This window comes from Zootoca vivipara, chromosome 4, assembly GCF_965207765.1.
Source record: "Zootoca vivipara chromosome 4, rZooViv2.hap1.1, whole genome shotgun sequence".
Classification (NCBI taxonomy): domain Eukaryota; kingdom Metazoa; phylum Chordata; class Lepidosauria; order Squamata; family Lacertidae; genus Zootoca; species Zootoca vivipara.
This window is the reverse complement of record NC_142587.1, coordinates 100,696,567-100,818,462: the sequence shown is the minus strand read 5'-3', so window position 1 is coordinate 100,818,462 and position 121,896 is coordinate 100,696,567. Positions and strand designations below refer to the sequence as shown.

The following is a 121,896-nucleotide window of genomic DNA, read 5'->3' as shown; positions in this document are numbered from 1 at the left end:
AATTTATGTGCCCTTCATCTGAAGATATCACAACATAAACATACAGGTTGAAAGCGTGGCTTTCTCAAAAACAAGTAAAGGCAGATAAATCTCTCCTCTCCTTTTTTTGGATAGAGTTACAAACTTGGTTGATCTGGGGACTGCTGTGGAAATAGTACATCTCGGTTTTAGTAAAGCTTTTGACAAAGACCTCTGTGATATTATTGCGAGGAAGCCGGTAAAATGTGGGCTGAATGAGGTAACTGTTAGGTGGATTTGACTGACTGAACCCAAAGAGGATTCCTTCATGGTTCCTCCTCATCCTGGGGAAAAGTGACTAGAGTGGTTCTGCAGGGTTCTGTCCTGAGCCCTTTGTTGTGAATTTTAAGTTATGGTGGGGTGGGGTGATGGGCTGAAATTCAGCCAAGCTTTGTCCTTTGGTGGATAAAGATGGAAGGATTGGTTTTCAGAGTTTGGAATAGAGAGTGTTAAGAAGTGGGAGGTGAAAGCAGTGATGTTATGAAGTAGAGCTGGTGATATCAAGCATTTGAGTGATTATCTGGGGGTTTTCATCATTTTGTCTGTTATTCAAATCAGACTTCAAATATGCTAAAGTCCAGCCAAAGTTTAAAGCACATACAAATTCATAATTAGGTGGAATCTGCCTTGACCTTTTTTTTCTTGTAAATAAAGGGTAGAAAATTTGGTCTGCTAATGGTAAGGCTGAAATGACAGAGAATATTAAAAATCTTATGAACTGTGACTCTTCCTAAGCATCAAGAAACAGGAAAGCCTATGTATCAGAAATGTCTTAGGTAGGACATCAAACTGGGAAAGTGGATTTTAAACTGACTGAACAGGTTTTATGCCCTTGGGAATTTGGTCTCTTAAATCTACCCCTTCGCCTTCCTTGAGTCCCTGGTAAGAAAAGCCAATCATGGCTTTGTTCAAATGGTAATTGAGTCAGGAGATGCATCACTTTAAATGGTATAATAGATTGTGCAGAGGCTACCTGAGTTTAAAACAGGCATCCCCAAACTGCGGCCCTCCAGATATTTTGGCCTACAACTCCCATGATCCCTAGTTAACAGGACCAGTGGTCAGGGATGATGGGAATTGTAGTCCAAAACATCTGGAGGGCCGAAGTTTGGGGATGCCTGGTTTAAAAGAAAAAGGAAAGGAAAGGAAAAGTCAGCCAGCATCAGAAGGAAGGAACAAAGGGGGGGGGGTAGAGAGAGGACAGAGTGTCAGGTCATCCCAGAAAAAGGCACACGAGGAATACAAACGGATAGATAACCAAAGCTATTTTAATACGAACCTCCCCTATTTTCTTTGTAACTCTTCAGGCAGAGAAATATACAATAGGACAGGCATCCCCAAACTGCGGCCCTCCAGATGTTTTGGCCTACAACTCCCATGATCCCTAGATAACATGACCAGTGGTTGGGGAAGATGGGAATTGTAGTCCAAAACATCTGGAGGGCCGAAGTTTGGGGATGCCTGCAATAGGGAGAATGTGTGGGGAGGGGGTGGAGCCATGTGGCGGAGTATTATTATTTTTATTTACAAGCGAGGAGGCGGGAGGGTGGTGTCTCCTTTGGTTGGGCAATAAAAGCGCCCAGCCTTTATGACTGCCATCAGCAATCCTTTCCTTGCATCTGCACCCCTTGAGGAGGAACATCATAAACCAGGGGTCCCCAAACTATGGCCCGCGGGCCGGATGCGGCCCAATTGGCCTGCCAATCTGGCCCGCGAAAGGTCTGGGGATCAGCATGGCCATTCTGCACTTTAATTTTTTTTTAAGCCGAGAGCCATTTCCCCCCCCTGCATTGAAATTTCCCCCTCTCCTTCACCGTGGCAGGCCAGTAGCAGCCAATCAAAAAGTCGAAGTGCTTCAGGCCCCAGCCAATGGGCGGGCAGCAGCTGCTCGTGTACAGGAGGAAGGGGGCTGTGCTAAGCTGGCTGATCGCCATTTTCAGCAGCCTCTTCTTGCCAGAGCAGAGCCAGCCCGAGAAACCTCTTTGCCGCTGCTCCACCCTCCCCCGCCAGCAGCCCCTGCTGCAAAACACAGGTACAGTGGTACCTCGACTTACAAACGACTTACGCTGCCCCGCGCTCGCCACCACTGCTGTGTGCGCAATCTGGCTCTCCCCACCACCTCCGCCGCTGCAAGGCCGGCCTTCTGCCAGCCTCGGGGATCGGGCCCGCGATCGGCCGCCGCCGCTGTGCGTACGATCTGGCTCTCCCCACCACAGATTGGGCCCGCGATCGGATGCTGCCGCCACACGTGTGATCGGCTTCTCGCCGCCGCAGATCGGGCTCTTCCCGCTGCGGATCGGCTGCCGCTGCGTGCACAATCGCACTCTCCCCGCCATGAACCGAGCCCGCGATCGGCTGCCGCGCATGCGATCACACTCTCCCTGGTGCGGATCGGGCCTGCGATCGCTGCTGCTGCTGTGCGTGCGATCCAGCTCTCCCCGCCGTCTCCGCCACTCTCGGGATCGTGCCCCCCCGCTGCTGCTGTGAGGCCGGATCGGGCTCTCCCCACTGCCTCCGCTGCTGCGGGATCGGGCCCTCCCGTCGCCCGCGCTACCTGCCATAGGGCTGGATCACGCTCTCCCCGCCGCAAACCGGGCCCGCGATCAGTTGCCGCCACGCGTGTGCGATCGCTCTCTCCCCACCATGATCCGGCCCCGCAATTGGCTGCTGCTGCGCGCACGATCGCACTCTCCCCACCGTGGATCGGGCCCACAATCGCCGCCGCTGTGTGCGCGATCCAGCTCTCCCCGCTGTCTCCGCCGCTCACAGGATCGTGCCTCCCTGCTGCTGCTGCGAGCCTGGATCGGGCTCTCCCCGCTGTCTCCGCTGCTGCGGGATCGGGCCCTCCCGCCGCCCGCGCTACCTGCCATAGGGCTGGATTGGGCCCTCGCCACCGCTGCCGCTGGCCACCCGCCGCCCACGCTACCTGCCGATCTGCAATGTGCATAGGATTTTGGCTCCCCCCCCAAAAAAATAGTCCGGCCCAGCACAGGGTCTGAGGGCGGTGGGCCGGCCCCCGGCTGAAAAAGTTTGGGGACCCCTGTCATAAACCATATGCCGGCACCCTCCGCGTCTCCCCTCAGCCCTCAGGGCAAGGTTCCTGCCAAAACAGCAATAAAGAAGCGGAAGTAGCAGTAGCAAGAAGAGCAGGCAGAGGAGCCTCTTGCCGCTGGCATCTTCTTCCATGGACAGATTGGTAAAACTGGGAACTGCCCCTGGGAACCGGGGACGTCTGATAACCCTACATTATACAGCTTTAGGAGCCAGGCAAATTGGCACCTTCTTAACCAGGCCTTTGGCTGATTGACATCTAATGCCCTTTTAAAATGTGGTGTTTTGTGCTTTTATGTTGTGTTTTTATGTTGTAACCACCCTGAGACATGTAGGAGTAGGGAATAGGCACCAACTAGGGGTCTTTGCCCCCCCCCCATAAAATATTTGAGGAGGCCACCCTCTCCCCAGGATTGTTTGGTGTTTTTTTAAGCGCAACCTTTTAGTCTTCCGCAACTTGCCATACAATTTCTCTTTCAATTTGCCCTCTTAAAAATAAAAAATAAATAAATGCACAAAGGTCATTGGGGGGGGGAATACAAGAAAATGCAAAAGTCCCATCTTTGCACACAAAAGTTGCTTTAAAGCAGGGTTTCCCCAACTTGGGTCCCCAGCAGCTCCTGGACTACAGTTCCCATCATCCCTCCCCATTGGTCCTGAGCACCCTAGAGCCAGCTGCTTCGGCACAGATTTTGAAGTCAGCCAGCACCAGCAGTCAAGGAGTCCTGAACTCTGCCTGTGAGACCAGCTCTGTCAGCTCAGGCAGGGAGACCATGGAGGGCAAAGGAAGCGGGAAACACCCCTGCTAGCAAACACCCCTCAACAAGACCCCAACTCCAGAGTCTATTCAGCCCCCTCCGCTTCTTGTAGCTGGAGTCAGTCTGGGCGCTGCCCTCCCAGGCCAGGTGGGAAAGGCCTGCCAGGCAGGGAACAGGTCCTGCAGGACTCCCAGCAAGAAACCCTGGCAGGTGAGTCTTTGGCAAAGAAGGGACAAGGGAGTTCCCTGTCTCCAAGGTGTGGGGCTTACCTTCTCTTCGATCGGGCCACAGGTAGGCCACCTCTGGCCGAGCTATTACATTCTGCAGAGGAAAGAAAAATCTGGGTCAGATGACACTACGAAAACCCACCTTGGATGGCTGCACCCACCTTGGACCCAATCCCTTGTCCCAGAAGACCACCCTGAGCCCTTCCACCTCCTGGACAGAGGTGGAAGGGCAGCAGCAGGAAAGGGGGCAGGAAAAGCCTCTGGCCTCATCCTGGCACCCAGGAACACACAGGGATGTGCTATTGGGATGTGCTATTGGGAGGATGGAAGCAACCAAATAAATGAATACAGGAAGGCAAGATACTTACTTTGACCTGGGAGAAATGCTGTTGGCGCTAGTTTCCACTCTTCCCCATTGTCACAGAGGGCGTATCCTCTGAGGTCCTGCAGGAGGTGGAGGCTGGACGCAGCGCCTCCTGGCATCAGCTTGCTGCCCTCGTCCGCCTCCGCTTCTCTCCAGCCCCGCCGGCTTTGGCCGTCTCCTGCTTGGAGCACTTCAGGGTTCGGAGCCCCTGAGCTGAGCTGCCTGGCAGTTCTGAATCAGAACGTGGCTCCCAAGGGCACCTGCCTCTTTCAAAAGGAGAACACTCACATGATCAATTTAAATAATGATGATGATGATGATGATGATGATAATAATAATAATAATAATAATAATAATAATAATAATAATAATAATATATTTATACCCCACACATCTGGCTGGGTTTCACCAGCCACTCTGGGTGGCTTCCAACAAAACATTAAAATACAATAGTCCATCAAATATTAAAAGCTTCCATAAACATAATAACAACAAACATCCATTTTCAGTCCACTGAATTAGCAATTAAGCATTTCTGAAAAGGCAAATGGCATACTTTTATATATTAGCATAAAAAGCATGCATAAGAAAGTGTTACTCATTTATGATGAGAATAGGAATTATTGATTTTGAACTTTGCATGGTTCCTCCTTGGTAGCCAGTGCATAGCTGTCAACCCTTCCTTTTTTGCGGGAAATTCCCTTATTCCAGCACCGTTTCCTGCTGATATCCTGGATTGTTAGATATACGGTAGACTGTCCCCGGGACAGGTGAGGCTGCTGCTGATCTCTTATTTTCAAATCTGAAAGTTGACAGCTATGAGCCAGTGTGATTATTTCAGCAGTGCTAGAACTCAGGACCCGCTGCCTTGAGGGGCATCTAAGAGCAGTTTGGCAGGGGAAAGGTCTCCCTTGGGAGGTGGGGGACTCTCCTTCCTTGGAGGTTTCTAAGCAGAGATCGGACGGCCATCTGCCATGGATGCTTGAGCTGAGATTCCTTCCTTGCTGGGGGTTGGACTAGATGACCCTAGGAACCCTTTTATCCCTCTACTCCTGAATTCGAGGAGGAGGTTCCTTGCCTCCTGGAAAGCCCTTTTCCCTGCCAGCTGTTCCTCTGGTTTCTGCCCAAGGGAGGGAGATGCTCAGAGTCCAGCCAAGAACCTTGCCCCCAAAAGGATATCTGGGCATTGCCATAGCCAGGGGGGGCAGTTGCCCCCTAAATAAAATAATAAAAAGCGGAGATTCTGCCAAGCGAGAGAGGGCTGAGCTAGATGCACGCGGCTTTGCAAGGGTTAAAGGGAACTGAGCTGCATTGCTAGAGAGGACAGGAAGCATGGGGGGGGGGACCAGGTCCTCCAGAGCCAAGGCGCCTCCCTCCCTCCCCAGTCCTTTCCTGCAAGGAATGGGGGTGTACTCAGCTTTGCAAGGGTTAAAGGGAACTGAGTTGCCTTCCTAGAGAGGACAGGAAGCAAGGGGGTGCAGGCCCTCGGGAGCCAAGGCCCCTCCCTCCCCAGTCCTCCTTTCCTGCTTTGGTGTCTCTCCTGCAAGGGCTGCATCGCTGTCCCCTCCCTCCTGGAATGATCTGGTGAGTCTCCCCCACCTCTCTCTCCCAAGAGGGTGCAGTGGGGAGACGGGGGGGGGTCCCAAGGCTGCGGGGAGGAGACGGTCCTGCCAGGGAGGGGCAAGGGCCTCCTGAGCAAAGACCCCCCCCCTCCTGCAAGTGGGATCGTGGTTGCTTTCCAGCCCTGCAAAAGCTGCATTGCACTCCTGCACGGGGATCTGGTGCAGTGGGGAGAAGGTGGGGGGTTGCAGGGGAGGATGGCTCATGCGGGGAGGTGAGGACACCCCCCCTCCGGAGCAGGGGTCCTGCGAAGGAGGGGGGCGAGGTCTGCAAGGCTCTCCTTCCTGGAGATCAGAGGATCCCAAACTCCCACGAAATCTCCCTTCTTCAAACAAAGGAGCCCTAGGACTTTAACTCTGTGTGAGGTCGCTCAGCGTCATTGCACAACAGAGGAAACATGTGCAAAGGATGGACATGTGCAAAAGCTGGACGAGGAGGTGAACTAGAACCCCCCCCCCAGAAGAAACCCACGAGGAGGAAGAACATTAAGGTGGGGGAGAAAGGCCAGGAATAAAGAGAGGGATCCCAGCCCATAGTCTGGCTGCTGCATTGCAGACCAGTTTCCCAGTCGTCTCCAAGGGCAGCTCCACACGGAGGCCACTGCAGCAATCACCTCGCACCCAGAGCATGGCATCCCAGGACCACATCATCTCTGTCCAGAAGGGATTGTTGCTGGAAAACCAGCCGAGCCGGAAATGGGCGCTGCTACTCACTGAGCCTCCAGGGCATAGCTGCCAAGTTCTCCCTTTTTTTTAAGGGGAATTCCCTTATTCTGAATAGGCTTCCTCGCGAGAAAAGGGAAAACTTGGCAGCTATGCTCCAGGGACCTTGGCATCAATGGCTTTTTTTGTGTTAAGCTATCTAACAGAATTATAATAATAAAGTTCCCGCCTAAATTTCAAGGGAGATGTCTTGGGCTCCACCCACTTGGCCCTCAGGGGGTTGGGCACCCCCCACCTGAGGGTGGGGAGCAACTCCTGAGGACCCCCCAGGTGAGGACCCCCACTACAGCCAAGCATCCATTTTCACAAGATTCAAAGGATTCCCTTGTCAGTCAGTTCTGACTTCATGCATTGACTGGAAGGCAGAAGAAACCAGGTTGATTAATCTCACAGAAATCCCTTCAGTTGCCTCCACATTTTGCATTGCTAGAAGGCTAGAGACTTATTTCTTCTCCTCTTCCTCCTCCTCTTTCTTTTCAAAAAGAGAGCTCATGGTCTGGGATCCGGTGCAGTCCAGCCCTGGTTCCAAGCAAGACTCACCCATGCTTGGCTCAGGGAACAACCCCCCCCCCCGGTCCTACACATTCTGTAACAGAACAATGTCTTTCCTTTGTAGATTTCCTAGACTTTTTCATTACAACAGAGAGAACTTGGCAGAAGAGCAAAGGGTTCCTTCTGATCTCTTAGAGGCTTCCTGAGAGCAGAGATGGATGAGCGAGATTCAGCTGGCCCAGAAGCAGGAAGAGGCCATGCCAACCAAACTGGGAGCAGTGGGGGATTCTGGGAAAAACCAGTGCAGAAGATCCTGGGTGAGGAGGACACCCTCCGCTCAGAGGTGCAGAGCCGGCAGTTTGGGTGGTTCTGCTACCTGCAAACCAAGGGACCCCGAGAGGTTTGCAGCCGACTCTACCACTTTTGCCACCAGTGGCTGAAGCCAGAAAGGCACACGAAAGCTGAGATGCTGGACCTGGTGATCTTGGAGCAGTTCCTGGCTGTCCTTCCCCCAGAGATGGAGAGCTGGGTGAGGGAATGCGGAGCGGAGACCAGTTCCCAGGCGGTGGCCCTGGCCGAAGGTTTCCTCCTGAGTCAGGCAGAGGAGAGAAAGCAGGTGAGAGAGACTTTCCTCTGGATACTCCCAAGGGGCTCCAAACATGGACAGAGAACATTGCATAATGGTTTGCTTTCTGGGAAAGAATCCATGGAATGAGATCTCACACCCTTCAAGTCTTTGTCATTCTCTTTCTAATATTTCTCCCCATTTTCTGTTTTGAATCCTTGTTTCTTTTTCAGGGAAAGGATCATTTTGCAGAAATGGACCTGGATTCCTGTGAGGCAGAGAGGCCTCCATTGGACACCAGAGAGAGGCCACTGGGTAAGGAGGAAGGTGGTTTTTCTCCATTTGGTCACATTCTGTTGGTTTTCCTTTTTTTTTTTTTTAAAATATTTTTATTAATTTTCCAATTAAAACCAATTATATCACATTCAATATTTCAAATTATACACATATATATATCAATCAGACCGAATGTTATGCCAAATCATCTAAAGAATTTTTTATTTGGGTTCCCATGCTTCAAGAAATTGGGAATTCCTCGCAACTGTCCACTGCCGTCTTTTTTCTAAAGTTCAAATCGTCCTTCAAGTTCATAATAATCCAGATCTTCCCCTTACAGTCACATAGATGTTTTCCACTTTCACGATTGTTTCCCAGCTGCTGATATAAATATCAAACAAAGTCTCACAGATGTTCTTTCTCCTGTGTGAGTTAATCAGTCCAGCCTCCCCATAAATCTTCTTAATGGAGCTCCTGTTGCGTTGAAGCAATTCGAAGTAGCGCCATCTTAAAAAGCTCAAATCACTTTCGCTTTTCTCTCATAGCCATGAAGATTTACGATCATTATAGAATTTACAGCTTTTCCAGGCAGGAGACCCAAACATCAAACCATAGACTCTTGGTAAATTAATGGATCTCCTTGCCCTATAGCTGAACTTAGCTTCAGGTCGCTGCTCCAATTTAAAGTGCGTCACAGCTCATAAATCCTCCGAACGCATTCAGAACTCCTTCCGTCCGACTAGGGGGGGGGCTTTTCTCATCGGCAACTTCACATCTTTAAAAAAATATGCTCAGTAACAACAGTTATAAGGTTCAACTCACACAGTCTTTTGCTTCTCTTTCACTCCAAACAAGCCAGGACATCGCGTCCGGGAAGGTACGAGGCAACAATATGAAGAAAAAAAATAAAATAAAAACTCACTCCCCTTATCGCTCCGTCCCCATCAATCCTTCTTCCAGATGCAGTACAATCTTTGACTCCTCTCACTCGGCAGCATAAATTTCTCAGCAGTAAACAGCGCTTCTTTCCCTCCTTCTGAAGTATGTCCATAGATTTAAGCCTAATTATCTTCTTTAACCATGGAAATCCCCGCCATGCAGATTAGCGTCCGGGAGTCCTGGCCCTTGTAAGTGCTCAGCCCAAGCTCCCCCCACTCCAAAAACAGTCGGAGTGGGTCTGGGGGCATCGCGGGCCAGCGGCCCCTCTCCGTAACCCCCGGAGAGGGTAGGGGGTTGCCATTTACTCCCCTAGCAACCGCCAAATTCCTTACAAAGGTCAGAGAGATGGAAAACAGGTCCGCCATTCCTGCAGGCGGAAACCGGAACCTCACATTCTGTTGGTTTTCCAACTCATCCTTCTGGACGTCTAGAGGGGTTGGGAGCTGGGGGCACTGTCATACAGTGGTTCCGCTCCTTCCTCCTGGGCCGTGTTCAGATAGTGGTGGTAGGGGATGAGTGTTCAGACCCCTGGGCTCTCACTTCTGGGGTGCCTCAGGGTTCCATCCTCTCCCCCATGCTTTTTAACATCTACATGCAGCCGCTGGGAGAGATCATCAGGGGGTTTGGGCTGGGTGTTCATCAGTATTCGGATGATACCTACCGTAGCTCTACCTCTCTTTCAAATCAGAACCAGTGAAGGCGGTGAAGGTCCTGTGTGAGTGTCTGAAGGCGGTTGGAGGTTGGATGGTGGCTAACAGATTGAGGTTGAATCCTGACAAGACAGAAGTACTGTTTGTGGGGGACAGGAGGGGGGCAGGTGTGGAGGACTCCCTGGTCCTGAATGGGGTAACTGTGCCCTTGAAGGACCAGGTGCGCAGCCTGGGAGTCATTTTGGACTCACAGCTGTCCGTGGAGGCGCAGGTCAATTCTGTGTCCAAGACAGCTGTTTATCAGCTCCATCTGTGGTATGCAGGCTGAGTCCCTACCTGCCCACTGACTGTCTCTCCAGAGTGGTGCATGCTCTAGTTATCTCTCGCTTGGATTACTGCAATGCACTCTATGTGGGGCTACCTTTGAAGATGACCCGGAAACTACAACTACTCCAGAATGCGGCAGCTAGACTGGTGACTGGGAGCGGCGGCCAAGACCACATAACACCGGTCTCGAAAGACCAGCATTAGCTCCCAGTACGTTTCCGAGCACAATTAAAAGTGTTGGTGCTGACCTTTAAAGCCCTAAACGGCCTCGGGTCAGTATACCTGAAGGAGCGTCTCCACCCCCATCGTTCTGCCTGGACACTGAGGTCCAGCGCCGAGGGCCTTCTGGCGGTTCCCTCACTGCGAGAAGCAAACTACAGGGAACCAGGCAGAGGGCCTTCTTGGTAGTGGCACCCGCCCTGTGGAACGCCCTCCCATCAGAGGTCAGAGAGATAAACAACTACAGTACCTGACATTTAGAAAATACCTAAAGGCAGCCTTGTTTAGGGAAGTTTTTAATCTGCGATATTTAATGTATTTTAATGTTTGTTGGAAGCTGCCCAGAGTGACTGGGGAAGCCCAATCAGATGGGCGGGGTATAAATAATAAATTATCAGTAGTATTATTATTTACTAACCATTTGGTGAGGAAGGCCCTATTTGAAGTCTGGGAAAGGAACAAAGCAATAGTAACAACTAAAACTCCCTGGTGGCTATCGCCCATAGAATCATCGGCTATTCATAGAAATAACATGAAAGATAATTGGCTAACATAGGGAGCTCATGGAGGAGATAAATTATTGCCCAAAAGTAAAAAAAAAAATTGAAGAATACTACCAGCTAACAGCAACGTTCGAGAAGGATGAAAAATCAAAGGGTTTTGATTTTTTTTTTATTAAAAAAAATTGGTATGGGAAAAGGAAATACCAGGGGTTAGCAAACTTTTTCAGCAGGGGGCCGGTCCACTGTCCCTCATACCTTGTGTGGGGCCAGGCTATATTTTGGAAAGAAAAAAAAAATGAACGAATTCCTATGCCCCACAAATAACCCAGAGATGCATTTAAAATAAAAGGACACATTCTACTCATGTAAAAACACCAGGCAGGCCCCACAAATAACCCAGGGATGCACTTAAAATAAAAGGACACATTCTACTCATGTAAAAACACCAGGCAGGCCCCACAAATAACCCAGAGATGCATTTTAAATAAAAGGACACATTCTACTCATGTAAGAACATGCTGATTCCCGGACCGTCCGTGGCCCGGATTTAGAAGGCGATTGGGCCGCATCTGGCCCCTAGGCCTTCGTTTGGGGACCCCTGTATTATACAATAATCAAAAGACTATCTCAAAAATCTACAAATTATTACAGAATTAACAATCAGAAAAAGAAAAGGGAAATGCCATTAAAAAGTGGGAACGAGATCTAGGCCATACAATAGAATACAATGGTACCACGCAAGACGAATGCCTCATGTAATGAAAAACTCGCAAGACGAAAACGTTTTACGATTCCTTTGGAGACTCGCAAGACGACGCTTTCTATGGCCACGCTTCGCAGGATGAAGTGGCTTTTTTTGGCGGTCGCGCAACTGCGCTTCGCAAGATGAAATTTTCGCTAGAAGACACGGCTCGTGAATTAATTTCGCCTTGTGAGGTACCACTGTACAAAGAGTGGGAAAAATTATGGACAGAAACCATAAACTTCACAGCATGTTACTTAATAAGAGAGAATTATATGAAAACGTATCATAGGTGAAAGGCTGGCTAAAATGAACAAAACACACCAAAATAAGTGCAGGAGGTATATGAAACCTTCTACCATATGTGGTGGACATGCCCGGAGATTGGGAACTTTTGAGGCATGATCCATGAAGAGAGAAAGAAAATAGTAAGAAATACTTATAGTAAAAGTCCAGAGGGATTCCTATTACGAATATTAAATGATGACATTCCAAAAGATAATTAAATATAATTAAATATTCCTATATGTGACATAAGTGGCAAGAATCCTGGTAGCTAAGTAGAATCATAGAATCATAGAGTTGGAAGAGACCACAAGGGCCATCCAGTCCAACCCCCTGCCAAGCAGGAAACACCATCAAAGCATTCTTGACATATGGCTGTCAAGCCTCTGCTTAAAGACCTCCAAAGAAGGAGACTCCACCACACTCCTTGGCAGCAAATTCCACTGCCGAACAGTTCTTACTGTCAGGAAGTTCTTCCTAATGTTTAGGTGGAATCTTCTTTCTTGTAGTTTGAATCCATTGCTCCGTGTCTGCTTCTCTGGAGCAACAGAAAACAATCTTTCTCCCTCCTCCATATGACATCCTTTCATATATTTGAACATGGCTATCATATCACCCCTTGACCTTCTCTTCTCCAGGCTAAACATACCCAGCTCCCTAAGCTGTTCCTCATAAGGCATTGTTTCCAGGCCTTTGACCATTTTGGTTGCCCTCTTCTGGACACGTTCCAGCTTGTCAGTATCCTTCTTGAACTGTGGTGCCCAGAACTGGACACAGTACTCCAGGTGAAGTCTGACCAGAGCAGAATACAGTGGTACTATTACTTCCCTTGATCTAGATGCTATACTCCTGTTGATGCGGCCCAGAATTGCATTGGCTTTTTTAGCTGCTGCATCACACTGTTGACTCATGTCAAGTTTGTGGTCTACCAAGACTCCTAGATCCTTTTCACATGTACTGCTCTCAAGCCAGGTGTCTCCCATCCTGTATTTGTGCCTTTCTTTCTTTTTTGCCCAAGTGTAGTACTTTACATTTCTCCCTGTTAAAATTCATCTTGTTTGCTTTGACCGAGTTGTCTAATCTGTTAAGGTCATTTTGAAATGTGATCCTGTCCTCTGGGGTATTAGCCACCCCTCCCAATTTGGTGTCGTCTGCAAACTTGCTCAGGATGCCCTCAAGCCCATCATCCAAGTCATTGATAAAGATGTTGAATAAGACTGGGCCCAAGACAGAACCCTGTGGCACCCCACTAGTCATGAGATCAGATTAGTCTGACATGACCTATTTTCCAGAAACCCATGCTGACTTTTAGTGATCACACCGTTTCTTTCTAGGTGCTCACAGACCGTTTGCTTAATGATCTGCTCTAGAATCTTTCCTGGTATTGATGTCAGGCTGACTGGGCGGTAATTGTTTGGGTCCTCTCTTTTCCCCTTTTTGAAAATAGGGACATTTGCCCTTCTCCAGTCTGCTGGAACTTCGCTTGTTCTCCAGGAATTTTCAAAGATTATTGCCAGTGGTTCTGAAATCACCTCTGCCAGTTCTTTTAATACTCTTGGATGTAGCTCATCTGGCCCTGGAGACTTGAATACATCTAAACTAGCCAAGTATTCTTGTAGTACCTCCTTACTTATTATGGGCTGTCTAAGTGACCCCACTGTTTCATTGTTCTTCCTTTTGCTACGGAAATATCCATAAAAGCCCTTTTTGTTGCTTTTAACCTCTCTAGCAAGCCTGAGTTCATTCTGTGCTTTAGCTTTTCTGACTTTGTCTCTACATGTGCTGGGCATATGTTTGAATTCCTCTCTGGTGGTTTCCCCCCTTTTCCATTTTTTGTACATATCCCTTTTAAATCTTAACTCAGTTAAGAGTTCTTTGGATAGCCACCCTGGCTTCCTTAGGCACCTTCCATGTTTCCGTCTTGTTGGTATTGCCTGAAGTTGTGCTTTTGTTGTTGTTTAGTCGTGTCCGACTCTTCGTGACCCCATGGACCATAGCACGCCAGGCACTCCTGTCTTCCACTGCCTCCTGCAGTTTGGTCAAACTAATGTTCGTAGCTTTGAGAACACTGTCCAACCATCTCATCCTGTGTCGTCCCCTTCTTCTAGTGCCCTCAATCTTTCCCAGCATCAGGATCTTTTCCAGGGAGTCTTCTCTTCTCCCTGTGTGGTGTAGTGGTTAAGAGCAGTAGACTCGTAATCTGGGGAACCGGGTTCATGTCTCCACTCCTCCACATGCAGCCATAGGGTTAGATTACAAAAAGGAACTATAATCAATGGAAAGATTAAGGCCTGAGGGAGCTAGAAAACCCTTCATCTCTGGGATATTATGTTTGTAAATTTGTTGTTGTTGTTGTTTTGTCGTGTCCGACTCGTCGTGACCCCGTGGACCAGAGCACGCCAGGCACTTCGACTGCCTCCCGCAGTTTGGTCAGACTCATGTTGGTGGCTTCGAGAACACTGTCCAACCATCTCATCCTCTGTCGTCCCCTTCTCCTTGTGCCCTCCATCTTTCCCAACATCAGGGTCTTTTCCAGGGAGTCTTCTCTTCTCATGAGGTGGCCAAAGTATTGGAGCCTCAGCTTCAGGATCTGTCCTTCCAGAGAGCACTTAGGGCTGATTTCCTTCAGAATGTGCTTTTAATATCTCCCTTTTAACAGACTCCCAACCATCATGAACTCCCTTCCCTTTTAGTATTACTGTCTATGTGATTTCACCCAGTGTTTCCCTATGTTTTCTGACTTTCTTAAAGTCTAGAATTTGAGTCTTAGTATGCTTGGTTGCTCCTTTCCGCTGTATAATAAACTCCAGGAGAGCATGGTCACTCCCACCTAATTATCCTGCCACTTCTACCCTACTAACCAGGTCATCACTATTGGTTAGGATCAGATCTAAAATGGCTGATCCTCTTGTTGCTTCTCCCACTTTCTGGACAATGAAGTTGTCTGCAAGGCCAGTGAGGAATCTGTTCGACCTTATGCTCTTGGCTGAGTTTGACATCCAACAAATATCGGGATAGTTGAAATCCCCCATTACTACTATCTCCCTTCCTTTTGAATGCTTGGTCATCTGTTCCAGGAAGGCTTCATCTGTGTCCTCAGTTTGGCTTGGGGATCTATAGTAAACTCCCACAATGAGATCACTGTTATTTTTCTCTCCATTAATTTTGACCCAGATACTCTCAATTTGGCTTTGAAGTTTTAAATCCTGGATCTCTTCACAGGTATACACATCCCTGACATATAACACCACTCCTCCTCCTTTCCTGATTGGTCTATTTCTCTGAAATGTGTGTGTATACTAGTATTGAGATAACAAGGAAATACAGAAAAATAGAACGAGACTGAAATGAAGTGTTGTGAGATTGGTGGAAGTCTTTGTTTTAGCAAACTTTTGTTATGTAACGATGAATATGGTGTTGGGAATATGTCTGTCTTTCTTCTTTCTTCTTTGTCCTTTACCTTCGTTTCTTTTCTTTTCTATTTATTTTCTTTCATTCTTAGTTTCATATTTTAATCTGTAAGATTTGAAATTGTTTCTTTCTTGTTTTGGCATATTGGTATATTTTGTTGCTTATATTAATAAATATTCAAAAAAGAGAGAGATTACCCTTTTCACCTGTGAGAGAAGCAGGCACTCCTGGCGTCCAGTTTACCTTTTCTCTCTTGCAGGTGACAGAATGATGCCTGCAAGACCTCCTGATCCGTCTTTTCATGGGGGCAGAAGGGAAGCAGCAGCTCTGGAACCAGATCAGGTCAGGGGAATCTGCCTTGTGGGGACAGAGGCCGAGGGCTGGAGCAATGTCACGGACTGCTTGGGCACAGAGGAATGGTGGGAGGATGCACCTGGGGAACCAGGAAAGGAAGATGGCTCAGAGCCCAAGAAGTGGAGGTGGAAGAAGGATGGGCGGTCAGAGGGAGAAGAGGGAGAAGCCTGGGAAGAGGAGGTGTCAAAAGCTGAAGGGCTAACAGGGCTTAGTGAGCTGGGAGACTCTGTGGCAGAATGCAGTGCAGAATCAGAGGCAGAAGAAGACGGAGGCGAGTGGGAGGAGGGAGGTGGAGAGGCTGAGGTGAGTCAAGAGAAGGAGGAGCCACCGGTAGCTCCCTCTCCTTTTGCCAGAAGCCACCCTCCCTGCTTGTCTCTCAGAGCCAGGAGACCCCCTGCATTGCAGAAATCTCTGCTAGATCATACAAGACAGATGACCATCCAAAACAGGCTAATTTTATTTCTCGATTGATCAGTGAATGCTAAAATTGGTTTCTAAGCAGTGGACAAATGAGAACAAATAGTGGCCTGGATTCACCTAACCAGCCCCATCCGCTGCAAAATGGGACCTGCCCCCCATTCCTCTTCCTCTCTCCATACCCCCATGAACCCCTTGAATTTGACTCTAGGGCATCGGGAGGGAACTTCCCAGAACAGCTCATGAGGAGAGGAGAAAGTGGATCCTTCCACCAGGCAAAATGGAATGCTTGCGTGGGCAGAATGACTTGAAAATCATAAGGTGGAGTTCCACCTATTTGCACAAAGATGAATACTCAATTCAAAGGCAGAATAAAATAAGCACCCATAAATAAAATGTGCAGCAAAGCAATCCTGTTGAAACAACACCACAGTTTACAGGAAGGAAACAACAGAGCATTGTGTAGCAGATCATATTGATGCTGTCTCAGAGGAGGACATTTCGCTTTTTCTTTTAGGGTCCTGTGTGCTTTGAAGATGTTACTGTTCATTTCACGGACGAGGAGTGGGCGTTGCTGGATCCTGACCAGAGAGCTCTGCATAAGGACGTCATGGAGGAGAATCGTGGGATCGTGGCCTCTCTTGGTAAGGCTCCCTGTGGGATCGTCATATCGGCCTGGAATGTTAAAAAATACCTCCATGTGACCAACCTCCTGTATTTTCACAGAGCTCAACAGTGGCTCCTATAACACCTGGGAACCTAACACCCCCACAATAAACAGTAAATTACAGCTTTTTCTTTAAAACATCTTCCTCAAATTATTCCTTTTCCTACCACAATTGGACTTTTCTGAACTGCCCAGGCCATCTTAAGTGTCAGCTTCAGAATTGTTAGGAAAGATAAGTAGCTGACATTGGAGATGGAGGGGATGCCATGACTGGGCGAAACAAAATTCATGCCAGAGAAGTGCTAGGCTTATTGAATCTCAGGTAGTAGTAGCAGTGATGATGAGGATAATAATAATAATAATAATAATAATAATAATAATAATAATAATAATAATAATAAATAACAATAACAACAACAACAACAATAATAATAATACAGAGTTACCTCATCTTACCAACTTAATCTTTTCCGGAACAGGATTGTTGTTAAATCAAGGTACTACTGTAGTAATAATAATAATAATTTTTATTTATACCCTGCCCATCTGGCTGGGTGGCCCCAGCCACTCTGGGCAGCTTCCAACACGCATATAAACATGAAACATAAATAATAATAATCTGATCCCATATAAAGAAAAACATTAACTTTAAAATGAACAACTTATACTAGCGGCCAAAATTGTGTAAACCTTTTGTGAAAAGTGTATTTCCGAGGTTTGATGGCTCATAACACCATTTATTGCTGGGTTGCTTCTGACTAACAAGTTTCTTTAGTCGGTTCCATAGATTTCTGCTTGGGCTAAAGTTTGGGCTATTCCCAGGCCATTCCAGCAGTGGAATACAATTATCTTGGAAGCACCTTTTGCACACAGCAGCAACATGACATGGAGCTGAATCCTCTTGAAATAGAAAATAAAAAAACATAAATAAATGCTTCAGTGTCTGGGAAAAGATCACCTGCGGAACGCTTCAGTTTGGGATCAAGTACTTCATTTATGCCCCTTGATGGATCACTGCCTTGTCGTGGTGAAGGGGCTTGAATAACTCAGAGAAGCTATGAGCTATGCCATGCAGGGCCACCCAAGATGGACAGGTCATAGTGGAGAGTTTTGACTAAACGTGATCCACCTGGAGAAGGAACTGGCAAGCCACTCCAGTATCCCTGCCAAGAAAACTCCATGGACAAAGACAACAGGCATATAAAAGTTATGACGCTGGAAGATGAGCCCCTCAGGTCGGAAGGCGTCCAACATGCTACTGAGGAAGAGCGGAGGACAAGTACAAGTAGATTCAGAGCTGATGAAGCGGCTGGGCCAAAGCCGAAAGGACGCTCAGTTGCGGATATGCCTGGAAGCGAAAGGAAAGTCCGATGTTATAAAGAAAAATATTGCATAGGAACCTGGAATGTAAGAACCATGAATGGAGGTAAGCTGGATGTGGTCAAAAATGAGATGACAAGAATAAATATCGACATCCTGGGCATCAGTGAACTAAAATGGAAGGGAATGGGTGAATTCAGTTCGGGTGACTATCATATCTACTACAGTGGGCAAGAATCCTGTAGAAGAAATGGAGTGGCCCTCATAGTCAACAAAAGAGTGGCAAAAGCTGTAATGGGATGCAATCTCAAAAATGACAGAATGATCTCGATACGAATCCAAGGCAGACCTTTTAACATCACAGTAATCCAAGTTTATGCACCAACTACCGGTGCTGAAGAAAGTGAAATTGACCAATTCTATGAAGACCTACAACACCTTCTAGAAATGACACCAAAGAAGGATGTTCTTCTCATTACAGGGGATTGGAATGCTAAAGTAGGGAATCAAGAGATAAAAGGAACAACTGGCAAGTTTGGCCTTGGAGTTCAAAAGGAAGCAGGGCAAAGGCTAATAGAGTTCTGTCAAGAGAACAAGCTGGTCATCACAAACACTCTCTTCCAACAACACAAGAAACGACTCTACACATGGATATCACCAAATGGGCAGCATCGAAATCAGATTGATTATATTCTCTGCAGCCAAAGATGGAGAAGCTCTATACAGTCAGCAAAAACAAGACCTGGAGCTGACTGTAACTCAGATCATCAGTTTAAGCAAAATTCCAGCTTAAACTGAAGAAAGTAGGAAAAACCACTGGGCCAGTAAGATACAATCTGAATCAAATCCCTTATGAATACACAGTGGAAGTGAGGAACAGGTTTAAGGATTTAGATTTGGTGGACAGAGTGCCTGAAGAACTATGGATGGAGGCTCGTAACATTATACAGGAGGCAGCAACGAAAACCATCCCAAGGAAAAGGAAATGCAAGAAAGCAAAGTGGCTGTCCAATGAGGCCTTACAAATAGCGGGGGAGAGAAGGCAGGCAAAATGCGAGGGGGAAAGTGAAAGATACAGGAAATTGAATGCAGACTTCCAAAAAATAGCAAGGAGAGACAAGAGGGCCTTCTTTTAAATGAGTAATGCAAAGAAATAGAGGAAAACAACAGAATGGGGAAAACCAGAGATCTGTTCAAGAAAATTGGAGATATGAAAGGAACATTTCGTACAAAGATTACCATAATAAAGGACAAAAGTGGAAAGGACCTAACAGAAGCTGAAGACATCAAGAAGAGGTGGCAAGAATACACAGAGGAATTATACCAGAAAGATATGGAGGTCTCGTACACCCCAGGTAGTGTGGTTGCTGACCTAGAGCCAGACATCTTGGAGAGTGAAGTCAAATGGGCCTTAGAAAGCACTGCTAATAACAAGGCCAGTGGAAGTGATGATAATCCAGCTGAACTATTTAAAATTTTAAAAGATGATGCTGTTAAGGTGCTACACCCAATATGCACGGAAGTTTGGAAAACTCAGCAATGGCCAGAGGATTGGAGAAGATCAGTCTACATCCCAATTCCAAAGAAGGGCAGTGCCAAAGAATGCTCCAACTACCGCACAATTGCGCTCATTTCACACGCTAGCAAGGTTATGCTTAAAATTCTACAAGGCAGGCTTAGGCAGTATGTGCACCGAGAAATCCCAGAAGTGCAAGCTGGATTTCGAAGGGGCAGAGGAACCAGAGACCAAATAGCAAACTTGCGCTGGATTATGGAGAAAGCTAGAGAGTTCCAGAAAAACGTCTACTTTTGCTTCATTGACTATGCAAAAGCCTTTGACTGTGTCGACCACAGCAAACTATGGCAAGTTCTTAAAGAAATGGGAGTGCCTGATCACCTCATCTGTCTCCTGAGAAATCTCTATGTGGGACAAGAAGCTACAGTTCGAACTGGATATGGAACAACTGATTGGTTCAAAGCTGTGGCAGTTGCGGGAATGCCCACGAGCGACGGTTTTGTAAGTTCCGCAACGCCCAGTGCCGAAAGTGTAAGAGGATGGGCCACATTGCCTGAGTCTGTAGGGCTGGGGATCGATTGAGAGGTCGGAACAGTGGGGCTCAGAACCTGAGATGGTGGGTCAGTGTTCTTCGACCTGTATTCAGCCCCCAAGCGAGAGTGTACGACCACCACTAAGGATCACGAAAGTGGTGCGTATAGAGGGGGTGCCCTGTGAATTGGAAGTGGACTCTGGGTCAGGGTTCACGATCGTTTCAGAGCCCACTTTCCACAGTTTCTGCCCTCAAGCGGGCCGTGATTGTCTCCGTCCCCTTGACTTCCTGTTAAGAGACTTTAATCAGAATCCGGTGCCCGTCCTAGGGGTTGGACATTTCTGTGTCCAGCATAGAAAATTTAGAGGCAAACTGCGGATTGTGGTCGCTGGGGGCCGGAGGACAGATTTATTGGGGCGTGATTGGTTTGAGGCTTTTGGTATCCGCCTGGAGGGGGCTCACAGAATAGAGGCAGCACCATCTTCATTCAATGCATTGTGCCAGGAATTTGCAGCTGTTTTTGACAGACAGTTGGGATGTTACACAGGGCCACCAGTGTCCTTCGATCTGGACCCGACTGTCTGCCCTATTTGACTGAAGCCACGCCGTGTGCCCTTTGCATTGAAGCCAAGGATCGATGAGGAGTTGGATAAGCTCGTGAAACGGGGTGCTGGAGCTCGTCTCACATGCCCGCTGGGAGACCCCAATCGTGTGCCCCCTGAAGGCAAATGGCGCAGTACAGATCTGCACGGATTATAAGTGTACACTGAATAAGGCACTGCAGCAAAATGCCTACCCGGTGCCAGTGGTAAGTCATGTGCTTGCGTCTCTGGCAGGGGGGCAGATTTTTGCAAAATTGGACTTGGCCCAGGCTTACCAACAGCTCCCGGTGGATGAAGCTACAGCAGATGCGCAGACAATTGTTACCCACTGGGGAGCATTTCGGGTTAAGCGCCTGCAGTTTGGGGTCACAGTGTGGCCCCGGGAATTTTCCAGGGACTGATGGAGTGGCTACTTAAGGGAATCCCAGGGGTAATTCCCTATTTTGATGATATACTAGTAGCTGGGGGGTCCTCAGAGGAGCTGATTGCCCGCCTCCGCAAAGTTCTGGCCCGCCTTGCAAAAGCCGGCCTTAAGGTTAAGCGGGAGAAGTGTTGTTTGGGCGTGTCACAGGTAGAGTTTCTGGGATTCCTGGTGGACGCCAAGGGCATCCACCCTACTCCTGCGAAGGCGACCGCCATCAGGTGTCACGGTCTGGTTGGCGGGAGGTAGCAGTCCTGACTCAGGACGTCAGGACCAGAGGCAAGATGGTGGTGTAGAAGCAGGAACAGGTGCAGGGCTGAGGGTCCAGCAGCAGGCAGTCACAGGGTCAAGGAGCAAGGCAGAGGCGAAGACAAAGGTCTGGGAGTCAAGGAGCAAAGCGTTGGCAGGGCGAGGGTCCAAGGGGCGAGGATCAAGGCGTCGGCAAGGCGAGGGTCCAAGGAGCAAGGCGTCGGCAAGGCGAGGGTCCAAGGAGCAAGGAGCAAAAGGCAGATGCAACAAGGCAAGGATCTCGTTGCTGTGGCAAAGAGCTGAAGGAAAATGCTGAGCTTTTATCCCTCCCAGCTCCTGCCACCTGAGTGGCCACTCCTTGCTTCTCCAGCATAAGCTGAGGCAGGCCCCAGTCCTGCAAAGCACTACAGGCCCCAGAGTCTGACTCCTGCCCATACTCCTGACATCAGGAGTGCACTGGCTCCACAATCAAAGAAAGAGCTGCAGTCGTTTTGGGGAATTCTCAATTTTTACCATGCCTTTCTCCCACATAAGGCTTCTATCACAGAACCACTGCACCGTTTGCTGGATGACCGGAAAACCTGGAAGTGGGTTTCGCCTCAGTAAAGGATTTACTCACGTCCGATAGTGTTCTTACGCATTTTTGTGAGGATCTGCCCTTGCTGCTGACCTGCAACGCATCCACTTACGGAATTGGAGCCGTGCTGAGCCACCGGTTACTGGATGGGCGGGAGGCTCCCATTGCTTATTTTTCTCGAACGTTGTCAGCGGCTGAAAGGAACTATGCTCAAATTGACCGGGAGGCTCTGGCGTTGGTCGCAGGAGTAAAAAAGTTTCATGACTATGTTTATGGGCAGCCGTTTGAGCTTGTGACTGACCACAAGCCATTGCTGGGGTTGTTTGCGCCAGATCGGCAGACACCCCAGATTTTGTCGGCCCGCATGTTGCGATGGGCTGTATTCTTGTCAGCTTACACATATGAACTTGTGCACCGAGCGGGTAAGGCCCTGGGCCATGCAGATGCCCTCAGTCGGTTGCCATTGCTGGAGCCGGCTGAAGACCCCTCGCCCGCTTATGGTGTTATGTTATTGGAAGATCTGCCACAGCCCCCTGTGAGTGTGGTGGATGTGGCTGTGTTTTCAGCTAAAGATCACACTTTGGGGCGTGTTTTGGACTGGGTGTGGAGGGGGTGGCCAGAGGGCAAAGTCACAGAGGAATTCCGGCCGTACGAGTCCCGACGAGATGAACTGTCAGCTCATAAAGGGTGTATACTGTAGGGAAGCCGGGTTGTGGTCCCCCCCCCCCCGAAGCTGCAACAGTGAGTGTTGGAAGCACTGCATGAGGGTCATCAGGGAATAGTGAGAATGAAGGTATTGGCTCACAGCTACGTGTGGTGGCCGAAAATGGATGAGGCCATTGAAGAATGGGTGCGGAAATGTCAGCCGTGCCAAGAATCAAGGCCGGCAATGCCTCAGGCCCCGATGCAACCATGGGAAGTTACCAAGGAGCCATGGTCACGTTTACACATAGACTTTGCGGGGCCCTTTCAGGGCCAAACATTCCTGATTGTGGTAGATTCACACTCTAAATGGTTGGAGGTCATACCAGTGACCTGCATGACCTCAGGGGTTGTTATACGGAACCTGCGAGCTTTGTTTGTGACCCACGTACTGCCCAACACTCTTGTGTCAGATAATGGAGCACAGTTTACATCAACCGAGTTCAAGGATTTTATGGACATTAATGGAATCCGCCGTGTTACCTCGGCCCCATTCCACCCGTCTACAAATGATCAAGCGGAAAGGATGGTGCGCACCACTAAGGACGCGCTGTGGCGGATAGTTTATGGTGATTGGCACCAGCGACTCTCATCCTTTTTACTATCACAGCATGTAACACCACATTCAACCACTGGGAGGAGCCCAGCAGAGTTATTAATGAGGAGGCGCCTGACGACCCGTTTAGATAGACTGCACCCAGATCGTGCGGCGGATAAGCGGCAGTCACAGGAGGCTACCAAGGCGCCTCGGATTTTCCAACAGGGGGATCCTGTCTACACTAAGAACTATAGATCCGGCCCTGTGTGGATTCCGGTTACAGTTTCTAGGCCAACCGATCCTGTATCGTATGAGGTTGAGATAGAAGGCGCAGGTAGTCTTCGCCGCCATGTCGACCAACTTCGACAGCGGTGGCCCATCCGGGAGGATGAATCAGCCACAAGGGAAGTGGAGCAATTGCCGGAGCAGGTCAGCAGAGAACCCATAGTCACCTGTCCCCCTGAGGCAGTTGAAGTCCAAGTGGAAGACAGCAAGGCCGGGCCAGTAGGAGTGGAGAGTGGAACTGAGGCTCGACATTGAAGAGACTCAGGTAGAGGACAGTCCCCGAGAGCCCGGGCTCAGACGGTCCCAGAGGGTGCGAACCCGTCTGCGATATTTGGGAGACTTTGACTGTGGGGTGGTACGGGGGGGATGGGAATCAGATGTTTCATTGTGTGTGTCACGCTCGATGTTGTTGTTGTTTTTATTCTCAACCGGGGTGTTCTTGGCTAAGAGGGGAGGGGTGTTGTGTGTTGAATAGCAGGCACAACACAGGAGCAGAATAGCCAGGAAGGAGTTAAGGCTAGGAGTGACTGTTTTAGTTAGTTTAATTAGTTTCAACTAGAGTTTGTAGGCTGGCCCAGTTGGCTACATATATATAGCAGTAGGTCTTTGTCTTTTACTTGTCTGCTGTGAATAAAGAGATTGTTACAACCCCATTTCCTGGACTTATATGCAACAACAACAACAACAACAACAACAACAATAATTTATTTTTACCCTGCCCATCTGACTGGGTTTTCCAAGCCACTCTGTGTGGCTTCCAGCAAAACATTAAAATAAAATAATCTATTAAACATTAAACACTCCCCTAAACAGGGCTGCCTTCAGATGTCTCCTAAAAGTCTGGTAGTTATTATTAGATTCATCAGAATCTAATAATAAATATGTTGGTTAATGGCAAAAAACACAGGTAATGAACACACCCCCAACTCCCTTCAGTTCTTCTCCATTTATTCCTGAGGCTCTAATCCCTTTTTGTCACCATTGCAGATTGTAATGAATTGGAAATTGAGAACAAAGATGACCACGACAAAATCCCCAGAGAAGAGAACCCATGTAAAAAATTGGAGTGTGGAGAAAGCTGCAGTCAGAGCTCCCATTCCACTTCCCATCAAAGAATTCATACAGGGGAGAAACCCTATCAGTGCGCGGAATGTGGAAAGAGCTTCAGTCATAGCCACAGTCTCACTTTCCATCAAAGAATTCATACCGGGGAGAAACCCTACAAGTGTGTGGAATGTGGAAAGAGCTTCTGTCAGAGCACCGATCTCACTTCCCATCAAAGAATTCATACAGGGGAGAAACCCTACCAGTGTGCGGAATGTGGAAAGAGCTTCAGTCAGAGCCAACATCTCACTTCCCATCAAAGAATTCATACAGGGGAGAAACCCTATCATTGTGTGGAATGTGGAACACGTTTCAGATATAGGTCCTCTTTCGCTTCCCACCAAAGAATTCATACAGGGGAGAAACCCTATCAGTGTGCGGAATGTGGAAAGAGCTTCATTCAGAGCCACAGTCTCACTTCCCATCAAAGAATTCATACAGGGGAGAAACCCTACCAGTGTGCGGAATGTGGAAAGAGCTTCAGGAAGAGTTCCGATCTTACTTCCCATCAAAGAATTCATACAGGGGAGAAACCCTACCAGTGTGTGGAATGTGGAAAGAGCTTCAGTCAGGGCACACATCTCATTTCCCATCGAAGAATTCATACAGGGGAGAAACCCTATCAGTGTGCGGAATGTGGAAAGAGCTTCAGTCAGAGCTCACATCTCATTTCCCATCAAAGAATTCATACAGGGGAGATGCAGAGAATTCATACAGGGGAGAAACCCTATCAGTGCTTGGAATGTGGAAAGAGCTTCAGTCGGAGCTCCCATCTCACTTCCCATCAAAGAATTCATACAGGGGAGAAACCCTATCAGTGTGCGGAATGTGGAAAGAGCTTCAGTCATAACCACAATCTCACTTCCCATCAAAGAATTCATACAGGGGAGAAACCATATCAGTGTGTGGAATGTGGAAAGAGCTTCTGTCGGAGCACCGATCTCACTTCCCATCAAAGAATTCATACAGGGGAGAAACCCTATCAGTGTGCGGAATGTGGAAAGAGCTTCGGTTCGAGCACTGAACTCACTTCCCATCTAAGAATTCATACAGGGGAGAAACCCTATCAGTGTGTGGAATGTGGAAAGAGCTTCAGTACGAGCTCCACTCTCACTTCCCATCAAAGAATTCATACAGGAGAGAAACCCTATCAGTGCGTGCAATGTGGAATGAGCTTCAGTCAGAGCACCCATCTAACTTCTCATCAAAGAATTCATACAGGAGAGAAACCATATCAGTGCTTGGAATGTGGAAAGAGCTTCAGTAAGAGCTCCAATCTCACTTCCCATCAAATAATTCATACAGCAGAGAAACCATATCAGTGCGTGGAATGTGGAAAGAGCTTCAGTTGGCGCACCGTTCTCACTTCCCATCAAAAAATTCATACAGGGGAGAGACCATACCAGTGCGTGGAATGTGGAAAGAGCTTCAGTAAGAGCTCCAATCTCATTTCCCATCAAAGAATTCATACAGGGGAGAAATCCTAGAAGTGCTTGGAATGTGGAAAGAGCTTCAGTTGGAGCACCGATCTCACATCCCATCAAAGAATTCATACACTGGAGAAACCATATCAGTGCGTATAATGTGGAAAGAGCTTCACTTTCCATAAAGTAATCAATACAACGGTTGGAAAAACCATTATACATCTTTAGGAGCCAGGCAAATCTGCACCTTTTTAACCAGGCGTTTGGCTGATTGAGATCTAATGTCAATTTAAAATGTGGTGTTATGTGTTTGTAACCATCCTGAGACCTGTGGGTATAGGGAATAGGCACCAACTCTTAAAAGCCTAGGGGCCTTTGCCCCCCCCCATATGAAATATTTGAAGAGGCCACCCCCACTTCCCCCCCCAGATGCAACCTTTTATTTTTCTGCAACTTGCCATGCAATTTCTCTTTCAATTTGCTCTCTTAAAAATTAGAATAAATGAACACACAAAAGTCATGAGCAAAACAAAATACAAGAAAATACAAACATGGACAGGTCCCATCTTTGCGGGCAAACACAACATTTGCAGCAGGGTTTCCCAAACCTAGGTCCCCAGCAGCTCCCGGACTACAGTTCCCATCATCCATCCGCATTGGTCCTGCTAGCTATGGATGATGGGAGTTGTAGTTGAAAACCAGCTGGGGACCCAAGTTTGCTTTAAAGGGAAAGTAGGCTGGCCCTGGACAAAGGGCCCTGGACAAAATCTCCATGGACAAAGACAGCAGGCATATAAAAGTTATGACACTGGAAGATGAGCCCCTCAGGTTGGAAGGCGTCCAACATGCTACTGAGGAAGAGCGGAGGACAAGTACAAAGATGGAGAAGCTCTATACCAGGCATCCCTAAATTGCGGCCCTCCAGATGTTTTGGCTTACAACTCCCATGATCTCTAGCTAACAGGACCAGTGGTCAGGGATGATGGGAATTGTAGGCTAAAACATCTCGAGGGCCGAAGTTTGGGGATGCCTGCTCTATACAGTCAGCAAAAACAAGACCTGGCGCAGATTGTGGCTCAGATCATCAGCTTCTTATAGCAAAATTCCAGCTTAAACTGAAGAAAGTAGGAAAAACCACTGGGCCAGTAAGACACAATCTAAATCAAATTCCTTATGAATATACAGTGGAAGTGAGGATCAGGAAATACAAGAAAGCAAAGTGGCTGTCCAATGAGGCCTTACAAATAGCGGGGAAGAGAAGGCAACAAAAATGCGAGGCAGATAGTGAAAGAGACAGGAAATTGAATGCAGATTTCCAAAAAAAATAGCAAGGAGAGACAAGAGAGCCTTATTAAACGAGCAAAGCAAAGAAATAGAGGAAAACAACAGAATGGGGAAAACCAGAGATCTGTTCAAGAAAATTGGAGATATGAAAGGAACATTTCGTACAAAGATTACCATAATAAAGGACAAAAGTGGAAAGGACCTAACAGAAGCAGAAGACATCAAGGAGAGGTGGCAAGAATACACAGAGAAATTATACCGGAAAGATATGGAGGTCTCGTACACCTCAGGTAGTGTGGTTGCTGACCTAGAGCCAGACATCCTGGAGAGTGAAGTCAAATGGGCCTTAGAAAGCACTGCTAATAACAAGGCCAGTGGAAGTGATGATATTCCAGCTGAACTATTTAAAATTTTAAAATATGCTGTTAAGGTGCTACACCCAATATGCCAGCAAGTTTGGAAAACTCAGCAATGGCCAGAGGATTGGAGAAGATCAGTCTACATCCCAATCCCAAAGAAGAGCAGTGCCAAAGAATGCTCCAACTACCGCACAATTGCGCTCATTTCACACGCTAGCAAGGTTATGCCTAAAATTCTACAAGGCAGGCTCTAGAAGTATGTGGGCCGAGAACTCCCAGAAGTGCAAGCTGGATTTCGAAGGGGCAGAGGAACCAGGGACCAAATTGCAAACGTGCTGGATTATGGAGAAAGCTAGAGAGTTCCAGAAAAACATCTACTTCTGCTTCATTGACTATGCAAAAGCCTTTGACTGTGTCGACCACAGCAAACTGTGGCAAGTTCTTAAAGAAATGGGAGTGCCTGATCATCTCATCTGTCTCCTGAGAAATCTCTATGTGGGACAAGAAGCTACAGTTAGAGCTGGACATGGAACAACTAATTGGTTCAAAATTGGGAAAGGGGTACGACAAGGTTGTATATTGTCTCCCTGCTTATTTAACTTGTATGCAGAATTCATCATGCGAAAGGCTGGACTGGATGAATCCAAAGCTGGAATTAAGATTGCCGGAAGAACAACAACCTCAGATATGCAGATGACACAACCTTGATGGTAGAAAGTGAGGAGGAATTAAAAAACCTTTTAATGAGGGTGAAAGAGAAGAGCGCAAAATATGGTCTGAAGCTCAAAAAAACTAAGATCACGGCCACTGGTCCCATCACCTCCTGGCAAATAGAAGGGGAAGAAATGGAGACAGTGAGAGATTTTACTTTCTTGGGTTCCATGATCACTGCAGATGGTGACAGCAGTCACGAAATTAAAAGGCGCCTGCTTCTTGGGAGAAAAGCAATGACAAACTTAGACAGCATCTTAAAATGCAGAGACATCACCTTGCCAACAAAGGTCCGTGTAGTTAAAGCTATGGTTTTCCCAGTAGTGATGTATGAGAGCTGGACCATAAAGAAGGCTGATCGCCGAAGAATTGATGCTTTTGAATTATGGTGCTGGAGGAGACTCTTGAGAGTCCCATGGACTGCAAGAAGATCAAACCTATCCATTCTGAAGGAAATCAGCCCTGAGTGCTCACTGGAAGGACAGATGGTGAAGCTGAGGCTCCAATACTTTGGCCACCTCATGAGAAGACTCCCTGGAAAAGACCCTGATGTTGGGAAAGATGGAGGGCAGAAGGAGAAGGGGACGACAGAGGAGATGGTTGGACAGTGTTCTTGAAGCTACGAATATGAGTTTGACCAAACTGCGGGAGGCAGTGGAAGACAGGAGTGCCTGGCGTGCTCTGGTCCATGGGGTCACGAAGAGCCGGACACGACTAAACGACTAAACAAAGGGCTGGCCCTGTGACAACCTCTGCTGGCCAAAACCTCTGTGACAGAATCTGAACCATCCCCAGTACTGCTAATTGGAATTTATAGATCGCAAAAGTGAAGTTTGATTGGCACTTCAACCTCTTGGGAGCTTCTAGGTACTTTCTGCACCACCTAGAGTACCCATGGAATTGTGGCTTCTACTGACAACACACATAGGAGAACAAATGAAAGACAAACACAATGGGCAGGACAAAACCTGGAAAGGGCCATACCAAATGGACATCCAGTGTGAAGAGGTAACTTTCCCCACTGCTGAACAATGCCACAGGTAGAGGAGATGAAATGCTAGAAGTGTTCTCAGGGGCAAGGGGAGCTGCTGGGAAATGGGCTTTCTAAAAAAATGGTGTGCATGTATCATGTGATTGATTGTCCAAGGCGGGCCTTACCTGCCGCCCCCAAGCAATATTTTATTCACGTCGGCACCACTGGGTCGGGTGGTTTACAAATTAAATAAATACGTAAATCGCCTTCCTTTCCACATGTCAATATCCTTATTATCATTTTTAAAATTTATGTGCCCTTCATCTGAAGATATCACAGCCTAAACATACAGGTTGAAAGCGTGGCTTTCTCAAAAACAAGTAAAAGCAGAGAAATCTCTCCTCTCCTTCTTTTGGATGGAGTTACAACCTGTGTTGATCTGGGGACTGCTGTAGAAATAGTGCATCTCGGTTTCAATAAGGCTTTTGACAAAGTTCTCTGTGATATTTACAGGTGAAACTCGGAAAATTAGAATATCGTTGAAAAGTGCATTTATTTCAGTAATGCAACTTAAAAGGTGAAACTAATATAATAATAGTAATAATAATAATAATAATAAATAAATAAATAAATAAATAAATAAAATATTTATTTATACTCTGCCCTCCCCAGTCGAAACCGGGCTCAGGGCGGCTAACACCAATAAAATCATAACAAGGAATAAAAGGAAAGAACAATTAATTAAAATACAGATTAAAACACAATGTTAATATTTAAAAATTTAAAATGCAGCCTGATTTTAAGTAGTCCATAAATGAAACCCTGAGGGAGGGAGGGAGACACAGGGGTTAGACTGAATCCAACCCAAAGGCCAGGCGGAACAGCTCTGTTTTGCAAGCCCTACGGAAGGATGACAAATCCCGCAGGGCCCTGGTCTCCTGTGAAAGAGCGTTCCACCAAGTCGGGGCCAGTACTGAGAAGTCCCTGGTCCTAGTCGAGACCAATATAACCACCTTATGGCTCGGAATCTCCAGAATGTTGTTATTTGTTATTATTGTTGTTATTAAGGTCCTCTGCGGGGCATACCAGGAGAGGCGATCCCGTAGGTACGAGGGTCCTAAACCGCAGAAGGCTTTAAAGGTCAAAACCAGCACCTTAAACCTGATCCTGTACTCCACCGGGAGCCAGTGCAGCTGGTAAAGCACTGGGTGAATGTGATCCTGCGGCAAGTACCCCGTAAGGAGTCTTGGCGCAGCATTCTGCACCTGCTGGAGTTTCTGGGTCAGCTTCAAGGGCAGCCCCATATAGAGCGAGTTACAATAATCAAGCCTATATGAGATAGATGCAGGACATGCAAAGCAAGATATGTCAAGCCTTTTGTTGTAATTGTAATTATTTGTCGTTAGCAAGTCAATTATAAATGGAATGTAATTAATGAAATGTAATAGTGATGTTTATTTTTGTTTTATTTTTGTATTATTGTAACTATTTGTTTTATTACTGTGGAATTTCCAAAAGAAAGCATTTGTAAAAATTAAAAGAAAAAGAAAAAATAGTAAGTTGCATTACTGAAATAAATGCGCTTTTCGACAATATTCTGATTTTCCGAATTTCACCTGTACGTGAGGAAGCTGGTAAAACGTGGGCTGAATGAGGTAACTGTTAGGTGGATGTGACTGACCGAACCCAAAGAGGACTCCTTCGTGGTTCCTCATCATCCTGGGGGAAAGTGACAAGAGGGGTGCTGCAGGGTTCTGTCCTGGGCCCATTGTTGTTCAACGTCTTTATAAATGACTTGGATAAAGGAACTGAGGGGATGTTCATCACATTTGCAGATGACCCCAAAGGGATCATAATGGCGTCCTCTTTCTTCTTCAGCAACAGACAGGGAGACAAAGAACAGTGCAAAATCACAGCAGAGCGGAAGAGATAAGACTGACTTCCCTTCTTACACTTTCCAAGCCTAGGAAAGTAAACAGGTTCATGTTCAAACTGAACTTGGTTAAACACCCTGAAGCCTTTTTGTTCGGTATCTCAAACCAAGAGCTGCCCCCCCCCCCCCAGTTTTAGCGATGTCAAGCCTGAGGGGGTTAAAAGTTAATCATTTTGATGTTGCCTCAACATATTTAAATGCTCCCATTGATGCAGAGGTGTATTTGCAGCAAATACCAGGTTATGAGCTGGAAAGAGACAGCATGGTCTTAAAGCTGCAGAGGGCACTATATGGTTTACACCAAAGTGCACGTCTATGGCATGAATGCGTAGACACAACTTTGAAAAGGATGGGATTCAAACAAAGCCTGGCTGATTCCTGTTTATATTCAGCAACAGTACAAGGAAGTGTTTGTTACTTACTTTTGTATGTTGATGGTATCTGTCTAATAACAACTGCACAAAAGCAAGTGTCTTGGTTCATGAACAACCTAGGTAACAAATACAAACTGAAGCATTTGGGAGAGATCCAGAATTACTTAGGAGTAGAGGTTCAGAGGAATGAAGAGGGTGTCTACTCCCTAAGTCAGAAGGAAAAGATAGAAAAATTACTGAAGACATATGGAATGGAAAGGGAAAATGAGGTTGACACTCCCATAACTACACTGTATAAAAATGAACCAGAGGGGCAAAAATGTGAGAATGCAACAGCGTTTCATTCTTTGTTGGGCTCTCTGTTATATTTAAGTTGCTGGACGAGACCTGACATAACATTGGCAGTGCACATGTTAAGCCAAAGAAGTGCAGACCCGACTCAGAGAGATTGGGTAGCACTTAAAAGAATCCTGAGGTATCAGAAAGGCACAAAAGATTACAAGCTGGTGCTAGATACAGGATGTGATCAGCAAGTATATGCATATGCTGATGCCAGCTGGGGAGACAGAGAAAATGGAAAATCTACCGCTGGCTATGCTATATATATTTGGAATGCCCTGGTTCAATGGAAAACCCAGAAACAAATGTTTGTTGCCACAAGTGCTTGTGAAGCAGAGTACTCAGCCATAAGGGAATGTGTGTCACAAATAGAGTGGTTTGCTTGCCTAACAAAAGAACTAGGAATACCTTCAGAAATGCCAATCACTGTGCTCAGTGACAACATGGCAGCACAGCAGCTTGCCAACCAACAGAACTTTAAGAGTAAAAGTAAACATATTGTGATAAGATATGGCAATGTTAAAAATGCTTTGGAAAGAAATGTGTTAAAAGTACAGCATTGCAACACAAAATGCAATGTGGCAGACTTATATACAAAAAGTTTAGATGCTCCTAAATTTCGAGATTTAAGAGAACTGTTAGGTCTCTAATATTCCAACAAAGGGGGAATGGATTGAAAAACTTTGTGAATATCTGGAATTGGCAAAGTTAACAGATTTGATACGAAATAAGTCAAGAGATAAAATTAGGAACCAGTGGGAATGCCTAAATGAATATTTAAGAAAATCAGGACTGGGGAACAGAACATGGCTATGTCTGGACTAACGGTGCAGGATATGTAAATAAGAGGGAAATGTATTGTTAGGAATTTTTATTTTTACATATGTTAACGTAATCGGAAAAAGAGGACAGAATAATGAATTGTTCTATTTTTGTGTGTAAAGCGGTGGAAGTGCTGTAGGAAATGATGACTTTATGTTATGGTAGACAGTTGAGTCAGTCATTCTTTTTCTTTTATTTAATCTTTCTTAAACTTTATTTATTTCTTTTTCTTTCTTTTTCTTTTTTCCCTTCTCTTTCCATATTTTCTTTTTCTGTTTTATCTTTTCTCTATCTTTTCTTTTTTTTTCTTTTGTTGATTGTTTTGTTGATTGTTTTTGGACTTATAATTTAGGTACAGAATAGAAACGAAACAGTGTAGGATATAAAGAAAGGTAAAGGAAGCATGAAATGATTTGAATTTGAATATTATGTATTTTAAATGTGAGTGTGTATGTATGTATTCTTTGTGAAATATTTTTTTTTTAAAAAAAGAGAGAATTGTTAGGTCTCAAGCCTTTGACTTAAGGAGGAGTGTTGGGATCCACAGAATGCTGTGTGAGATAGTAAGTCTGCAGGCCTGAGTGTACTAGTAAAGTGAAACTGACTGATGCAATACTTTCTATAGAAGTGCTGGGTCAGAATGACTCTGCAATAATGTGCTGTCAGTGGTTTAAAAGGGAAACCTTTCCAGAGGTTTAGAGAGTGTATGAACAGCTCGTGTATGAACTGCCTGTAGATATTTGTATATAGCTCACAATAAATATACTGCACTCAAGAACCTGGAACTCTTAACATTTCTGCTAAAGCGCCATGAAGGAATTTGCGACACACAGAAGGATCAGGAATGTGTCTTCAAGCATTGGTGGGGTGGGCTGAAATTCAGCCAAGCTTTGCTCTTTGGGAGAAAAACATGGAAGGATTGGTTTTCAGAGTTTGGAATAGAGAGTGTTAAGAAGTGGGAGGTGAAAGCGGTGATGTTTTGAAGCAGAGTTGGTGATATCAAGCATTTGAGTGATTATGTGGGGTTTTCATCATTTTGTCTGTTATTCAAATCAGACTTCAAATATGCTAAAGTCCAGCCAAATTTTAAAGCGCATACAAATTCATAATTAGGTGGAATGTGCCTTGACCTTTTTTTCCTGGAAATAAAGGGCATAAAATTTGGTCTCTTAATGGTAAGGCTGAAATGACTGAGAATATTAAAAATCTTACGAACCGTGGCTGTCTGGCCATTTTTACTCATACATAAGAGGACAGTAGATTGTTCCGCTAATGACCAGAGGGGGGCACACAAAATAATAATCACCAAACATTTGTGAAACATTTTTGAATAGGGATTGTGGATAAAGGAGGCATGTAGCTCCCAAATTTCTTTTCCAGGGGTGTGGATATTTCTGTTTAATGCAGTAAACATGATCCATTAGCGCTGAGACTTTATTAAGAATTTACAGTAATTTGATCCAACTTTTATTACTGGCTTTTGGTGGGAAAGTTGAGTTTTTTGATTGTCTGAATGTTGAATTTCTGTTCTATTAAAGTTTAAGATTTATAAGCCTGCTTCCTAAGCAGCAAGAAACAGGAAAGCCTATGTACCGTGTTTCTCCAAAAATAAGACACCGTCTTATATTTATTTTTCCTCAAAAAAAACCACGATGGCTTATTTTCAGGAGATGTCTTATTTCCCCCCCTCCTCCTCCTGCAGCGGCCAGCATTGCTGCTGCGCCTATCACTATGTCTTATTTTCGGGGTATGGCTTTTATTCCTTGAATGCTTAAAAATCCTGCTATGGTTTATTTTATGACTACGTCTTAAAATAGGAGAAACAGGGTACTGTATCACAGGAAAAGTGGATTTTAAACTGAGTTTTATGCCCTTGGGAATTTGGGAAGGCAAATGGAACAGTGAGGGGGCGGGCATAGCTGCCAAGTTTTCCCTTTTCTCACGAGGAAGCCTATTCAGCATAAGGGAAAATCCCTTTAAAAAAGGGATAACTTGGCAGCTATTGGGGGGGGGGGGACAAGACCCAAGCTTGACTCAAAGGGTTTGCAAAGAAGAACCAGCTTGGAATAATGCCCTCCCAGTGAGGGGGGGAGAGCAGGATCCATTCTGGGGTCAGAAGCCGCCCACTCACAAAAATAGGACTAGACTTCCTTGTCCCACCTTTCAAGTAAATGTCTACGGAACGAAACCGAATCGACCCAAGTCTGCCTTCCTCCGCCAACCTCAACTTCGCTCCTCAAGCCAAAAGACAACACTTCTCCATCCCTGGGTGAAACCCCCTGGGTCTTTCATTGGTAGAGCCGCCACTACGCCAGTGGCGTTTACCTCAGCGTGGCACGGGGACTTTCAGCCTCGGACACTTGGCGGGACCTGAGATAGCCGTGCAGGCCAGATTCATGGCACTGGTGGGCTGGATTCGGCCCGCAGGAGATAGTTTGAGGACCCCTGGTCTTCACTGACTGGCAGCAGCTCCCCAGAGTTTCAGGCAGGGATTTCGTCCAGCCCTTGCAGGAGATGTCAGGGGTTGACCCTGGGACATTCTGCATGCCAAGCAGGTGCTCTAGGGCTCCCCATATTTCACCAGCCTTTCAATGTTATGCTATTGGCAACCAGGGAGATTCCACCTGCCTCTTTCAAAAGGAGAACACTTACCCCGGTCAATTTAATTAATTAATAATAATAATAATAACAATAATAATTTATTTATACCTCACCCATCTGGCTGGGTTTCACAGCCACTTTGGGCAGCTTCCAACAAAATATTAAAATACAATAGTCCATCAAATATTAAAAGCTTCCCTAAACATAATAAAAGCAACCATCCATTTTCAGTCCATTGAATTAGCAATTAAGCATTTCTGGAAGGGGAATTGATATACTTTTGTATATTAAAATAAAAGGCATGCATAAGAAAGTATTACTCATTCAGGATGAAAATAGGATTTAATTATTTATTTATTCCTCCTTGGTAGCCAGTGTGATTATTTCAGCAGTGCTAGAACTCAGGACCCGCTGCCTTGAGGGACATCTAAGAGCAGTTTGGCAGGGGAAAGGTCTCCCTTGGGAGGTGGAGGACTCTCCTTCCTTGGAGGTTTCTAAGAAGAGATCAGACGGCCATCTGCCATGGATGCTTGAGCTGAGATTCCTGCATTGCTGGGGGTTGGACTAGATGACCCTAGGGTCCCCTCCTATCTCTCCACTCCTGAATTCGAGGAGGTTCCTTGCCTCCTGCAAAGCCCTTTTCCCTGCAAGCTGTTCCTCTGGTTTCTGGCCAAGGGAGGGAGATGCTTAGAGTCCAACCAAGAGCCTCACCCCCAAAAAGCATCTCTGGCCATTGCCATAGCCAGAGAATTCAGGCCCCCCCCCCAATCCATAAAAAATAATAAAAACAGAGGTTCTGCCAAGCGAGAGAGGGCTAAGCTCGGAGAGCTCGGCTTTGCAAGGGTTAAAGGGAACCGAGCTGCCTTCCTAGAGAGGACAGGAAGCAAGGGGGATTCCCAGGTCCTCCGGAGCCAAGGCCCCTCCCTCCCCAGTACTTTCCTGCTTTGGTGTCTTTCCTGCAAGGGCTGCATCACTGTCCCCTCCCTTCTGGGATGATCTGGTGAGTCTCCTCTCTCCCCCCCCCAGAGGGTGCAGTGGGGAGAGGGGGGGTCCCAGGGCTGCAGCAGGGGAGGGTGCCGGGGGGGACGACGACAAAGCCAAGTCACGGAGGAGAGGGTCCTGCCAGGGAGGAGCAAGGGCCTCCTGAACAAAGACCCCCCTTCCTGCAAGGCTCCCCTTCCTGGAGATCAGAGGATCCCAAACTCCCACCAAATCTCTCTTCTTCCCTAGGACTTTAACTCTGTGTGACGTCGCTCAGCGTCATTGCACAACAGAGGAAACACGTGCAAATGGTTTTCCAAAGCTGGACGAGGAGGTGGACTAGCCCCCCCCTCTATTAAAATACCCACTTGGAGGAGGGAGGGAGGAAAGGTGGGAGAGAAAGGCCAGGAATAAGGAGAGGGATCCCAGCCCATAGTCTGGCTGCTGCATTGCAGACCAGTTTCCCATTCATCTCCAAGGGCAGCTCCACACGGAGGCCACTGCAGCAATCCCCTCGCACCCAGAGCATGGCATCCCAGGACCACATCCTCTCTGTCCCAAAGGGATTGTTGCTGGAAAACCAGCTGAGCCGGAAATGGGCGCTGCTACTCACTGAGCCTCCAGGGACCTTGGCATCAATGGCTGTGTTGTTAATAATAATAATATTAATAATAATAAATTGCCCGCCTAAATTTCAAGGGAGATGTCTTTGGCCCCATCCACTTGGCCCTCAGGGGGTTGGCCAGATGCATACCTGGCCCTCAGAGCAAAGAAACAGGGACCCCACCCCAGGAGTCTGTCTTGAGAGCGGCAGAGAGTCCAAGTGCAAGAAAAGGAGACAGAAGCAGGGGGGTGGGGTGGGGTTTGGGGCAACTCCTGAGGACCCCCAGGTGAGGACCCCCACTAGAGCCAATCATCCATTTCTCACAAGATACAAATGATTCCCTTATCATTCGGTTCTGACTTCATGCATTGACTGGAAGGCAGCAGAATCCAGGCTGATTAATCTCCCAGAAATCCCTTCAGTTGCCTCCACATTTTGCATTGCTAGGAGGCTAGAGACTTATGTCTTCCCCTCTTCCTCATCCTCTTTCTTTTCAGAAAGATAGCTCATGGTCTGGGATGTGGGGCAGTCCAGCCCTGGTTCCCAGTAAGACTCATCCATGCTTGCTCAGGGAACCATTATTTTCCCCTGTCCTACAAATTCTGTAACAGAACAATGTATTTGCTTTGTAGGATTTCCTAGAGCTTCTCGTTAAGACGGACAGAACTTGGCAGAAGACCAAAGGGTTCCTTCCGATCTCTTAGAGGCTTCCTGAGAGCACAGATGGAAGAGCGAGATTCAGCTGGCCCTGCAACCATAAGAGGCCATGCCAACCAAACTGGGAGCAGTGGGGGATTCTGGGAAAGCCCAGTGCAGAAGATCCTGGGTGAGGAGGACGCCCTCCGCTCAGAGGTGCAAAGCCAGCAGTTGAGGCTGTTCTGCTGCCAGGAGGCCAAAGGACCCCGAGAGGTTTGCAGCCGACTCTACCACTTTTGCCACCAGTGGCTGAAGCCAGAAAGGCACACGAAAGCTGAGATGCTGGACCTGGTGATCTTGGAGCAGTTCCTGGCTGTCCTTCCCCCGGAGATGGAGAGCTGGGTGAGGGAATGTGGAGCGGAGACCTGTTCCCAGGCGGTGGCCCTGGCCGAAGGTTTCCTCCTGAGTCAGACAGAGGAGAAAAAGCAGGAAGAGAAAAAGCAGGTGAGAGAGACTTTCCTCTGGATGCTCCCAAGGGGCTCCAAACAGGACAGAGAACATCCCATAATGGTCTGCTGATGGCCCATTTGCTTTCTGGGAAAGAATCCATGGAATGAGATCTCACACCCTTCAAATCTTTGTCATTCTCTTTCTAATATTTCTCCCCATTCTCTGTTTTGAATCCTTGTTTCTTTTTCAGGGAAAGGATCATTTTGCAGAAATGGACCTGGATTCCTGTGAGGCAGAGAGGCCTCCGTTGGACACCAGAGAGAGGCCACTGGGTAAGGAGGAAGGTGGTTTTTCTCCATTTGGTCTCATTCTGTTCTTTTTCCAACTCATCTGAGGGTTCTTTTCCTCTTGTTTTTGGGGGGAGACAGTTGGGAACAAGGGTCCAGAGGAGGGGAGATGTATTTGAATGGGCACAAATGTCCAAATGCTCTCAGCGGGTAAGGATTTCTCAAAGGCCCATCTGTAGTTAGAGATGTCCTGTTTCACCTGTGAGAGAAGCAGGCACTGCTGGCATCCTGTTTACCTTTTCTCTCTTGCAGGTGACAGAATGATGCTGGCAAGACCTCCTGATCCATCTTTTCTTGGGGGCAGAAGGGAAGCAGCGGCTGTGGAACCAGATCAGGTCAGGGGAAGCTGCCTTGTGGGGTCAAAGGCCAAGGGCTGGAGCAATGTCATGGACTGCTTGGGCACAGAGGAATGGTGGGAGGAGGCAGCCAGGGAACCAGGAATATTTATTTATTTATATATTTATACCCTTCCCATCTGGCTGAGTTTCTCCAGCCACTCTGGGTGGCTTTCAGCAAAATGTTAAAATTCAATAATCTATTAAACATTAAAAGCTTCCCTAAACAGGGCTGCCTTCAGATGTCTTCTAAAAGTCTGGTAGTTGTTGTTCTCTTTGATGGGAGGGCATTCCACCGGATGGGTGCCACTACCAAGAAGGCCCTCTGCCTGGTTCCCTGCAACTTGGCTTCTCGTAGCGAGGGAACCGCCAGAAGGCCCTTGGAGCTGGACCTCAGTGTCCGGGCAGAACGATGGGGGAGGAGACGCTCCTTCAGGTATACTGGACCGAGGCCATTTAGGGCTTTATTTTTTAAATTTTTTTAAAAAGCAAGTTTATTAATCAATTTAAAATATGGCATAGAGCAAAAGCACATATGGCAACAGTATAACACAAATACATCAAGTCTTATAAATCATAACCATTGCCTATAGCTATGCGAGTCTATGGAAATAAATGCGAATAAAAAGAACCCCTTCCCCCCTCCCACCCCCTCCTGTCTTTCTTTAGGGCTTTAAAGGTCAGCACCAACACTTTGAATTGTGCTCGGAAACGTACTGGGAGCCAATGTAGGTCTTTCAGGACTGGTGTTATGTGGTCTTGGCGGCCGCTCCCAGTCACCAGTCTAGCTGCCGCATTCTGGATTAGTTGTAGTTTCCGGGTCACCTTCAAAGGTAGCCACATGTAGAGCGCATTGCAGTAGTCCAAGCGAGAGATAACTAGAGCATGCACCACTCTGGCGAGACAGTCTGCGGGCAGGTAGGGTCTCAGCCTCCATACCAGATGGAGCTGATAAACAGCTGCCCTGGACACAGAATTGACCTGCGCCTCCATGGACAGCTGTGAGTCCAAAATGATTCCCAGGCTGCGCACCTGGTCCTTCAGGGGCACAGTTACCCCATTCAGGACCAGGGAGTCCTCCACACCTGCCCGCCTCCTGTCCCCCACAAACAGTACTTCTGTCTTGTCGGGATTCAACCTCAATCTGTTAGCCGCCATCCATCCTCCAACCGCCTCCAAGCACTCACATAGGACCTTCACCGCCTTCACTGGTTCTGATTTGAAAGAGAGGTAGAGCTGGGTATCATCCACATACTGATGAACACCCAGCCCAAACCCCCTGATGATCTCTCCCAGCGGCTGCATGTAGATGTTGAAAAGCATGGGGGAGAGGATGGAACCCTGAGGCACCCCACAAGTGAGAGCCCAGGGGTCTGAACACTCATCCCCCCCAGCACCACCACTTTCTGAACACGGCCCAGGAGGAAGGAGCGGAACCACTGTATGACAGTGCCCCTAGCTCCCAAACCCTCTAGACGGTCCAGAAGGATGTTATGGTCGATGGTGTCAAAAGCTGCTGAGAGATCCAGCAGAACTAGGAAACAGCTCTCACCTTCATCCCTAGCCTGCCGGAGATCATCAACCAGTGCGACCAAGGCAGTTTCAGTCCCATGATGAGGCCTGAATCAAGGGATCCAAATGGTCCGCTTCTTCCAGGCGTGCCTGGAGTTGTTCAGCAACCACTCGCTCAATCACCTTGCCCAAGAATGGAAGATTTGAGACTGGGCGATAGTTGGCCATATTGGCCGCATCTAAAGATGTTTTTTTAAGAAGCGGTTTAATGACCGCCTCTTTCAGCGGTTGTGGGAAGGCTCCCTCACAGAGAGAGGCATTCACCACCCTGTGGAGCCCATCGCCCAGCCCTTCCTGGCTAGCTTTTATAAGCTAGGATGGGCAAGGGTCAAGGAGACAGGTGGTTGGTTTCACTCATCCAAGCAGCCTGTCCACATCCTCGGAGGTAAAAGATTGGAATTGATCCCACACAACTGGACTAGACAGGACTCTAGCACTCTCCCGCCCTGGCCCTGCTCCCACGGTGGAGTCTACCTCTTCCCGAATCTGAGCGATTTTATCTGCAAAAAACTTTGCAAAATAATTGCAGAAGATCATGTGGCCCAAACTGGGCCCCGATGGCGCAGGTGGTTCCACTATATTGCAAACCACCTGAAAAAGTCTCCTGCTGCTGTTTTCTGCAGATGCAATAGAAGCGGTGAAGAAAGTCTTCTTCGCCGTCGCTACCACCACTTGGTAGGCTTGACATTGAGCTAACCTGTGTCCGGGCAGCTTCAGAACGAGTTATCCGCCACCGGCACTCTAGCTGTCTCAGCGATTGTTTCATTTCCCTCAGATCCGGGGAAAACCATGGGGCTGCCCGGGCTCCATGCAATCGGAGAGGGTGCTTTGGAGCCAAACAGTCAATAGCCCTGGTTAACTCCATATTCCAGCGGGCCACCAGGGAATCGGCTTGAACACCAGGTCCAAGGCATGTCCGCGGCTATGAGTCGGGCCAGACTTATTCAGGGACAACCCCATTGAGGCCACGCTTTCCACGAAATCTGAGTGGCCCCTTGTAAGGTTGTGTTGGCATGGATATTAAAATCCCCTAAGACAACCATACTAGGTGTCTCCAGGAGAACACCCACCACGATCTGAAACAGCTCGGGCAGGGAATCCTTGCTGCAGTGGGGAGGTCAGTACACCAGAGGAATCCTGTACTGCCCCTATTGCCCAATGTCCAGAACATGCACTCAGAAAACTGGGTCTTCCCAATAGGACGCCTGGTACAGACTAATGACTTCCTAAAAATCACTGCAACCCCCCCCTCCCCGCCCACAAGGCCTGGGTTGCTGTGCGTAAGAGAAACCTGGTGGACAAGTAGGATTGCCAGACTCAATAGGGGACAGGATTCCTCTATTGCTTGGAAATTAAACAAAGGGTCTGCTGGTTTCTCTTTAAGGTTTCCAGACTCAAAAGAGAGCAGGGCAATTAAAGGCACAGATGTCCTGTCCTCTATTGAGTCTGGCAACCTTATTAAAAGGTGAAAAGAAAAGAGGCAGGGACAGGACCTGCAGGCACTCAGGGGAGTCCTGGGAAGCACCAGCCCAGGACTCCCCTGGCCAGGAAGGGAAGATGGCTCAGAGCCCAAGAAGTGGAGGTAGAAGAAGGATGGGCGGTCAGAGGGGGAAGAGGGAGACGCCTGAGAAGAGCTGGGAGACTCTGTGGCAGAATGCAGTCTAGAATCGGAGGCAGAAGAGGAAGGAGGCAAGTGGGAGGAGGGAGGTCGAGAGGCAGAGGTGAGTCAGGATAAGGTGGAGCCACCAGCCCCATCCGCTGCAAAATGGGGCCTGCCCCCCATTCCTCCCCCTCTCCATGCCCCCATGAACTCTGGAATTTGACTCTAGGGCATTGGGAGGGAACTTCCCAGAACAGCTCACGAGGAGGGGAGAAAGTGGATCCTTCCATCAGGCAAGCTGGAATGCTTGCGTAGGCAGAATGACTTGAAAATCACAAGGTGGAGTACCACCTATTTGCACAAAGATGAACACCCATAATTAAAACTCAGAATAAAATAAGCATCCATAAATAAAATGGGCAGCAATGCAATCCTATTGAAACAATACCTCAATTAACAGGAAGGAAACAACAGAGCATTGTGTAGCAAATCATATTGATGCTGTCTCAGAGGAGGACATTTCCCTTCTTCTTTTAGGGTCCAGTGTGCCTTGAAGATGTCGCTATTCATTTCAAGGACGAGGAGTGGGCGTTGCTGGATCCTGACCAGAGAGCTCTGCATAAGGACGTCATGGAGGAGAATAGTGGGATTGTGGCCTCTCTTGGTAAGGCTCCCTGTGGGATCGTCATATCTGCCTGGGAATTCAAAAAATACCTCCTATATTTTCACAGAGCTCAACAGCACCCCCCATAACACCTGGGAACCTAACACCCCCACAATAAACAGTAAATTACAGCTTTTTCTTTAAACCATCTTCCTCAATTTATTTTTCTACCACGATTGGGCTGGTCTAAACTGCCCAGGCCATCTTAAATGTCACTCTCAGGATTGTTAGGAAAGATAAGTAGCTTCAGGTTTTCTGTTTTTGTTTTTGCTCCTGTCCGTCTTGGGTTGACCAAAGAGATGACTGACATTGGAGATGGAGGGGATGCCATGACTGGGCCAAACAAAATCCATCCCAGAGAAGAGCTAGGCTTATTGAATCTCAGGTCGTGATAGCAGTGATGATGATGATGATGATGATAATAATACAGCGATACCTCGGTTTACAAACTTAATCTTTTCCAGAACAGGACTGTTCTTAAATCGAGGTACCACTGTAGTAATAATAATATTTTTTATTTATAGTGTGCCCACCTGGCTGGCTTGACCCAGCCACTCTGGGCGGATTCCAACACATATATAAACATGAAACATAAATAATAATGATCTGATCCCATATAAAAAGAACATTAACTTAAAAATGAACAACTTATCCTAGCAGCCAAAATTGTGGAAACCTTTTGTGAAAAGTTTATTTCTGAGGTTTGATGGCTCATAACACCGGTTTTGTGTGGAGTTGTACCATAAAATGATGTATCAATGGAAAGATAATTTAATGAAGAATGGTTACAGGTAGGTAGCCGTGTTGGTCTGGATCGAAGTAAAATAAAAAAATTCCTTCAGTAGCACCTTAAAGACCAACTAAGTTTTTATTTTGGTATGAGCTTTCGTGTGCATGCACACTTCTTCAGATACAGTGAAATGGAAGTTTCCAGGCACTTATGTAGAGAAGGGGTGGGGAGGGGTGGGGATGGGGAGGGGGGATCACTCAGAAGGGTGGTGGAAATGGGTGATTGACTGACTGATAGCTGTTGATGACCGCAAACGACTGCAAATGGTTTTGCATGAAAAAGCAAGGGTTGAGATGGCTGAAGATCGCTTATCATGTATAATGAGATAAGAACCCGATATCTCTGTTCAAACCAGGTCCCTCCATGGTTTTGAGCTTGGTGATAAGTTGCAATTCAGCAACTTCTCTTTCCAGTCTATTTCTGAAATTCTTTTGTAGTAAGACAGCTACTTTGAGATCTTGTATAGAATGTCCTGGGAGATTGAAGTGTTCTCCTACTGGTTTTTCTGTCTTCTGGTTCCTGATGTCAGATTTATGTCCATTTATCCTTTGGCGTAGGGTTTGGCCTGTTTGTCCAATATAGAGAGCTGAAGGGCACTGTTGGCATTTGATGGCATACACAATGTTAGAGGATGAGCAATTAAATAGTCCTGAGATGGTATGTTGGATGTTGTTGGGGCCAGTAATGGTGTTGTCTGGGTGTATGTGGCAGCAAAGTTGGCGTCTGGGTTTATTGCAGGCTCTGGTACCAGTGTCCATGTTAAGTCTGGTGGTTGTATTATTGTGGGTGAGGAGTTGTTTAAGATTGGGTGGCTGTCTGTAGGCAATGAAAGGTCTTCCTCCCAGAGCTTGAGAAAGGGAGCGGTCATTGTCCAGGAGAGGCTGTAGATCTCTGATGATGCGTTGTACTGTTTTAGCTTGGGAGCTGTATGTGATGACTAGTGGTGTTCTGTTATTTTCTTTTTTGGGTCTGTCTTGCAGCAGGTTCTCTCTAGGTATCTGTCTGGCTCTGTTGATCTTGGATGTGACCCCTACACATCCAAGAACAGATCCTCACAAACACACCAGCGGAACCTCGGCCAGGAACTTTCTATCTTCTACCCAAAATACACAAACCAGGAAACCCAGGACGCCCCATCATCTCAGGTATTGGCACCATTACAGTGGGTGTTTCCGGCTATATGGACTCTGTTCTGAAACCATATGCTATCAGTGCTCCCAGCTACGTACGTGACACCACAGATTTTCTGAGGAAAATACAATATTTGAACAATCTTCCTAACAATACTATACTAGCCACTATGGATGTGGAATCTCTATACACCAACATCCCACACAATGATGGTTTACAAGCCATAAGGAACACCATTTCAGATAAAACCACAGCGGACTTTGCTACCAAACTCTGCCACTTTGTCCTTACCCACAACCACTTCAAATTTGGTGATGACCTGTTCCTCCAGATCAGCGGCACAGCCATGGGCACCCGCATGGCCCCACAGTATGCCAACATCTTCATGGCAGATTTAGAACAACGTTTCCTTAACTCCTACCCACTCAAACCTCTCCTGTACCTGCGATACATTGACGATATTTTTATTATCTGGACACATGGACAACAGACCCTGGAAACCTTCCACCAGACATTCAATGACTTTCACCCCACCATCAACCTAACAATGAACCAATCTATGCAAGAAATACATTTTTTGGACACTACTATAAAAATACAGGATGGACGTATAGACACCACCTTATACAGAAAACCAACTGACCGACAAACATATCTACATGCTTCTAGCTACCATCCCAAACATACCAAACAATCCATCGTATACAGCCAGGCCTTACGTTACAACCGCATCTGTTCCAACTCTACAGACAGAGAATCTCACCTAAGAGATCTACAGCAAACCTTTTTAGAACTAAAATATCCACCTGATGAAGTTAAACTACAGATCAACAGAGCCAGACAGATACCTAGAGAGAACCTGCTGCAAGACAGACCCAAAAAAGAAAATAACAGAACACCACTAGTCATCACATACAGCTCCCAAGCTAAAACAGTACAACGCATCATCAGAGATCTACAGCCTCTCCTGGACAATGACCGCTCCCTTTCTCAAGCTCTGGGAGGAAGACCTTTCATTGCCTACAGACAGCCACCCAATCTTAAACAACTCCTCACCCACAATAATACAACCACCAGACTTAACATGGACACTGGTACCAGAGCCTGCAATAAACCCAGATGCCAACTTTGCTGCCACATACACCCAGACAACACCATTACTGGCCCCAACAACATCCAACATACCATCTCAGGACTATTTAATTGCTCATCCTCTAACATTGTGTATGCCATCAAATGCCAACAGTGCCCTTCAGCTCTCTATATTGGACAAACAGGCCAAACCCTACGCCAAAGGATAAATGGACATAAATCTGACATCAGGAACCAGAAGACAGAAAAACCAGTAGGAGAACACTTCAATCTCCCAGGACATTCTATACAAGATCTCAAAGTAGCTGTCTTACTACAAAAGAATTTCAGAAATAGACTGGAAAGAGAAGTTGCTGAATTGCAACTTATCACCAAGCTCAAAACCATGGAGGGACCTGGTTTGAACAGAGATATCGGGTTCTTATCTCATTATACATGATAAGCGATCTTCAGCCATCTCAACCCTTGCTTTTTCATGCAAAACCATTTGCAGTCGTTTGCGGTCATCAACAGCTATCAGTCAGTCAATCACCCATTTCCACCACCCTTCTGAGTGATCCCCCCTCCCCATCCCCACCCCTCCCCACCCCTTCTCTACATAAGTGCCTGGAAACTTCCATTTCACTGTATCTGAAGAAGTGTGCATGCACACGAAAGCTCATACCAAAATAAAAACTTAGTTGGTCTTTAAGGTGCTACTGAAGGAATTTTTTTATTTTAATGAAGAATGTAATTGTAAGGGCGTGTGGTGGTTACTCACGAGTAACGACGCCAGGCTTCGAACTGTCTTTTGCAGTTTTATTGGTGCCAAACTATTTACAGTGCAGAGCTACAAAAACATGTCCATCTACTCCAGGCATCCCCAAACTTTGGCCCACCAGATGTTTTGGACTACAATTCCCATCTTCCCCGACCACTGGTCCTGTTAGCTAGGGATCATGGGAGTTGTAGGCCAAAGCATCTGGAGGGCCGCAGTTTGGGGATCCCTGATCTACTCACTCGCAGAATCTGGGAGTGCCCGCTTCCAGCTCCTCCCCCAGCATAAGAACTTGGAGACCCCAAAGCGCCGGCCTCCCCTCCTTGCGCTTGACCTCTCTGCGCACCTGGGTGGGCAGAGGTAGCGCCTCCCTTTCTGAGCCCTCCTGCCCAAGGTGGTGCAGGGGCTCCAAGCTAGCCTCCGTGACCCCTCTCCCTTCCGAGCTGACCATTTCCCCTTCCTCCTCATTGCATGTATCGCTGCTTCTTTGGCTGGAAGAGGTGCTGCTGGAGAGGAGCGGCTTCGGATCCCTGTAACCCGATCTGTCCCCTACCTCCTCCCACGGACCCTATGGGAGCCCCCTGACAGTAATGTAATAGCTTTTATGACAGAGTATTTATTTATTTAACATTTTTATTAGATTTTCCAATTTCAACATCTAATCCATTTTCAAATTATACAAATTATACAAATATCAATTAAACAATTAATCCAAATCTTCTACCGAATTGCACAAATTTAAATTTGACTTCCCATACTTCAGACTCATAAAGCCCAGTTCTCTTATATTTAGTGCTTTCTAATCAATCAAGTCCTGATCTTATCTAATACTCGATTGAAATCCTTCCGTCTTCTTTCAAGTCCCTGAGTTTTTTCAAGCAAGCGAGTTTGACCAAACCATATATGTTTCTGTGTGAAATTATGCCTATGATTTCTATATATATTAACACTGTCTCTTCACACGCTGGTATCTTGAAAAGTCCGTCCAAAAATCCAAAGATCTTTCTTACAGCCAGCCGCAGCCATCTTAGAGCAGTCCCCATAAATGTGATGTTGCCTCCAGACCGCCCCAGATCGCTACTCCATATAGCCTTTCCAGGGGGAGAGCTGTCAGATCAAACCTATAAACACACATCTAATGTCTTATTTATGGCTCTCTCCCCCCTTTGACAAATATGTAGGCGGCTTTGTCTCCATTATGGTGGACTATAATTTATAGCTGCATCATAACTCAAAAGTTCATTGACAAGTTTCCAGCCGCTAATGAGCTAGCTTCTCTTTAATGTCCACATCTTGAGGAATCTTTAGCCGCATTCCAAGCAAACCCACGAGTACATACTTTGATTATTTATGTTTTCAATTCGCATAATTTATATATTTAATAAAACTATATTCAATAATTTTCCCACTTTCCACTCTCGCTTGCTTTGTTAATATTGTTCATGGTTCTTCAGGCGGGAGTTTTGTTGAGTAGATTATGAAGCACAATAAAAATATTATAAAATTCTCGCTCCGCCCTCAGTTCTGCTACATACCCTTTTCAGCTCTTCATTCCTCTGTTATCTTTTGTTTTCTCAGTGGCTGAGTTTCGCAGTATAAATCTTCTTTCCTTGTCTGAAGCATGTCCATGACTTATACCCAATCTTTCTCTTGTCATGGAGCCTGTTTTCGCTCATAGAGGTTGGCGTCCGGGGGATCGAAACTCCCACGGGGGCTTTCCACCCAGAGCCCCCAGGTTCTTCCTCCTTCTGAAGTCGAAGCTGGTAGTGGGCAACTCCAGGTGAGACTGCATGTCCCCATACCCTGGGGAGACTTCGGGAGGCTGCATACTCCCCTCTACAGCCTCGTAAATAAGCCCGTGGGGGTCGGAGAGAAGGAATTTTCAACCATCTTCTACAGCGATCCAAGTGGAAGTATGACTGAGTATTTATTGGAACAGCAGTCATAAAGAAAAAACATGAAACCTTTGGTAACCATTGGTGACCTTTAGCTTTAATTACGGCCTTACAACGCCTTCCTGTGAAGTGAACCAAGTTTTTAGTTCTGCAGCTGTAAGAATGTGAAACCAAGACTGAATAGTTGCCTCTGTTAATTGGGCTTTATTGCTGGGTTGCTTCTGACTAACAAGTTTCTTTAGTCGGCTCCATAGATTTTCAATTGGGTTAAAGTTTGGGCTGTTCCCAGGCCATTCCAGCAGTGGAATAGGATTATATTGAAAGCACCTTTTGCACACAGCAGCAACATAACATGGGGCTGAATCCTGATAAAATGGAAAATAAATTAATAAATTAATATTTTTATAAATATATATAAATACTTCAGTATCTGTGAAAAGATCACCTGTGAAACACTTCAGTTTGGGCTCAAGTGTTTCATTTATGCATTTTGGGGCATTTACATTCCCATTAATGACACAAATTTCTGCCCACACCTTTTGCTGCCTGTGAGGGACAAGGGATACAGGGAAGTCCCTCCCATCTTAAGTTCCAGCCCATCCCCAAGCGCTGGAGAGAGTAAGGAGAGCTCTGCCTCCAGCGGAGAGTCAGGAAGTGGTGTCCGAGGCTCAGGCAAGGTTGTGGAGCCCATGCCTCAGGTGGGACAGGAAGTTGGACGCACGGGGGGGAGGCCAATCCCCCCAACTCCCGAATTGCGACGCAAACGTAGGGGGAAGAGGTTGGGTCTGCCAAAGCTTTGGTGCTGGAAGAAAACGCGCCAATCGCCATTCGGAGGTTCTGACACCTCACCTTAAGGATGCATTTTTACTGCTCTGAACACTGTAAATAATCAGCACTTAATAAAAGCCTTAAAAGACCATGCTGGAGTCGTTACTCTAGAGTAGCCATATCAGGCCCTCTGACAGCAACCTCCGAATCTTTTTTTGGCTACTTTGGAGTGCAGCGATGAGCGCTCAAGAGGCTGAGCAGTGGAGGCTGGAGGCCGAAGCAGCGAAGCAGGAGCTACGGAACCTCACAGCGCAGGCACAGCAGCAATTGCATGCCGCTCAGGAGGAAGCGCGAGGGGCGCAGGAGGAGCTGAACAAGCTGGTGGACCAGGTGAGGACAAAAGAGGAGACTGAGAAACAGCTAAGGGTGATGGTATTGGACCTGCAGAAAAAGTTGGAAGAGGAGAAAGCCGCTAGAGGTGGGGGGGCGCCCCAGCCGCAGCTAGTCCAAGTGAGAAGGGGACAGAGCCTAGTCACCAAGTTTAGCGGCGACCCTAGGGAGTACCTAGGATTCGAGACAGAAATAAATTATGCGCTGGAATTGCATGCAGCAGAATTCCCAGATGACGCGCACAGAGTCTCCTTTATCATAGAGCATTTGACGGGGGCCGCCCGGGAATGGGTAAGACCACTCATCGCGCAAAAAAATCCTTGCATGAAGAACGCAAAATTATTTCTAGAAGCTTTAAAAATAATGTACGCTAGTGACAGTGAAATGGAGGCCACTAAACAGGAGCTTCATAACTTAACACAAGGAAAATCGACAGTGAGGGACTACTGGGCGAGATTCACCATGCTGGTGCACAAACTGGGGTGGGATCTGCAAAGTGAGCCAGTGAAATCAGCCTTCTACCTGGGTTTGCATGCAGATGTTAAGGATGAGCTGGCAAGAGGTCCTAGACCGCGGACTATGGATGAGTTAAGCAAAGCGGCGCTAGCGGTGGGGGTGAGACAGGAATCCAGATGGTATGACAAACAAGCGACGCGCGCAGCAAAACCTTGGTTCCCACGCTCCCAGGACAGACCACATCACCAAACCCCACCCCAGGGACCACCCCCAGACCTGCCCAGACCAAGCCCAGAGCCAGAACCGATGGAGATCGGTGGAGCGCGCGCGCGCGGGCTTTTCAAACCCCGGCGGCGCCAAGACGCAAGGAGGGAAGGGGCGGGAATTGCTTTCTCTGCAACTCCCCCCGGCATCGCGTCAGAGACTGCCCTCATCGCAGAGAGTGGCAAGGAAAGGCGGGAACGGTTGTACCTTCCCCCACTGAAGCAGCACCACAGCAGGGAAACGAGACAGCCTGGCTGCAGGAGACAAGGGGCAGCAGCCAGGCACAGTCAGCAGACAACAGCCCCAGCCCGCCCACCCGCACAGAGAGGAGCAGAGCCAGCCCACCCCTCCCAGAGCAGGAGTGGTTCTAGAAGTCACGCTAACGCTCCCAAATGGCTATCCCCTGACTGTCCTCGCCTTAATTGACAGTGGTGCCTCAGCCAACTTCTTCTCGAGAAACTTTGCAGAAGAGCACCAGATCCAGCTTCTGCAGCTGGATTTCCCCCTGCACGTAGCCACCATTGACGGCAGAGAGTTGCTGGGAGGGGCCATCACTCATCAACCCCCCCCCCCCATGAGAATGACGGTGGGAAGGCACTCAGAGACACTGGCTTTCAACGTCACAACCATCTCAGACCCCCCCATCGTTTTGGGAATGAGCTGGCTGGCGCGCCACGACCCCTCCATAAGTTGGCACCAGAGATGCATCACGTTTGGGTCGGACTTTTGTCTGGAACATTGCATGCAGCACCAACCAGGGGAGGGGCCTCCAATAGCCACGGTGGCCACCATGCATGTCAAAGGGGGTGAGGCGATACCCAAGCCGTACTGGGACCTGCAGGAGGTCTTCAGCGAAGCGTTGTCCGACCACCTACCCCCACACAGGTCTTTCGACTGCCAGATCAACCTGGTACCAGGGGCAACGATACCCCCAGCCAAGCTGTACGCCATGTCAGATCAGGAACTCGAGGATTTGCGTGCGTTCATAGACAAGAACCTCAAACGGGGGTTCATCAGAGAAAGCAAGGCAGCAGGAGGCAGCCCGGTCTTCTGGGTGGACAAGAAAGACACGCAACAGCGCCGTCTTGTGGTGGATTTCAGACGGCTCAACTCAGTGACAGAGCCAGTGGCTTTCCCCATGCCCAGAGTGGACGATCTCCTGACAGCGGCACGCAGGGGCAAGATTTTCACCAAGCTAGACCTGAGGGGGGCGTACAACTTGATCAGGATCCGGGAAGGCGATGAGTGGAAAACCACGATGTTCACGCCTCTGGGCTCTTTTGAATATCTGGTGATGCCCTTCGGGTTGCAAGGGGGCTCAGCATGCTTCCAGGCCTTCATGCACCACGTCCTGGGGTCCCTTCTCTTCAAGAACTGCCTGGTCTTCCTGGATGACATCCTTATCTATTCCGCTGACCCAGTGCAACATGTGAAGGATGTCAGGGAGGTGTTGCAACGCCTGAAGGAGAACCACCTGTATGTGAAGCTGGAGAAGTGCAAGTTCCACACCAGGGAAGTGGACTTCCTGGGCTACAAGCTGTCAGACAAGGGGCTGGCGATGGACAAGGACAAGGTGCAGGCCATCCTGGACTGGCACAGCCCCAGGACGCGCAAAGATGCCCAACGCCTCCTAGGATTCGCCAACTTCTACAGGAAATTCATCAAGAACTTCTCGCGGGTTACGGCTCCCATCACGGACTGCCTGAGAGGCAAGCAGAAGTTCAGGTGGACGCCAGAGGTGCAAGCAGCGTTCGAAAGCCTCAAAAGGGTGTTCGCGTCCGACCAGAACCTGTTCCACGTAGTGCAGGATGCGCCCCTACGCATTGAGACCGATGCTTCGGACCGGGCTTTGGGAGCGATCCTGTTGCAACTGGACGCCAACAGAGAGTGGAGACCTTGTGCCTTCTTCTCCAGGAAGCTGACACAGCCTGAACGCAACTACACGGTGTTTGATAGGGAACTTCTTGCGATCCACGCTGCTTTCCAGCACTGGCGACACTTCCTGGTGGGCGCCAAGCACCCCATCCAGGTGTGCACAGACCACAAGAACCTGGAGTTCTGGAGAACGGCCAGGGTGCTCAACCAGCGACAGATACGGTGGGCAGAGTTCTTCTCGAACTTCAACTTCTCCATCCACTACATCCCGGGGGAGCAGAATGTCAGGGCGGATGCCCTCTCCCGCAAACCAGAGTACATGGAGCAGGAGTTGCCACCAGCGCCCAGGCACATTTCCCCCCCATCAGCATGGTCCTGCGGAGCAGCAGTGGTGAGCGAGGCAGAACTCACCGCACTGACGGCAGCAGATGAGTTTGCCTCCCGCATCTTCAGAGAGCTGCGAGGGGGGAGGGAGCAGGCTAAAGACTTTGAGGAAAGGAGGGGTTTGCTTTTTTACAGGGGAGCCCTGTACCTGCCCACCAAACAGCTGAGAGGTAAGGTCCTCAAGCAGATGCACGACAACCCAACGGCGGGTCATTTCGGAAGGGACAAAACCACTCACCTAGTTATGAGACACTTCTGGTGGCCAGGGGTGCGGGAGGATGTGAGGGATTATGTAAGGGGCTGTGACACCTGCCAGCGAGCAAAGGTGGTCAGAGCGCCACCAGCAGGTTTGCTGGAGCCCTTAGCCACACCGCACAGGCCGTGGGAAGTAGTGTCCATGGACTTCATCACAGACCTGCCGTCGTCCAGGGGCAAGACCGCAGTGTTGGTGGTGGTGGACCTCATGTCCAAAATGTGCCACTTTATACCGTGTGCCAGGGCGGTCTCGGCAGAAGAGACGGCCAAACTGTTTGTTGACCACGTATTCAGACTGCATGGATTGCCTTTAAGAGTTATTTCGGATCGTGGCCGCCAATTTGTTTCCAGGTTCTGGCGGCGGCTAATGAACCTCCTGCAGGTGGAGGTCAGTTTGTCTACGGCTCGGCACCCGCAGACCAATGGACAGGCGGAGCGGGTCAACGCCATTCTGCAGCAGTACCTGAGATGTTACGTCAGCCAGAGGCAAACGGACTGGGTGGATCGCCTGCCACTGGCAGAATTTGCCTACAACAATGCGGTGCACGTCTCCACAGGGGTGTCGCCCTTTAAGGCCAACTACGGGCGCGACCTCAGATCTTTCCCGGAGAGGGAGGGGGAGGAGGAGGAAGAGGGCCCACAGGCAGAGGATTGGGCAGAGGACCTGGAGACGGTGCACCAGCAGCTCAGAGAACACTTGGAGAGGGCGAAGGAAGCGTACAAGAAGGGGGCAGATCGCCACAGGCGACCGGGAGAGGTCATCAGGGTGGGGGACAAGGTTTGGTTATCCTCGGAAGGTCTTCCCACCAGGGGGCGATGCAAGAAGTTAGCACCCAGGAGGCTGGGCCCCTTCACGGTCACGCAACAGGTCAACCCGGTAGCCTTCAGGCTAGCACTGCCTGAGGACATGAGAGTGCACCCAGTGTTTCATAGATCACTGCTGTCGCCGTACAGAGAAAGTACTAGGTTCAGGGACAGCGATCAGCCTCCAGAGGGAGGGGGGGAGACGGGAAACGCCCGTCAGCTCAATGAGGCAACTGAGATTTTAGACTCAAGGAGAGCGGTGAGAGGGCTGGAGTACCTGATAGCATGGGAGGACACTCCGCCGTCCCACAATGAGTGGATACCAGCCACGGAAGTACCTGAGGAATTTTTAGTAGAAGAGTTCCACGCCCTGTTCCCCCACAGGCCCAAGCCCTGGCACATGGAAAGGGAGGAAGAGGGGGAGGGGCGGGAGGAAGGGATCGCAGGCAGCAGCTCTCCATGGAGATGGGAAGCGGAATTTGAGGATACGGAAGAAGAGGTGTGGGTTTCACCGAGGTCGACGACGTCAGAGGCAGGAGAGGACTGGCAGAACATTTTTACTCCCACCAGCTCTGACGCCACTGACTTCTTGGGATTCCCGTCTTCTCAGCGGGAGGGGGAAAGATCACCGGATTGGGGGGAAATTTTTACACCCACAGGCTCGGATGCCACAGACTTCTTGGGGTTTCACTCGTCCCCAGCAAGCAGAGAGCCCCTAGGGAGGGGGGGGAGGAGCCTGGGAGGGGGGTGGATGTGAGGGACAAGGGATACAGGGAAGTCCCTCCCATCTTAAGTTCCAGCCCATCCCCAAGCGCTGGAGAGAGTAAGGAGAGCTCTGCCTCCAGCGGAGAGTCAGGAAGTGGTGTCCGAGGCTCAGGCAAGGTTGTGGAGCCCATGCCTCAGGTGGGACAGGAAGTTGGACGCACGGGGGGGGAGGCCAATCCCCCCAACTCCCGAATTGCGACGCAAACGTAGGGGGAAGAGGTTGGGTCTGCCAAAGCTTTGGTGCTGGAAGAAAACGGGCCAATCGCCATTCGGAGGTTCTGACACCTCACCTTAAGGATGCATTTTTACTGCTCTGAACACTGTAAATAATCAGCACTTAATAAAAGCCTTAAAAGACCATGCTGGAGTCGTTACTCTAGAGTAGCCATATCAGGCCCTCTGACACTGCCATTCAACCCCAGATCTTCACACTACCTGGGTGTTTCACGGTCGGTGTAATGCAAGTAGGAGGTAAATCTTATCCGATTCTTCTCCTCGTGTATTTCATGCCATCACTACCAAGCAAGGAGATTTGGGTCTCATCACTCCAAATAACACTGTCCCATTGTTCCTCTGTCCAGTTATCATGGATTTAATCCTTTCAACCTTTGCTTGAGAGATAACAATGGCTTTTTCCTTAGAACTATAACATTTAGACCAGTCCTTGCACTCAACTTCATATTACACTGCGCCATGTCATCTTGTCTACACCCAGATGATTTTCTTCTGTCATGTAGGGAGAGTCTCTCCATTCTTCGATAGTCACTTGCCTTTGTGCACCTTTCCCTGCCTTTACCAGTCTGATTTTGTAGGGACTGAGTCTCCTTATACATCTTCAAAAATACAGAAAGGCCACCTTTGGTTAATTTCCCCCCAATATCTCTTCTAACTTCTTCATAACTGTAGCTTTGTTCACTTAATAGTACTATTTTACATCGCTTTCTGGGTGACCAGTCAACTCTTTGTGCCATTTCTATAATTTTATTATGTTTTACAACCTCACTAAATGAAAGAACAAAAAATACCAACCAATTTGATAGCAATCACATAACACACTGACAAAAGTCAACCTAAGCAAGTTTCGCTTCCTTTCTCTGGTTATTTGGCTATAATGTTTGATAGAATATGGGTAATTGAACAAACTTTCTGGGTTGCATTATGTATTAAATTATCTTTCCATTGATATATAATTTTATAATATAATATTATATATTATAATATAATATAATATAATATAATATAATATAATATAACTCCAAAAGAAGTTGTGTTATGAGCCATCACACCTCTGAAATATACTTTTTCCCAAAAGGCTTCCACAATTTTGACCACTATTGTATATCAAACAAAGCAACATTCAACAACTAATCAGAATCTAATAATAAATATGTTGGTTAATGACAAATAACACAGGTAATGAACACACAACCAACTCCCTTCAGTTCTTCTCCATTTATTCCTGAGGCTCTAATCCCTTTTTGTCACCATTGCAGATTGTAATGAATTGGAAATCGAGAACAAAGATGACCACGACAGAATCCCCAGAGAGGAGAACCCATGTAAAAATTTGGAGTGTGGAGAAAGCTGCAGTCAGAGCTCCCATTCCACTTCCCATCAAAGAATTCATACAGGGGAGAAACCATATCAGTGCGAAGAATGTGGAAAGAGCTTCAGTCATGGCTCCTCTCTCACTTGCCATCAAATAAGTCATACAGGGGAGAAACCCTATCGGTGCATGGAATGTGGAAAGAGCGTCAGTTACAGCGACAATGTCACTTCCCATCAAAGAATTCATACAGGGGAGAAAGCTTATCAGTGTGTGGAATGTGGAAAGAGCTTCAGTCAGAGCTCCAAACTCATTTCCCATCAAAGAATTCATACAGGGGAGAAACCCTATCAGTGCTTGGAATGTGGAAAGAGCTTCAGTAGGAAGGACAGTCTCACTTCCCATCAAAGAATTCATAGAGGGGACAAACAGTATCAGTGTGTGGAATGTGGAAAGAGTTTCACTGATAGCTCCTCTCTCACTTTCCATCAAAGAATTCATACAGGAGAGAAACCATATCAGTGTGTGGAATGTGGAAAGAGCTTCCGAAGGAGCTGCGATCTCACTCCCCATCAAAGAATTCATACAGGGGAGAAACCCTATCAGTGCTTCGAATGTGGAAAGAGCTTCAGTCAGAGGTCCCATCTCACTTCTCATCAAAGAATTCATACAGGGGAGAAACCATATCAGTGTTTGGAATGTGGAAAGAGCTTCAGTCAGAGCTTCTATCTCACTTCCCATCAAAGAATTCATACAGGGCAGAAACCCTATCAGTGTGTGGAATGTGGAAAGAGCTTCAGTCAGAGCTCCTCTCTCAGTAAGCATAAGAGAATTCATACAGGAAAGAAACCATATCAGTGCTTCGAATGTGGAAGGAGCTTCAGTCAGAGCCACAATCTCACTTTCCATCAAAGAATTCATACAGGGGAGAAACCATATCAGTGCGTGGAATGTGGAAAGAGCTTCAGTCAGAGCTTCTATCTCACTTCCCATCAAAGAATTCATACAGGGGAGAAACCCTATCAGTGTGGGGAATGTGGAAAGAGCTTCAGTCACAGCCACAGTCTCACTTCCCATCAAATAATTCATACAGGGGAGAAACCCTATCAGTGTGTGGAATGTGGAAAGAGCTTCAGTACGAGCTCCCATCTCACTTCTCATCAAAGAATTCATACAGGGGAGAAACCCTATCAGTGTGTGGAATGTGGAAAGAGCTTCAGTCACAGCCACAGTCTTACTTCCCATCAAAGAATTCATACAGGGGAGAAACCATATCAGTGCTTGGAATGTGGAAAGAGCTTCAGTAAGAGCTCCTCTCTCACTTCCCATCAAAGGATTCATTGAGGGGAGAAACCCTATCAGTGCGTGGAATATGGAAAGAGCTTCAGGCAGAGCTGTGATCTGACTTCCCATCAAAGAATTCATACAGGGGAGAAACCATATCAGCACTTGGAATGTGGAAAGAGCTTCAGGCAGAGCTGTGATCTGACTTCCCATCAAAGAATTCATACAGGGGAGAAACCATATCAGTGTGTGGAATGTGGAGACTTCCAGTCTGCCGCGCTGGAATGGAGGCGCAGAAACCTCACGCTGTGAGGTTTCTGGCATCGCGGAGGGGGGGGGAAATCCGCAGGGGCACGCGGATCCCCGTAAATACCCCTGGTTGAGCATCCAGGGGGCAAATTTTGCCTGGCGGAGCTCCAGAAGCGACTCCTCTGCTGCCCGGGAAGCCCGCAAGAGCTCCTGAGAGTCAGCCGAGTGGCAGTCGCGGGAGCCATTTTAGGCATACCATCGTTACCTCCAAGAAGCGAAGCTCCGAGCCTTCAGCCTGCAAGCGGTGGATTCTTCCTGAAAAAGTTATGATCTGGACGAAGTAAGTTGAAATTAATCAATTCGGAACAAGAATTTGGCAGTGGGAGGCGGAGATTAAAAAGGGAAGTCATCTCCCCCCAATTGAGTAATTAAAGATCGCAGTAAGCTTAGAAAACCCAGAAATACTGCAAAAAGAACTTTTTCCTGAGGCAGAGTAAAGGAAAAAGTAAGCGGTGTATTTATCTCTGCAAAAGACTGAGATTTAGCATGAGAAAAGCCCCCTGCGAGCCTGGAGTCGGGTCAAAGGAAGGATCAGTCAGTCTGCTGAATGACGTCACAATACAATGGAATGCGTCTGGCTGAATGTGAGAGACTGAGATCAGTGAAAGAAGATTTGTTTTGCTTCGAGGCTGCTCAGTATTGACTCTGAGGAAAAGAAGGAGTAAAGAGAGTGATTTTGACCAAGTGGGACTAGATTCCTGACTTTTTTTTTTGACTTTTCATTTATATTGGACAAAAACATAAACTTCACTGCCTGTCTGCATAAAGATGGAGGAGGTCTTAGACAAAGGACTAGGAGAGAAGGTTCCAGAGAGTGGACAGGAAGTCACACAGTGGGACTTAATATTGGCAACAATTTTGGAACTTACTAAGCAAGTGAGTATCTCCAAGCTTGATGTAAATTTCCTGAGAGAGGAGACTGTGGAGACATTTGTTTCTGACTTTAAAACACAGGAACCAATTGAAATAGAAAATCAGGAGAAGGGAGAAGAAAAAAGATTGGAAGACCAGGACTGTGCTGGAGTGACGCATGTAAAAAACCTAGAAGAGGAGAAAGACAATATTGAAGGACAATATGCTGAACTAATGGATTTAATTTCTGAGAAGAACACTGTTCCACTGGTGGAAGGGGTAGAACAGGGAGGAAAATTAGGAGAAAATACTGTTTCACTGGTGAGAGAAGTGAAACAGGAGAGGGTGAAAGCAAAAAAGCACCCCAAAAAAGAGGCTGGGAAAATCAGCGCCCCGGTGGGAGAGGGGAGGATGCAAACAGTTGGGGGGCAGAAAGAGGATGAAAAGGTGCAAAGATATAAAGTGATGGGATTACAGAAGAGGGGGGCAAGAGTTCGGCAAAAGTTGGAATGGGACAGACTAGGGGTGGGTTGAGGGGTTCTGGATTATTTGGTATTGTTTGATATAATATGGTCTGATCTCGGAATGTATTAAGGATTGTATGAAGAACCTGGCTGATACATCTGGAGACTTCGACTTCAGGGAAGGGGGGGTGGGAACTTTGTTGTGTGGGTGGAAGTAAATGGGTAAAAGATTTGGATGCAAATTTTATATATTTTTGGGTAAGGGAAAGAGATTAGGGGTTAGATAATAGTAATTTTGGAGAGAGGATGTTAGTAAAAAAGAGGTCAAAGTATAAGGAGAATGGATAATAGCAATGAAAAAGTTGAAACTTAGAAAAAAGAATGGGAAGTTAGAATGGGAAAATGCAAGAACTATTTTTAACAATAAGAACTCAAGAAGGGGAAATGAGGAAGCCTGAATCTTTTTTCTTTTTGTCTTTTTTTTCTTTTGATTGTTGTATTTTTCTTTTTTGTGCTTTTTTCTTTTTTTTTCTGTATTCCTTGTTAAAATCTAATAAAAATTATATTTAAAAAAAAAACAGTGTGTGGAATGTGGAAAGAGCTTCAGTATGAGTTCCCATCTCACTTCCCATCAAAGAATTCATACAGGGGAGACGGTACACTCTAGTACAAGCCCCGGAGAGAGTGGAGTGGTAGTCGCTGGAGCCATTTTTGAGCGCCTTCGTTACCCTCGCGAACCGAAGCTCCGAGCCGGCAGTGAAGAGAGGTGGATTCTTCCAGATTAAAAATTTGAGGACTTTGGGCACTGTGATTAAAAGGACTGATAAATTTGCTTTGATTTGATAGAATTGGCCACGGGAGATCTAAAGAGGAAGTCTGCCTCCTCCATTGAGAGAACTGTGACGCAGTAACCTGACCCCTAGTCTCACTTCATATAAAAGAATCCATACAAAGGTCAGAAAAACCATTATACAGCTTTAGGAGCCAGGCAAATCAGCACCTTTTTAACCAGGCCCTTGGCTGATTGACATCTAATGCCCTTTTAAAATCTGGTGTTTTGTGTTTTTATGTTGTGTTTCTATGTTGTAACCATGCTTAGACCTGTAGATGTAGGGAATTGGCGCCAACTCTCCCCCCCCCTTCCTCTTTGCAGAGAAACATTTTTTAAGAATCTTTATTTAAAAACTTTAGTGTTACAAAACAAGAGAAGAAACCAAGTTAAAAACAAACAATATATATTCAATATATTCAAACCTAAAGAAAAAAACTTTTTCCCTTCCCCCCTCCCATCCCTCACGCTTCCCTCTCTCCGTGTCCGATCTTCTTTTACCTACTGTACTATTTATTATTGTTGCGTTGTTCACTTTATCTATTTATTTATCCTATCATTCCTACTCAAATTTGTGTTATCTTGCGGCTATGAAGTTATACCAGCACCCATATTCACCATGAATTCCTTAATACAATCCTACTCTTTCTTAATTGCTTGATTGGAACATCCTCTGTTTGATGCTGTTAATTGTCCCATCTCCGCAAATTTAAACATCTTTATTCTCCATTCTATTAAACCTGGTATTTTGTCAGATTTCCATTTTTTTGCCAGTATAATTCTGGCTGCCGAGGTTGCATAAAAAAACACATTCCTGTAACAGCCGATGTAGCAGCGAAGGTAGTAGCACCGAGGCTTATTACAAGCGGTGGGCTCTCGTGAAGGAAGACAGACAACTGATAGAATTCAACCAGTCGTGGGATGAGAGCCCTGAGCTCTCTCGTGACCACGTATTTATTAGTTATAGAAAATGCATATGCACAAGCCATAAACCAATCATTACAGCACACCTATCTAGCATTATCCAATAATTTCAGCAGAACACACTTATGCCCATTTATGCTCAGACCTATTTTTCTCTATAGCATGCTTGTCCCTCATGGGTAACTTGTGCCCCTGAGAAATGAATAACTTATGATGTATGTGAAGATGTTCCTCATGGCTGGCTTGGCCTCTGAGGAATGAATAAGTTGTGATGTATGGGAGATGTTCCTCATGGCTGGCTTGGCCTCTGAGGATTATCTATCTCGTGTGGTATGTGGAGAAGTGCAGACTCTACGCCCCTGGTTCGTTACGCTTAGTGACGTTGCCAGGGTGCCCGCATACCACTTGAGAGAGGAGTGCGGAAGCACCACTTGATGCCTTTTGGACGTGGCAGCATTATTCCTACACATTCCTTAAAAGGATATTTAGAATTTCAATCTTGATGAAACCAGAGGCTTTTTTTTATTTTTTATTAAGTTTAGTTCCGAATGACATTCCTAAGAACAATAGACGCCAACTCTTAAAGGTGGTGTGTTTGCCCCCCCCACCCCCCCACAATAAAATATTTGAGGAGGCCACCCCACAGGGGTATAAAATTTCTCTTTCAATTTGCCCTCTTAAAAAAAGTCTCATCTGAGCCAAAGCTCTTTCTCCACACTTGGAAAAGGCTGCTGCTCCACTCTGGGCAACTCTAAGTGTCATCAGGACACTTCCATTGAGTATCTGGAGGAGGGTGGCAGCATTGGGGGCCTCCGTAAGAAGACCCTCCAGCGGGCGGTGGAACTGACCCTTCAGATCCTTTGGGAAAGGAGCGAAAAGAGGTTAAGTCCGGGATGGAATTACGTAAGAGCCAGGCAAAGACAAGCTCAAGACAAAGGACCTCCCTCCCTGTGCTGATGATCCTCAGGCACACAAAGAAGTCCCTCAAACATGCAGAGCAGAGGAGAGACGTCAGCTCCTTCCGGGGGACAGCCAGAGGGTGGCTCCGACCCCAAAGGCCAGGCTTGGCTTTCTGCGGGATCGTCAACCCCATGCCCTAAGCCGGCACAAGCCCTTCCCCAAAGCCCCCCACCTCGCCATGGGGGTCCCTCACACCACTGGTCACTCACCAGAAGGGCCTCTGCTGTCCGGTGCTTGGACACCTGAAGGGTGTGGAGGCCTCTCAGGGCAGCTGCCTGGCAGCTCTGTGTCACCTGGAGCAAGGAATCTAGCTCCCGCTCCAGCAGCTGAAATGGCAAAAGAAACTTGTTAGTCAGAAGTGCAGAGTGGGGGCAAAGAGCCCGGGCAGTGGGGGGCAGCTCTGAGGGATCCTCTCCCTGCTCTTGTTTTCTCCAATACTCACTGTTGCTGCATGGAAGAGAACCTGTGGCACATCTGCAAGAACTGGAAAACATGGGGACAGGTGAGTTCCTCTCAGAGCACCTGGCCAGGTTCTTTCAAAAGTTTTCATGGCTGAGAAACCCAACAGTGTGTGGAATGTGGAAAGAGCATCAGCCACAGCCACAGTCTCACTTCCCATCAAGGAATTCATACAGGGGAGAAACCCTATCAGTGTGTGGACTGTGGAAAGACCTTCAGCTATATCTCTCATCTCTATTCCCATCAAAGAATTCATACAGGGGAGAAACCCTATCAGTGCAAGGAATGTGGAAAGAGCTTCAGTCACAGTAACAGTCTCATTTCCCATAAAAGAATTCATACAGGGGAGAAACCCTATCCGTGCGTGCAATATGGAAAGAGCTTCACTAATAACTCCTCTCTCACTTTCCATCAAATAATTCATACAGGGGAGACACCATATTAGTGCATGGAATGTGAAAAGAGTTTCCGAAAGACCTGTGATCTAACTTCGCATCAAAGAATCCATACAAAGGTCAGAAAAACCATTATACAGCTTTAGGAGCCGGCAAATGAGCACCTTTTTAACCAGGCCTTTGGCTGATTGACATCTAATGCCCTTTTAAAATGTGGTGTTTTTTGTTTTTATGTTGTGTTTCTATGTTGTAACCATTCTTAGACCTGTAGGTGTAGGGAATTGGCGCCAACTCTTTTTCCCCTTCCTCTTTGCAGAGAAACATTTTAAAACGCTTTATTTAAACATTTAAGTGTTACAAAGCAAAACAAGAGAAACAACCAAGTTCAAAACAAACAATATATATTCAATATATTCAATCAAACCTAAAGAAAAAAACCTTTCCCCCTCCCCCCTCCCATCCCTCACGCTTCCCTCTATCCATGTCCTATCTTCTTTTACCTACTGTACTATTTATTATTGTTGCGTTGTTCACTATATCTCTTTATTTATCCTATCATTCCTACTCAAATTTGTGTTACCTTGCGGCTATGAAATTATACCAGCACCCATATTCACCATGAATTCCTTAATACAATCCCACTCTTTCTTAATTGCTTGATTGGAACATCCTCTGTTTGATGCTGTTAATTGTTCCATCTCCGCAAATTTAAACATCTTTATTCTCCATTCTATTAAACCTAGTATTTTGTCAGATTTCCATTTTTTCGCCAGTATAATTCTGGCTGCCGAGGTTGCATAAAAAAACCACATTCCTGTAACAGCCGATGTAGCAGCGAAGGGAGTAGCACCGAGGCTTATTACAAGCGGTGGGCTCTCGTGAAGGAAGACAGACAACTGATAGAATTCAACCAGTCGTGGGACGAGAGCGCTGAGCTCTCTCGTGACCACGTATTTATTAGTTATAGAAAATGCATATGCACAAGCCATAAACCAATCATTACAGCACACCTATCTAGCATTATCCAATAATTTCAGCAGAACACACTTATGCCCATTTATGCTCAGACCTATTTTTCTCTATAGCATGCTTGTCCCTCATGGGTAACTTGTGCCCCTGAGAAATGAATAACTTATGATGTATGTGAAGATGTTCCTCATGGCTGGCTTGGCCTCTGAGGAATGAATAAGTTGTGATGTATGGGAGATGTTCCTCATGGCTGGCTTGGCCTCTGAGGATTATCTATCTCGTGTGGTATGTGGAGAAGTGCAGACTCTACGCCCCTGGTTCGTTACGCTTAGTGACGTTGCCAGGGTGCCCGCATACCACTTGAGAGAGGAGTGCGGAAGCACCACTTGATGCCTTTTGGACGTGGCAGCATTATTCCTACACATTCCTTAAAAGGCTATTTAGAATTTCAATCTTGATGAAACCAGAGGCTTTTATTTATTTTTTATTAAGTTTAGTTCCGAATGACATTCCTAAGAACAATAGGCGCCAACTCTTAAAGGTGGTGTGTTTGCCCCACCCACCCACCCCCACAATAAAATATTTGAGGAGGCCACCCCACAGGGGTATAAAATTTCTCTTTCAATTTGCCCTCTTAAAAAAAGTCTCATCTGAGCCAAAGCTCTTTCTCCACACTTGGAAAAGGCTGCTGCTCCACTCTGGGCAACTCTAAGTGTCATCAGGACACTTCCATTGAGTATCTGGAGGAGGGTGGCAGCATTGGGGGCCTCCGTAAGAAGACCCTCCAGCGGGCGGTGGAACTGACCCTTCAGATCCTTTGGGAAAGGAGCGAAAAGAGGTTAAGTCCGGGATGGAATTACGTAAGAGCCAGGCAAAGACAAGCTCAAGACAAAGGACCTCCCTCCCTGTGCTGATGATCCTCAGGCACACAAAGAAGTCCCTCAAACATGCAGAGCAGAGGAGAGACGTCAGCTCCTTCCGGGGGACAGCCAGAGGGTGGCTCCGACCCCAAAGGCCAGGTTTGGCTTTCTGCGGGATCGGCAACCCCATGCCCTAAGCCAGCACAAGCCCTTCCCCAAAGCCCCCCACCTCGCCATGGGGGTCCCTCACACCACTGGTCACTCACCAGAAGGGCCTCTGCTGTCCGGTGCTTGGACACCTGAAGGGTGTGGAGGCCTCTCAGGGCAGCTGCCTGGCAGCTCTGTGTCACCTGGAGCAAGGAATCTAGCTCCCGCGCCAGCAGCTGAAATGGCAAAAGAAACTTGTCAGTCAGAAGTGCAGAGTGGGGGGCAAAGAGCCCAGGCAGCTCTGAGGGATCCTCTCCCTGCTCTTGTTTTCTCCAATACTCACTCTTGCTGGATGGAAGAGAACCTGTGGCACATCTGCAAGAAGAGGAAAACATGGGGACAGGTGAGTTCCTCTCAGAACACCTGGCCCGGTTCTTTCAAGAGTCTTCTCCTGGATTCCTCTGCTTCTACACATGATGAAAAGTCCTACTACAGGGGTGGGACACCCCAAGACCTGGAGCAGATGGAGCCTGGGTCAGGTCCAGCCGTCTGGCTCTTTGCATCTTTTGACCAGCTGTTCCCCCTCCAAATCCTGCACCCTGAGGTGCCCCCTAATCCTCCATTGTCCAAACTTGCTCACCTATCACCACGGGCTCCTCCTGGACTTGCAGCGGGGCCACCCTGTTCCTCTGCTGGCAGCTGAACAGGGCCCTGAACCAGCTGAACCTAGAAGAGAGGAGCAGAGGGGAGAGAGCGACTCAGGAGCCCCAATGGGTGGGGTGTGTTTGTGTGGGGGGGGGGCTGAGAGAGGGAGGTGGTGGAGTCTTCCTTAGAGCCAGAGAAGGAAGGAGGAGCTCGCATTGGGCAGCTGGAGAGATGGAAAATGGAGCCAGCCAGAGGTGTAGTGGTTGGAGGGCTGGACTAGGAGGACCTAGGAGAGCAGGGTTCGAATCCCCAGTCAGTCATGAAGCTCCCTGGTGGACCTGGGGCCAGACTAGCCTACTTTGCAGGGCTCCTGTGAAGATAACAATTGGTGGCAGGGAGAACCATGAAGGCCACTTTGAGCTCCTGGGAGGAAAGTGGGCTAGGAATGTCCTAATAAAAGTGGGTGGTGAGAGGGGAGAGAAAAGGAGAAGGCAGGGGAAGTGTGCGGAGGAGCTGAGCTCTCTGGGGAAGAATGGCCCGGATGATTTACAGAGACCCCAGGACTCAATAACCCCCCCTGCCCAAGAAACCAAGGGAAAGGGAAGGAATCCTACTTACAGCCTGCCCATTCCGTCCAGGAAAAATCCCCAGCCTCCTCTCTAAACTAGCTAATGATCTAAAATGCCGACCCAAGCCTAACTCTGACCCCAGCCCTAAGCCTAAGCCTAACTACCCCTCTATGTACAAAATAAATAGATACAAAATATATACCATACAAAATATGCACAAATGTGCACAAAATAAAAATATTAAATAAAGAACAATAAGATAAAAGTGTTAAAATAAAAAACTAAAATAATAAATCAAATAAAAATAAATCAAATAAAAGTATTAAATGAAATAGGAAGCAAAATAAGAAACTGAGAAAAGAATAAACCAAACTCCTTTCCTATTCTCTGCCAACTGCCACTAACTCCTCTCTCCTCCACTGGCCTCACTCCTAACCCACAATGGTCGCCTGCAAGGCGTTGGCTTTTAAGGGAGAAGCAAGAGAGGTCACAAAGGAGGGTGGGTCCTTGTCACTGCGGCAACCCCCCCCCCCCACACCTGTCCCCTCCCAAGAGGTGATGCTGCTCTGTCAGAACCCCGAAGGCACCTGCTGTTCCTTCCAGGCAGGCTAGGGGTCTCCAAAATGCAGGGTTGGACCATCAACTTTGCATTCAGAATTTCCACCCTGGGCGGCATCTCCAGGGGGGGGGGCTGGGCATGTGTCTCCTCCCCCCCGGAAACCCTGGAGAGCTGCTGCCAGTCAGTGCAGGCGCTGCTGAGGTCGATGGGTCACAGGCCTGACGGTGTCCAAGGCAGCTTCCTAGGAATATTCCTCTTAGTTCTTTAGGTGAAGAGGAGCAAGCTAAACAACTTCTCCACCAGACCGACAAATCGATTCCTTTAGAAGGGGTCCACGAGTATCATGTACACTGAACCACCACCACCACCCCCCACGGAAAACTGTAACGATGCCAATAACACTGAGCTCAATTTTTAGTTTTATTTCATAAAATGTATACAACACTCATCTCTGAAGGGGTGTGGGGTGTGTGGGGAAACACACGCTGAAAACAGACAGGACCAGATCTCGCAAGCACAGCACCTGCTTTTTGGGCAGAAGGTTCCGAGTTCAATTCCTGGTGTCTTCCAATTGAAAAAGGATCCAAGAAGCAGGAGTTGTGGGGGGGGGGGGGAAGGGGACCCTGGAGTGTCAAGAGGCAGAGGAAACACTGGGCCCGGTAGACAAATTCTCTGACCTCCAAACTTTTGGATTATGCGGAATTGGCTCAACTAACGAATAAATTGAGGGGAGATTCAAAACAGGCATTTGTGAAAAATTGGGATATGTTCAAAAGGTATTTACAGGAAAACAATAACAATGATGTAATTTCCATGGCAGCACTTGAATGACTTGTGTATATGACAAGAAACATCTGAAATGAAAAAAGAAGGTATGATATGTTAATGGGAAGTACAAAACATGATAAATAAGAATCCAGTGAGAAATGAATGTACATCAATACCATAAACGTAATGCATTTTGGGAGGTGGTGGGAAGCCAACAGGGATAGGGTTTTTCCCTCTTTTTTTGGTCTTTTTTTGTTTTTGTGTGTGTGTGTTTTTGTGGGTTTGTTATCCTTTTGTGTATGTTTTTTTTAAAGTGAACGAAAATAATGAAATGAAAATAACTTTGGAAGAAAGAAATGACAAATACGTATTATAGGTTGTAACAAATTTATTATTGTAAGTATCTAAAACTATGTACAACGTTAAGATATCAATAAAGAATTTTATCTAAAAAAATAAAAATAAATTCTCTGATCTCCAGTGTCCAAACATGCAAGCTAGATGAGGATGGATAAAATCCATTAATCCATTCAAGGAGATGTCTGTGGTGAGAAGCTCAGCTGGTGTGGAAGCTCCCGGGAGCAGATCAGCTTCAGAGCTCCTAGCCCTGGAGGGACCCCAGCAGTGACTTTAGGGCACATTGCTTAAAATTGTTGGGTCTTGTAGAACCCATTTAAGTCACAGGACTCAAATGGATTGGCGGTTCCCTCGTTGCGAGAAGCCAAGTTGCAGGGAACTAGGCAGAGGGCCTTCTCGGTGGTGGCGCCTGCCCTGTGGAACGCCCTCCCAACAGATGTCAAAAAGGAAAACAACTACCAGACTTTTAGAAGGGAGGCTTTTAATGTTTAATAGATTACTGTGTTCTATTTTTCTGTTGGAAGCCGCCCAGATGGGCAGGGGAGACCCAGCCAGATGGGCGGGGTATAAATAAATTATTATTATTATTATTATTATTGATTTTCTGTTGTATATATTTCAACAATCCCAAAGTTTGAGAGTCTGTGGCACAGATGCTGTGTAAAGATATAGTGACCTGCAATGGGGCAACCCCACTGAAGAATATAACAGTGGTTACAGCTGGTTGCAAAGGCCCCCCCCCCTAAGAGTTCAAGATTCAGGACCCCAAAAATGTAGGTTCACCACGGAAGCTCCCCCTGTTCTAGAGGGGACCATGCTTTGGGAGATCATGGTGAGCTAGGGGCTTGTTTTTAGGGAGGCAGCTGTGATGAAAAGTGCTTTCGCTGGAATTGTAGAGTTGGGAAGGGGAACCCTGAGTCACCTCTGGTCTATTCCCCCTGTAAGGCAGGAATCCTGGCTAAAGGTTCCCTGGCAGTACAGTCCCTGGGGAATTTATAAAGAATACTACATTAAACATTGTCCACAAGTGAAAACCTGGACATGTTTTGACCAAGCTCCAAGTTAGAATAGAATCATAGAGTTGGAAGAGACCACAAGGGCCATCCAGTCCAACCCCCTGCCAAGCAGGAAACACCATCAAAGCATTCTTGACATATGGCTGTTAAGCCTCCGCTTAAAGACCTCCAAAGAAGGAGACTCCACCACACTCCTTGGCAGCAAATTCCACTGCCGAACACCTCTTACTGTCAGGAAGTTCTTCCTAATGCTTAGGTGGAATCTTCTTTCTTGTAGTTTGAATCCATTGCTCCGTGTCTGCTTCTCTGGAGCAGCAGAAAACAACCTTTCACCCTCTTCTATATGACATCCTTTTATATATTTGAACATGGCTATCATATCACCCCTTAACCTTCTCTTCTCCAGGCTAAACATACCCAGCTCCCTAAGCCGTTCCTCATAAGGCATCGTTTCCAGGCCTTTGACCATTTTGGTGGCCCTCTTCTGGACACGTTCCAGCTTGTCAGTATCCTTCTTGAACTGTGGTGCCCAGAACTGGACACAGTACTCCAGGTGAGGTCTGACCAGAGCAGAATACAGTGGTACTATTACTTCCCTTGATCTAGACCAGGCATCCCCAAACTTCGGCCCTCCAGATGTTTTCGATTACAATTCCCATCATCCCTGACCACTGGTCCTGTTAGCTAGAGATCATGGGAGTTGTAGGCCAAAACATCTGGAGGGCCACAGTTTGGGGACGCCTGATCAACCCGCTATACTCCTATTGATGCAGCCCAGAATTACATTGGCTTTTTTAGCTGCTGCATCACACCGTTGACTCATGTCAAGTTTGTGGTCTACCGAGACTCCTAGATCCTTTTCACATGTACTGCTCTCAAGCCAGGTGTCACCCATCCTGTATTTGTGCCTTTCATTTTTTTTTTTGCCCAAGTGTAGTATCTTACATTTCTCCTTGTTAAAATTCATCTTGTTTGCTTTGGCCCAGTTCTCTAATCTGTTAAGGTCATTTTGAAGTGTGATCCTGTCCTCTGGGGTATTAGCCACCCCTCCCAATTTGGTGTCATCTGCAAACCTGCTCAGGATGCCCTCAAGCCCATCGTCCAAGTCATTGATGAAGATGTTGAATAAGACTGGGCCCAAGACATTAAGAATACATGAGACAAAAGGAAAGAAAGAAATGGAGATAAGGAATACTGAAGCAGTGATAATCAAAAGGGGGGGGGGAGGATGAACCCTCAATGTGGAGGTTGGAAGTCATATGGAGGAGTTAAGAATTCGTGAATCACGAAAAAGACTTAAACAACATACCGGTAAGTCTCTTTAAGGATTTGTATATATTTGTATATACCGTATTGGTTTATTTGGAAATTTGTTGTTTCTTTAGTGTTTTATTTGGAATGTATAATTTTTTTCGTGTTGGAAAATCAATAAAAAGCATTAAAGGGGGGGGGGGGGTGCTCCCAGGCAGGTGGCCATCCTGCTTAAAAGCCTCCAAAGAAGGAGAGTCCATCACCTTCTGATCTGAGGCTGCAGGGCTGGGCCAGCGATGGCCATTCCTGGGAAAGGAGGAGGACTTCTGATCACTGAGATAGATGCCTTGCTGGTTACAGGGGGATTTACTGAGATCAGACACACTGCGTGGGGCTGTCTTGCTTGGCACCCCACTAGCCAATTCTTCAGAGGCTGGTTTTACCTAAATGCAGAGTCATAAAACACAGGAGTTAAGCGGGGAATTGCTCTCTGGTTCTGCCAGGGTCCTTCCCGGGAGATTCACCTGCTTGGTCATTCTGTGGGACCGATGGAGGTGGCCTAGGTGGGCCTCCTTTGCTCTGCTCTAGCAGCCAGGGTCTTCGAATCATAGAATCGTAGAGTTGGAAGGGTCCCCCAGAGGTCCTCTAGTCCAGTGTTTCTCAACCAGTGTGCCTCCAGATGTTTTGGGACTACAACTCCCATCATTCCTGACCACTGGTCTTGCTAGCTAGGGATGATGGGAGTTGTAGTCCCCAAACATCTAGAGGCACAGTGGACTAGGCCTCGGCTCCATTTTACAGACTAGGCCTCAGCTCTACAGCCCTTTAAATACTATCCCAAATGGAGCCCTGGGTGGGAGGAGGAGCCCAAATAGGTCATGGGCTGACATAGGGTGGGGGGAGCAGCTGTCCAACAACCACCAAAACAGCCATTCCACCCCCAAAGTCCAAGCCCAAAGCCTCTCCCGGCGGCTGCATTAATAAACGCCTGGCAGCATTAGGCAGTCGTTCATCATTTCTCCTAACACGCACTTGGGGGCACAGCGAGGGGTTTTCGCTTTGTAATTTAGTGGGTGTTGTGTCACATGCGAGGCTCCGGTGGCCATTTTAAGTAAGGGCAGTCGTGCCCTTTTAACCTAGGCTTTACCGTGTTTCTCCAAAAATAAGACACCATCTTATATTTATTTTTCCTTAAAAAACCCCCACAGTGGCTTATTTTCAGGGGATGTCTTATTTTTTTATTACGCGTCCAGCCTTGCCTCTTCCTTGGGGCCCTCCAGAACTGCACCTATCACTATGTCTTATTTTTGGGGTATGGCTTATATTGCGCAAATGCTTAGAAATCCTGCTATGGCTTATTTTATGGGTATGTGTTATTTTAGGAGAAACAACTGATTGTAAGCCTCTGTGTCTTTTTTTTTAATAAAAAAAACAACTATGCACTTTCTCTCCCCAGTTTAAGTCCTCATATATTTGCAGTGGCCACCCCCCACCCCATTTACAATCCCCTACCTTCCCCTTGCCACTTCCTGGGTTTTTTATGGAACTGAACAACTCGGGTGCTTCAGAACGCGCCTTCTGTTGCCAGGCCCTTGCAGGGCCAGACAGAGGCCCGGTCCAGGTAGATAAGATAATGTGGCCCTGTTTTTAACCCTTTTGTTACTTTTCCCATTTTACTGATTGTGAATATGCTGACCGAGACCCCCTTTGGATTTGGAGGCCCGCGCCAAGTGGCCCATATGACCCCCCTCCTTCTGTCTGGGCCTGTCTGTTGCTACGGGGTTGTGGGGCTTCGCTATTTGACCCCCCCCCCAGTCAGGATTTTTTAAGTAGTTCTCTGCGTCCCAGGGCGCATCATCACCCCCGATATTATTCTAAATATTCTTATTCTTATTCTAAATATATAGAAATGCTCACGATGCGTGCGCAGGGGCCAATGTATGGAGATACAGGGGGGAGGGGACAACAGAGGGCTCAGACAAAAGTAAATACTGGGAAATGGAACCCAGAAACCAACATTTCCTTCTCCAAGGGTGGGGGCCAATGTAGGAAGATACCGGGGGTAGGGGCCAACACTCCCCAGGGACAACAGAGGGCTCAGACAAAAGTGCATGCTGGGAAATAGAACCCAGAACCTAACAGTTCCTTCTCCAAGGGTGGGGGCCAAGGTATGGAGATACATGGGGGAGGGGCCAACACTCCCCAGGGACAACAGAGGGAAGGGTATCCTACCGAAACACGGGGATGAGCCGGGGGGGAGGGAGGAGGGGCAGGATATGTAATGGATTGGGACAGGGTGGGGGGGATCACAGGAAAGAACCACAGCAACGCGTGGCTGGGTCAGCTAGTAAAGTAAATAAAAAATGGGAAAAAAGGGAACTGAGCTGCCTTCCTAGAGAGGACAGGAAGCAAGGGGGGCAGGTCCTCCAGAGCCAAGGCCCCTCCCTCCCCAGTCCTCCTTTCCTGCTTTGGTGTCTCTCCTGCAAGGGCTGCATCGCTGTCCCCTCCTGGGATGATCTGGTGAGTCTCCTCTCTCTCCACCCCCCAGAGGCTGCAGTGGGGAGACGGTGGGGGTCCCAGGGCTGCAGCAGGGGAGGATGCCTGTGGGGGGGGGATCCCAGGTCAGGGAGGAGAGGGTCCTGCCTGGGAGGGGGGCAAGGTCTGCAAGGCTCTCCTTCCTGGAGATCAGAGATCCCAAACTCCCATGAAATCTCCCTTCTTCAAACAAAGGTGTCCCTAGGACTTTAACTCCCTGTGACGTCGCTCAGCGTCATGTGCAAATGGTTTTCCAAAGCTGGATGAGGAGGTGGACTAGCCCCCCCCCAAAAAAAACCCCACGGGGAGGAAGGAAGTTAAGGTGGGAGAGAAAGGCCAGGAATAAAGAGAGGGATCCCAGCCCATAGTCTGGCTGCTGCATTGCGGACCAGTTTCCCAGCCGTCTCCAAGGGCAGCTCCACACGGAGGCCACTGCAGCAATCCCCTCGCACCCAGAGCATGGCATCCCAGGACCACATCCTCTCTGTCCCAAAGGGATTGTTGCTGGAAAACCAGCTGAGCCGGAAATGGGCGCTGCTACTCACTGAGCCTCCAGGGACCTTGGCATCAATGGCTGTGTGTGTGTTAAGCTATCTAACAGAATAATAATAATAATAATAATAATAATAATAATAATAATAAATTTCCCTCCTGAATTTCAAGGGATATGTCTTGGCCCCCACCCACTTGGCCCTCAGGGGGTTGGCCAGATACATACCTGGCCCTCAGAGCAAAGAAAATGGGACCCCACCCCAGGATTCTGTCTTGAAGGTGGCAGAGAGTCCAAGTGCAAGAAAAGGAGACAGAAGCAGGGGGTGTGGGGGTGGGGTTTGGGGCAACCCCTGAGGACCCCCAGGTGAGGATCCCCACTAGAGCCAAGCATCCATTTTTCACAAGATACAAATGATTCCCTTGTCAGTCAGTTCTGACTTCATGCATTGACTGGAAGGCAGGAGAAACCAGGTTGATTCATCTCAGAGAAATCCCTTCAGTTGCCTCTGTAGCAGGGGCTCATGTAGCAGGGGCCCAAAGGGCCCCAATTAAGGTGATGTAAATCCCTATAAATCCTGGAATATGCTTATATTAGTGAATTATGGTAACCTGTTGCTTTAAATAAACTGATGATTCAGCAAGAAGCCATCCCTACTGGGATAGAAGGTCAGCTAATACGTCAATCACAAAGAAGCTATTCATAAACTAGAACATAAATTGTTACATCCGCACGTTCCCATACATGCAAACTAACAATATGTAACAGATCACGGTAAGAATCAAAGTTTAGTTAGCAGTGCTTATTGCGCATGCGTATTAAATATGAAATGAGGTAATGATGAATATGAAATATAAAATGATGTAATGATTTATGTGATTGGTTAAATTGAAATCCTTTGTCCGAAATGTTATAAATACCCCTGCCCGACCTTTGGGCGGGGTGGCAGTTTTGCGAAAAGATTCGACTGTAACCTTATTGCTTTGCAATAAACATAATGGACTCCTAACTCCTCTTGTTTTATTGGCTAACTCAGAAGATAAGCCATTTTGTATTGCTAGAAGGCTAGAGACTTATTTCTTCTGCTCTTCCTCCTCTTTCTTTTCAGAAAGATAGCTCATGGTCTGGGATGTGCTGCAGTCCAGCCCTGGTTCCCAGCAAGACTCACCCATGCTTGCTCAGGGACCGCCCCCCCTACACATTCTGTAACAGAACAATTTATTTGTTTTGTAGGATTTGCTAGAGCTTCTCGTTAAGACGGACAGAACTTGGAAGAAGACGAAAGGGTTCCTTCTGATCTCTTACAGGCTTCCTGAGAGCACAGATGGGTGAGCAAGATTCAGCTGGCCCTGAAGCAGGAAGAGGTCATGGCATCCAAACTGGGAGCAGTGGGAGATTCTGGGAAAACTCTGTGCAGAAGATCCTGGGTGAGGAGGACACCCTCCGCTCAGAGGTGCAGAGCCAGCAGTTGAGGCATTTCTGCTGCCAGGAGGCCAAAGGACCCCGAGAGGTTTGCAGCCGACTCTACCACTTTTGCCACCAGTGGCTGAAGCCAGAAAGGCACACGAAAGCTGAGATGCTGGACCTGGTGATCTTGGAGCAGTTCCTGGCTGTCCTTCCCCCGGAGATGGAGAGCTGGGTGAGGGAATGCAGAGCGGAAACCAGTTCCCAGGCAGTGGCCCTGGCCGAAGGTTTCCTCCTGAGTCAAGCAGAGGAGAGAAAGCAGGAACAGAGAAAGCAGGTGGGAGAGAGACTTTCCTCTGGATATTCCCAAGGGGCTCCAAAGAGGACAGAGAACATCCCATAATGGTCTCCTGATGGCCCATCCATTTTCTGGGAAAGCATCCATGGAATGAGATCTCACACCCTTCAAGTCTTTGTCACTCTCTTTCTAATAGTTCTCCCCATTCTCTGTTTTGAATCCTTGTTTCTTTTTCAGGGAAAGGATCATTTTCCAGAAATGGACCTGGATTCCTGTGAGGCAGAGAGGCCTCCGTTGGACACCAGAGAGAGGCCACTGGGTAAGGAGGAAGGTGGTTTTTCTCCATTTGGTCTCATTCTGTTCTTTTTCCAACTCATCTGAGGGTTCTTTTCATCTTGTTTTGGGGGGGAGAAATTGGGAACAAGCGTCCAGAGGAGGGGAGATGTATTTCTGTACAGCAAACATATGAAATGGGCACAAACGTCCAAACGCTCTCAGCAGGTAATACTTTCTCAAAGGCCCATCTGTAGATAGAGATGTCCTGTTTCACCTGTGAGAGAAGCAGGCACTCCTGGCATCCTGATTACATTTTGTCTCTTGCAGGTGACAGAATGATGCTGGCAAGACCTCCTGATCCGTCTTTTCATGGGGGCAGAAGGGAAGCAGTGGCTGCGGAACCAGATCAGGTCAGGGGAAGCTGCCTTGTGGGGACAGAGGCCGAGGCTGAGGGATGGAGCAATGTCATGGGCTGGTTGGGCACAGAGGAATGGTGGGAGGATGCAGCTGGGGAACCAGGAAGAGAAGACGGCTCAGAGCCCAAGAAGTGGAGGTGGAAGAAGGATGGGCGGTCAGAGGGAGAAGAGGGAGAAGCCTGGGAAGAGGAGGTGTCAGAAGCTGAAGGGGTAACAGGGCTTAGAGAGCAGGGAGACTCTGTGGCAGAATGTAGTGGAGAATCAGAGGCAGAAGAGGAAGGAGGTGAGTGGGAGGAGGGAGGTCGAGAGGCTGAGGTGAGTCAGAATAAGGCAGGGCCACCGGTAGCTCCCTCTCCTTTTGCCAGAAGCCACCCTCCCTGTTTGTCTCTCAGAGTCAGAAGATCATCCAAGACAGATGACTATCCAAAATAGGCTTATTTTATTTCTAGATTGATTACCATAATCAAGGACAAAAGTGGTAAGGACCTAACAGAAGCAGAAGACATCAAGAAGAGGTGGCAAGAATACACAGAGGAATTATACCAGAAAGATATGGAGGTCTCGTACACCCCAGGTAGTGTGGTTGCTGACCTTGAGCCAGACATCTTGGAGAGTGAAGTCAAATGGGCCTTAGAAAGCACTGCTAATAACAAGGCCAGTGGAAGTGATGATATTCCAGCTGAACTATTTAAAATTTTAAAAGATGATGCTGTTAAGGTGCTACACCCAATATGCCAGCAAGTTTGGAAAACTCAGCAATGGCCAGAGGATTGGAGAAGATCAGTCTACATCCCAATTCCAAAGAAGGGCAGTGCCAAAGAATGCTCCAACTACCGCACAATTGCGCTCATTTCACACGCTAGCAAGGTTATGCTTAAAATTCTACAAGGCAGGCTTAGGCAGTATGTGGACCGAGAACTCCCAGAAGTGCAAGCTGGATTTCGAAAGGGCAGAGGAACCAGAGACCAAATAGCAAACATGCGCTGGATTATGGAGAAAGCTAGAGAGTTCCAGAAAAACGTCTACTTCTGCTTCATTGACTATGCAAAAGCCTTTGACTGTGTCAACCACAGCAAACTATGGCAAGTTCTTAAAGAAATGGGAGTGCCTGATCACCTCATCTGTCTCCTGAGAAATCTCTATGTGGGACAAGAAGCTACAGTTAGAACTGGATATGGAACAACTGATTGGTTCAAAATTGGGAAAGGAGTACGACAAGGTTGTATATTGTCTCCCTGCTTATTTAACTTATATGCAGAATTCATCATGCGAAAGGCTGGACTAGATGAATCCCAAGCCGGAATTAAGATTGCCGGAAGAAATATCAACAACCTCAGATATGCAGATGACACAACCTTGATGGCAGAAAGCGAGGAGGAATTAAAGAACCTTTTAATGAGGGTGAAAGAGGAGAGCGCAAAATATGGTCTGAAGCTCAACATCAAAAAACCCAAGATCATGGCCACTGGTTCCATCACCTCCTGGCAAATAGAAGGGGAAGAAATGGAGGCAGTGAGAGATTTTACTTTCTTGGGCTCCTTGATCACTGCAGATGGTGACAGCAGTCACGAAATTAAAAGACGCCTGCTTCTTGGGAGAAAAGCAATGACAAACCTAGACAGCATCTTAAAAAGCAGAGACATCACCTTGCCGACAAATTGTCCGTATAGTTAAAGCTATGGTTTTCCCAGTAGTGATGTATGGAAGTGAGAGCTGGACCATAAAGAAGGCTGATCGCCGAAGAATTGATGCTTTTGAATTATGGTGCTGGAGGAGACTCTTGAGAGTCCCATGGACTGCAAGAAGATCAAACCTATCCATTCTTAAGGAAATCAGCCCTGAGTGCTCCCTGGAAGTACAGATCGTGAAGCTCAGGCTCCAATACTTTGGCCACCTCATGAGAAGAGAAGAATCCTTGGAAAAGACCCTGATGTTGGGAAAGATTGAGGGCACTAGGAGAAGGGGACGACAGAGGACAAGATGGTTGGACAGTGTTCTCGAAGCTACGAACATGAGTTTGACCAAATTGCGGGAGGCAGTGCAAGACAGGAGTGCCTGGCGTGCTATGGTCCATGGGGTCACGAAGAGTCGGACACGACTATAAACGACTAAACAACAACAACAACAACAATTTCTAGATTGAGCACTGAATGTTAAAATTGCTTTCTAAGCAGTGGACAAATGAGAACAAATTGTCGCCTGGATTCACCTAACCAGCCCCATCTGCTGCAAAATGGGGTCTGCCCCCCATTCAGGGGTGTATCCAGGATCAAAACTAGGCCAATGGCCAGCATGAACACGAGTCTATACAGTCCATAATATCTTACCATTAAAAAAATACAGAAAAATACAAAAATAAAACATGCAGATTGTATACAAACACCAAGGTATGTTTTGTTTTTGTATTTTTCTGTATTTATTTCATGGTAAGACATTATGGACTGTATAGACTCATGTTCATGCTGGCCGTTAGCCTTAATATAATGTATGACATAATTAATGATATACATTTATTTGATTTATTTTTTGTAGTTAAAAAACTGAAGAAGACCAAACCGAAACAGTATGATTACCTCGGATCACTGTCTCGCATGTTTATAAAGATAAAAACAGATATATATTGCAGCAGCAAATATATCTAGGGGCCAGGAACTGCTGTGTGTTCAGCAATGAAAGCAGGGAAGGCAAAATAAAGGTTGATGGCTGGAAATCACCCAGCACTTAAGCAGAAATTGCTGTAGTGGACACAAGCACTGCGTCAGCAAAACAATGCAGCCCTGAGAAGGATAATATGTTTGCGGTAGGGAAACTGCCAGGTAATTAAACGGCTGTACCTGAATGAGAGGCTGGCTGGGTACCCCAACACAAGAAACTTATTTTAAACTTGTGCTTGAGAGGCTGGCTGGGTTTGAGGGAACTTTATACAAAAAATAAAATAAAAATAAAACCTAATGCGGGGAGCAGGCAATCCTGTCTGTCCTGAGCAATTAAGCAAGAGTTAAATCGCAAGGATCTCTTAGCAACGTGAGTTTAGAGGGACCCTCAGCCCGCCAAACAAATGCGGATAACTTGTAAAGCAGTAAAAGGCAGAAGGGGGATCACAATTTAGGGGGAGGGAACTTGTAAATGCGGAGAACATGTAAAGCAGTAAAAAGGCAGAAGGGGATTCAAAGCAAGTAGGTCAGAAAAATGGCAGATATATACCACACCTGGGCAAACTTAGGGTCCTGATCAGGCAGCTGCACTGGAGGAACCCAAAGGGAAAAACCTCACAGAAAATACACAGTGGTCAAACAAGGGGAGAAGCTATCCTCAGGCATGCGCCCCGCTGTTTCCCCCCACTAAAACAATAGGTATGCAGTATGCTCCCCCCCTTCCCCCGTGGCCGTTCAGTGACTAAATAGCAGGAGGATAGCGCCAAGAGAAACGCCCCCCCCCCACTGCATGCAGAAGCCCTGATCCCTGAACGTTACCACTACTCCAGATAAGGAACCGATTCTGCTGCTGCAGGCGAGCCTGGAAGAGATGAAAGGGGCGAGCGGCAAAGTGCTGCCTGCTCAAAGCCCAGGGACAGCGATTGGGGGCGGGTCCGCGAAAAAGGACAGGATCTGAAGCCGTGTGGTCCAGCGGAGTTCCAGCGACGGAGCCTAGATCCGAAATTGCCGCGGCTGCATTAAGTGCAGCTAAACCCCGCCCCAGCGCCAGCCCTATTGGTTGGCTACTGGAGGCGTGGTGCGGCAGCAAGGGCAGATTATTCGCCATCGCCCTACTTCTAGGGGGGCAGCTGCCCCCCTGCCCCTTGCTGGGTACGCCCATGCCCCCATTTCTCTCCCTCTCCATGCCCACATGAACCCCTTGAATTTGACTCTAGGGCATTGGGAGGGAACTTCCCAGAACAGCTCACAAGGAGAGGAGAAAGTGGATCTTTCCATTAGGGAAACTGGAATGCTTGCGTAGGCAAAAAGACTTGAAAATCACAAGGTGGGGAGTACCACCTATTTGCACAAAGATGAACACCCATAATTAAAATACAGAATAAAACAAACATCCATAAATAAAATGTGCATCAAAGCAATCCTATTGAACCAACACCGCAATTTACAGGGAGCATTGTGTAGCAGATCATATTTCTGCTGTCTCAGAGAGGACATTTCGCTTTTTCTTTCAGGGTCCAGTGTGCTTTGAAGATGTCGTTGTTCATTTCACGGACGAGGAGTGGGCATTGCTGGATCCTGAGCAGAGAGCTCTGCAGAAGGACGCCATGGAGGATTACCGTGGGATCGTGGCCTCTCTTGGTAAGGCTCCCTGTGGGATCGTCCTATCTACCTGGAAATTCAAAAAATACCTCTATGTGACCTCCTATATTTTCACAGAGCTCAACAGCGCCCCCTACAACACCTGGCAACATAACACCCCCAAAATAAACAGTAAATTACAGTGGTATCTCGGGTTACGTACGCTTCGGGTTACGTACCATTTTAACCCGGAAGGAAGTGAACCCAGAATTGACCGAAGCCCGGACATCCACGGGACCTGCAGAGGTCTCCGCGAATGCCGGGAGCGAAGCCTGCAGAGCTGAGATGCGCCTCCCGAACCCCCGGTGCCCAGGCAGCGTAGGGCATGGCAGAGCTGCTTGGCCGATCCCTACGCTAGTCTCCGGAAAGGGGGCAGGCAGGCAGGCACGCCCCTAAGGGGAGAGAGGAAAGAGCCGCCAACGTGAGGACGAGGGGAAGTTACGCATGTGTCTAGATGTGTGTGTGTGTGTGTGTGTTTAGAGTGGGGGTGGCGGCACCCAAAATGGGAGCGATGTGTGCTGGGGAAAAGCTAGAGGAATGAGGAGGGAGCCCTCTGTTGTCCCTGGGGAGTGTTGGCCCCTACCCCCGGTATCTTCCTACATTGGCTCCCACCCTTGGAGAAGGAGCTGTCAGTTTCTGGGTTCCATTTCCCAGTATTTTCTTTTGTCTGAGCCCTCTGTTGTCCCCTCCCCCCTGTATCTCCATACATTGGCCCCTGCGCACGCATCGTGAACATTTATATATAATAGATTAAACTTTTTTGAAATAAGAACATGAGAAGCAGAAGTTATTATTGTTTAATTTTATTTTTGGGGTTGTCTTTTATTTTGGTGGGTATTGTATGATTTGGGTGTTGTGTGTTTTGCGGTTTTTGTGTTTTGTTTTGGTTATTTGGATTTTGGTTATTTTGGTGTGTAGTGTATGATTTTGGTGTGGGTGGTTGTTTTTTGGTTTTTTATTTTTGGTGTATTTTTTTGGAATGTAGGATGGGATGTATGTTGTATTTTTAATGTGTTTTTTGTAATGTGTTTTTGTTGAGGAAGGTGGGGAGAGGTCCGTTTGGGCAAAGAAAAGGATCCGGGGTGATGATGCGCCTTGGGACCCAGAGAACTACTTTAAAAATCCCGACCGGGGGGGGGGGGGTCAAATAGCAAAGCCCACAGCCCCATAGCAACAGACAGGCCGAGACAGAGGGGGGGGGGGCGCCATATGGGCCACTTGGCCCGGGCCTCTGAATCTGTTAATGGCAAAATTAACAGAAGCAGTAAGAAATCAATCAAAACAAAAATTAAAAAATGAATGGAAAAGCTATGAGGATTATATGAAGAAACATTATTCAAAGGATGACATGCTAACATGCGTAGAGTAAGAGATATGAAGGGAAAGAGGAGGGGAGATAGTTTTAGAGATTATCTGAGTATAGAATTGTACAGAAAACAAAAGCACGAATGGTACTCAAAGATATAACAGAAGTCGGAAAAGCGTGGAGGGAAGTCGAGGGGGGGAGGGGAGGGAAAGGGGAAAGAGTGATGAGAAACGAAGTTGGAATAATGATATAAGGAAATGTAATGGAAACTTTTCGTTATTTTTCTTATGTTCATTGTTCTATTATGTTCATTATTCATTTTGTGATTATTGTGGATATTGGTGTCAAGGTGGATATAAAATTGTTTTGATTAAATTAATTGAAATATTTTTTTTAAAAAAAGAATAGGATTGAGGGTGATGATGCGCCCTGGGACCCAGAGAACTACTTTTAAAATCCTGACCCGGGGGGGGGGTGTCAAATAGCGAAGCTCCACAGCCCCGTAGCAACAACAGAAGGCGTGTTCCGAAGCGCCCGAGTTGTTCGGTTCCATAAAAAACCCAGGAAGTGGCATGGGGAAGGTAGGGGATTGTAAATCGAGGAGGAGGGGGATTGGCCACTGCAAATATCCGAGGACTTAAACTGGGAAGAGAAAGTGCATAGTTTATTTTTTTTATTAAAAAAAGACACAGAGGCTTGCATTCAGTCATAGTATAAAGCCTAGGTTAAAAGGGGCACGACTGCCCTTACTTAAAATGGCCACCGGAGCCTCGCATGTGACACAACGCCCGCTAATTTAAAAAGCAAAAACTGCTCGCTGTGCCCCCAAGTGCGTGTTAGGGGAAATGATGAACAACTGCCTAATGCTGCCAGGCATTTATTAATGCAGCCGCCGGGAGGCGAGGCCTAGTCTGTTGGTTAGTATTTTAATGTGACCCAAGGCCTCCGCCCTGTATCTCCATTCCTTGGCCCCAGCCTGACTCTGTGGGTTGTCTGGTAATGGTTTCAGTTGCTTGGTTGATGACATCATTATTTGGCGCTGCCCTTCAGAAATTCTGCTCGTGATAGTGTGCAATCTGCCTTTCTATTGGATGCTGCTGGAGTTTTTCTGGTTGTGACGTCTAATCTGGGCACCACTTTTTTGTGTGTTTAATCATTATTTTAGGTGTGAAAGGTGTGGTTTTTTGAAATAATTTTTACACCAGATCTCTCCCTGATGGGCAAGGTACATTGTGCCCAAATTTATTACAATTCGGTTCAGCGTTTATGGTGAAAGGCTGTCTCATCTGTGCATGCAATGCCTACATATATATATATATATATATATATATATATATATATATATATAAAATATATAGATGCATGCTTCAGTATCTGGGAAAAGATCCCAGATATCTGGGAAAAGATCACCTGCATAACGCTCCAGTTTGGGCTCAAGTATTTCATTTATGTATTTTGGGGCATTTACATTCTCACTAATGACACAATTTCTGCCCACACCTTTTGCTGCCATACAACCCCAGATCTTCACACTACCTGGGTGTTTCACGGTCGGTGTAATGCAAGTAGGATGTAAATCTTATCCGATTCTTCCCCTCGCGTACTTCATGCCATCACTACGAAGCAAGGAGATTTGGGTCTCATCACTCCAAATAACACTGTCCCATTGTTCTGCTGTCCAGTTAACATGGGTTTAATCCTTTCAACCTTTGCTTGAGAGATAACAATGGGTTTTTCCTTAGATTTCTAACATTTAAACCAGTCCTTGCACTCACCTTCACATTACATTGCATTATGTCATCTTGTCTACACCCAGATGATTTTCTTCTGTCATGTAGGGACAGTCTCTCCATCCTTCGATCGTCACTTGCCTTTGTGCACCTTTTCCTGCCTTTACCAGTCTGATTTTTTAGTGACTGAGTCTCCTAATACCTCTTCAAAAATACAGAAATGTTAGCTCTGGTTAAGTTTTCCCCAATTTTTTATCTAATTTCTTCATAACTGTAGCCTTGTTCTCTAAATAGTACAATTTTACATCACTTTCTGGGTCCACTCTTTGTGCCATTTCTATAATTTTATTATGCTTTACAACCACACTATATGAAATAACACAAAAAACAACCAAAGCGATAGCAATCACATAACACACTGACAAAAGTCAACCTAAGTATGTTGTGCTTCCTTTTTCTGGTTATTTGGCTATAACATTTGATAGAATACGGGAAATTGAACAAACTTTGTTGAATTTCATTGATTAAATTATCTTTCCATTGATATATAATTTTATGATATTATTCCAAAAGAAGTGGTGTTATGAGCCATCAAACCTCTGAAATATACTTTTTTCACAAAAGTCTTCCACAATTTTGACCACTACAGTATATCAAACAAAGCAACATTCAACAACTCAATAATAATAATAATAATAATAATAATAATAATAATAATAATACCTTGTCCATCTGGCTGGGTTTCCCCAGTCACTGGGTGGCTTCCAGTAAAACATTAAGATAAAAACATCTATTAAACATTAAACACTTCCCTAAACAGGGCTGCCTTCAGATGTCTCCTAAAAGTCTGGTAGTTATTATTAGATTCATCAGAATTTAATAATATATATGTTGGTTAATGGCAAAAAAAAAACCCACAGGTAATGAACACACACCCAACTCCCTTCAGTTCTTCTCCATTTGTTCCTGAGGCCCTAATCCCATTTTTTCTCTATTGCAGATTGTGATGAATTAGAAATCGAGAACAAATGTGACCACGATAAAATCCGCAGAAAGGAGAAGCCACGTAAAAATTTGGAGAGTGGAGAAAGCTGCAGTCAGAGCTCCTCTCTCACTTCCCATCAGCAAAATCTCATCGGAAAGAAACTTTATCAGTGCATGGAATGTGGAAAGAGCTTCAGTCAGAGACACCATCTCACTTCCCATCAAATAATTCATACAGGGGAGAAACCCTATCAGTGCATGGAATGTGGAAAGAGCTTCAGTTGGAGAACCGATCTCACTTCCCATCAGAGAATTCATACAGGGGTGAAACCCTATCAGTGCATGGAATGTGGAAAGAGCTTCAGTCAGAGCTCCTCTCTCACTTCCCATAAAAGAATTCATACAGGGGAGAAACCCTACCAGTGCGTGGAATGTGGAAAGAGCTTCACTGAGAACTCCCATCTCACAAGACATCAAAGAATTCATACAGGGGAGAAACCCTATCAGTGTGTGGAATGTGGAAAGAGCTTCAGTGTGAGCTACTCTCTCACTAAGCATAAGAGAATTCATACAGGAAAGAAACCATATCAGTGCTCTGAATGTGGAAGGAGCTTCAGTCAGAGCCACAGTCTCACTTCCCATCAAAGAATTCATACAGGGGAGAAACCCTATCAGTGCGTGGAATGTGGAAAGAGCTTCAGTCAGAGTTCCTATCTTACTTCCCATCAAAGAATTCATACAGGGGAGAAACCCTATCAGTGCGTGGAATGTGGAAAGAGCTTCAGTCACAGCCACAGTCTCACTTCCCATCAAAGAATTCATACAGGGGAGAAACCCTATCAGTGCTTCGAATGTGGAAAGAGCTTCAGTAAGAGCTCCAATCTCATTTCCCATCAAAGAATTCATACAGGGGAGAAACCATATCAGTGTGTGGAATGTGGAAAGAGCTTCACTGATAGCTCCTCTCTCACTTCCCATCAAAGAATTCATACAGGGGAGAAACCCTATCATTGCTTTGAATGTGGAAAGAGCTTTAGGAAGAGCTCCCATCTCACTTCCCATCAAAGGATTCATTGAGGGGAGAAACCCTATCAGTGCGTGGAATATGGAAAGAGCTTCAGGCAGAGCTGCGATCGGACTTCCCATCAAAGAATTCATACGGGGAGAAACCATATCAGTGCGTGGAATGTGGAAAGAGCTTCAGTCACAGCTTCTCTCTCACTTCCCATCAAAGAATTCATACAGGGGAGAAACCCTATCTGTTTGTGGAATGTGGAAAGAGCTTCAGTATACGCTCCCATCTCACTTCCCATCAAAGAATTCATACAGGGTAGACGGTACGCTCTAGTAAGAGCCCCGGAGAGAGTGGAGTGGTAGTCGTGGGAGCCATTTTCGAGCGCCATTGTTACCCTTGCGAACCGAAGCTCCGAGCCGGCAGTGAAGAGAGGTGGATTCTTCCAGATTAAAAATTTGAGCACTTTGGGCACTGTGATTAAAAGGACTGAAAAATTTGCTTTGATTTGATAGAATTGGCCACGGGAGGAGATCTAAAGAGGAAGTCGGTCTCCTCCCTTGAGAGAACTGTGACGCAGTAACCTGACCCCTAGCTGAAAGGTGAAAGGAAGCTATCAATTTACCAAGAATTAGACCTAAAGCTTCTCTCCTGAAGCAGGCGGGGGGGGTGATTTATACTAATCTCCCTGCAAGATTTTAAAGTTGTTAGAAGAAAGTCCCCTAGGAAGTTGGATCTGGGTCCCTGGAGGGATCAGTGAATTGATTTTACAACATTTTTATAATAAGGATTGGATTGTTCTATTGAAATTGAGAACTGTCAACTTTAAAAGTGAAATTGAAACTGTGCTTAAGATGGTGGATAATGACTTTGAGATATGATTAAATAATAAAAGAAGAAGATACCCAGATCGGACGAAAAAATGGCGTTTGAAACTTGGAAATTTGATTCCTGCCATTTCCGGTTTCGCAATCTGATGTTTTCCCATGGAATTTGAGACGTCAAGAATGGCTGTAGACTCAACACCATCGCAAGATTTGGACTGGCAAAAGGTACTTTTTGAACTTTGGGACATTAAACACAAGCTGGTTATGAATAAAAAGCAGCTGCATGAAAATAATAATAAACAGCTAAGTTATATGAGTGAAAGAAGCTGCTTGGATAATAGAATTGGAAAAGGACTGATGCTTTTGGACTATGCAGAGGAGCGAGATGACCAACCACTAACATTGGACAATGACTTGGAATTTAAAAACTTTAAAGATTTTAAAGAAGAGGAGGAAGATGATTGGCAAAATGTTCCACAAGTGAGAGATGTGGAACAGGGTATGGATTTGACCCAAGGGCCCCTCAAAGAAGAACCAGTGTGGGCTGTTGTCTTCCCAGTGAGAGAGGGAGGGCAGCGCACGCTCTGAGATTTTGGAAAGATATCTGGATGGCGTTGGTGTTGGGAAACAGATGGAGAACTGAGGAAACAGCAGAAGAAGTTTAAAAAATGTTGGTGGAGGACTTGGGAAAGGGTGGGAGTGGGGTTAATGATGTAAATATATGATATTTTACTGGATTGATTTGGAAGGTCCGAAACTGGTCTGAAAAATGGAATTCGCTGAAACGTCTGGGATACCTAGATTCAGGGGAAGGGGGGACGAAATAATATTAATTGTTTAAATGTAATTAGGAAATAAGAGTTAATATAACAATGGTGATTCATTGTTGGTAAAAATTGTAAGCTAAGGGTGAAGTAAAAGATAGTATAATGGGAAATAAAAAAATAATAGATTTAGAATTATTGTTTTAATGTTAAGAGAATATAATTGATATTTTTAGATTTTTATTAGAATAAAAAAGTTTAGAGAGTAATGAAATAAGATGATTTAAGAATAATGTGAAAACTGCCTAAGCGTTATTATAATGTGGACCCAGTGGGGGGGGGGACGAGGAAGTCCACAATGTGAAGACAAATGTAAGATCAATAGGTTCTTTTTTTTTGTATTGTATTGTATTTGTTTTGCTTTTTGATGTCTTTTTTTCTTATGTGTTGTTGTTTATCTTTGTGATTGTTTTGTTTTTTTCATTATTAAGTGTTGAAAATGAATGAAAATGAATAATAAAAAAAGAATTCATACAGGGGAGAAACCATATCAGTGCGTGGAATGTGGAAAGAGCTTCACTGATAGCACCAAACTCACTTCCCATAAAAGAATCCATACAAAGGTCGGATAAACCATTATACATCTTCAGGAGCCAGGCAAATCTGCACCTTTTTAACCAGGCCTTTGGCTGATTGACATCTTATGCCATTTTAAAATGTGGTGTTGTGTGTTTTTATTTGTAAGCATCCTGAGACCTGTGGGTGTAGGGAATAGGCGCTAACTCTTAAAGGCCTAGGGGTCTTTGCCCCCCCCTGAAATATTTGAAGAGGCAACCCCCAGTTTGTGTGTGTGTTTTTTTCCAGACACAACCTTTTATTCTTCTGCAACTTGCCATACAATTTCTCTTTCAATTTGTCCTCTTAAAAAATAGAATAAATGAACACACAAAGGTCATGAGCAAAACAAAATACAAGAAAATACAAACATGGACAGGTCCCATCTTTGCAGGCTAAACACAACATTTGCTTTAAAGCAGGGTTTCCCAAACTTGGGTCCCCAGCAGCTCCCAGACTACAGTTCCCATCACCCTCCCCCATTGGTCCTGCTAGCTAAGGATGATGGGAGTTGTAGTCCAAAGGCAGCTGGGGACCCAAGTTTGCTTTAAAGGGAAAGTAGGCTGGCCCTGGACAAAAACTCTATGGACAAAGACAACAGGCATATAAAAGTTATGACGCTGGAAGATGAGCCCCTCAGGTCGGAAGGCGTCCAACATGCTACTGAGGAAGAGCGGAGGACAAGTACAAGTAGATTCAGAGCTGATGAAGCGGCTGGGCCAAAGCCGAAAGGACGCTCAGTTGCGGATATGCCTGGAAGCGAAAGGGAAGTCCGATGCTGTAAAGAAAAATATTGCATAGGAACCTGGAATGTTAGAACCATGAAAGAAAGTATGCTGGGTGTGTTGAAAAATGAGATGGCAAGAATAAATAATGACATCCTGGGCACCAGTTGACATCTGGGTTTATTGCAGGCTCTGGTACCAGTGTCCATGTTAAGTCTGGTGGTTGTATTATTGTGGGTGAGGAGTTGTTTAAGATTGGGTGGCTGTCTGTAGGCAATGAAAGGTCTTCCTCCCAGAGCTTGAGAAAGAGATCTACAGCAAACCTTTTTAGAACTAAAATATCCGCCCAATGAAGTTAAACAACAGATCAACGGAGCCAGACTGATACCCAGAGAGAACCTGCTGCAAGACAGACCCCAAAAAGAAAATAACAGAACACCACTAGGAATCACATACAGCTCCCAAGTCAAAAGAGTACAACACATCATCAGAGATCTACAACCTCTCCTAGACACTGACAGTTCTCTTTCTCAAGCTCTTTTATGTCACGGTCCTGCATGGACCTGTACAGCACCACTGGATGTTTCACGATCGATTGATGCTGCACCAATGACACTTTGTATCCGCAGCTGCAGTTTCCCTTGGGCTGCCAGCTGGATACTTGCACTTTATTCAGATAACACAGACAAGTGTGGTTTATTTGTTGGTACAGAAGCGTGTGGTTACTGAAAGCATAATGCCGTACATAAAGTTATAATACACAGAGTAGCAGCAACAAAGAGACAACCACGGTGATGTTGGCGAAACAATGAAGAGGTAAACCACCGTGAGGTGTAAATATTTAAATGTATAGACGACCTTCACATATACCAGGAGATTCAAAAAAGTGTGCAAAGTCTCATATTCAAAGTCTTAAAAGTCCAGTATAAAGTGCAATAAAGTCCGACAATAAAGTGCTATGATGTAACATGCGTTCTTATCTCTTCCCATGCGTTCTTATCTCATCCGACGGGTGGCCAGCTTCTTTCCCGTTTCACAGGAATGGTTCCTCAGGGTGCGGACTCTTTCAAAGGTTCATGCGTGAAGGCTTAACAAGACTAACGAAGCTCACAATTCTCAAAGACATAAACTTATAACTGTTAACCTATACCGGCCTATACCTGCTAAATTAATTACCGGCCTATACCTCTAAAACCTCTAATTAAACCACGCCACCAGTTTCACCTCAATCTCCTATCCTGTGTGTTCCTTCCCACCAATAATCCACCTAGCTCTCTGACTCTCACTGACACCTCCACCTCCCTTCCACAATTTGAGAACCAAAATAAAAAACTTGTTATTGTTGTTGTCGTTGAGTCGTGTCTGACTCTCCGTGACCCCATGGACCAGAGCACGCCAGGCACTCCTGTCTTCCACTGCCTCCCGCAGTTTGGTCAGACTCATGTTGGTAGCTTCGAGAACACTGTCCAACCATCTCGTCCTCTGTTGTCCCCTTCTCCTTGTGCCCTCCATCTTTCCCAACATGAAATATACTCGGAGTCAAGAGTGAATTTCATGCTCTTTATTCAGCTCATAGTCATCAAGGAGGAGAAGAGAAGACGAATGGCTCTTTTCCCCAAACCATCTGCTTATATACATTATTTACACAATGGGCCTTGCGTGATTGGCTACTTCAGGGCTACACCTGTGGGCCAATTATATTATGGATTGACTTCTGCCTGCAGCCTGATTGGCTGCTCCTACAGGCCAATCAGGTAGCAGATTCACTTCTGCCAGCCGCCTGATTGGCTGCTCCAGCAGGCCAATCAGGTTGCGGATTCACTTCCACCTGGAGTTGGATTGGGTAGCTCCCGCTGATTCTGAATCCTATTGTTCTAGGATTCAGCTCAGTACATAACACCCCTCCCCTCTAAGTTCCAGTCCTGCCCGGGAAGTTGCATTCGTAGTCCCCAAGGTCTGCTGGCCGCCTCCGTGTGCGTTGTGGCCTGGGGTGTTCCTTGGTCAGGGGTTCTGGTTCTGGCTCGTGTTCCGAGGCTGCTGGCTGTGCCAGGGCTGTCTGGTCTGGCGCCACTGAACCACTAGGTTGTAGCTCTGGTTCCGGTGTCCTTCCAGCCTCGGGGCGCCCCTCTGTGCCTACTGCTTCTGCTTCCCCTGCCCACCCCTCTCGCTCTACAGGCCTCACTGCCCTGCTGTCCCCTTGGGACCCCTCTGTCCCGCTCTCCTCCCGGGTTCCTCCTGGGAATCGTCGCCGTAGCTGGTCGCAGTGGCGGCGCCAACATTGCCCCCCTTCCGTTAGTACCTCGTACGACACGGGACCGGTCACCTTGGTGACTGTGGCGGGTACCCATGCTGGGCCTGCCCCAAAATTCTTTGCATACACTGGGTCCTGGGCCACAAATGTCCGGGGGTTCCTGCCTTTCCCCACCACTACCTCATCCTGAGCTCTGTCGGGGTGAAGTCGGTCCAGTCTAGTTGCAAGGCGCCGGCCCATTAGTAATTCAGCTGGGCTCCGGCCCGTCGTTGTGCTTGGGGTGCTGTGCTGTGCTAGAAGAAATGCGGCAAGGCGGTATTCCCAGTCCCCTTGTGTCATGCGGCGGAGGCTGTCCTTGGTGGTCCGCACCATGCGCTCCGCTTGGCCATTGGTGGCAGGGTGGAATGGTGCTGAGCGGATGTGGCGGATGGCGTTCTGCGCTGTGAAGGTCTGGAACTCCTCTGACGTGAATGCGGTTCCATTGTCCGAGACGAGGATGTCAGGGAGCCCGTGGGTCGCAAACAGCTTACGTAGTACCCGGATGGCTGCCGCCGTAGAAGTGGATGATACCAGTGCGACCTCCAGCCATTTGGTGTAGGAATCCACCACTATGAAGAATGTTTTTCCCTGGAAGGGGCCAGCGAAGTCCACGTGCAAGCGTGACCATGGATGTCGGGCGGACTCCCAGGGCTGGACTGGGGCCCTTGGGGGATCCGGGCGGGATTCTTGGCAGGTCTGGCAGTGTTGGACCCAGGCCTCTATCTCTCTGTCAATCCCCGGCCACCACACATAACTCCTGGCAAGGGCCTTCATCCTCACTACCCCTGGGTGTGTCTCGTGTAGGGCTGTGAGGACCCTTTTGCGGAGGGGCTGGGGAACAACAACCCTGCTTCCCCATAACAGGCACCCCTTGTGGGCCGACAGTTCATGTTTGCGGTTTGTGTAGCCAGCGAATTCTGGCCCGGGGCTGCTGCTGGGCCATCCTCGCCACACCCAGTCCAGGACCCGGGAGATGACCCTATCTTTTGTGGAATGGTGCGCAACTTCTTGTGCCTGAATGGGTCGGTCGGGAAGCAGCTCCAGGGTCATAACCTCTTGCGCAGGCGCTGGGTCGGGGCCTGTTTCTGGTAGTGGTAGCCTGCTGAGGGCGTCTGCGTGGCCCATCGCCTTCCCAGGGCGGTGGATTAGTGCATACTGGTAGCCGGCAAGGAAAATTGACCACCTGAGGACACGTGGAGACAACACTTGGGGGGTCTGCTTCTCAGGGGCAAACAGGCCAAGCAACGGCTTGTGGTCAGTCACTATGGTAAAGGGCCGCCCGTACAAGAAATCATGGAATTTTTTTACGCCCTTCACGATTGCCAGACCCTCCTTGTCAATCTGTGAGTAGTTTCGTTCGGCTGCAGCAAGCGTCTGGGAGAAGTATGCCACCGGCACCTCTCTTCCATCCGGGAGTTGGTGTCCCAGGACAGCGCCGATGCCATAGGGAGAGGCGTCGCATGCCAGCACCACTGGCAGCCTCTCGTCGAAGTGTGCTAAGACCGAGTTCGAGACGAGCAAGTCCTTGACTGCCTGGAATGCGGCCCTTTGTCGCTGGCCCCACACCCAAGGGGCCCTTTTATCTAGGAGTCTGTGTAGGGGCTCCGCTACCGCTGCCTTATGGGGAAGGAAGGCATGGTAAAAGTTCAATAGTCCCAAGAATGACTGAAGTTCGGGCTTGCTCTTGGGCGCTGGGGCCTCACAAATGGCCCGTACCTTGTCACCGGTTGGATGGACCCCTTCTGCGTCCACCTTAAATCCCAGAAAGTCCACCTGCGGCACTCCCAGTAAACACTTTTCCCGCTTCACCTTGAGGCCCGCCGTCTGGAAACGGTGCAGGACGGAGCGGAGGCGGTCCTCAAATTCCTCTGGTGTGGGCCCGGCGATCAGTACATCATCGAAGAAGGGGGTGACGCCAGGAATCCCTTTAAGGAGAGAGTCCATTAGATTCTGGAATATGCCTGGTGCCACGCTAACGCCAAATTGCAGCCGCTTAACTCTGAATGCCCCTCTGTGCGTCACAATCGTCTGAGCCTCTGCTGTGGCTTCGTCCACAGGCAACTGTTGATACGCTTGGGCCAAGTCCAGTTTGCCAAAGATTTTTTGACCCAGCCAGGGTGGCGAGGACATGGCTGACCACTGGCACTGGGTATGCATGGGCCGTGAGAGCCTTGTTTATGGTGCATTTGTAGTCTGCACAGATGCGGACCGAACCGTTAGGCTTGACGGGTGTGACAATTGGAGTTTCCCAGGGGGCGTTGGGCACCGGCTCCAGCACTCCTTGCTCCACGAGCCGGTCCAATTCCTCGTCTATGCGGGGTTTCAGGGCGAACGGGACCCGGCGGGCCTTGTGCCTGATGGGTCGTACAGCGGGGTCCAGCTGTAGGGCAATGGGGGGTCCTGTATATCGTCCCAATGCCCCATCGAAAACCCCTGGAAACTCTTTGCATATGGCGTCCACGTCCACTTGTAAGCTAGTGCGGTTCACCCCGGTAACGGCTAGCCCCAGAGGTCCAAACCATGCCAGTCCCAGTAAGCTAACGTAGGGGCCCTTAACTACCAGCAAGTCCAATTGTTGCTTTCGCCCTCGATATTGCACCCTGAAGGTCCCCACCCCCATAGTAGGGACCTTACGTTTCTGGAAGTCCCGGAGGGTGAATGGGGCCGGCCTTAGTTTGGGACCCCCATTAGGGCACAGTTCCCTTAATGTTCGGGCCGAGATTATGGAAAGAGTTGAACCCGTGTCCAGCTCCATGCGGCATGGGGCTCCCTCTATCTGTACCTCTATATAAATTTTCTCTGTGCTGGGATGGGGCAACTGGAATACCTGGTAGTCCGTGATCTCCGTCGAGTTGCCTTGGTGCATGGTGCCGTGTGACCTGGGGCTCCTGGGTCGGTCATCTGATGCTTGTCGACGGGTGAGTCGAGCCCGACACACCCGGGCGATGTGTCCCAATTTTCTGCACTGCCTGCACTCTGCGTTGCGGAAACGACAGGTCCTCCTCTCGTGGTTCTCCCCGCAGCTTGCACAGTTCCCTCCTTCTCGTCGAGGCTGCTGTGGTGTGTGTGCTGCTTGAGTGCGCCGCTGTACTCGGTGTACTTCCTCCCTGTCAGATTCGGATTCGTCGGTGAGGTCTTCGTGGTAGACCCTCGGTTGGGATGGCGGGGCCGGTCGTGCCTCTTGCGTTGACCTCTCGGCGGCTTCGGTTGCCAGGGCTTCCTCCAGAGCAATCTGGAACGTGAGGTCTTTTTTGGCGTAGAGGCGTCGTTGCAACATCTCGTCCCTCAGGCCACCGACGAGGCGGTCACGAAGCATGTTCTCCAATTCTGAGAAGTTGCATAACCGGGCGGCTTGGCGGAGGGAGGTCACAAACCCAGTTATGGTTTCCCCCGGGGCTTGCCGCTTTGCGTAGAAGGCATTTCGGCAAGCTACCACCGAGGGCTGTGGTGAAAAGTGCTCCTTCAGCCGTTCCATTATTGTTTTGTAAGAGACGGTAGCGACATCTCTAGGTGCAAGGAGAGCCCGGGCGATTTCAAACGTCTCCTCTCCACAGACGCTGAAGAATGTCGCCCTCTTCATGGCATCGTTGGTGACTTCTTTCGCTTGCAGGAGGAAGTTGAAACGGGCGGTGTACCCTTCCCAGTCTCCTGATGCTGGTTTGAATGGCGAGAAGCTGCTGTCGGTTGCCATTCTGGGTTCCTTGGGTCCTGGAGCTGAAGCCTGGATGCACGGTGCGATGCAGCGGTGCAGCAGGTGGCGGTGCTGCGGTGCAGTGCGTGGTGGCGGTCAGCTCAGCAGGATCCCATCCTCGTCGCCAGTGAAATATACTCGGAGTCAAGAGTGAATTTCATGCTCTTTATTCAGCTCATAGTCATCAAGGAGGAGAAGAGAAGACGAATGGCTCTCTTTCCCCAAACCATCTGCTTATATACATTATTTACACAATGGGCCTTGCGTGATTGGCTACTTCAGGGCTACACCTGTGGGCCAATTATATTATGGATTGACTTCTGCCTGCAGCCTGATTGGCTGCTCCTACAGGCCAATCAGGTAGCAGATTCACTTCTGCCAGCCGCCTGATTGGCTGCTCCAGCAGGCCAATCAGGTTGCGGATTCACTTCCACCTGGAGTTGGATTGGGTAGCTCCCGCTGATTCTGAATCCTATTGTTCTAGGATTCAGCTCAGTACATAACACAACATCAGAGTCTTTTCCAGGGAGTCTTCTCTTCTCATGAGGTGGCCAAAGTATTGGAGCCTCAGCTTCATGATCTGTCCTTCCAGTGAGCACTCAGGGCTGATTTCCTTAGAATGGATAGGTTTGATCTTCTTGCAGTCCAGGGGAGTCTCAGGGGACTATACAGCAAGAGTATAAGTACCCTGTTTCTCCGAAAATAAGATGTAGCCATAAAATAAGCCATAGCAGGATTTTTAAGCATTCAAGGAATATAAGCCACACCCCAAAAATAGTGATAGGCGTGGCAGCAATGCCGGCCGCGGCAGGAGGAGGAGGGAGTGGGGTTTTTTTGAGGAAAAATAAATAAAAGACGGTGTCTTATTTTTGGAGAAACACGGGTATAAGATTAGCATAGGCAAACATGTCTCAAGTACCCACCACCCAAAAGTACAATAGAACTTCCTGACAGTAAGAGCTGTTTGACAGTGGAATTTGCTGCCAAGAAGTGTGGTGGAGTCTGCTTCTTTGGAGGTCTTTAAGCAGAGGCTTGACAGGCATATATCAATAATGCTTTGATGGTGTTTCCTGCTTGGTAGGGGGTTGGACTGGATGGCCTTTGTGGTCTCTTCCAACTCTATGATTCTATGATTCCTTTGCCTGTCTGGAGCCTGAGGCAAGTCTGGTGATGAGATTTGGCTTCCATTTGAGAACAATGAGCCCAGCAATTGCCACCTCTGGGCATTTCCTGGGGTACGAGGTGTGCATACATGATGTCTTCAAGCTTGGGGAGCTGTCAGGGGAAAGAGCCCTTTGTCCAAGGGCAAAATGGCGTTGGAATGGAGGAACTTGGCAAAGGGGTTGATTTTATACGATTCACAAAGCTAGGTATCCTCTCTGAGCTGTCAAGTTGAAAGGATACATTCAGGCACAATATTTGTAACATTTAACAACTTTAAAGATGTGGCCCTCCCCTGTAATTTCCGCAACAATCGTTTTCTTTATTCATCTATACCACCTGAAGGTAGGGTGGAGGGGTCACAGCATTGACACCCCCAGCAGATCTTGCTTCTCCATTGCTCAGAGCTTTGACTCTGGCACAGAGGAAGCCGGTCTCTGTGTTTTCATCTTCCAGCTCAGCTCCTGCACAACTCCCTCTGGCTCTTGCTCTCCTACTTAGCAGCCAGGTGAGATTGGGGGTGGGGTGGAGGACATTTCCTGGGTTTCCCCTTCCCTTTGTTGCAGCTCAAGCGGCCAGCAAAGATCACTGTCTTATCAGGAAACTTACCAAGGAACTTGAACAGTTCAGAAAACTCCCCGATTAGATCCTGACCCTCCCTGGGTACAGGACCCCCAGGAATTGAAAGGAACTTAGGGCATCACCCAGACTGACCCCTCCCAAACCCACAAGTGTGTGATTGTGTGTGTGTAAAAAGACCCTGCGGTTGAGCAACAGGCAGATCACAGAGCATCAGTCAGAAATATAAAAAATCAATACAAATCAGTTCACCCAACAAAAAGCAGACTCGGAGTCAGCTAACTTATTCAAAAAAAAATGAAAGAGTAGCACAGATTCCATGTATGTAAATTCCCTTTGCACAGCAGCACCCACATTTACAACTGATAATTTCATTTAGAGATTGGACTAGATGACCCTCATGGTCCCTCCCAACTCTGCAATTCTATGGCTATAATTATCCAGAAGACAAAGGTGTGTCTGTGTGTCTTTACTCTTTGCCGAATCCTCTTGCAGTTCTCAGCCCTGTCCACTTGATGTCGCAAAAAACCCAACATTCGCTAGCAAGTGTTGGCGTGAAGCCTTCTATGGCTCTGCAGTCACCACAATAAAATGATCAGAGCCATGACTTAAAAGTGCCACTGGCTTCCTGCTTTCCCTGAAGAGGAACTCACATAGCCTGCAAGGCCGTTCCCCTCAAGCCCTGCCTCCTTGACATCCTATGCAACATCAGGTGTGGGGCAGGTGAGGTCACGACTTTCTGCAGAAACCCAGGAGGCCACAGGATGGGCATCAATGGATTGTTGTGGGTTTGGGAGGGTCAGTCTGGACGGGGGCTGTGCGCCTCTCTGCTTTATGCTTCAGTTGTATATAAAAAGGTAAAGGGACCCCTGACCATAGCTGCCAAGTTTTCCCTTTTCTCGCGAGGAAGCCTATTCAGCATAAGGGAAAATCCCTTTAAAAAAGGGATAACTTGGCAGCTATGCCCCTGACCATTAGATCCAGTCGTGACTGACTCTGGGGTTGCGCGCTCATCTCGCATTATTGGCCGAGGGAGCCGGCGTATAGTTTCCAGATCATGTGGCCAGCATGACAAAGCCACTTCTGGCGAACCAGAGCAGCACACGGAAACACCGTTTACCTTCCCGCTATAGCGGTTCCTATTTATCTACTTGCATTTTGATGTGCTTTCGAACTGCTAGGTGGGCAGGAGCTGGGACCGAGCAACGGGAGCTCACCCCGCCACAGGGATTCGAACCGCTGACCTTCTGATCAGCAAGCCCTAGGCTCAGTGGTTTAACCCACAGAGCCACCTGGGTCCCTTAACAGTTGTATATATGTGTAAATAAAACCATATAACCTAAAGACAACACGGTCTTTGCTGACCTTCATTCTGAGAAAACGCAACCTGGACTCTCCCACAGCTCAGAGTATTGTACTGTATGTTTGACAAAGTCCCCCGTGACATTCTTGTGGAGAAGCAGGTAAAATGTGGGCTGGGCAACGTGACTGTTAGAGGTGGATTTGTAGCTGGTAAACTGACTGAACCCAAAGAGTGCTCACTAATGGTTCCTTATCACCCTGGGAAAAGCAACAAGTGGGGTGCCACAGGGTTCTGACCTGGATGTTCAACATCTTTATAAATGACTTGGATGAAGGAACTGGGGGGGATGCTCATCCAATTTGCAGATGACACAAAATCGGGAGAGTTAGCTAATGTTCCAGAAGACAGAATCAGGATGACCTTAACAGATTGGAGAACAGGTCCAAAATGAACAAAATGAATTTCAACAGGGACAAATGTAAGGTTCTGCACTTAGGCAGGAAGAACCAGATGCACAAATGAATGATGGGGGACACATGGTTTATTAGGACACATGAAAAGGATCTAGGGGTCTTAGTGGACCACAAGCTTAACATGAGACAACAGTGTGATGCAACAGCAAAAAAAAAACACCAACAATTGTTATTTTAGGCTGCATCAGCAGAAGCCTAGTGTCCAGCTCAAGGGAAGTCATAGTCCTACTCCGTTCTGCCTCGGTCAGACCACACTTGGAGTCCTGTGTCCAGTTCTGGGCACCACAATTTAAGAAGGATGTTGACAAGCTGGAAGGTGGGCAGAGGAGGGCAACCAAGAGGATCAAGGGTCTGGAAACCAAGCCTGATGAGGAACGGTTGAAGGAGCTGGGTATGTTTAGCCTGGAAAAGAGGAGACTGAGAGGAGATTTGAAGGGCCGTTGCATTGAAGAGGGAGCATGCTGTTTGTTTTCTCCTGCTCTGGTGGGTAGGACCCCAAACAATGGCTTCAGGTTACAAGAAAGGAAAGTCCGACTCAACATCAGGAAGAACTTTCTGACAGCAAGGGTTGTTTGGCAGTGGAACAAACTCCCCTGGGAGGTTTTCAACGCTCCTTCCTTGGAGGTTTATAAGTAGAGGTTGGATGGCCGTCTGTCCTGGATGAGATCCTTGTGTTGCAGGGGGTTGGACTAGATGTCATAGAATCATAGAGTTGGAAGAGACCACAAGGGCCATCCAGTCCAACCCCCTGCCAAGCAGGAAACACCATCAAAGCATTCTTGACATATGGCTCTCAAGCTTCTGCTTAAAGACCTCCAAAGAAGGAGACTCCACCACACTCCTTGGTAGCAAATTCCACTGCCGAACAGCTCTTACTGTCAGGAAGTTCTTCTTAATGTTAAGGTGGAATCTTCTTTCTTGTAGCTTGAATCCATTGCTCCGTGTCCGCTTCTCTGGAGCAGCAGAAAACAACCTTTCTCCCTCCTCTATATGACATCCTTTTATATATTTGAACATGGCTATCATATCACCCCTTAACCTTCTCTTCTCCAGGCTAAACATACCCAGCTCCCTAAGCCGTTCCTCATAAGGCATCGTTTCCAGGCCTTTGACCATTTTGGTTGCCCTCTTCTGGACACGTTCCAGCTTGTCAGTATCCTTCTTGAAGTGTGGTGCCCAGAACTGGACACAGTACTCCAGGTGAGGTCTGACCAGAGCAGAATACAGTGGTACTTCCCTTGATCTAGATGCTATACTCCTGTTGATGCAGCCCAGAATTGCATTGGCTTTCTTAGCTGCTGCATCACACTGTTGACTCATGTTAAGTTTGTGGTCTACCAAGACTCCTAGATCCTTTTCACATGTACTGCTCTCAAGCCAGGTGTCACGCATCCTGTATTTGTGCCTTTCATTTTTTTTATCCAAGTGTAGTACTTTACATTTCTCCCTGTTAAAATTCATCTTGTTTGCTCTGGCCCAGTTGTCTAATCTGTTAAGGTCATTTTGAAGTGTGATCCTGCCCTCTGGGGTATTAGCCACCCCTCCCAATTTGGTGTCATCTGCAAACATGCTCAGGATGCCCTCAAGCCCATCATCCAAGTCATTGATAAAGATGTTGAATAAGACTGGGCCCAAGACAGAACCCTGTGGCACCCCACTAGTCACTTCTCTCCAGGATGAAGAGGAGCCATTGATGAGCACCCTTTGGAGTCCCTTCCAAACCTATGATTCACAGAGTCCAGGGCTTGCCGATCAGAAGGTCGGCGGTTCGAATCCCTGTGACGGGGTGAGTTCCCGTTGCTTGGTCCCAGCTCCTGCCCACCTAGCAGTTCGAAAGCACATCAAAGTGCAAGTAGATAAATAGGGACCGCTCCAGCGGGAATGTAAACTGCGTTTCTGTGCGCTGCTCTGGTTCGCCAGAAGCAGCTTTGTTATGCTGGCCACATGACCGGGAAGCTGTCTGCGGACAAACGCCGGCTCCCTCGGCCTATAGAGCGAGATGAGTGTCGCAACCCCAGAGTCGGACACAACTGGACCTGCTGGTCAGGGGCCCCTTTACCTTTACCTTTATATGTAGCCTGGTATTGTGTATACCAGCAGTGACCCTCCAGGTTTTCAAATGCCTGATCCAAGCCGGTGCTCAGCAACATTCGGAATCTGGCTTCCATAATCTCCCTCCCAGACATTGCGTATCACAGTGGCCAAGAGGCAGGTTTTTAGAGTTCTGTGTGATCCTACTGTCCTCTGCCTCCCTGTCACGTGGGCGCTTTGCGAATGCTTGCAGCCCTGCTTTAGTTAATGAATTAATCCCTGCGTCTGTTCGGTTCACAGTGACGGAGGGGAATGCGTTCGGGCAGATGAGCTGCTGTTAGGAATACCCCAGAGGGATGCTGTCTGGGGAGCCCGCATTCAAATCACCTGCCTTCTGCATGAGGTGGTGCCCTTTGCCTCGGGGACAGCCTCCTTGTCAGAGGGATGGAGTTGACACGATGGGTCCACGGCTGCCAACCGAGTCCAGCTGCCCAAGAGGCAAGCATCCCCATCTATCCTCTCTGAGACCTGACAATCTCAACCGATGCTCGTCAGCTTGTTAAATAACAATTTGGCCAACCAATGGGATAGAGGCCGTGTTGATGACAGCATTTTGGCTGGACTGAGTTGGGGGGGGGCAGAGCAGGGTTATCTAACAAGCCTCAGCTCTCGTTAACCATTTTCTTAATGTGACATCTGGTTCGTTTAAAAAAACAAAAACCTGCAGCTGCAGAATGAAGGTCTACTGTATTCTCGTTGGTCCTTTTCACAATGCCGTTTTGTAGACTTCAGTGTTTCTCAAGTACTGGGCTGGCACCCACCCGTAGGTCTCGAGCTATTTTGGGGTGGGCATTGGTGTCAAATGTGCCCACTGCCGTGCCTTAGCTTTTGGACTGGACCCATGCCAGCAGCAGCAGCAACTTACACTTCACATGCTGAGAAAAAGCATTTTCAATTACCAGTAGATTTTTTTACTAGTACCCTGAGATCTATCAAATGGAGTACTGGTGCAAAAATACCCCCAAACAACAACAACAACAAACCCATACACTTAGAATGCAAGAATTCAAAATTTCATAGAATCTTGAAGTTGGAAGGGCCCCCTAAGGATCATCTAGTCCAACCCCCTGCAATGCAGGAATCTCAGCTAAAGCATCCATGACAGGTGACCATCCAACCGCTGCTTAAAAACCTCCAAGGACTGAGGTTTTGTTCTGCATGCCAAAACCGAACAGAGCTCACAGGCCGCCCACCCACAAAACATCCGCTCCTGGTTACCCCTTGCTCTCAGCTTTCTCTGGTCGCGACCACGCTTCCCTCAGAGAATCCTGGGAACTGTAGTGTGTTGAGGGTGCCGGGAATTGTTGGTAAACTACAGCTCCCAGGATTCTTTTCTGGGGAGCGGGATGGGACGTGCTGTACATTTACAGTGTGAATGCAATCATTTCAGCAATACAATTCAGGGTGTGTGTGTGGGGGGGGGTGTTATTTTTTGTGCCACCATTCTTAAAAAAATTGGGAGGCATAAATTCTTGTCAATCTAATTCAAGTCATCTAGAAATCTGCCAGTAGAGCCCAGGGTACCTCCTGCCCACCCCTGGCACCAGCTGCATATGGAATTTAGGCTGTATTCTTGCCCTTCCCTCCCAGGGTTGGGCCCGGGCCAGCGGCCAGAGAGAGAAGAGGCTACGCTAGACTTCTGCCTTCTGTTATCTGAATCATCCGGGCAGTGATACCCCCACCCCACCCTAAATGCTGAATGACAGACTTTTCTGGAAATTCCCACGGAGGTAGCACAGGGACGGTAAGGTTAGCTGGGGGATAAAAATGGCAATTATCTTTTGCCCAGAATGCTTTGCTGCTTTTCTGCCAGTCTGTTTCAGTGCAGTTGGAGGGGGTTCGGGCACAGATCAGAACTTTAGAATTGTGTGTTAAAGCATGCCACTTTTATTTTTTATATAAAAAGTGTTTTTTTCCCTCCAGTTTGGAAAACTAATTGAACTGGGAAGCAGATAGCTCAGTCGGGAGAGCATGAGACTCTTGGGGTCAAGGGTTCGAGTCCCATGTTGGGCAAAAGATTCCTGCATTGCAGGGGTAGGGGTAGATTCCCCTCGTGGCCTCTTCCACCTCTGTGGTTCAATGGTTCTACGGCATGTAAACTGCAAGCCAGACAGGAGGGACGGATGCTCACTGTCCTGTGGTCTATAGCTGAGGGAGAAATTTGATTCTGTTGGCATTTTAATCCAGCTCTCCGTCAGGGGTGCCAGAAGGTAGCTCCTCCTGCAAGTCAGCTACGCAGATCCAGGTGTGTGTGTGTGTGTGTGTGTGTGTGTGTGTGTGTGTGTGTTAGTTATAGGTACAGGCAGAGCAGCACCCTGCCCCACCATTGCCCCCTTGGCCTCACCTGCCCCATCTCTCTGGGGTCAAACAGCCTGCTTTTGGAAAGCCCTACATTAATATAATAAAACGACCTATTGGCTTGGGATGTTTAATCTCCCCATGAAAACATTGACAGATGCTCTTTTTGTAGATTAACAGGACATGCTTTTCAGATGAATCCAAAGCACAGACGCAGAAGGAGGGCCAGCTGGGGTTTGGTGGTGGCTTCATTTATGGCCAAGCCATCCATGCCGAGAAGAGTGGGAAACTACCATTCACAACACCCTCTTGGGCAACTCAACAGCTTCAGGTGGTGAGGGAAGAAATGCCACGTGACTTTCATTGCAAGGTTAGAACACAGGTATGGTGTCACTGTAATAATAGCAAAAAGCAAAGCTATTGTGAATTTGGACAGAAGCTAGCCTCTAAAGCTAGTAATGCAGGTACAGGGAAGTGATAGTCCTGCCCTATTCTGCCTTGGTCAGCCCACACCTGGAGACCTGTTTCGAGTTCTGGGTGCCACTATTAAAGAAGGATGTTGACAAGCTGGAAGGTGGGCAGAGGAGGGCAACCAAGAAGATCAAGGATCTGGAAACCAAGCCTGATGAGGAATGGTTGAAGGGGCTGAGTCTATTTCCCCTGGAAAAGAGGAGGCTGAGAGGTGATATGAAAGCCCCCTCCCCAAGTTCTGAAGGGCTGTCCTATGGAAGATGGAGCAAGCTTGTTTTCTCGTGCTCCAGAGGAGTGGATCCAAACCAGTGCATTCAAATCACAAGAAAGGAGACTGTGACTAAGCATTAGGAAGAACTTAGAGGAGAAAACCTTGTCTCTACCACTTGACCTGTGCCAAGCACAATTTTACAAATTTCCTTCATATTGCCTCTTACCTTCCCCCCTTAAATTTAAAAGTCCCAAATGCTGCAATCTTTCTCTGCAGGGGAGTCACTGCCTCCCCTTTATCTTTCGGTTGTCCTTTACTAACAAGCTTAATTAATAATAATAATGTCAATATATACATTTATTTCCTGCCAACCTAGCAGTTCGAAAGCACGTCAAAATGCAAGTAGATAAATAGGAACCGCTACAGCGGGAAGGTAAACGGCGTTTCCATGTGCTGCTCTGGTTTGCCAGAAGCAGCTCTGTCATGCTGGCCACATGACCTGGAAGCTATACGCCGGCTCCCTCGGCCAATAATGCGAGATGAGCGCGCAACCCCAGAGTCGGACACGACTGGACCTAATGGTCAGGGGTCCCTTTACCTTTACTTTATACATTTATTGGGAAGCGGGTGGTGCTGTGGGTTAAACGACAAAGCCTAAGGCTTGCAAATCAGAAGGTCAGTGAATTGAATCCCCGCGACGGGGTGAGCTCCCGTTGCTTGGTCCCAGCTCCTGCCAACCTAGCAGTTCGAAAGCACGTCAAAGTGCAAGTAGATAATTAGTTACTGCTCCAAGCGGGAAGATAAATGGCGTTTCCATGTGCTGCTCTGGTTCGCCAGAAACAGCTTTGTCGTGCTGGCCACATGACCTGGAAGCTGTACGCCGGATCCCTCGGCCAATAATGCGAGATGAGCGCTGCAACCCCAGAGTCGGTCACGACTGGACCTAATGGCCAGGGGTCCCTTTACCTATACATTTATTATCCTTGCACTTATTTAAGAATGCATTTAAAGTATGTATTTAAAGGGGTCCCTTTACCTTTTCCTTACATCCATACAACAGAAAATCCCTGTTAGATTAGGAGCAGTGGAGCTGAAATGTAGACATGGGATGTCAAAAGAGAATTTGCACTACAACCTTTTTTTTTTTTTGCACACCCCATTGGAGAGAAGTCAAACTCTGCACCACTTTGGTGCAAAACCTAGTGGGCCATGAATTTGGTTTGTCAACATTCTGTTCCGGAGATTTGCTGTGACGATGAGTGCCGAAAATCTCTGTTCACGCCAGATGCACCTTAATTTCTCATCTTGGATATCGACAGATGTTAAATGAAACACGCAGACAGGATTGCTCAATTGGATTACACAACTTTCACCATGCATTTGTTTTTGCCGCAACTTTTCGCCGGGAATCTGCGTGGACATTTGGAGAAGCCTGTGGAAGGAGACGCACCGTTCAAACACAATGCACGAAGGTTCTGCATCGTACAGCGCGATCAGTAATAATTAAACCAACAAAATCTGCAGAATAATTGGGGAGCCTCTAAAACAAACATCCTTTCTGGGTCCAAGACCAACGAGGAATAGCGTGATTAATAGCCAGAACAGTTTCTCTTCATAAGACAGGCTGCTTAATTGTTTGCTTAGCAATTTCCCTCTTAATGTTCGATCTAGAGGACACTGCCATACATTATGGTGCCGGATTTCCTGTCCAATTCATATGGGCACATCTGACTTTGAAAACACAGCCTGCTCCATCATTGCGAAATTACAGCTGCTTACCATCTGGCTGAAATTGCAGGGGGATCTGCTTCCCTGGGTTTTAGAACTTAAGACAGTAGTTAAGTAATGGAGACAGACTGTGCTGAAGTAAGCAACTTCCAGCCAGCGGCGCCTATCAATCAGTTATCTCCGTTTCATTGGATGTGTAAGAACCTAAGGAGAGCATGGTGGGATCAGGCCAGTGACTCATCAACAGATGCAGGATTCGAACACAAGAGCAACTCTTCCCTCCCGTGGCTCCCAGCAACTGCTGTTCAGAAGCATTGCTGCCTCTGAATGTGGAGGCAGAGAAGAGTCATCCATGAATTTGTCCAGTTGTCTCTGAAAGCCATCTAGGTTGGTGGCCATCACGGCCTCCTGTGGCAGGGAGTTCCATGGTTTAACTATGCACTGCATGAAGAAGTCATTTCTCTGTCCTGAATCTTCGCTGGATGTTCATGAGTTCCAGTGTTATGAGAGGAAGAATATTTCTCTCTCCACATTCTCCATGCTGTGCATCTATATATAAAAAAATGATCCCACTGTGTACGCGGATGTAACACCCTTCCTCTGTAACCGCTGAACTGAATTCCAACAAATTTGGCCACAACGTTCCATGCCCATCAGGGAGGGATCTGGCATAAAAAAATTATCAAAAAACTACACCTTTCACACCTAAAATAATGATTAAATGCAAAAAAGTGGTGCGCAAATCAGACATCACCAGCAGAAACTCTGAAGACTCCAGCAGCATCCAATAGAAAGGCAGATGGCACGCTGCTGCCTCCAAAGCCGCGCCACCAGATGACATCACAAAATTCCACAGCAACCAACTGAAAACAGGCCTTTTGCAGCAACAAGGCCAAACATTGCCAGCAGACTGAATAGGCCGCAGCAAACTAGGCCGCTTTCCAGACTAGGCCAAGTGGAGGTAGGGGCCTGCCTGGGGTGGGGGGTGGGGTGGGGCCGAATAGGGGGCAGGGATAGGTAATGGGTCAGAACAGGGTGCGGGGAGACACAGGAATGAAATCTGCCCTCCCCACAGTATCTCGCATCGGCTTTGCAGACTAGGCCACTTTCCATACTAGGCCAAGTGGAGGTAGCAGCCTGCCTGGGTGGGGGATGGGCCCCCCGAATTGGTCATAGGTTGGGACAGGGTGGGCCCAATCACAGGGATCAACCAGGGGATGGGGGGAGGAGGGACAGAACAGGGTGGGGGGAGACATAAGGATGTGCCTATGTAAACATAACACACGAAAACGGGGACTCTGAAGGTGAGGGGAGTCTGAAGTGGGACTCTGAGGCTCCATTTAACAAACTGAGCCACCGTAATACATGGCAGGGCCAACTAGTAATCGTATAAACTTGTTGCAAGTCGCCTCTTCACTCGCCTTTCCTCTGAACTAAAAAGTCCCAAATGCTGCAATCTCTCCTCATACGGGAGATGCTCCCTCCCCTCGATCATTTTGGTGGCCCTTTTCTGAAACTGTTCCAGCTCTGCAGCATTGGATAAGGAAAAGGCTGAACTCGGCATTCCCTGGAAAGTTCCTGAGACAGTCTCTTTGCAGAATGACATTATAAACCCTTAAAATTCAGGACTCTCTTAATTTTAATTGTTATTAAAAAGACACTTCTTCAAATGCCAAGATGTGAAATTATCCTGAGTGGGAAATATCAAGTCGAGCAGCTCTTTCTTTTTCTTTTCCTCTGCCCCATTTGGTCTGTTTCTTCCTGCCCTCCTTTGCAAACGTGGAAGGTTGGCGGGTCCCAGCGATGCCATCCAGCCTGACCTCTGCTAATTGAACAGCCTCCAGCCATTTCTATATCCAGCGCTGCTTAAATCGTACTTGGCTGAAACGTTTGTCTGCGAAGGTCAGCTGGCCTTGCTCTGATGGCTGCGGGTAATGGAGAATCTGTCTGTTCTGATGAAGATTTAAGCGGCGGTGCTTAAAATAAGACCTGTCTTTTTTCTTTCTTTCCCTAATTTAGATTTCCCTGCCTTCAGCTCCTGGCTCTTGACTGTTCTTTACTGCTGTCTTCCGCTGGGTGAAGGATTGGGCCAGCATGTGCTAAACTTTTTCTTTGAGAAGGTTTGTATACATTGCTGTTGGCAGAGGTTCTGAGAACGTGGCTCCAGAGGGCACCAAGAATTGGGTCCTGCCTGGCGGAGGTGCCCCTAATCTACCACCATTTTCTCTTTGGGTGAAGCACCCAAGATGGTCAGGAACAGCTGCATGACAGAATGAATTCTTGCTCTACATTGGAACATCTCTCTCTACTGTGTATCTTGGAAAGCTGTGTTATGCGCTACCAATCACCGTTATTTCAGAAACGCACTTACCCAGGTTCTGCCTCCTTGGAATGAAGGTCGGCAGAGACTGTGGTGTATTTAGGATTTATGTTTTTTTGTGGGAGATTTGCAGCCCTATCTAATAATGCACATTCTTGCAAGTTAGCATGTGAAGGGGTTAAGACCACAGAGCCACAGGCTGATAGGCAGGCCCAGACCATAGAAATGGAGCTGGTAGAAAGGGCTCTGTGTGATGTCATTTCCCCCTCCCTCCTGAGGGGGAAGGAGCATATAGTACCGTATTTTTCTGTTTATAAGACGCCCCCTATTTGGGGGGACTCAAAATTAAGAAAATGCACTATGCACTATCTGTGTATAAGACGATCTTTTATTTTAAACTTCAGAAATTTAGAAAAAATATAGTCTTATACATGGAAAAATACGGTAATTCCCATTCCTTTCTCTCAACACTTTTCTCTTCAACCAATGATGGGAGCAGAAGTATGTATATCCAACTACAGTGGTGCCTCGCTAGACGAATGCCCTGTAAGACTAATTTTTCGTTTAACGAATGGGTTTTGCGATCAGAGGTTGCCTCGCAAGACGAATTTGTTTTGTGAAAAATTCATCTAGCGAATTGCGGTTTCCCATAGGAATGCATTGAAATTCAATTAATGCGTTCCTATGGGCAAAATAAATAAATAAATAAAATCTCAATGCATTCCTATGGGATTTGCAAGACGAAATTTTCGCAAAACGAATTGACTCACAGAACGAATTAAATTCGTCTTGCGAGGAACCACTGTACTGTACTCCAGCCTCAGGCCTGCATTTATTTTTCTGCTGTTGCTGCTTACTCATGACTATGAGTAAGTAAATCATATTACATGTGCAGCAATGCAGAAATTAGAGGGAAATGTGCCTCAAATTCATATATTTGTGAAAATAACATATATAAATGCCTTCTATCAGTCAGTACTGCCTACTAAAACATGTTTGGTAAGAGAAATTTGCACCAAAATACTAATTTTCATCAGGATTTTTGCACACTGCTGCAGCAATATGCACTGAATTTAAAATTGGAAAAATGAGAAACTTAGAGAAGCAAAATGGAGAGCTGTGCCTATCCCTAATCTGGAGCAGATCTCTCCATCTCTTTGCATCTCAGGCAATGCCAACTTTTGCAAGGTGACCCCCCCCCCCCAATCCTGCTACTGGCCATATGTCTTTTATTCAGGGTCCCATAATAAGCATCAGGGAAGTGGAAGTAATGGTCCCAGGTGTCCTGAGTCTATTCCAGGGCAAATCTTTGGCTGCATGGAAGAGTATCAGAATGTGAAGGAAGCAAACAATTACTATATTGTGCAGGGCTCAGAAAGTCACACAGCGTGGGTTGCTATTATTTGGACCTGAAATGCCACGAAGGCTCCTGGGTGACCTTGAAGCCAGTCACTGCCTCTCTGTCTGGCCTAACCTACCTTACAAGGGTGTTGTGAGGATTAAATGAGGAAGAAGGAGCTCCTCTGAGAAAAATGGTGGCATACAAATGCAATAAACAATTAAATAGTCCTTCTGATGCCTTGAAAAGAGCTCAGCGTAGATTTAGCAGAATCCTAAATTGCCTCTTTTTTGGGGACGCGGGTGGTGCTGTGGGTCAAGCCACAGAGCCTAGGGCATGCCGATGAGAAGGTCAGCGGTTCGAATCCCCGCGACGGGGTGAGCTCCCGTTGCTCGGTCCCAGCTCCTGCCCACCTAGCAGTTCGAAAGCACGTCAAAGTGCAAGTACAGTGGTGCCTCGCTTAACGAATGCCCTGCTTAACGAAATTTTCGCTTAACGAAAGGTTTATTCTAGCGGAGGTTGCCTCGCTAGACAAATTCGTTTTCGTCTAGCGAATCGCGGTTTCCCATAGGAATGCATTGAAATTCAATTAATGCGTTCCTATGGGCAAAAAAAATTCCAAAAAAATTTCAATGCATTCCTATGGGATTCGCTAGACGAATTTTTTCGTTATAAGAAAAGACCCATGGAACAAATTAAATTCGTCTAGTGAGGCACCACTGTAGATAAATAGGTACTGCTATGGCGGGAAGGTAAACAAACGGCGTTTCCGTGTGCTGCTCTGGTTTGCCAGAAGCGGCTTAGTCATGCTGGCCACATGACCTGGAAGCTGTACGCCGGCTCTCTCGGCTAATAACGTGAGATGAGCGCCGCAACCCCAGAGTCGGTCACGAATGGACCTAATGGTCAGGGGTCCCTTTACCTTGAATTACCTCTTTAATTGCCAGCGACATAAGACTTCTGCAGGACGATTCTCCCTGGAGCACCCATTGTCTTGGTTTGTTCTGTGGGTGGATCCAAGTCTGGGGAAGTGCTGGCAACTGAGTGATGCAGAGAGCTGTTGCTATTATAGCTTCTTCTTCTTCTTCTTCTTCTTCTTCTTCTTCTTCTTCTTCTTCTTCTTCTTCTTCTTCTTCTTCTTCTTCTTCTTCTTCTTCTTCTTCTTCTTCTGCCGAGAAGAAAGAATGGGCAGTGGTGTGTTCTTCTGCTGTATTGAGCCAACTGCAGCTGCCTTGGTTGGCAGCCCAGGGAAAGGAAAAAGCCGATGCGCTCACAGAGCGAGAGAGTGATGATGAATTGTCACTGTCTCCTTGGTGAGCGATCACTTCCCAAATCCACTTTGTTCTAGCTTTTTAACAGCAAAACAGAGCTGCCGTGCACTCAAATTCGGTTTTTCATTTGGCCACACAGCTGTGTGCTCCTGGAATCTCATCAGTTCTGCTGGGAAAGGAAATAAACCCATTTGCAAGGCATTCAGAACAAGCGTTTCCCGGTATCCAGAGCCAGGAGTTTATGCATTAATTTCCACCCCTTTCTAACCTCCCCCCCCCCAAAAAAAAACCCAAAGAGGGGAGTGAATCACAAATACAGAGGCACACCCGCCACCCGTGTGTTCAAAGCAGGGCTTGTTGCTCGCTGATCAGTCCTCACAGATTCACAACCCCAAATCCCACTTCCATTGGGCTTCTCATACATGACACCAGCCCACATCAGGACATAGGGATGGCCAGCTGGATCAGGCCAATGGCCCATCTAGACCAGTATCCTGCTGTCTCAGTGGCCAACCAGCTGCCTTTATGGGAAGCCTGCAAGCAGGATCCGAACACAAGAGCCCTCTCCCCTCCTGCTATTTTTAGCAACTGGGGTTCAGAAACATCACGGCCTCTAACTACGGAAGCAGATAATAGACATCATGCTTAGTAGCATCAGTAGCCCTCATGCCCTCCATGAATTTGCCCAATCCTCTTTGCAGGCGGTAGGACTAGGTGACCAACTCGACAATTCTAAAGACATCTAGGCCATTGGCTGTCACATGACAATTGCAGGCACTATACAACAACAACAACAACAACAACAACAACAACAACAACAACAACAACTTTATTATTATTATTATTATTATTATTATTATTATTATTATTATTACTCTGCCCGTCTGGCTGGGTTTCCCCAGCCACTCTGGGCAGCTTTCAGCAAAATATTAAAATACAATAATTCATCAAATATTAAAAGCTTCCCAAATCAGGGCTGCCTTCAGATGTCTTCTAAACGTCAGAGAGTTGTTTATTTCTTTGACATCTGGTGGGAGGGCGTTCCACAGGGCGGGCGCCACTACCGATAAGGGCCCTCTGCCTGGTTTCCTGTAACTTGGCTTCTCACAGGGAGGGAACTGCCAGAAGGCCCTCGGTACTGGACCTCAGTGTCCTGGCTGAACGATGGGGTGGAGATGTTCCTTCAGGGCCAAGGCCGTTTAGGGCTTGAAAAGTCAGCACCAACACTTTGAATTGTGCTTGGAAACGTACTGGCCAATGTAGGTCTTTCAGGACCGGTGTTATGTGGTCTCAGCAGCCACTCCCAGTTAGCAGTCTAGCTGCCGGATTCTGGATTAGTTGTAGTTGTAGTTTCCGGGTCACCTACAAAGGTAGCCCCACGTAGAGCGCATTGCAGTAGTCCAACCAGGAGATAACCAGAGCATGCACCACTCTGGAGAGACAGTCTGCGGGCAGGTAGGGTCTCAGCCTGCGTACCAGATGGAGCTGGTAGACAGCTGCCCTGAACACAGAATTGACCTCCGCCTCCATGGACAGTGGTGAGTCCAAAATGACTCCCAAAATGACCATATACTGCAGCCACATTCGGCTGTTAAGTTAACCACCATTTTTTTATTCCTGATCTGAGAATGTCCTGCCCAGATTTTGAGCTAAACGTTCTCAGTGAGGACATCTCTTGGGCCTGGGCTTCTTGGCAGGAACTTGGCTGGAAAAGAAAAAAAACTGCAAACTGTTCCTTCTTTCAATAAACCGCCTCTAGTGTTGCATCGATTCCCGAGGTGACAAATCACCAGGCTCCCATTCCTCAAGTCAATGAGACCTTCTGAGCTGGGGGTCTGGACTGTGCATCCCCATTTCTGGCCATTATAATCTTGCAATGAGTCATCGAAACAGAACTGGCATGCTTAGTAGGCCAGTAAACCTTTAAATGCCATCCACACTTTCCAAGTTGGCTGGTGTTTAGGCAGGCTTGCCTGCCAACCCAAAATGCAGGACAGTCCAGATGACATTAAATGAGAATTAGACAAAAATCCATGGAAGAGAGGGCTACTGTTGGCTATTAGCCACTGTGGCCATGCCTCTTCCTCCACAGTTGCAGGCAGCAATGTTTCTGAATAGCAGTGGCTGGGAATCGCAGGTGGGCAGAGTGCCCTTGAGTTCAAATCCTGCCTGTGGACTTACCAGAAGCATCTGGTTGGCCACTGAGAGAGCAGGATGCTGCATTAGTTGTAGAATCATAGAGTCGGAAGGGACCATGTGGTCCAATCTCCTGCAATGTAGGAATCTCTTCCGCCCCCCCACATGGGACTCGAACCCACAACCCTGCCACTCTGAGATTAAGAATCTCATGCTGCTGTGACTGAGCTATCCCAGCTTCTGTCTCAATCTGCCACCCAGGCTCTTCTTACAGTATGTCCTTATGATACCCCAATTCTGCTGGTAAAGTGTGTTTCTGATAGGCCAGGCACTGCTGGAATCACTAGAGTCGGAAGGGAACTCCAGGGTCATCTAGTCCAACCCCCTACAAAGCAGGAATCTCAGCTAAAGCACCCACGACAGATGGCCATCCAACCTGTGATTAAAAACCTCCGAGGAAGGAGAGTCCACCACCTCCCGAGGGAGACTGTTACACGGTCGAACAGCTCTCACTGTCATAAATTCTTTTCATATGTTTAGTTGGAATATCCTTTCTTGCCACTTGCACCCATGAGTTCGAGTCCTACCCTCCAGAGCAGGAGAAAACAAGCATGCTCCCTCTTTCATGTGGCAAGGCATTTCCCCACTCACTTTCCTAATTGCAAAATGTCTCTCTCTCTCTCTCTCTCTCTCTCTCTCTCTCTCTCTCTCTCTCTGTGTGTGTGTGTGTGTGTGTGTGTGTGTGCGCGTGCATGTGTGTGTGTGTGTGTGTGTGTGTGTGTGTGTGGAGTGTTAATTAAAGGGGATCTGTTGTACAGAGGCGATCAAGCAAGGCATTTCCCCACTCACTTTCCTAAATGTATGTATGTCTGTCTGTCTGTCTGTCTGTCTGTCTGTCTGTCTCTCTCTGTGTGTGTGCGTGTGTGTGTGTGTGGAGTGTTAATTAAAGGGGATCTGTTGTATAGTGGCACAAGCCTACATCTCAGGTGTGCACCTAAATCCCTCCTGCCTGCTGCTTTCAGCCTGGAGGGAGGGATCCCTGCCTCCCAGCTTGAATGGCTGCTCTTGACCTGTGCTTAACAGGGGTCAGTAAACTTTTTCAGCAGGGGGCCGGTCCACTGTCCCTCAGACCTTGTGGGGGGCCGGACTAAAACCCAGAGATGCATTTTAAATAAAAGCACACATTCTACTCATGTAAAAACATGCTGATTCCTGGACTGTCCGTGGGCGATTGGGCCGCATCCGGCCCCCGGGCCTTAGTTTGGGGACCCTGGCTTAGATTGAGCCTTCTCTCCCCCCCCAATCATCACTGTCTTTCCTTGAGCTGCCTCTCAAAGCACACTCTGCTTTCCCCATCACAGCAGAACTGGCCGCTCGCAGCTTCCCAAAGCCACCCCAGAGATATCTAGCGGGATTTATTTTTTCATTACGGAGCAGCTGCTTTAATGGCAGAGTGAGAGATTGTCTCATCAGGAGTGGAAGTCCTAGCCCTACTGGATGCCAAGCTTGCAGGAAAATGGGAGGTGGGTTATGGGGCACTTGGAGCGGGGGTCATGGTGCTTAAACCCTCTCACAGCCACAATAGCCCCCCCCCCGAAAATATTCCCCTCTCCCCAGATCACCTTCCTAGGCAGAATCACTTAGAGGTTTTAAAGCCTGAATGGGGATGGGAGGGGGTGGTAAAACAACAAGGGGCAGTGTGTGTGTGTGTGTGTGTGTGCGTGTAAGAAAAGAATCGGGGACCAGAGAAATGCCCTTTCTTGCCTGTTGACTGTCCCTTGCCAATTCTCCCTGTCTCTGGAAAAGTAGTATCGTTCTTTTGATGCTATTTACTTCTCTCGTTTTTGTTTCTGAATACTGTATTTTATTCTCTCATTTCCTCTGACCTACACAGAATGCCTATATAAAGTAATTAGATAAGCATTTTGCGGGTTTGCAGTGTGTGTGTGTGTGTGTGTGTGTGTGTGTGTGTGTGTGTGTGTCAGCCTGGATGATGCCCTGAGAAGGTAAAGGTACCCCGGACCGTTAGGTCCAGTCGCGGACGACTCTGGGGTTGCGGCACTCATCTCGCTCTATAGGCCAACCGGTGTTTGTCCTCAGACAGCTTCCAGGTCATGTGGCCAGCAGGACTAAGCCGCTTCTGGAGAACCAGAGCAGCACATGGAAACACCGTTTACCTTCCCTATTTATCTACTTGCACTTTGACGTGCTTTCGAACTGCTAGGTTGGCAGGAGCAGGGACCGAGCAACGGGAGCTCACCGCGTCGCGGGGATTCAAACTGCTGACCTTCTGATCGGCAAGCCCCAGGCTCTGTGGTTTAACCCACAGCGCCACCCGCATCCCTTGGATGATGCCCTGAGATCCTTCCAATTCTTGGGGGTCCTTATGCAGTGAGGGTTAGAATAGGGAAGTTTTTAATGTTTGAAGTTTTACTGTGCTTAATGTTTTTAATTTGTTGGAAGCATCCCAGCGTGGTTGGGGCAACCCAGTCAGATGGGCATATATTATTATTATTATTATTATTATTATTATTATTATTATTATTATTCACCATCTAAGAGAGCATTCTATTGCTGAACTGGTGAGACAAGTTTCTTTGCAAGACCTCAGCTGGCCAGCACCCCAAAAGGATGAACTGGGTTGCAAGGGCGACAACTAAATGAGCTGGAGCTGTGGGCGAATGGCTGGGCTTTTCTTCCAGCCCCCTCACCTATCTGCTGGATAGGAGAACAAGACCCAAAGCAGGGAGTGTGAGCTGAGCTGGAAAACAGACTGGAAGCTGGAGACACAGAGACCTGCTTGCTCTGCGCTGGACCCACAACTGTGGCAAATGGAGAAGCAAGATATGCTGCCCCCCCTTACGCTCAAGTTGTATATATGCCTAAATTAAACCATAAATCCTAGAGACACCTCAGTCTGTGCTGGCCTTCGTTCCAAGAAAACTGCGTACCCTGGAATCTCTTGCTGCTCAGAGATTGGGCTGTCGTGGAGCAGTTAGCCATACAGACATACACAGAGGGAACTCTGTTTCTGTCCAGGTGATAAATTTCTGTTGGAAAGGGTGGTTGTGGGGTGTGTGTGTGTGTGTTTTAAGGGAAGGTTAAGGGTTGATATGATAGCCATGTTCAAATATATAAAAGGGTGTCATATAGAGGAGGGAGAAAGATTGTTTTCTGCTGCTCCAGAGAAGCGGACACGGAGCAACGGATTCAAACTACAAGAAAGATGATTCCACCTGAACATTAGGAAGAACTTCCTGACAGTAAGAGCTGTTCGGCAGTGGAATTTTCTGCCAAGGAGTGTGGTGGAGTCTCCTTCTTTGGAGGTCTTTAAGCAGAGGCTTGACAGCCATCTGTCAAGAATGCTTTGATGGTGTTTCCTGCTTGGCAGGGGGTTGGACTGGATGGCCCTTGTGATTCTATGATTCTAATGTCCCCCCCTTTAAATCCTGAGAAGGCCCATTGACATGGCTGCATTTGGGAGAAGGCAAAGGCTCATCATTCTGGGTCGCATGCATGCACAGTCTGGAACAGGCGCCATGTTTGCCATGCTGGGGGTTGGGGACAGAAACAGGACCACCGACTCGAACAGAGGATTGTGGTTTGGGCAGAGGACCAGATGGGGACACCTGGGCTTGGAAGTTCCACACCTCTGCCCTAGAGGCAAGCCCACCCCACAGTATAGAAAGGAGGGCACTGTACACATGGCCTCTAGGCTCCACCTCAGCCAGGCTGCCTCTGCCTTTGGCTTGACCAGCACACAAGCCATACATTTAAAGCATATACCCCCCCCCCCGCAAAAAATCCCAGGAACCGCAGTTTACCCGCCACAACACTACAATGCCCAGCACCCTTAAACTACAGTTCCCAGGATTCATTCGGGATAGGGAATATGATGGCACAGCTGAAACAAAGTGTTTGGGCCAAAACGACAGAGTGAGGCATTATAAGAAAACAGAGACAAAGGCCACTGTGAGCATTAGCACACCCTGCTCCCCCTGAAAGGATCGACCTGCGTTATTCCCCCAAGATGAAGGCCGTCAGCAGCCTGGGTGGCAAGGCTGTTTTCCCTTTTTCTTCTCCCCGACATCCTTTTAAATAGCCGGAACTGTCAATAGGTTATAAACTACGCACTGTCTGATTGCTCTTTCAGCGTTAAAAGCAAATGCTGTTACTTAGCAATTGCACAAAGTCCGCACAGCGTCCCCTGGAAGTGAGGTGATTTATTCAAGCGCCACAGGGAGTGATTTCATGTGGGCCTCGCATGTGGGGTCAGCTGAACGAGATGGCCTGACTCAGGCACCAGGTCTGGGGATATCAAATGAGGATCTGCTCAATGGCTATCTATTCAATGCATTGTATTTTTTTAATGCTATATGCAAAAGAGTTGCATATCAGATTTATAATGGCACCTTAAACCTGGGTCACAGCTGCAACCATGCAATGTTTGTCAACTACATTCACACAGTCATACCTTGGAAGTCAAACGGAATCCGTACCAGAAGTTTATTTGACTTCCAAAACATTCAGGAACCAAAGTGCGGCTTCTGATTGGCTGCAGGAAGCCCCATCGGATGTTTGGCTTCCAAAAACAGTTTGCAAACCGGAACAGCCACTTCCTGGTTTGCGGCGTTCGGGAGCCAAAACGTTTGACTTGCAAGGCATTCAGGATCCAAGGTACGATTGTTTGCTCTTACAGTAGGCAAGGAGGAGAAAAACAGACAGTGGAAGTGGTATTGGCCATGAACTAAGGCAGAGGTTGTTAAACTGTGGCCGCTTACCTGACACCCAGAAATCTCCACGTGGTTGCAATTAGTGCCAGTAGCGAATGCATCTGGCTAATTTCTAACACTGCTGCTGGGTGGGCATAAGGACATCAAAAGAGCCTGGATCAGGCCAAAAGTCCATCCTGTTCTCTTGCATCCTCTTGCATCGGCAGTGGAATTTGCTGCCAAGGAGTGTGGTGGAGTCTCCTTCTTTGGAGGTCTTTAAGCAGAGGCTTGACAGGCATATGTCAAGAATGCTTTGGTGGTGTTTCCTGCTTGGCAGGGGGTTGGACTGGATGGCCCTTGTGGTCTCTTCCAACTCTATGATTCTATGATTCTATGATCCTGTTCTCTTGCAGAGGCGAACTTAGATGCCCCTGCGCAGTGGTGGAGCTTAATGCTCTGGCACTGGGAGGTGGGGAGCAGGCGGAGGCGGGGCTGGCGTGCGTCCCGGGGGTGGGGCGCGTCGCCCGCACTCCTCTTCCTCCACCAGTGCCCCTGGGAAACCCACAAACAGGACCTGAAAGCAACAACACTCCCCCCCCCAACGGTCCTTATGATCTGGTATTCAGAAGTAGACTGTGATGGAACATAGCAGGAGTTGATGGCCTTAACTGCTATGAATAGGCCTAATCCTCTTTTTAAGCCAGCCAAGTTGGTGGCCAGTTACGTTCTAAGGATGATGGCAGGGAAATGGACACTGGGCACCCTGAACGGTCCAGGCCACAACATTGCTTCACTTCTCATCTATTCTCATTCCTGCAAATGTTTCAGGAGCATATATAGCTGGCTGATATCAGAAGTGGATCACCTATCTAAATGGCCTGACTCCCCAATGCAATTGATCTCGCACCTAAAATCAGGACTGCTGCACCTCAGGGATGTGGCAAATGCTTCCCTGGCAAATGGCCCTTGGAGATGCCTGCCACCCACAACAAACATTTAAAGGACACCCAACACACTTTGAAAGCATGTAATTTCACCCAGAGAATCCCGGGAAATGTAGTTTCCACCTTCCAGAGCTATAATTCCCAGCACCTTTCTTTTTTTAAAAAAGTTACTGTTGACAGAATTGGGTATGTTTAGCCTGATGAAGAGGAGACTCAGAGGAGATAAGCTAGCCATCTTCAGATATCTCAAGGGCTGTCACACGGAAGAGGGGAACAAGCTTGTTTTCTCTTGCTCTGGAAGGTGGGACTCGAATCCATGGCTTCAAGTTACAAGAAAGGAGATTCCGACTAAACATCAGGAAGAACTTTCTGACAGTAAGAGCTGTTCAACAGTCTCCCTCGGGAAGTGGTGGACTCTCCTTCCTTGGAGATTTTTAGGCAAAGGTTGGGCGGCCATCTGTCATGGATGCTTTAGCTGAGATTCCTGCATTGCAGGGGGTTGGACTAGATGACCCTTAGGGGTCCCTTCCAACTCTACAATCCTACAGTTCCCAGGATTCTTTGGGGTGTAGTCCTGTGCTTTAAATGTGTGGGGTGGATCTCTTCTGAAGGAATAAATGGCAGGAGGTGACCTGCTTTCACGAACACAGCCAACACCAAAATATATATACTGCAACCTACAGAGGTTTTCTTTACATTGCTTCAAAACTGATTTTGAACTGATGCTGGAAAATAAAATAACCTTGAATTTCTCTGAAAACAAGCTCTTCCCTAACAATGAGGGAAGCTGGAGAGAAAAGAGAGGGAGATTTTCATATGGCTGTGAGGACCACAGACAGGCATTTTCTCTCCTAAATGCAGCAATGGTCGCATCCTGAACCTGCTGGATCAGGCCAATGGCTCATCTAGTCCAGCATCCTGTCCTCACAGTGGCCAGCCAGATGCAGGATTCAAATGCCTCTCCCCTCCTGTGGTTTCCAGCAACCAGTATTCAGAAGCATTGCAGCTTCTGACCAGTGGCCATTGACCATTGCAAGGCCATTGACCAGTGGCCATTGACAACCCTTTCCTCTGTGAATTTGTCCAATCTGCTTTGAAAGGTTGGTGCTCATCACCACCTCCTGGGGACGCCTGGACGTCCTTTTTCTGGTGCATTCATGATTCGTACTCGTGATGCTATGGGACTGTCACAGGTGACCCCGCTTTCAACCCTGCTTTTGCCTGCAAAGGCTTTGGGGCAGAGATACTGCTTCGTTTCCAATCAGTGCATAACCCGTAACTTCCAGCTGAAATCCCAAGTCTTTTCCACACTAACACACACCCCTCCATCCCTCCACTTAGGCAAGGAAGAGGCATTGTCACAGTTCAAGAACACAGTCCATCCGGCAAAAGCAACAGAGAGCAGGGGGAGGGACTTGAGGAGATCCCACAGGGCCAGACAGAGTTGCCTCGAGGGCCACACAGTATTCTACAGAAGTATCTTTATCCCCAGTTGAACGTGTGAAGCCCGTACGGCATCAGACTATTGGTAAAACTAACTCAGAACTGTCAGCTCTGGCTGGCAGAAGCTCTGCAGACCCAGTGCAGTGAGAGGCATTTCCCATCGCCTGCAATCTTTTCTTCTTCTTGTAATCTGGAGGTCAAACCGGGATCTTCTGCAGGCAGACCAGGGGCTTGAACCCTGAGCTATATATACTCCCCCACCAAAGAGATGAGAGTTCCCTGCAGATCCCAGCAGATAAGCAGACCCCAGATCAGTTTACTGAACTTTCAGAGTGACCGTCTTTCACCTTTTTATAGAGTCCAAATATCTTCCTGGCAATGCTCATTTTTATGTGCAAGCTCTAGAAGCAAGCATGCTAAATTAATTAATGAATTTCCCAACTGGGCTTCCTCCAGATGTTTCGGGTGACAGTTCTCATCAGCCCCAGGCAGAAACATCTGGAGAGCACCTGGCTGGGAGTTCTGGGATAAGGGTCATAGGTGCCCCGGAAACCTTTTAAGGACTTTGGGAGATGGGCACTTAGATGTAGCGCACCTGTGGCCGTCCTGATTTTGCAGACCTCCTCCTCCCATGAATCCCAGCAAACATGGGAGGTGCAGGCCAAAGGTCCCCTCCACTTGGCCTAGCAGAAGGAGGGACTCCAGCATTAGAAAGGAAGGGGAAGCCATATTTTTGGGAAAGTTCGTCCACTGTGGATCATCAATCCAGGCCGGTGTGTCCTAAGCAAAGAGAAGCAGCCTTTTTCAAAGAGCAAGAAGCAGATCTCGATGAATTAGGCACATGCCCACCAACAACAAAAAGCAGGTTCATTGGTTAATAACGAATTTTTGTGATCTGGCAGTGCCATCATTGCACTCAAAACACACTAGTTTACTCTTTGCTTGTGTGCTCCAAAGGAGGAAATGGCTAGTCAGGTTTTCAGCATGGTCCAGAAAGGGTCAAGGAAAAGCCAGCAGAAGTCAGCACCTGTTGGCCTGTGCCCATGGCATCACCGACACACCAGCAAGCCAACCTTGGAGCAGGGCCACAGCTGGCTTGTTAACAACACTGTCTTGGTTTTTTAGCAGGAGATGGACACATTGCATACTCTTTCCATTGGAGGGAGGGAAGCGGGTCAGCCCTACTGACGTACAACGGGGAGAGAAAACAGGAGATGGAGGCATCTTTTTGGCACCGGAAGCAAGTCACTGATTTGAGAGCCAGCTGGGTACCCTGAACATTTGCAACACCAGTTGCGATTGGGAGAACTCTTCCATGAACACTCTCTAAAAGAAAAACGTCTGTCTGTGGTGCAGCCTACCTGGGATAGCTCAGTCGGTAGAGCACGAGACTCTTAATCTCAGGGTCGTGGGTTCAAGCTCCACACTGGGCAAATGATTCCTGCATTGCAGGGGGTTGGACTAGATGACCCTCATGGTACCCCTTCCAACTCGACAATTCTACATCCAGGGGATTTCTTCCCAGCTCTACAAAATAAGATCTATCAAGGGCATGAGACAATCCCATGCAACAAACAGAACGGGATGTTTTGCTGGGTTGCAATTCCTGCGCCCCTCCCTCCAGCATCCAGAATCACATGGAGGCTATAAATATTATGCCCCCCCCCCAACAAGTATGGAATGCAAACAGAGAGCCAGTCAACCTTCTCCCTTCTCCTTTCTGGGGGTTAACCGTGGATTTCAGTTATATTTGCATCAGCATAATGCATGAGCGATAACGTTTCAACATAACGCTGGTTTGCAAACCCATTACAAACCACAGCTTTGCTCATTCTTTTATGAGGGAGACCTGCTTTGCATCAGCTTACCTTGAAATAATGGTTGGTGCCAGGAAGGGAATGAAGAGGCAAGAACCAGGTGATAAGTGGTTGTCTCCCCCTTTTATCCTCTGGAAGGAGAAGCTATTCCCATCTCATTTGTGATTTGCAAACCATGCTTTGTGGGGCAGCGCCCGTTAACAGCCGCGCCAGAGAGAAAAAGCTAAAAGGAATAACTTTGCAGCAGCCGAGAGGGTATTCTGAAATTATTGCAATAAGCTTTATAGAAAAAAGTACAATACAGTTAAGAGATGCAAATTTCCATTTCTTTGCTCTAGGCAGAGACTAACAACAGCAGCTTTGGGCACGGCAGGAAGCGCCACCAGCCAGAGGAACTGTAGAGCACCGGGCTGGGAGCTCATCCTGCCGTGCCCCAAAACCACGCTAACAGGCACTGTTCTAAAGCAAACTTGTGGAAGAATGAACTAGAATGAGCATTTTTTTTAAATAAAAAAACCCCACACCTGATACAAAGATCAGCGAAAACGGCCCTAATCTAAGTCATCTGTCATTACTTCACAATTTGGGAAATTAAGTCGTCGTATTTTATGCGTGCTTCAGAGACATGCAACCGAGGGTTTGCTACTGTTGATTCTCTTGTGCAGGGCAGGGGAGCACAACCAACCATTAATTTCGTCAAAGGAAAGCAAAGAGAAAATTACATCCTCTCTCTCTCTCTCTCAGGTCAGGTCCTTCCTCCGCAAATGTTTCTGTGCCTAACAGTTGGGTAGTAGCTCTTTGGTGGCTGGGAAACAGAAATAGTATTTTGGGTTTTTTTGGGGGGGGAGTTGAAGAGAACTGAGTCAGCTTCAACTGACGACAGTAAAAGCAGGGGTGTGTGTTTGGGGTGCAGATTTCCAGTCAATGGAGCCCTTTTGCACTCAGTTGCTGGCAGGGGACAAACTCACCCCAGAAGGATGGCCTCGATTCGTTAAGTGCCAAGCAGGATTTGGTATCCCTCGCTTTTGTCAGGGAAAAGTGGCTTGGCTGGAGGAAATGGGCTGTGCAAAGGAGAAAGAAAGGGAATAGAGTTTTCTTGCTCTCCCAAAGAAAACCCAAGTTTTATGTGTCCGGGGTCCCCCCCCCCCCGATTTCTTTCTCCAACCATGAAGACCGTGGCTGCAGGCTGCGCCCAAAGCTAGCAGTGTAGACACTGTGGAATCAATGAGCCTGAGTTAGTTATGCCCATTGATTCCATTAGGTCTACTCTGAGTAAGGCAAGATTCCCCCCTTTGTTCCTTAAACACAGGGGGCTACAACTGATGGAGAGAGGCAATGACTGTGGAAAGAGGAAGGTTAGCTTTTAACTTTCTTCTCACTGCCCAGTGATTCCTCTAAAGGCAATTAAACTACCACCCTAAATCCACTTACACTGAAATCAATGGGCCTACTCCAGAAAGAAGCAGTTTGAAGATGGCAGCACAACAGCCTTTCTTTGGCAAACTACTGACTCTGGAGTAATTTGTCGATTTCAGTGGGACTACTCAAAAGCCAGCCAGCAAGACTTTTCTCTGCTAGGACAATGTCATGGTGGGGAGTGGGTGTTTGGGAGTAGAAGGGGAGACGATTCTGCTATAAACCTGTTGTTCACCGAAGCTTGGAGGTCTGTAAGGAATCAATCCTGACCATGCCAAGATGACTTCTGCATCAGCATTCTCCTGTGCCTAGAGCTGAGAATGGGGCAATGGGTTAGCTGCAGGCAGAATAATGTGGGGTTTCATGCAGCAGTTGGTTTTTTTTTACATGTTTACTTGGCAGCAAGTCCCATTTTAGTTCAACAGGACTCACTTCCAGGGAAGTCTGCTCAGGATCCTAGCTTTCCCCCTATTTGGGGGCAGATTAGAATTGAGGCCAAATAATTCCTATCCCTCTCAGCTCCCCCTAGATAGGAGCCTATCGCTGCATAGTGCTGTGTCCAGAATGGGAAGATTCCTTCTTACCGGGTGATGGTTTTAGAGGCATTTTAAATTATAAATAGACAACGCCCCTCCCCCTTGGGAGTGCTGGCAGGGCTGGGCGTACCTTAGTGGGTAAAAAGCTGAGTGCCCCCAAGTAGGGTGCCGGGTGACATTGCACCCTGGAATCTGAAAAACGTGTCCCTTTGGTTTGCGGGAGGTGGGGGAGAGATTGCCCACACAGTCCCCTTGAGGCTGGCTTTGGGGTGCCTGCAGAGTCAGTCGTGAGATGATAGCCACCCTTGGGAATGAAGGGGTCCTCTGCACCATGCCCAGGGTGTGTCCCTGCACTGCCCCCAACAGGTAGAGTTTTGGACAAGTTTGCAGAGCTGGGTAGCGGCTTTCCACCTGTTCATCCATCCCCCTCACTTTGGAAGACCAGAAAGGAAGGTTGTCACCCTTCTCAAGTTTTTTGGGGGGGTGGGGGTGGGGGGGGAGATGAAGCTCCCCAGGCCTGCTGCCAGCTTGCCTCAGAGGTCTCCGGGGCTGGCCCGTCGCGGGTCGCTGTCCTGCTCATAGCGGTAGTGGTAGCCCTCCATCTGGTCCCGACAGGCTTCTCGGAGGTTGCTGAGCCACCGCTTGATGCCCTTTCGGTTGAGGTAGAGCACCATGAGGAAGACGACGCCGATGAGCGCCAGGACGATGCCGAAGAAGACGTACGAGGCCGTCTCCATC

General features: G+C 47.5%; 4 protein-coding genes and 1 long non-coding RNA gene across 5 annotated transcripts in view; 4 read left to right on the top strand and 1 right to left on the bottom strand.

The window, feature by feature from the left end:
* The first annotated feature begins 5,867 nt into the window (after positions 1-5,867).
* Positions 5,868-33,892, top strand: LOC132592053 (uncharacterized). Its single transcript, XM_060274100.2, has 6 exons — positions 5,868-6,002; positions 7,377-7,868; positions 8,051-8,132; positions 15,429-15,511; positions 16,458-16,584; positions 24,337-33,892. The coding sequence occupies exons 2-6, from the start codon at positions 7,467-7,469 to the stop codon at positions 25,938-25,940; spliced, it is 2,298 nt and encodes a 765-aa protein (XP_060130083.2). The 5' UTR covers positions 5,868-6,002; positions 7,377-7,466; the 3' UTR covers positions 25,941-33,892.
* Positions 33,893-36,124: 2,232 nt separating this feature from the next.
* LOC132592058 (uncharacterized) lies at positions 36,125-60,126 on the top strand. Its single transcript, XM_060274127.2, has 6 exons — positions 36,125-36,273; positions 37,491-37,998; positions 38,195-38,276; positions 38,544-38,626; positions 42,336-42,462; positions 55,582-60,126. The coding sequence occupies exons 2-6, from the start codon at positions 37,582-37,584 to the stop codon at positions 56,976-56,978; spliced, it is 2,106 nt and encodes a 701-aa protein (XP_060130110.1). The 5' UTR covers positions 36,125-36,273; positions 37,491-37,581; the 3' UTR covers positions 56,979-60,126.
* A 13,346-nt stretch (positions 60,127-73,472) lies between these two features.
* On the top strand, positions 73,473-88,263 carry LOC132592064 (uncharacterized). The gene is made up of 5 exons (XM_060274147.2): positions 73,473-74,017; positions 74,216-74,297; positions 74,582-74,664; positions 78,839-78,965; positions 83,002-88,263. The coding sequence occupies exons 1-5, from the start codon at positions 73,601-73,603 to the stop codon at positions 84,060-84,062; spliced, it is 1,770 nt and encodes a 589-aa protein (XP_060130130.2). The 5' UTR covers positions 73,473-73,600; the 3' UTR covers positions 84,063-88,263.
* A 12,555-nt stretch (positions 88,264-100,818) lies between these two features.
* LOC148686079 (uncharacterized) lies at positions 100,819-113,200 on the top strand. The gene is made up of 3 exons (XR_015949750.1): positions 100,819-101,196; positions 105,244-105,344; positions 112,851-113,200. It is a non-coding gene; the product is annotated as an uncharacterized LOC148686079 (long non-coding RNA).
* A 6,272-nt stretch (positions 113,201-119,472) lies between these two features.
* TPBGL (trophoblast glycoprotein like) overlaps positions 119,473-121,896 on the bottom strand; it is a 3,677-nt gene continuing 1,253 nt past the window's right edge. Inside the window, exon 1 of the mRNA XM_088668504.1 lies at positions 119,473-121,896. This exon is cut by the window's right edge and continues 1,253 nt beyond it. Within this exon, the coding sequence (XP_088524630.1) occupies positions 121,692-121,896 (205 nt within the window). The 3' untranslated portion in view covers positions 119,473-121,691.

Bases quoted from the DNA above. Each gene is read 5' to 3' on its own strand.
- LOC132592053 (XM_060274100.2), top strand. From the start codon at position 7,467: ATGGATGAGCGAGATTCAGCTGGCCCAGAAGCAGGAAGAGGCCATGCC. The intron at 7,869-8,050 runs GTGAGAGAGACT...TTTCTTTTTCAG, and splicing joins AGGCAGAGGAGAGAAAGCAG to GGAAAGGATCATTTTGCAGA. The intron at 8,133-15,428 runs GTAAGGAGGAAG...TCTCTCTTGCAG, and splicing joins CACCAGAGAGAGGCCACTGG to GTGACAGAATGATGCCTGCA.
- LOC132592064 (XM_060274147.2), top strand. From the start codon at position 73,601: ATGGGTGAGCAAGATTCAGCTGGCCCTGAAGCAGGAAGAGGTCATGGC. The intron at 74,018-74,215 runs GTGGGAGAGAGA...TTTCTTTTTCAG, and splicing joins AGCAGGAACAGAGAAAGCAG to GGAAAGGATCATTTTCCAGA. The intron at 78,966-83,001 runs GTAAGGCTCCCT...TCTCTATTGCAG, and splicing joins TGGGATCGTGGCCTCTCTTG to ATTGTGATGAATTAGAAATC.
- LOC132592058 (XM_060274127.2), top strand. From the start codon at position 37,582: ATGGAAGAGCGAGATTCAGCTGGCCCTGCAACCATAAGAGGCCATGCC. The intron at 38,627-42,335 runs GTCAGGGGAAGC...TTCTTCTTTTAG, and splicing joins CGGCTGTGGAACCAGATCAG to GGTCCAGTGTGCCTTGAAGA. The intron at 42,463-55,581 runs GTAAGGCTCCCT...TCACCATTGCAG, and splicing joins TGGGATTGTGGCCTCTCTTG to ATTGTAATGAATTGGAAATC.